This window comes from Melopsittacus undulatus, chromosome 2 (assembly GCF_012275295.1).
Source record: "Melopsittacus undulatus isolate bMelUnd1 chromosome 2, bMelUnd1.mat.Z, whole genome shotgun sequence".
NCBI classification, from domain to species: Eukaryota; Metazoa; Chordata; class Aves; order Psittaciformes; family Psittaculidae; genus Melopsittacus; species Melopsittacus undulatus.
Genome location: NC_047528.1, coordinates 26,525,834 through 26,631,971, shown reverse-complemented (window position 1 = coordinate 26,631,971; position 106,138 = coordinate 26,525,834). Strand labels below are relative to the sequence as shown.

The 106,138-nt window shown below is 40.6% G+C and overlaps 2 protein-coding genes and 1 long non-coding RNA gene across 3 annotated transcripts; 2 read left to right on the top strand and 1 right to left on the bottom strand.

The window, feature by feature from the left end:
- The first annotated feature begins 19,552 nt into the window (after positions 1–19,552).
- Positions 19,553–37,038, top strand: SERPINE3 (serpin family E member 3). The gene is made up of 8 exons (XM_034060155.1): positions 19,553–19,811; positions 24,902–25,135; positions 27,307–27,504; positions 29,404–29,602; positions 30,673–30,773; positions 32,603–32,689; positions 34,028–34,111; positions 36,998–37,038. The coding sequence occupies exons 1-8, from the start codon at positions 19,553–19,555 to the stop codon at positions 37,036–37,038; spliced, it is 1,203 nt and encodes a 400-aa protein (XP_033916046.1).
- Positions 37,039–38,120: 1,082 nt separating this feature from the next.
- INTS6 (integrator complex subunit 6) lies at positions 38,121–87,211 on the bottom strand. Its single transcript, XM_034072122.1, has 19 exons — positions 87,164–87,211; positions 86,692–86,853; positions 86,380–86,457; positions 85,437–85,586; positions 66,536–66,625; positions 57,850–58,033; positions 56,650–56,775; positions 55,622–55,776; positions 52,634–52,786; positions 52,350–52,482; positions 51,770–51,864; positions 51,255–51,365; positions 49,412–49,627; positions 49,177–49,303; positions 47,778–47,920; positions 46,871–47,105; positions 45,761–46,132; positions 45,224–45,317; positions 38,121–38,724 (listed from the first exon to the last, which is right to left on the bottom strand). The coding sequence occupies exons 2-19, from the start codon at positions 86,800–86,802 to the stop codon at positions 38,631–38,633; spliced, it is 2,667 nt and encodes an 888-aa protein (XP_033928013.1). The 5' UTR covers positions 86,803–86,853; positions 87,164–87,211; the 3' UTR covers positions 38,121–38,630.
- A 349-nt stretch (positions 87,212–87,560) lies between these two features.
- Positions 87,561–98,477, top strand: LOC115946277 (uncharacterized). The gene is made up of 3 exons (XR_004080373.2): positions 87,561–87,699; positions 96,969–97,612; positions 98,216–98,477. It is a non-coding gene; the product is annotated as an uncharacterized lncRNA (long non-coding RNA).
- The last annotated feature ends 7,661 nt before the right edge of the window (positions 98,478–106,138 follow it).

Below are 106,138 nucleotides of genomic sequence, written 5' to 3'. Positions count from 1 at the left end.
GGACATGGAACTGTCAGAACAAGTCCAGAGGAGGCCACGAGGATGATCAGGGGACTGGAGCACCTCCCATATGAAGACAGGCTGAGAAAGTTGGGGCTGTTCAGCCTGGAGAAGAGAAGGCTGCGTGGAGACCTCATAGCAGCCTTCCAGTATCTGAAGGGGGCCTATAGGGATGCTGGGGAGGGACTATTCATTAGGGACTGTAGTGATAGGACAAGGGGTAATGGGTTTAAACTAAAACAGAGGAAGTTTAGATTGTACATAAGGCAAAAACTCTTTCCTGTTAGGGTGGTGAGGTGCTGGAATGGGTTGCCCAGGGAGTTTGTGAATGCTCCATCCCTGGCAGTGTTCAAGGCCAGGTTGGATAAAGCCTTGGGTGATATGGTTTATAGTGAGGTGTCCCTGCCCTCACAATAAATGGCAGGGGGGTTGGAACTAGATGATTTTAAGGTCCTTTACAACCCTAACTATTCTATGATTCTATGATTGTGCAACTACTCTGCAACTTTCCCAGTTGTCCATCATCTTTACTATCTTGGATGCTTAATAACACCAACAAATTTCCTGCTCACAAAGCCCCCCTTTTTCCAGGTTTAAATCATGCTGAACTATATAAGCTTGAGTACAAATCCCTGCATGACTCCACTGCCAACCTCCTTCCACTGCAGAACTGGTTATTTATTTCTACCTTCTGTTTCCTGCCTTTTAATCAGACCTTTATTCACATAACCTTCCCTCGTAAACCATCACAGCAGGGTTTCTTCAAAAGCCTCTGATGAAGCACTTTGGAAAACTGTTCTTAGTTGTATACCTATTTGTTGATGCCTTCCGAAGCCTCTAATAGATTTACAAGGAGTCATTTCCCTTTATAAAACCATTCTGACTGTTACACAAACAAAATTATTTCTGTTCAGATAATGAATTGTGTCTCATCTGAACCTGTCATTTGAGTACAGAGCAATCCTCCCTATGGCATCTTGTCCCAGCTTCCAGGACTTAGCATAGTGTACATTGCTAAATTTACACAGAATCCAGACTTCCTGAGCCAAAAGCTGTGCTCAGATCACTGTGTGACCAACTGCTACATTGTACTACCAAAGGATTTATCCTGTCAGTTTTGTCAAATTTCCTGTTAAATCTGTTTTTATTCCTTGGGTTTCCACAGCGCTTCATGGCAATAACACCACTGAATTCATGCCTCTCAGGAGAAGATAGTCACATTTATTTGCAGCCTTCACCCAGATAATTTCACTGAGTACATTGTGTTCCAGGAGAAGTCAATACAGAGTGCTGGGCAATAGAATTTCAGTACCTGGAAAGGATCCTGTCGCCCTGAGCCCAGGAATAAACAGGTTATGAGATAACTGGGAGGAAATGGCCTGCATTTGTGCATGTAGGGGAGGAATACAACTGCTTGATGTGTAAAGCCCTGCAAGGTGTTGTAAATCCTGTGATGGGAAGTGTCTACAGTGGTAAATGGAAGAGGGACAGGGAGAAGGTTCAGACACTGGATCATTTGGTTGCTTGTTGGCTCTGTTTTGGACCTCTTCAAGCAGCATTCTCCAAAACACTGTGTGGTGTCCTTCACAACAAGGACTGTTCCCACTACGTAAGAAGCTACATCAAACAGGGAGCCCTCTGTCTCAACACTGTCCCACCTGACTGCATCTTCCTGTCCTCCCCTATCCCCTTGGGCAACCCACAGGGCATGAAACTCACCCCCCAGGGTCATGCTGTAAGAGCACCTCTCAGCTGGGCTGTAACTTAGTCCTGACTTTATTTAGGATAACAACCTCCCTTGCAAAATGGAGTAATTGTGTCCTAGAGCCATAAGGATCCCACAGTAGTCCAGGAGGGAAGCCAGGCCAGCTGCTTGTGGTATGTTTGTGACTGGTGGGACAGCTCTGAAGGGTGTGGACACAAGTCATACAGTGCTCATACGGGCTGGCCTTGGAGCTGGAGATCAATATTCAGCCTGCTCTTATTTAGCAGTTTACAGATAGACAGTGTTGCTTCAGTTTGTCCACAGAAAGGGCATCTGCAGTCTTTGAGAGCTTCACAATTAAACAGGCACACCCTGTCTCTGCTTTGACTCAGCCTTTTGCATTAAGCATGGTTCACTTTAGAATCAGTTTTTAATCACTTTTCTCCAGAATATATAAGGCATAAAATGTGAAATAGCTTGGTAGGTGGAGGCCATGAATCCAATCTGCCCATTGTAAATAAAACCTGCTAACAATTAGTACATGGTGAAATGGCGATGGAAATGTATTTAGCCAACACTTACCAGTCAGTAAAAGAAGTGCCCTGTTCACATCTCCGTGCCTGCGGAGTGCCTGTGTTTTGTGACAGGATCACAACAATGCTCTGCGCTCTATTTTTGTGTGTTCCTCGCTGGGAAGCCGCTAGCCTCAAAAGTGACTAGTGCCATCTCGTGGTCTCCATGCACACGAGTGTCAGCGCAAGGAGCTGCTAGCCCACGCTGGGGGGGGGGGGAGCACTCAGCGGGGACTCAACAGGCCCTGGCACCATGCCCTCAGCACCCCACAGCATGAGATGTGCCCCCGTCCCCAGGATCTGTAGGGCGCTTTGCAGCAAACATCGCCAAAGGGTATGGGGTGAACGTGATGAAGTTTGCTTCACAGTGCAGTAGAAAGCAAGCTTTGCTCCAGCCGTATCCACCAAGACCAGACTGCCTTGCATTCTCTATGTCCCGAATGTCAGTGTTAGCTGCTGACAGTGCCTGTGCTGGGTTTCCACCCTGCCACCATGCTTTCCTTTTCATCACACAGGACAGACATGGATCTCTTAGAGCAGGTCCATATGAGGCCACACAAATGGTCAGAGGGCTGGAACACCTCTGCTACAGACTGAGACTCTTGGGGTTGTTTAGCCTGCAGAATAGAAGGCTCCAGGGAGACCATTTTGCAGCCTTTCAGTGTATAAAGAGGGCTTATGAGAAGGATGGAGAAACTTTCTATCAGGGCCTGTAGGGGCCCTGGTAAAGGGCCAGAACAAGAAGTAATGTGTTTAAACTAAAAAAGGATAGATTTAAATTGGAAGTAATAATTAATTTTTTTTTTTTAATGATGAGAACAAGGCAGGACACTGGAACAGGCTGCCCAGAGAAGCTGTGGATGCCCCATCATTGGAACTGTTCAAGCTCAGATCAGAAGGGGATTTGAACAATCTAGTCTAGCAGAAGGTGTCTCTAGCCATGGCAGGGAGTCTGGAGCTGGATGATCTTTAAAGGTCCCTTCCAACCCAGGTTATTATATGAATCTGTGAAAGCTGGGAAGCTGAATAACCCAGCAGCTTCATGACACAAACACCCAAACAGCTCTGCCTTGTCATATTGCTGTGTTAAGAGCTGCAGGCAAGGAAGTGGCTGCAGCCCGTGGGGCAACCACTCAGGCTGCGCTCAGGATGGAGCTGAGCATCTGCTGCTAGCAAGCCCATGAGCACAAGGTTGTGAGCTGTATGGCTATCATAAATTCCACTATTTATTTTGATGAAATGTTGACCCTCCTGGTGCAGAGATATCCTGCTCAGTATCACCCAACTCCTGCCAAGACAATGCTTCCTGTGAGGTTAGCAGTGCCACCAGAGTGCTCCTGCTCCCCAGGTGTCATCAACTCCACGACAGGACCTCCTGGGACAGACACAGTGGAACACATAATACCAATTTCAGAACTCCTCCTACTCTGGTGAATGAACAGTCATCTTTTTGCAGTTCACATGTCCTGTTGCATGGACAGATTTAGTTTTGTAACTGGACTGTGATTAGGAGCAGTGTTTTCTCAAACAGTTTGCCGTGCCGTGGCTGTGAGTCCCACTTCTTCCCGTTCTATTCAGGTGAGTTTGGTCACAAGAAAGCAAAGCTTTCATTAATAACTCTGTGGCCCTGCTCTTGGATTTTGCCTAGGTACCAGCATTCCCTTGTTATGCCATGTAAAGCCACAGAGATTCAGTCTCTGCCCTTAAGTTTCTTTCCCCAGCACTTTGCCGCCTTGCTTTCTTTCAGAAGCTGATTGCACTGTGGGTTTCCCACAGGAGGGGTGAGGATGTTTGTTACCACCCTGCCACAGTTATAAGGACTATGACAGAAATCTTGAAAAAGGCATTTCAGGGCTGCTTATGGCAGTTGTAGGAACAACCACTGCTGGGGCTATAGAAGTAGGTAGGAGATGGGGAGGCAAGAGCTGTTAATGAGGACAGGGGGACCCTCAGGCTGGTGGGACAAGCCAGAGCACAGGAGAGGAGGAAAGAGATAGGATCCAGCTGAGACCTTGCGCTCTTTTCCCGGCCCCAGATGGTGCACCAGCTCCAAGCACACAGGGCCATGAAAGACCTTACTCTTCAAGGCATTGGTGCGTGATATGGAGATGGTGTAGAGGAGCCACCAGCCCCAGCAGCTGAGGACACTGAAGCTGGAAGGTTGCCAACAGAGCCTGAATGCACAGAGTGGTTTCCAGGTTTCCAGGACAACCTTTGCTCAGAGCTGGTTTGCTGTTTGAACGCCTTCCTTTGCAGATGAGTGTCCACCGATTCATGCTGCTTGTCCCCACAGACACTCGTTTTGCCTGTCCTTCCCTTCCTTCCTTTCACTTTCCCTTTTCTTTTCATTCTCTTTCCACTCTGCTCACCTGCTTCCTTCACAAAACATCAGGCCCATAAGAATCACTGTTACTATAGCACTAACCCCTCCTTGGCCAATGCAAGGCTGGAGGTGCTTCTGCTCTCCCCACTCCCTCATTCCCCAGCACATCCCCTGTTTCATCTCTTCAGCCAGGACCCAAGTCTGGGGCTGCACTACGTCCAGGATGAAGCAGGACAACACCCAGGTGCCTTTTCTTTCGCCCACTCCTCTCCTTAGTATCTCCTTACTAAATCAATGGAATTTGATACTTACCTCTAGCATACTGCACAGTTCAAAACTGCTTTCAGTATCACTGGGAATCATTCAGTGACATGACAAGGATGAGGCTGCAAGTATGGCCTGCTCTTTTCTGCACATGGAGGCTCATTAGCTGTTAGACATACCAGGTCAACAGAACTTCTTCTGATGCTGTGAGTTTTGGTAGATGGTCTAAAGAAAACCTGGCTGCTCTCTGGTGTGACAGCTAGCTTGCAGCTTGACACCAATGAAGAACACAGCAAGATGAAACAGGTTTTTGCCCCAGGCTGTCTCTGCTGATGTGGTAAGTTTGGCGGCATCATTTGGAGAAGTGAATTAATCATATTGAAGTTGTGTACAAAAGAGCCTCTGGGGGGGAGGAGAAAGGATGTGTGAATCCATGTTGATTATTTTGAAGCCATAAACAAGTGGCATCAGAAAAGAATTTGACAACCATATGGACTTTCAGAAGTGTGAAATCTTCTGAAAATTATATGCAATCATATAAAGATGGGCATGAGAAAAAAAAAAGACTTGAGATATGGATGGGGGTGAAGTATAGACAGGGGACTGCAATCTGTGATACAGGAGTTAAGATTCTGGGTACATGAGAAGAGTTCTGTAGAGAAAACAAGTACATAAATTGAGTTAAATAAACTTACGTAAGATAATTCTCCCAAAGGTGAGAGCAATAACAGTCACTCCTCTTTCTTATTGTTGGTTCTTAGAACTAGCCTCTTTGGGGAACTACAGCCTCAGGGACTGAACAACTTTTCCATGAAAATAATCTTCATTTTTCTGGGAAGTCTCACTGAAGATGACACAGGAATCTGTGGTTTTGCACAGGCAAAACATACGGGAACAGGAGTGCCGTGCTGCTGAAGGGCATCAGCTGCTTCTGCTGAGTTCATTAATTAATGTGACAGTGCTGGGTTCTTCCACTGATGTTCCCTAAGGGGACACTTCATATCCTAGAGCCTGGGAGGTGCTGAGGTGCTGACACTTCCTCTGGGAGGCAGGTAGGATGATGTCCTGAGTTCAGCTGTAGCAGACATTTTTTCTCCTTCTTCGTAGAACAATGCTTGATAACACCAATGTTTTTAGTTGTTGCTAAGTAATGTTTACTCCACAGACTTTTCAGCCTTTTGCTCTGCCAGTGAGGAGGGTTATGGGAAGCCAAGAGGAAGTAGAGACAGGACACCTGAACCAAACTAGCCAAAGGAGTATTCCATACCACAGCATGTCCTAGAATCATAGAACGGTTTGGGTTGGAAAGGACCTTAAGATCATCAAGTTCCAACCCCCCTGCCATGGGCAGGGACACCTCCCACCAAACTACGTCACCCAAACTCTGTCCAGCCTGGCCTTGAATACCATCAGGGATGGAGCATTCACAGCTCCCTTAGTCAGTTCCAGTGCCCCACCACCCTCACAGTAAAGGGCTTCTTCCTTATATCTGACCTAAATCTCCCCTGTTTAAGTTTGAACCCATTGCCCTTTATGCTATCATGCCCAGTATATAAACTGGGGGCAGTTACCCAGAAGGCCCAGATCACTGCCCAGGTCAGGCTGGGTATCAATCAGTGGGTGGTAAGCAATTGCATTGTCCATCACTTGTGGTTATTGTTTTCCTTTTCCGCTTTCAATTTTATGTTCTCTTCCCTTGTTATTTCCCTTATCATTATTATTCTTGGTGGTAGCAACAGTGGTTTGTGTTATACCTTAGTTACTGGACTGTTCTTATCTCAACCCCTGGGAGTTACATTCCTTTGATTCTCCTCCCCATCCCTCTGGGAGTGGGGGGAAAGAAGTGGGGCAAGTGAGTGAACGGCTGCATGGTTCTGAGCTACCAGCTGGGCTTAAACCATGACAGATGACAAGAAAGCAGATGTGCAGATTTTGTAACTTTGGTGCAGCACATCTCCCTGTGCGCTCTGTGTGCATGTGGCAGGGACAGCTCCATGAGCCATGGGGCCTGGCAGATGAAGGAGCACAATAGGAAGTCACTCACACACCAAGAAAGGAGTTAAGTGTTGCTCTACTGTCTTGGGGAAATGGGGGCTATTGGCAGGGGCATGTCATCAGATCTGTACAAAGTGCCACTACAGTGTGTGAGGTCTTACCTGCTAGGAGGAGGGATACTTGAGAAGTCTGGGTTTTGTTTGGGGGGCTAAGTTTAAATGGTGGCACCCTGAGTCTCTTTACAATGTGTCTGTTTAATGTCTTTCCCCTTTAAGCTACCACAGTGCACAATACTGAGGATTTTAAATTATTGACTGATAAGTATTTGGAATTCTTGAGGGTCACAAAGATCAAGGCAAATGAATCAATCACAAATAATTGATTTTGACACTGTGAGAACTGCTGTTTCTTTTTTCCCCTAAACAAACTGTGAATATTTTTTGTCTTCTTGAAATGCTGAAGTAAAAGAAGAGTCTTACTTCCAAGGAACTGCAGTATTAAATGTCCCTCTATTTAACAAGAGCACTTACAGACAGATGTAGCTGTTCTATCTCTAAAAGAAACCATTGAAAACCAACAATTTTGTAATTTCTTGATTTATTCACTTATCAACAGGTCCTTTGACACTTTTTCTTAGTTAATAGAGTTGTTATGAGACAAAGCAGCAACAGAGATACATTAAGCAAGGAGAAACAAATCCATTGAGAAATGAATGGTTTATATTTAATTACAACAGTTACACAGTGAGCATATGTGCTATGCCACATCTCAAGCAGAATCTGCACATCATTGTGTCCTTGAAGAAGTGACCTTCCGAAAGAGCAATTAGCTTTGTAACACTTTTTCTTTTTTATTACTGGCAATGTTTCTGCTGAAACGAGAGAGTTTAACAGTTTAATTTTGTCTTCTTCAAGAACACGGATGTGCAGTTTTCAAGCATGCAACCTCAGGGGCTGGGAATATCAGTACTGAGAGTCCTAGCTTGAAAGGTATCTCAGGACAAAAGCACACAGAGAACAACTCCATGTGAGATTCCAGCAGCCATCCCTTAGTAAATGGCACATGCTTTCTGCATGGCTTCACACCAGACCATGTGATGTCCCAATCTTTACAGAGAAAAACTGAGAATAACATTGTGCTACCAAACCTAGATTTAATGTAAAGCTGTTCACTACAGAGAAACCTAAACAAAACAGTAGTATTTTGCTAGGTGCTTATTTGAGCAGTTTAAAGGAAGAAGAGGCAGTGCATCTTTTCTGTAAGAGCTGGGCCTGCATCAGACCCCTGAAAGCTCAGCTTGGAGCTAGCTGCTTTCTCCTGCCAGACTCCAGCTGTGTCAGAAAGAGCTCATGGCTGGATATGAAGCAGGCTACACACTGATACAAGAGAGGGCAGCTTCCCAAAATTGCTGCTACTCTGGGGATTATTTTAACTCTCTTGATCTCTAAGAAGTGCTATGGCTCAGAGAGGCATGCTTCAGAGTTAGGGGGGAAAAGAAGAAGAATGAGCTGGAAAGCAAACTACTCTGGAAACCAGCATTTGTTCATGGAAATACGTGCTTGCCTACTTCTGTGGCCTGAGCTGGCTTTTGGCTCTCCTGTTTGGAGCAGTCTGAACAAAACGTAGACCCCAGGCAGTGAAACATGCTGTGCTCAGAGGATTAGAGGTGCCCTGGTCACTATGGTATCTGAAGAAATTCTTTTGTAGCTCCTTGGTGAATTAGCCTAACGTTAGCCACTTCAGGATCACAAGTTACTTATCAGGATCCCATTTCTGGCAGATTTTTTCATCCCTGTGAGAGTATAAATTCTGCTGCCATGGATGAAACCTGGATGCCAGAGCCTGAGAGAGCTGCCTGAGTCCTTGAGTTGTGATAGGGTTGGCGGGAAAGGGGTTTGGGGAATGGCCAGCAGACAGCACCAGGCTGTCACAGTTGAGGAAAATGAGTGGCACAGGGCCAGCTACTGGCAGAGGAATCACTGGATGATTTTCTGAGCTCTGCCCTGAAGAGTAAATAAATCTGCTTTGCCTCCTAGTGAGAAAAGCCCCTGGCTTATTCTTAGCAGCTAGATCTCTCTCAAGGACAGCAGAGAGAGATGGGAGAATTCCTTCCACCCTCAATACTCCATCAGGAAAGGAGAATCTGGACTCGGCTGCTTCATCTCCTAGTTCAGGAACTAAATGCCAAGTCCAAGTCTGAGTTGGTAGAGACCTGCTCAGGCCTGGGAAGGATGTGTGCTAGGGTAGTTTCCTTGTTGGAAAAGTAAAAAAACAAAAAGCCCTGTTATAAATGCAAATACATCCATTTCTGTAGAAGACTGCCATCAGGAAAATAATGGTGTGTGACCAGGAGTGGGGGAACATATTCACACAAAGTGGTCCATTTCTGAGCCAATTCATCCAGGGCACATCCAATTGGACACCAGCAGCTTGTGAAACCCGTCTGCTCTACTGTAAATCAACTCCTTAATGCTCTCTTCTACACTTTGACTAACTTCAATTACCAGAGCCTGATGCCATTGTGAATGTATTTATTGATCAAACTTTGGACCTCCTGCTTTCCCCTTGCTCTTATCCTCACTGCTGTAAACTAACCTTGCATTTTCCCCAGCATTTTCCCTTCATCTCTGTGCATAACTGTCCCTCTAGGTCTCCTCAGCTGTCCTTCCCAGGAGTCACAAGGATGGGATGAGCCCATAGGAATACTTGACATAGCAGTTACCCTGCAGAGACAGTAAGCTAACGGCTTTGACTTTCCTGGTGCAGGACACTGTGGGCTATGATTGATCCTGCGTCAGGAAGAAGGAGGAGAGTAGAAGTTTGTTTTACGCTTTTGGGTCACATCAGGACACCTCTACCACAACAACCTAAGACCTTTGCTGTGGCCTCTGTGTTTCCCACAGGTCTCTGTTGCTCCTCTTGCTCACATATCAGGAGCAGACACATCCCTCTTCTTCCTTGCACTGTGCCTGCAGTGCTCCAGCAATGCCAGGCTCTCACAGCTGCTTCTCCCCACCACCAGTGTAAGACCCTTCTCATACCCACTTTGCTCACTTTGCTGCATGTTAGTTTTGGTTTATGGGCTACCATGAGGCTGGGAAGAGCATCAGTACTCTGCTTTCCATGTCGCATGAGTAGCACACAGCTCGGCTCCTCATTAAAGGAAGATGTGAACCACAGTGGACAGCATACAAGAAAAGACACACATGCTCACACCTTCCTAAGGCTCCATCAGACATGATGCTTGTGCAAAGGAAAGAAAAAGAGAAAGAACTTGTATCCACAAAGTTGTGTCCCCTTGCACCTGAAGAAGAAGAAACTGATCTTCAGATTTTCATGTTTTTTACCTTCTCCCGTTGCAGTGCCACACTGACAAATTCTATCTATAAAAAGGAAATCTCAATAGAAAGTCACTAGAAAGAGGCCTTCTGATTAGTGATTTCCCCTTTCTTTACAGCTCCAGCTTCATACAGCTGTTTCCCCACACTGTTTCAAGCTGTGTCTGCCTGTAACTCACTCACAACATGTAGCACTAGACCTCCCTCCGTGAAGCACATGCACTGGCAGATAATCCAGATCAGTTTACCTCTGTGTACCTGGCAGCACGCTACTGTGCAGTGACCAAATATCAGAAGAGTTTGTGGTTAATTAGGATCAGATTAATCCCTGCTGACTGCCTGTCTCTGTGTAAAAAGGGCACCAGGGGTTAGAAAGTATTAAGTACCTTAAGCATCTACTTGCATAATGTAAAAACCTATGAAGATCCAGACTTTGTGCTTTAAAGTCTTCATGTGAAATTATTTACCCCTAGAGGCATTTAAACACACTTCTTATCCTATCAAAGCAAGAAAATCCATTAAAAATGTCCATGAGGAAATGTAATAAATATTTGGCTGTGGAAAATAATAAACCAGCAGCACAATAGAGACAAGACATTTACAAAAAAAAATGGCCTTAGAGATTCTGAATATTATTTCCAACTTCTAAGGATTTAGTTCAGCATAAGAGGTATAAATTTTATAGCTGAAATAAAGCTTTTCTTTTCTGGGATACAGTTGTACCTAGTTTTCCATTTTATTAGTTCCTATTTATCATAAAATTACAACATCTAATAATGAGATAGCCTTGTCTGTGGCACTCCCCACAGAGCCCAGGGGGCAACACAGAAAAGATACATTTCCTTGCTCTCTTATATGTTCAAATTATTTAATACATTTCTGACACTAAAATGTATTTTGCTGAGATGTTTAGATAACCCTAAGCATGTAAGTGGTTATTTGGCATGTCAAAAGATGGAGAACTTCTATGCTTTTCTCTTAATTTTAAATGTAATAGTATTTTTAAATGAAGAAGGATCTTGAGATTGATTAAAAAATCTGAGCTTCATGTAAATGGAGATAACAGTAAAAAGATTTTTAGAGGCAAAACAGACTAATAAAGGATCTACAGATCTGTGAGAAAATGCTGAATTTATACACATATTCACATCTGCTTCACGTTTCTTTCTTTTTTTGTTTCTGGCACATTTGTGTAAGTATTAGGGGCATTTACATAATAACAGGATATTAACTCCTTTTGAGGTCATCTGTTCTTGTGACATTATTCATTTACAGTCATAAGCTTCTCATGGTGACGTCACTTTGGTGGCCACAGCCATGCCTGTGATGTCACCAGAAGGGATTATAACCTGAAGTGGGGAGTAAGTTGCAAGAGCAGATCAGCTCCTAAAGAACAGAGGTTTTGTTCTACTCTGCTAGCAGTGAGAGAAGGAAGCACCCCCCTCCCTTTCTCCTCCACCTGCCCCAGTGGAGCAGGACCATCTTTCCTTGTGGTAGTGCCTAACCCTTGCTGCTGCTACCGAAACCTGCCAGGGTTCTGCTGTGAGCTCTGGTGGAGATGCCTGGTGAGAGACCTGGATCGGGCCCTCCAGAGCTGGGATCCCCCCTGCCCTGCTGCTCTTTGGTGCTGCTGTGCCAGTGTGGGGTTGGCACAAGTACAGGAATCAGCTTAGGAAGAAGGAAGCCAATACTGTCAAGAGAAATGCTCAAGATACAGAGACATCTGTGAGGGACAGCTGAACTTTCCCACACCTGTCAGTGTGAGGGGCACTCTGGTGAAGGAGCATTGAATGCCAGGGAGGAAAATCCTGCAGGGAGGCAGACTGGGGCTGGCTGGGTAGGAGGGTTTGTAAACAGCTTCGGTGCACCTAAGCTGGTGCATGAGAAACCATGTGCAACACACACAGATACAAACAACCTTGCTTCTCTGTCCAGCTCAGGGCACACCACAAGCTGGGGTGAGAGGGTAGGACAGCCTGCAGTGAGCACAGCGAGTACACATGAAAGCCACAAAGGGACTCGCTGGGGCTGTGCCATTCCTGCTGTGTAGGTCCAGCAGCTGAAGGTCAGTCAAATGTTGCTCACTGAGGTCCAATTGGTTTTCTATCCTGATCCACAGGCTAAAAGGAGGGCACCCGTGGAATAACAGGCAGGATATAAAAGCTGTGGCTCAGTACTAAGCCAGTTTGGCAACGTGGTGTTCAACGTGGACCCAGCTGGTCAATTCAGGCCACAAGAGAGGTTAACTGCAGCTGATGAACTTTCCTATGCAGACCTGCACTGTAAATAACATTCTTCCACATGATTCACTCTGTAAGTTTCCATCTGATCTCATCTCTCTCCCCTGCGCAACTAAATCCCTCTTTCTGAAAATTAGGCTTCTTAGGGGAAGTCAGCTCTGCAGTTTCGAAAGCATCTTCATGCTTTTGTCTTCTGCTTGGTTCCCTGTCAGTTCAGCCAGATCAGTAGCAGAAATTGCACTAGGCAACATGCTCATGAGGACCTCTTCCAATGGCATTTACTTGGCACCATTTATTTGGCACTGCAGGAGACTGGGATAGTCAGTTACATAAGCATTCGGGGAATATCTGCATTAAAATCAGCTTTTAACATACTTTATATTCCCATGTCAACAGTGAATGTATTTTAATTGTCAGTTCCTGTAGTCATCTGGGAGGAAAATGTGCTGCCACAGTGCTGCTCCCCTCTCCTGCTTTTGGCTCAGTGGCAGCTCTTGAGTGTGAATTTCCACCAGGCCCTGTGCAGGGTACTGATTCTCTCGATTCTCTCCCAGAAGCATTTTAAATCCTGAGATACTTAAGGATGACTTCTGAGGGCAGAGGTGGCATTTCACAGACCAGGAGGTCAACTCTGAACGTGCTGATTCAGCACCTCTGAGATACTGCTGGCAGCAAAGTAGCTGATCTGTGACAGCAGCCGTCACAGGTCATCTGTGCACTGAGGAAGGCTCTTATAGAGCCTTTGGAGTCCACAGGGAAGAGGCTTCACTGCTAAGATCTTCATACAACACTGCAGAAAATATACACACAGCTGAGGTTGTCTCTTTGGAGCTCATGCCTCATTTTTCCTAGAGTTTCTTAAGCCATCTTCCCCTGTGAGACATGCACAGGAGAGATACTTGGATTACAATAAGTATGCATAAAATCTTTCTCTCTCCTTGATAAGCTTTTCTTCCTTTCTTTTTAAAGTCAAAGTTTCATCAGCCTGAAAAAAGAAGTGATTTTGTGCTTGTGGTTTCTCAGCCCTCTTCAATTCTGTCCACTGAAAACCCCATAATGAGAGCAGTCACCATCAGTTGGAAGACTGACCTGATTTCAGCTCTTATTCAGGCCACACTTCTGCAGATGGAAATGTGTAACTTCACTGGTGTTACGATGTTAACTTCATTCACTGAAAGAGGAACTCCTGTTTGCTTTGCTTTGCTTTCCACCAGAGAAAGGCACCGTTCTGCCCACTGCAGAAGACATCACACAGCACATTAGAAACACCTATCCTGCAATTTGAAAAAGGAGTTGACCGATAGCTTGTACCTATTGTTAACTTACTTCCTGGATAAGTTTGGGGCTGCTCCCACTTCCTGTCTCCAAAACTGCCTCTTGGTAGAATTCGGGCCTTGTTTATTTGAGGACTCATCCAAAAAGCCCCTATTGCAGAGCCTGAGCCAAACCTGTGTCCCACACAGTCCTCCAATGCCAGCCTACCAGCCCAGGCATCCCTGAGGGCACCCATATGCCCTTAGGCATCTCACAGGGCAGGAAACAGATTCACAATGTGATGCTGTAAAATCACTGTTCTGTTAACTCCAATTGCAGTATTAGAGATACAGGAAAATTAACCCCAAAAAATGTTTTATTCATGGTTTAGAGCCATGGAGGCTGAAAGGGACTGAGTCAAGTGCTCCATAGTTTGGTCACAGCCATCCTCTGCTACCTATCTTGCAGCCATGGGCAGCGAGGCTGCCTGCAGCTGTCAAAAAGCCTTTACTGCTGCTAACAGCCCCTACTTCTGTCTGGAGCTGGACAGGAGGGTGTGAGGGAAGGGGTCTGGGGCTCCTGCAGAATGGAGCTCCACTGTGGGACTCTTCACTGTGTGTTCTCCCCAGCAGGTCCTGGCTGGCCAGGCGCTGGCACCAAGCTCATCTGTTCAGCAAGGGAATGCCCCGTGGAGGAGTTTATTGCCACACCAGCATGTGAAGTTTGGTCTGAGATGCCATCACAGGGTCAGCTAGCTGCTTTATCCTTTAACAAAGCCCCATGGAAATGAGTGACTTCACTGGACTTCTTCAAAGGTGATCCTCTACAGTGGTTACCCTTTGAAGAGCCAGGTTTTGTACCTATGCCCCAGCAGGAGGCAGAGGCAGTGCTGGTTTTTGCATGACATGTGGATAGCAGTAAGCAAATTCACTTGAAATTGTTCACTGGGTGTTCCATGGCTCTGCAGCCAACTGCCTCCTTGTGAAATAAGCTCTGTATGAAATGATGACGCAAAGCTTTCTTATCCTGGAATTCAGCAGAACCACCTTCTTGACTGAGCAAGTGTGTTGGCAACTTGCAGTGTGGGCTTTCTTGTAGAGATGTAAGAGGAAAGAAGCTGGCTTGGATTCAATTTGATTTCCCAAGCATGACATATGTTAAAGAGAGAAAGCACACAGAAAAAAAAGCAGATGCAGATAGAAGCTTAAATTCTGTTCTCACAAAGGGATAAATGTACTATAATCCTACTGATAACAGGGTTGTGATGGAGCGAAAGGAAGATTGCTGGAGACAGACCTGACACAAGTAAGCAAACAACAGCATGCCGAGGTGGAAAACCTGCTTCTCACCTGGTCCTCTCACCTTCCTTTGTTCCAGTCTCCCTGGGTCAAATGCTGCTCCAGATTGCTGTGTAAAGTCCCTGCAGAAACCCAAACTGGCCAGAGTCCAAAAGCAGAACTGCTCCCCCTTTCCTCTCCGCAGCCACACCAAACCAAGGCCCAGTTTTATTAGAACACACATTGATGAATCAGAGGACTCCAGGCTCCCAGGAGAAACAGTTTTTTGGGGGAAAGGCTTCCAAAGAAATCTCCCTATGCCCACAGTGACTGTGCAGGGTGTGACTTTCCCTTTAATTTCTCATTTCAGTCCTATGACTGCCTAGCTGCTTCCAGAGCTGAGCAAATGCCTCACCTTCCTTCCTGATGCCACCACCATGGAGGCTCAGACCTGAATCTGTTTTCCGCCCTGTCCCCTGGAGGAGTCCATAGTCGCCCAGCAGCTCCCATTTGCTCTAGGACTCAAACTGATGTGGTTGGTTTGCATTCACAGACTTGTACCCGAAAGCAGAATCTGGCCCATCAAGACCTCGAAGATGAAGTTCTAGAGAACAGCTGTCTCTGATCATTTCTCTTTCCCCCAACTCTCCTTTCTACTCTTGTGTAGTTTTCATACCAGCCATAGCAGAGCCATAATGGTGCCTGTCAGTGCTGAGCAGTGGGGGATGTCTCAGCAGTCTGTCCCCTTCCTCACCACAATGGTCACACAGGAGGACATCAAGGGCCTACGCAGTAAGAGCACTGGTACACCACAGGTGCAGGCAGGACCTAATCTATCAGTGAAAGCAGTCACCACCTACTGCTTCTCTCCAACACTTTCCAGCAGTTTTACTCCCTCTTTTGGGGTTTGCTCAGACATCAGGAAGATTTTTGCTGTTTTCCTTCTCAAAGAGTGTTGTTTTTCTGTGCTCAGTGAGGGCACAGACAGGTTGGGCTCCCTCAGAAGCTTTCAGAACTTCTCCTGTAGATGCCCAGAGGAGCTCCATGGGGACACAGCACTCCATCCTTCAGCCTCCTACCACTGCTCTGCTGTATTTCCCCCAGATATCATCAGTTTGTGCCTTCCCTCACAGGCAGTCTATAAATTATCTCAATGTCAAGAAGCATTTCCCAAAATACAGCTGCTACCTTTGCTCCTTTTTGTCTTTGAAGATTAGTCTAATGTAATACTAATATATTGCATTTTCTCTTTAAATGCATTTTCAGTGTCTTAAAATGATTACCATCAAATTCATCTGTACTTTCCTCACTACCTTGTGGTGCATAGCCAGACTAAGACCCAAAGAAGGATATGATGCCTAAACAGGCAAATAAAGTGAAACAGACTCCCATTCTCCCCAGCAGCCCAATCCCAACACTTTGGTAAGTCCAGGACACCTCTGTTTCTGAGAGGGAATTTCTGTAACAAACCTATTTGGTTTGCAGCCCCCTCTAACTATCCTCACTTGGACATCTTAGCTCTCTTGGTAAACTCTGTTTTCAGATTCACCCCACTCCTTAGACACTCGGTTCGTATCTTTGGATCCCAGCTTGGGGAAGAAAAACGTAAAACCTAGGCTGCTAACCTGAAGGTGTGTGAGAATTTTGGGTTTGACCCTGATTATGATAAATGTTCACACCCATCCCCCAGTAATTTATCACTCATTTTTTAGCCACAGGTATTTTCACTGACCCTTCTCTCTTACTCTACTGCCCTATATCTTTCTAATACTTTGCTAATGGATTTTCTTTTCTATTCCTTATACATAAAGCACATTTTTTATTCCCCACGCACACTTTGAACAGCATTGATTCATTCTTAGTTTTCTTAAGTGTTCTTTCCGTGTCCACCAACACTGTTTTTGATTCTCGGATTCCTCCACAGCTTTCCTTTCCTAAATCAGGTGCAGGGAGGAACGGTTTGAAGCAAACACCCCAACTTTTAAGTCTCCTCTGTGATAAGACATGACCCAGAATGGCTTTTTCCCCTTTCCAACAGAAATTATGCTGTCCTACCACATTTAAACTGGGTCCAATTTTTAACTGCATCTTCCATAAATACTTACCCCAATCCTGAATAGGAACATTTTTACCCAGTGGGAATTGAATGTCAGTTTTTCACAGTATTACCTTAAGCCTTTAGGGGTTCCCCTATCTTTCTTCCAGATCTTAATAAATCCACAGGAGTGTATCAAGCAGGGCACAGAGGAAATGGCTTATCAGGTCTGGGCCCTCTGGCAACATCACTTCAAATACAGCTCAGTAGTGACCAGAGTTAATTTACTTATCGACAGCTCAGAGCCCTTCAAGAAATCGCTTGGTAGCATCTGTTTCATTCCCTCTCAATACACCTTCAGTCCAGTGGATACTGTTAATGATAACTTCTGCAGAGGGGTCCTCACTCAGCAAAAGTCTTAAGACCAAATGTAATATTCAGTGTGAGGATACTGTCATTTAAATCCATGGCAAAAACTACATCCCTGCCTGTTACATTAGATTGAGACTGGACAAGTTCTTGTCCTACATCTGCAAGAATCTGGTCTAAACCCCAGGATCCTGAGACAGGTCCCAGTATCAGTGTCTATTCTGTCACCTCCTCAAAACAGCAGAAAGAGGAAAAGCACAAGTACAGACAAAGGGAATCCCATTGCTTCATTCTCATTTGGGCCCTGATTCAATTGTGTGGCTGCTCCTTCTCTGCTAAGGTGAAACAGGAGCACCTAAACACTTTCTTGATTGCAATGACCTTTTCCCCCATGTCTTCTTTCCCAGTAGCAACAGGAACATATGCCGTAAAATAGCAAAGAGTATATATAATGTCAGACTCTGAGAAGATCAATAAGCTGCAGGTTCGGTAAAAATGAACACTCATTTTTAAGCTGCAGTCTTACTTGCCTTTGGTGACACTGTGAAGCTATGAAACTGAACTTGCGAATATGATGGTCAGGATTTGATCCTGTTGCATTAAGAAAGCCATAAACAGCTGCAACTGCTTTTAAAGTGGTCACAACCACAGCTCTTCTGCTTCTGGTCAATTGAAAGTGACCTCTTCCTTATTTGATCTCCTTCAATGCACTGCTTTGTTGTTTCTTTCCTCCTGGAAACTAAAGAGTGAATGAAAATCTTGCTATTTGGGATGGCATTTAAAGAAGAAAAAAAAAAGGCAAATTTAATTGCATGGGATTTCTGAGTAAGGTTTCAAAGTGGGGGGAAAAATAGCTGTGTGCCTGGTACACAGAGAGCCTTTTCTCTTCCCCTTTGTGGCAGAGGAATCAATGGAATTCATACAAAAGAAGGGGGGTGGGAAGAGAGATAGGAGATGTCTTGCTCTGTACCAGCAGGTCACAAGCCTCATGAGGCTCAAGCAAGGCTTGCAAGGAAGTGGCTGAGTGTATCTCCATGTGTACCTTTTTGTTCCTTGCCTTGGATTTGCTGGTCAGTGGCATGCTGCTTTGCCTGGCTCTCCATGGAGCTTGTAGCCTACAGGAATTTGGCCAGAGTGGTACAGACATCGCCGACAGAGACTCTGATCACTGACTCTCCCTTTAAACGCAGTCTCATGACTTAGTCTTTACTCCACTACCTATTAAAGGAGACAAGACGTACATAGACAGCTTCCATTCAGACACCAAGAAGGACACAGAAAGGCAAGACATTTTAACAGAGCTAACTGTGAGTAAATACAAGGCATTAGAGGTGCTCTCTAGAGCAAAGGGCATAGAGAAAGATTTGTAGGAAATCCTGAAGTGAAAGACGGTGCAGTGTGGTTTAATATATATTTGCATACAATGTTCGAAAGGTGAAATTCTGTAAGGAAAGCTGTTCTGTCATGTTAGCATTATTCCTTTAAATAAGGATCTAAGTGTCTCTTAATAGAACATTGACTAACACTTGATTTCCCATCAAATTCCAAAGCAGTCATTTTGTGCTGCAAGCACTGGTGCCTTCTGTAAATATAACCTTTTTTACTGGGATAAATTTCACAGAAGGAATAATGGTGGATGTAGGGTGTGGGGAGGGGGAATTTGAATCCAGCCTTTAGCAAACATGGATCTAAAACCCAGACTGGAGCCTCCAGGTAGATACCTGCACCTCACAAGGGATAGCCTTCCTTCTGGGGGTGCTGGATGTGACCCCCTTTCTGCTGGGAACAGAAAGGAGCTGTGGGTGCTCAGCACCATGGAGACTGCACTAAGGTGTTCCACCATCTGTGCAATTAGCTAACTTTTTAACCAAGGGGTTCTGTGTCTCCATACACTGTGATGGCAAACATCCTATATGGTATAACATTCTGGAAAGCTCAGTTCTTGTTACTCAGGAGAGTCTTCAGCAAGCCCCTACTCATTTTTTTCTTTTTATTATAATAGTTACTGGGTAGACCTGGGCAAGTATTTTAACAATGATCACTACTATTGCAAGTGATATCTTAAAACTGGTGGAAAGAGGAAGTTCCTCTATCAGCTCAACCTATTGATTTTCTAAATTAATCTGTATTGTTAATTGCAGGTATGATTAGCTGGTGGAGAGTGTTCCCAGCTCACCTTCATGTTGCCCATTTTCTTCTTTGCTTTCGTCCTGTCTGCTTCTTGCTTAACGAAAGCAAACTGCATCTCCTATGGTGAGCTGAAAGAGCTGAAGACTGAATTTGCCATCAATCTCTACCGACATGTATCTGAAGCAGAGAACAGAACCAATCTGGTAGTCTCTCCAGCAAGTGTGGCTGTTTCTTTGGAGCTTCTGCAGTTTGGAGCTCAAGGAAATACCTTTACAGAACTGCAGGATGCTCTAGGATACAACATTCTTGGTAAGGTACTGCTTATAAAAAATACTTCTTGTCTTACATTTTGCCATAAATTCACAGCTTTACTAAGGAGATGGCAATTACACATGTCATACTAAACTTCTGTCTTCTGTCTCACTGCAAGATGTAGCTCAGGAGTGTTTCCCCCATCTTTGATAGCCAGGTACCAGCTTGAGAAAGAAAACTCAAGGGAATAGTTGATACAAATGTTATTGTTCCTCATTTCTCTTGGTCAGTACTTACTCTTTTACTGCATTGAAATATAACTACATCTAGAAAAGCTACTTCCACAAACAGCAGAATTGGTCCTGGTTTCCCAGAGATCCATCATGTCCATTGTGTGCTGGTGTCCTTGTGTCCTCGTGTCCTCTGCAAGGAGGTGCCCAGCTGTTTTCTCTCCAGTCCCACTTATGTTTTCTCTCCTGTCCCATTAACAAATTTTATGAAACCTATAGAAACTGAATTATCTTTAAGACTTTGAACCTTTTTCTAATATTTTTACAACTGGACAAAAAAGATGAGAAGTTACTAGAAGGAGACTGGCAGAGAGAGATACATCGACAGATGGATGGTGCAGTTGCATCTTTCCCTGAAAGCAGGCTAAAATAAAACTCGCAGGGAATCTGGAAGGGATATGGAAAAGGCAGATGTCTTAAAATCCAGCATTAAATCAGCTGAATTTAAGGATGCTGTTTTCATTTTAGCTCTGGATTATCCTACCATCTCACATCACACGTCAAAAACTATTTTACTTTATGGGCACAATGTTTATGAAAAGCAGATGACTGCCTCATCTTCAAAATTTGCAGCTTACATACAAAACTTACGTATAGAGATGACACTGCTATTTCTCGGCATGAGATTTACTGTCAGTGTATGAAGACTAAAGACAAAACCTACAGCAATTTCATTGGCCTGTGCTGTAACTGCGTTAGTCACCATTACCATTCTGTACGCCATTGATATACAAAACCAAGACAGAGGTAAGAGCTAACTCTGGCTGATATATACAGACACAGCTGCATGTACTGACACAAGGACCATGCATCTCTATCATGAGCAACTGATACAATGAAGTGTTGCCTATAAGACTCCCGTTTCTCTAAATTCAGTAAGGTAATTTTAAATAACATTAATTCATACAGGGATTATAACTTCCTTGAGAATTCTGGTCATCAGGGGTTCAGTTAGTAAAAAAGATTCCTAAAAATAATATTGCACAGTGAAATTCAGGCACACATCTCCACACAAAATGCAATGAAGTGCAGAGGTTGTTAATGACCTGCTAGCTCTTTTTTGCTGCCTTACTTCCCATGTGGCACACCATACCAAACACATTATTTATATCCTTTTTAGTTGTCTGTGGCACAAACCACATGAGATTTGGCTTTTGGTAATATTAATGCATGAATGTGAAAATAAAATAGAATGGGGTCTATTGCTATTGGTTGTAATAGCACATTTCCAGTGATAGAGAAGAAAACAACTTTCTTAAATGGTTTAAATCAAATAAATACATGAAACAGATAAAATTTCCTATCAGATGTGTAAAATCAAATCACATACATATGCATACCTGATAAAATTCCTTTCTTCCATTAGATATTTGCATTAATGTTTCTGATGGTCTGTCTTGAACAATAATGCAGGATGTGGTTAAAAACTTAACAGGCTGAAAACAATGAAAACATTGATGGTTCATTCACTATTCATGGAGAATCCGCTCTTACATGCACTTGTAATCTTTTAATGTTTGGAAGTTTTGTTCACCTTTATTCTAATACTAGTGAGAACAATATTGAAAGGGATGTTTCTCTAGACAGCACAGACAAAATGGCATGATTTAACATGCTTTCTCCTTGCTGCTTTATTTTACTGAAGGTAGAGTATTTTAAAGCGATTTTGAACTGTTCTCCAAGTAAGAGTTCAGGCCTTTGGTTAGCTAAGCACTTTGATAGGACTGAAGTTACAAGCTCAGGATACCACACCTCACGTTAACACCTGCTTCCAATTTACCATCTTTGATTTCTCACATCCTCCAGAGGGATCTTGCTAAGTGCTCCAGCACTAATGAAAAACACACGAGAAAAGCACTTTACACCTCAGACTGTGTGAGTTTTCTTGACATCTGTTCAAGGAGTTCAATAGTTTATCCCTTAAAGAGTAGTAGATCTAAATTTTGGTACCAAACTCCCCATAGGTGATTAGTCTTTCTGTCCACTATTGAAAGAGCACTACAGAATCATAGAATCAGCTAAGCTGGAAAAGACCTTTAGGATCAAGTCTAACCACTACCCCAAGACTGCTAAGTCCACCACTAAACCATATCACCAATTGCTTCATCTACATGTATTTTGAACACTCCCAGGGACAGTGATTGCACCACTTGCCTGGGCAGCCTGTTCCAATGCCTGACCACCCTATCGATGAAGAAGTTTTTCCTGTGAGATCAGAAAACATGTCTTGGGTTCTCAGGTGATAGAAACCAGTAAATGTGGAACTCTCCCTTTACCCCATCAAGAATCTGAACTGATGCAGTCTCCTGATGACCTGGCTGGCAGTTAGAGGCTCACAGTGATCCCGCCCTTGACCTGACACTCAGCTTGGGACACACTGGTCCAGGCAAGATGGACTTCCCTGGTTAGCTGCCCCAAGCTGCCCATGTCCCAAGCAGCAGTCCAGTCTGACTTCCCTCCAGCACTGCCTACATCCACAGGTGTCTGGAGAAACTGGGTGATTCTTCCATTTAATTTTATGTAGAGCCTGTAAACATTGCTCAGTCTGGGTGCAAGTCCCAGGCCTCAGGAGGTCACCTCAGCATGAACCATCCCATGACAAATCATTACAGCAAGCAAAATAATGACAGACAGAAATGGCTGCTAAATCACCCTTCAGAGGAGCCTACTAGAAACTGTGTGATTTTAGAAATACAAGAGCCTCTAAGTTTGCAGGACTCATGCTCCTGTTGGGCCTATACCTCAACCTTGTGTCCACCACAGAAGCTACCACCGCTGAACTACCATTAGGAACAGGAGACCAGGACATTACTCAACTATTTTCATTAGTAGAGAACAAGCTAGAGAATACATTACTGAGTTTTTGAATGACACTGAGCCCATAATTGCTACAAGCATTTTGGAAAACCAGAATAGAATTTTAAAGGATCCTTGAAAATCAGAGAAATGCACAATTCAATAGGGACAAATGCAAAATTCTGCATTTAAAGGGAATAATCAATGTTTAAATCACGGAACAATGGGCCAAAGAAGAGTGATTTTAGGAAAGGATCTGAGGGTTCCTAGGAATTAAAAAAAAATGGGAAATATAATTGTACTTTAAAAAAAAGGATAAAAAAAAAGGATACTGTTGGGGTTCATATAAGAAGAAAAGTTGCTTGTAACACACATGAAACAATCTGTCATCTCTATCCCATACTAGCAGGGCTCACCTGCAATAACAGGCTAGTTCAGGATGCCATCATTCAAGAAATAAAACACACCAGATCCAAGGGTAGCAGAGACAGACCTGGGGCAGTCAGGGGGATGCCTTTCCTGGGATGGGTGGCATTGATAATGGCAATAAAAGGAGTTGGCAGTATTGTGGCATTGGCAGCTCAGCCAGTCACAGTCATAGGTTCTAGATCTAGCTAATCACAGAATCATAGAATACTTAGGGTTGGAAAGGACCTTAAGATTATCTAGTTCCAAGCCCCTGCCATGGGCAGGGACACCTCACACTAAACCATATCACCCAAGGCTCTGTCCAACCTGGCCTTGAACACTGCCAGGGATGGAGCATTCACAAACTCCCTGAAGAACCCATTCCAGTGCCTCCCCACCCTTACAGTAAAGAACTTCTTCCTTATATCCAGTCTAAACTTCCCCCATTTAAGTTTGAACCTGTTACCCCTTGTCCTATCACTACAGTCCCTAATGAACAGTCCCTCACCAGCATCCCTGTAGGCCCCCTTCAGATACTGGAAGGCTGCTATGAGGTCTCCACACAGCCTTCTCTTCTCCAGGCTGAACAGCCACAACTTTCTCAGCCTGCCTTCATATGGGAGGTGCTCCAGTCCCCTGATCATCCTCATGGCCTCCTCTGGACTTGTTCCATCAATTCCATGTCCTTTTTATGTTGAGGACACCAGAACTGCACACAATACTCCAAGTGAAGTCTCACGAGAGCAGAGTAGAGGGGCAGGATCACCTCCTTCGACCTGCTGGTCACACTCCTTTTGATGCAGCCCAGGATACAGTTGGCTTTCTGGGCTGTGAGTGCACACTGCAGCCGGCTCATGTTCATTTTCTCATTGACTAACACCCCCAAGTCCTTCTCCACAGGGCTGCTCTGAATCTCTTCTCTGTCCAACCTGTAGCTGTGCCTGGGATTGCTCCGACCCAGGTGTAGGACCTTGCACTTGTCATGGTTAAACTTCATGAGGTTGGCATCAGCCCACCTCACAAGTGTGTCAAGGTCCCTCTGGATGGCATTCCTTCCCTCCAGCATATCAACTGAACCACACAGCTTGGTGTCATCAGCAAACTTGCTGAGGGCACACTCAATCCCACTGTCCATGTCACCAAGAAAGATGTTGAACAAGACCGGTTCCAACACAGATCCCTGAGGGACATCACTCATTACTGGTCTCCAGCTGGACACTGAGCCATTGACCACAACTCTTTGTGTGCGGCCATCAAGCCAATTCTTTATCCACTGAGTATAATGGGAGCCTAGAGAGTGCCCCCAAAAATATTATGTGCCTTATGCATTGTAAAAGCTATGTTTGTGTGGAAGTGTGAGCCTGATGTGAAATCAGCCACTTGACGTAGTCTGTGTTAGAGTGATTTCTACAGCAACAAGAAGAGTGCTTTCCTATGCCCAGGTCATCACATCCTTGAAAGCAGCACTTGACAATAATACCCCATAAAGTCAAGGGTGCTTCAGTTGTGGTAGTGATTTAATTTTCAGAGGAGCATCATCAGTGCTGCATCATCATCAGCACTGGAGTTTGGAGCTGGAAAGAGCTGTGCAATCTCTGCTTTCCTTAACCTCAACACAATAAGTACATTTTTTCCCTGTCTTTTGCCTGGCAGATCAAAGTGTGCAGGAGCTGTTACATGCAATGTACAAAGGAGTGACTGACTCCAGCCAAGGCATGGTGGTTCAGCTGGCATGTTCCTTCTTTGTGGATGCCAGAGTGCAGCTTTCATCCCATTTTGTTGCACGTGCTGTGCACTGGGCAAACAGCAGCCTGCAGCAAACCAACTTCACTGACCCAAACAGAAGCACAGCCCAAATACAGGACTTGATCACTGGTAACCTTGGAGGTAACGTAAAACCCATGAGAATGACTGCACATGAATAGAATCTAAAATGAAAGAGAAAAATTGCATTTAACCAGGTATGAAGTATTTTTGCCATACTGCGTTGTCCAAACCAAGGCTGAGAGCCAGGAATGTCCATAATGCTGATTTCTAACATGAAGAAAGAGCTGGAATATTCTGAATCTGAAAGTATCCATTTGCAGTATCCAGCTGGTAACCTCTTGACCTTGTTCCTCTAATTTTTAACCTGGCAATCCTTCACAGTGTTTTCAGTTTTAATGAGGAGCAGCCATATTCCCCCGGGACTGAGTCTGCTCTGTTGGGTGCTTTCATGATGCTGTGGGGAACATGCAGGTCCATAAGCTCAGCAGTCACACTCTGAGTTGAGGAAGTCAAAATGGGAACTAAGAAGAATTTACTTTCTACAAGCCAGGAAAGTAATGAAATTAAATTCTGTGTTAATGAAAACAGTAATTGAAAAAGCAAGTTCTTAGAAGCCGCAGAGCGAATCAGTCCCTGATTTACCCCATCAGCTTAAGTTACGTGAGTGTTAATTTGGCCATCAACATGTGAGGTGATATTAAAGACACACATTAAAGCTACTATTAAAAAAAGAATTCTGTCCTTCTCAGATGAACTGTAATAAGCGATACAGCTTCATGCTAGAAAAGTATTGCTCTAGAAGCAGGTACTAAAATGGGAGTTCATATTGTGGTGCTCACCTACATATCAGTGAATTAAAAGTGGATTGCACTGTCAAAAATTGCCGAGATACCCAAAACAGGATCATTTGAGCTGGCAAGTGAGTAGGAGAGGGGGAGAATTAGGATATAAGCTTAGTTACTTAGTGACTTAGTTACTTTGTAAAGTGGCCTGTCATCATGAATCCATTTCATGAGAGTTTTCGGGTGCTAGTAATAAGCTACTCCAAGATATGGGCACATATCAGCTAGAAAACCAGTTAGGGCCAGGGCATGATGCTGAGCAGCGAGCTGCTGTCACCTGTGCTGTTCAGTGAGTAGCATAGTCCTGGTACAACTTTGGCCCTCAAGACCGACCAACTCAAGATGGGGAGAGTATGGATCAACAGGAAATCCCAATGTGGTGCATGTACAGTTGTGGGGGGGAAGGTAAAGGGTTTAGCAGTGCCTTGTGAGTTGTGCCTCTAGCCCTTAGGGATGACACCAAGCTGTGTGGTTCTGTTGATACACTGGAGGGAAGGAATGCCTTTCAGAGGGACCTTGACACACTTGTGAGGTGGGCTGATGCCAACCTCATGAAGTTTAACCATGACAAGTGCAAGGCCCTACACCTGGGTCGGAGCAATCCCAGGCACAGCTACAGGTTGGGCAGAGAAGAGATTCAGAGCAGCCCTGCGAAGAAGGACTTGGGGGTGTTAGTCAATGAGAAAATGAACATGAACCAGCTTCAGTGTGCACTCACAGCCCAGAAAGCCAACCGTATCCTGGGCTGCATCAAAAGGAGCATGACCAGCAGGTCAAAGGAGGTGGTCCTGCCCCTCTACTCTGCTCTTGTGAGGCCTCCCTTGGAGTATCGTGTTCAGTTCTGGTGTTCTCAACATAAAAAGGACATGGAACTGTTAGAACAAGTCTAGAGGAGGGCCACGAAGATGATCAGGGGACTGGAGCACCTCCCATATGAAGACAGGCTGAGAAAGTTGGAGCTGTTCAGCCTGGAGAAGAGAAGGCTGCGTGGAGACCTCATAGCAGCCTTCCAGTATCTGAAGGGGGCCTACAGGGATGCTGGTGAGGGACTGTTCATTAGGGACTGTAGTGATAGGACAAGGGGTAACGGGTTGAAACTTAAACAGCAGAGGTTTAGACTGGATATAAAGAAGAAATTCTTTACTGTTAGGGTGGTGAGGTACTGGAATGTGTTGCCCAGGGAGGTAGTGAATGCTCCATCCCTGGCAGTGTTCAAGACCAGGTTGGATGAAGCCTTGGGTTATATGGTTTAGTGTGAGGTGTCCCTGGACATGGCAGGGGCGTTGGAACTAGATGATCTTGAGGTCCTTTCCAATCCTAACTATTCTATGATTCTATGATTCTATGAAAAGCAGTCCCAGCTTGCTTTATTTACTCACACAGACTTGGCCTTCAGGCCTCGGTGAGTAGGATGGCATGTGTCTCCCTCCCCATCTCTTTTCCATGCAGATGGGGATGTGTGCAGCATGAGCTTGGAGAGCACTCGGTCACCACTCAGCCAGGTCTCCTTGGTGAGCACCATGTACTTCAAAAGCATCTGGCAAAAGAAGTTTTCCTTTATGGATACCCAGATGTTGTCTTTTACCACGGCAGAGGGCTCAACACTGAAAGTGCCCACAATGCATCACACAGCTGAAGTTAACTACGGTAACTCTCCTTAATGAAGATTTGCTCTATTGTATGACATAGTAGTTTTATTTATTTAATTTCCACAGGTACCACACTAAGGTGTGTTACTTTCCCAGCTTGGAAAGGTAAGAAATTTCCTGCCCCACTGCTTGTTCATTGAGTGTGTAAGGCCCAGAGAGAGGATAGCATCACTGCACTGCACTGCACTGCACACCCATCCCTCCTGTCTCTGGTCACAGCCTGACCCCAAAGCTTTAGGGTAAAATTGGAGATCTTTAGGGCCAAATTATGCAACAAAGCAGAGAGAAAGTTTAATGGACCTTATACCAAATCAGTAGATTATCTCAGTATGGGCTTAAACCAGTATAAACATAGGTCAAATTTTTACTGTTATAATATGCGAATACAGTGTTTGCTCCTTTCAAAGGCTTGGAGTATGTGGGTTGCTGACAGAAGGACTCATGTTGTAGGTTTAATTTCCTGCCACCAGGAATTCATACATTAGCCTTACAATCTCTTTCAAACCGTAAAAAGCTCCTTTCCCTTCTACCCTAGATTTCAGAACTGCACTTGGGTAAAAACCTTCCTAATTCCAAATCTAAAATTTTTCAAGACCAATTTATATCTCTTAGCATTGTGCCAGCTTTATCCCTTCAGTTAAATAGTTTCCTTCAGCTTCTGTATTTACTCCTAAATGCATTTGCAAGTCACCTCTCAATTTCCTGTTAGCTAAGCTGAAGATGCCAAGCTCTTCAGATACTCCAATTCTTTACTAGTTCATTTCTGCACTTTTCCAATTTAATCTTTCTTGAAAACTAATTACTAGCAATGTCCATAATGCTTTCAACGAGCCCATATACATGCTCAATAAAATGCTCTTAATATTTCTATGACTTGCTAAAAAAACCTTGTATAGTGCACTACAGAATCAGCTCAGGGTGGTAACTCAGGGTTGACCCCATCTGAGCCTTTTTGCTTTCTCCATTTTTTTCTTTCTAGTTGATGAGTCCAAGGTAAATCAAGGTGAGAGAAATCTCCATAGGTGCACACCTGATATTTCAATTTATCTCACTTTTTATTTCTTTCTGTGACTTGACTATCCTTGATAACAGGGATCATTTAAAATTTGCTGATTGTCAGATTTGATAGGGCCAATTCAGTTTTTGCCACTAGAAGTGCTAGAAGCATGTCTAACAAGTCAGTTTGAAATTAATACAAAAGGCTGGCCCAGTACAACAATGGAGAGGCATGGGATAACTTTCTTTCATTATTAAATGAAAACAGCTGTCTCCCATCAGGATCCAGAACACAAAGCAAGAAAGATTAGCAATGACTTGTTATTGATAGCAGCATTTACAACATTGTTTATCCCTTTAACATGGCCACGCAGAACAAATCAGCCTGGGGACAATTAACACTGCTCTAAGAAAATGTCAACACTACTGTTTAAACATGCCTATTACTATTTACACATGCAGTGTACTGCAGCTACTTTACATATTCTTTTTTCCCAGGCAATTTGTCAACTATATTTGAATACTGATTTAGAATATATATAATCCTTATGGGATGCTCAAAATTAGTTCAAGTAAAGAACACTAAATATTTTGACTCAGTCATCTCGAGTCTTTGATTTTCTTTCTAATTAACAAATAAGGGATGAGGCATCCACAACTTCTCTGGGATATCTGTATCTATCTCTCTATATACAGGCATTTCATACAATCAGCTCTGTTCAGATGAGCCACTGTTGTGAGTTAATAGCAACCTGAGCTGGCTGCCAATGCACTAGATACAACCTCTTATACCCCATCACTGCAGTCCTGAACTCTCTGCTTACCCAGGCCTAGGTTGTGAGTTTTGGGGTTTTTACCCACCTGAATGATGAAATAAAGATCTATATTTGCCCACTCACAGGCCAGTTCAAGACAGCAGCTCTGGAGGCTTTCAGCATGGTTGAATTACCCTACCTGGGGGAGAAACTCAGCATGTTCCTAGTGCTTCCCAGCCACAGAAGAACATCTTTGTCCCAGATTGAGTCACACCTTTCTGCCAAAAACATAACCATCTGGGCCAGCAGCTTAAAGAGAACAAAGATGGACATTTTTCTACCTAGGTAAGCAATGTCACTACTCCCAGGTGGCTTCACTACTTCGGTTGTCAGAATTCCGTGTGCTAGCACTAATACAAGCAGTGTATGAGGCAAAATCAAATAAAGTGCTTTTGATTTTATTATTCACCACATGATCAGAAAACCTCCAACCCTTTCTCAAGCCATGAAGAGATGAGCTAGGAATGCCAAAACTTTCTGGTTTGTTCTACACTGTTTCAGACACCAAGTATTTCAGTTAAACCTAAATATTTCACTTAAAATTTGTTTGGGGTACAATGACCCTTTAAGAATCTAAAAAGAGATAAATGTTCCTGACTCTTTCCCACACTCCATTTTCACTTTGCTTAAGGAAGAATAAATAGATAACCTTTAAGAAAACACAATAGCTTATTTTTACAAATTGTTAGTGTACTACAGAAGTACTCTACAAAGAACTTGGGGGCCCCCCACCAGTCATATCCATTTTTCTGTGCACAAAGAAAATTGTGCACAGAAGTTTCAGCCGTCAGTTTTCTGTCTTAGTCATTTGCTACTGCTAGCAAATGCACATATCCTGGAGGTATTTTCTGTCATCTATTCAAATGAAATCGCATAGCAGGAGGCATCAGGTGCAGGAAGCTCTTCTGTGGCTATACCTATTGTACGGGTCAGCATGGAAGAGCTTCATTATACATCTCACAATGCATTCCTTGTGTTAATGAAGCACTGAAAAACAATTTGGACATTAATTTTTTTTCTACAAGCCAATCTTTGATAAATGTTTCAAAGGGCCCTTTGCTAAAGCCAGGAAGATTGTTAACAAGAGGACACCTGGGGAAATGCGGAGTTCCTGTGTCAGGAACACTGAGAGGCAGTCTGATTGCAATAGATGAAGGCAAGGGATTCCTTCTGTTATTGTCTTCAGGTTAAAGTGACTCGCTTTTCTGCAAAGTACACTTATCAGACAGAATGCATTGGGCTCATATAGAAATAGATGAAATGCAAAGGCTTGAAATAAACTGCATCTATTCCACCTTTTAGCTCTATGAAACTGCAAATGCTGCATTTAAATAAAATCTCTCTATTAATTTCAGGTTCAGTATCCAAAGCCTTTTTGATCTAAAGAGAGTTTTTTCTGCCTTGGGAATCAGAGATGCATTTGATCCCATCACTGCTAATTTTAAAGGCATTTCAGGTAAGAGGCTTGACTGAATAAAAATGATCGCTGACCCCATAGTTGTAGACTCTTACATTGAGTGATCCGGTAGACCTGAGCCTTCTGAGTTGATTGCACTACTTCACACTAGAGTGTGAAACTCTAAAACACAATTCACACTCAGCTGTTCTACTCTTTACACTATCTGTCCAGCAGCATCAGGTTATGATGCAGTTGCTGCTGTTCCAGCTAAATGCGAAGGGACTGGAATCCTTTGGCTTAGCCGACCACTCGGTGGATAAAGAACTGGCTGGACGGTCGCACACAAAAAGTTGTGGTCAATGGTTCAATGTCCAGCTGGAGACCAGCAACGAGTGGTGTCCCTCAGGAATCAGTGTTGGGACCGGTCTTGTTTAATATTTTTGTCGCTGACATGGACAATGGAATTGAGTGTGCCCTCAGCAAGTTTGCCGATGACACCAAGCTGTGTGGTTTGGTTGATACGCTAGAGGGAAGGAATGCCATTCAGAGGGACCTTGACACACTTGTGAGGTGGGTTGATGCCAACCTCATGAAGTTTAACCATGCCAAGTGCAAGGTCCTACACCTGGGTCAGAGCAATCCCAGGCACAGCTACAGGTGGGGCAGAGAAGAGATTCAGGGCAGCCCTGCAGAGAAGGACTTGGGGGTGTTAGTCAATGAGAAAATGAACATGAGCCAGCTTCAGTGTGCACTCCCAGCCCAGAAAGCCAACTGTATCCTGGGCTGCATCAAAAGGAGCATGGCCAGCAGGTCGAAGGAGGTGATCCTGCCCCTCTACTCTGCTCTTGTGAGGCCTCCCTTGGAGTATCGTGTTCAGTTCTGGTGTTCTCAACATAAAAAGGACATGGAAGTGATGGAACAAGTCCAGAGGAGGGCCACGAGGATGATCAGGGGACTGGAGCACCTCCCATATGAAGGCAGGCTGAGAAAGTTGGAGCTGTTCAGCCTGGAGAAGAGAAGGCTGAGTGGAGACCTCATAGCAGCCTTCCAGTATCTGAAGGGGGCCTACAGGGATGCTGGTGAGGGACTGTTCATTAGGGACTGTAGTGATAGGACAAGGGGTAACGGGTTGAAACTTAAACAGCAGAGGTTTAGACTGGATATAAGGAAGAAGTTCTTTACTGTAAGGGTGGGGAGGCACTGGAATGGGTTGCCCAGGGAGGTAGTGAATGCTCCATCCCTGGCAGTGTTCAAGGCCAGGTTGGACAGAGCCTTGGGTGATATGGTTTAGTGTGAGGTGTCCCTGCTCATGGCAGGGGGGTTGGAACTAGATGATCTTGAGGTCCTTTCCAATCCTAACTATTCTATGATTCTATGATTCTTTAGGGAAGTTCAGGTTCAGCCATTGAATTAATTACCTGGCTGAAATACCTAACAGTTATGTGATCCTTAGATTCTGCAGGAAAAAAAAGGTAACAGCATTCTGAATTTTAATAAATAGAATGATAGAATCACAGACTGGTTTGGGTTGGAAAGGACCTTAAGATCACCGAGTTCCAACCCTTGTGGCATGCTCAGGGACACTTTCTACTACACCAGATTGCTCAAAGGCCCATGCAACCTAGCCTTGAACACTGCCAGGAATGGGGTAGCCACAGCTTCCTTGGGCAACCTGTTGCAGTGCCAAATTAATTTAAATATATTTATTTAAATGAATGTGTTTGCACTGAAATTTAGAAAATAACTATAAATATCCATTTCTGGGGTTTTGGGGTTTTGTGTTTATTTTGGGGTTTTGTTTTGTGTGTTTGTTTTTTTTTTGTTTCTTTGTTTATTTATTTTTTGGGTTTTGTTTTTTTTTTTTTTTTGTCGGTATTTTTCTGCAGAGCAAGATAATCTTTATATTTCAGAAGCTATTCACAAAGCAGAGATTGAAATAACAGAAGATGGTACAAAGGCATCAGGAGCTACAGGTAAATTAAAAATACAGACTGTACTTCTCACTTCAGGAGCTTATTACTATAGAAAAAACTACTAGTCTTATTTATTTACTTATTAAGGAATGGTAGCATTTAAATGTATTCTTACCTAAATTTAAAATTTTATATTTAACATACTTCTATTTTGCCTTTGCAATTGCTCATAAGAACCCTCTAACATTTTATCTCAGATAAACACTAAAGACTCACGAGAAATCCAGCTTTATCAGCCCACAAAAAAAGCCAGTTTGAGAAAATAAAACACTTATTTTTCTGTCAGTTAAATCTGTTTGCTCAGATTATAAAAGCAAAAAATGAAAAAAGGTTACTAACATTTTATCTATAGCTCCTGAACCGTTACAAGCTTTGTATTATGAAGATGATCTCTTTGATAGCGTTAAAGGCAATGATGGGAAAGCTTTGTCTCCTTGAAGGCAGGCTTCTCTCTTACACACTTTGCAGAGTGACCTTCATGTGCAGTAGCTTCTGCTAACAGCTCATATCCACATGAACAGCTGGGGCTGGCTGAGTGGGGAAATAGAGAGTAAAATCTCAGCCATGGACTACAGAGTCAAATAAATGACTCTCACAAGCTGAATGGCATCTCAACAGAAATTCTCCAGTATAATTTACATAAAACTAAAATTACTGAGCTGTGCAATCCCCATTTTTCTTGTATTTTTGGTCACATGAGCTTTATCAAGAAAAGCTCCTTCTTTTTTGTTTCCCTTTTGGAAGCCTCAGATGCTCCAGAGCTGCTGCAAGTCCATGTGAAAGGCAATGGCAACCCTAGACCCCTGTGTAGTTTATGCAGGCATTACTGTTCCTTACTTGCTTCCTTTGAGAGGCTGAACATGTTTCTCAAGCTGTTCAAACACCAGCACAGCAGAAGGGTGATAGTTGACCACATCTCGCCTTTCTGCTTCCCTCGTCTGTGCCAACTGTAGATGTACGCCACATGCACATTGCAGACACTGGTGGCCCCTGACTGCAGATCAGGGCACGAGCTGGGACTCTTCAATTTCTTTTCCTTTCTTTCAGGCAGAAATCCAAGAGGCAGCATTAGTTGGGGCTGTCGTAACAACAAAAATTATATTACCTTTCCAAAGCCAGACTCACTTCAACAACACACACACAAATCACCTGCATGCTGCCTAACAACGCTTACCTTGATCATTCACCAAGACCAATTTCACTGCTGGATAAAATTGTTTTATTCTTAAAGCAGAGGTGCAAAACTCAAAGTACCAAACAGCAGAGCTTGAGGGCACTGTACAGATGATCAAAAGAAAATAGACAGATTTTACTAATGTTTTCTGTGTTGCATTACAGCAATGGTGTTACTAAAAAGATCTCGAATGCCTATTTTCAAGGCAGATCGACCTTTCACATTTTTCCTGAGAGAAGCTAATACAGGTACGCATGCTCTGTGCTTCAGTAGCAGAATCCTTCATGAGTAGAACCAAAACCAATTAACAAGTTCTTTGTAAATAGCACATCATTTTCAGTTCAGGAAATTTCAGGAACTATGGAAACAGTAGCTTTAGGGATTTTAAAGCATGAGGAATAGCTTAGAAAGAATGCATGACAGTCAGGGAAGCCAGGTTAACCTCTCTTATCTATATGCAGTACATACTAAAACAGTTTTTTACTACAAATATAAGGCCTAGAAAGATCTTACAGATCTTGAGTTGCTGCAGTGGGTCCAGAGAAGAGCGAGGCTGGTGAAGGATCTTGGAGCACAAATCCCCAGGCTGAGAGATCTGGGGTCGTTTAGTTCGGAAAAAAAAGAGTCTCAGGGGGAACCTTATTGCTTTCTACAACTATCTGAAAGGAGGTCATAGTGAGGTGGGGGTCGGTCTCTTCTCCCACATAACAAGTGATAGAACAAGAGGTAACGGCCTCAAAATGCCAGGCAAGGTTTAGATTGGATATTAGGACCAACTCCTTCGCCAAGAGAGTAGTCAGGCATTGGAACAGGCTGCCCAGGGAAGTGATGGAATCACCATTCCTGAAAGCATTCAAAAAACGTGTAGATGAAGCCCTCAGTCATATGGTTTAGTGGTGGGCTTGGCAGTCCTGGGGTAAGAGCTGGACTTGATGATCTTAAAGGCTTTTTCCAACCTAGTTGATTGTATGATTAAATGCAATAGGATTAGAGACTGACCTCCTCAGGGCAATTCAAATTACAAATGGGATAGATTAGCTGGATTAATATCTGAAGAAAGAAATCCTTTCCTATAAATGAAACTTATTCATACATACACAGATGGCACAGACTTCTGCCTGTAGGCAAGAAGACCTGAAACACCCTGTATTAATTCCTACCTTAGCAGTTTCTAGGGGGACAACTCAGAAATTCTGAAGACCAACAATCTTTTGCCTAGCTACACCTCTCAAAAATGCAGAAATGAGTTTCTCTTCCCTTATTTTTTTGAAAATCAACAGCTTTGAGGAGATAGTTTTACACATCTGGACCCTTCACTACTTAGCATCCTCATGAGCATTTAGGTTATCAAAAGCCATGGGTATTCACTGTATGTCATCAGGTAACTTGGCTCTGCAAAAAGCTTAACTTTTATCTTCACTTTTGCAAAGAAATGAGGAAAAAAAAAGAAATTAAAAAAAAACCCTATATTTCTTTTGCATGTTACAACTTTTTCTGGCAAATGAACTTCCCCAGCCCCAAAACAAGATCAAGAAAAACTCAAATCCAAACAAAAGTGCAGAACACATCTGAAAAAGTGAAACCTCACAGCACTCTCTTGCTTCAGTATGAGATGTATAGTCTAATTTCAAATGTCCAATCATACAGGTTACTCTAGAATCTCTGCCAAAGGAAAACACTATACAGTTCATTAGCAATAAAGGAGAACAGCATTATTTCACCATTTAGCAGGTGCTTGCTCCTCCTGAGTATCAGGCCACCTCCAACAGCTCTTACCATTCTTAGCAATGCAGTAAATTTGCACCTGAAGTATTTTCCTAAAAACCTTTCAAAACCACCAAGTTTCACTTGTAACTGGGGTCATACCCATTTAGATTTTCAAGGAACATACAGCCATTTATGGCACTCAGTAAGACACTGGGGACTGTCAAGAAGACCAAAGAGAATCATTTTTCACTCCAAGCGACACCCACTATTCTCTCAGTCAGGGAATACCTGTGTATGTAAACTCTGCTCTAAAAACCTGGATCTTACATTTTAAAAGAGATGTGTTTGCATTTTGTTCAAGAGAGAAGCACTAGTTTGGTGTTTCAAATATGCTTTTGATGATCACTGTCAGTCAATGAGTAGAAGTACTTTTACTTGGTAAATACAGATTTTTTAAAAAGGCACTAAAAGCTGATCTGTGAAACCAAAGCCACAGACTGTTCAGGATTAAGAACAAATTGATTTAGATAAATAAAACTGCTCACTTTACAGTGTATTTTTAGATATAAAAAGAAACAAAACAGGTTGTAAAATAGGATTTTTATATGATGCATAACAAAATGTACAACTTTCAATCAACTCAAAATCAGAAGTACATTTCTGATATTTTTCTAATGCAAAAAGTGAAACTGAAAACATTAAGTCATTTTGTTTGTTCAGACTTAGTGACTGAATTTATTTGGATATGAAAAGGGGAAAAGGGTAAATAAGATCTGCTTATAATAGATTTTATTAACTTAGAGGTACTTAAAAATTACTATCCCCATAAATTTAACAATGACTCTTCACTAAGGCCAAAAGTCTTCACTGCATCAGTCTTCTAGTAATAGCAGAAATATATTTTCTAGGACTTAAAATAGCATTGTTCTGCCTGAAATAAAAAAAAAAAAGTGTGTGTGTGGGGGTGTTAATCTGAATTTGCAGTTTGAACATATTTCCTTTGAAGGACAGGCAAGGTAACAGCAATACAAGCAACTGAACCACAGATGCAATTAGTCTGAAACAGTGATTTCATTCAAGGGGTTGTAATAACCTCTTCTGAAACGACAGTATCAACACAACATAATTAAACTAAGCTGTTTTGCTCAGTTCAGAAGCAATTCCTTGGGCAACGGTCTCAGTAAGTTGCACGGTTTTGGCAAATTTCTGATTTGGGGTACCAGTATTTGGAAAGGTCTTTTAGCTTTTTAATACAGAAATGTTCAAATCATTCTAAGGCAAGCATCAATTGTAGTTGAGTTTTCCATACAAGAAATTAATAATCACAAACCTGCTAGTTCCATGCTTAATTTATGTATTTAAACTGTACTACACTTTGAAAATGTGGTCCCAAACTGAAATAATGTTAATATGGTTTCCATTTACAGGTTCAGTACTCTTTATAGGAAGAGTTACAAATCCTTCATAATAAACACTAGGCAAACATGCTGTCTTCTGTTCTTCATATGGTGTGCTTTCCTTCAATGAAATTAAAGGCTACATTATATGTATTTATTAAAACACTGGTTTAAACATGATAACTTTTGCAAGAATAAGCAAAATTTCCCTGTTCTAAAGTAAAAAACTTAACAATAAAATTGAAATTAAAGCCTGGTCCCAGACTCAGTTATAATCAGCTGAGACAGAAAGGTAACCAGCAAATAGCAAAATGCTGTGAAAAGGAAATCAAGTTCAGAGGCTATTTCAAGACTGACAGAACAGGTAGGAAGTAAAAATACCTATTCAAATCAGTGACCAAATAAATATTACCAAAAAATGTACTACATTTACTACCTTTTATTTTACTTTTTAAAGAGAATACAGCATAGAATGGACATTCTTAAAGAACACTGAATGAGGCTAAAAGCATTTAGAAAAAATCCTTTTTTTCCAGCATCCTGACAAAAACTGGGATACACTGAGTGTTATAGTACAAGATTCAGCAACTCATGGCACAAACATCAGAAACCTAGGCCCATAAAGATTTTTGGGTGAAGACTGCAAACCACTGATTCCTAGGAAAAGCAGAGGGGAGCTACTCCCACTGAATCACAGCAAACTTCCCAGAAGTTAAGAGCATCTAGCACAGAAGAAGAATGTGGCCAATAAAGTGATACTTTGTGTCCACAGAGCAGCACCTTCTGGCTGTTCCTGCATTTTTAAGCATGTAAGAACTTCTGATGCAGAAAAACTGTACAGCAGCCTCAAAGTCTACCCGCGTCTGCTTTACTATATTAAACCCCATAGTTACATGAGGATGTATCATTGTTGCAGATGTGCACATGGGATATCATTTCCTTATGCCAAAGTCACCAAGGAGTACACAAGGTATCATCCTACTTCAGTTGCAATTCACGATTAGCTTCTTTTCACTCATTCTCTGATTAAGAACAGAATATCCAGTGATACAAAATTGCTCTTAATTCTTTAACACTGATACTAGAATATACAAGCTCTGGAAAGGGAAGGCAGAACGAACCATTCCAATAAAAACTGTACACAACCCTACACAAAGATTAAAATAGAGATTTTATTGATGGAATAACAAAAGTGCTTTTCTTAAATATTTCTCAAAATACATTTATACAACTTACAATAATATATCCAAAATAACTGCATATACAAAACATTACCTTGTTTAATGTATGTGCTTTCTTTTTTTTTTGCCTTTTATTTTTTTTTGAAAATTACAAAGCAACTTTTTGGCAAAGTTCAACCTTAAGAGGTGATAGTTTTGAAGGTTGGATTAAGAAAAATAGAACCTGAGGGAAAGTGACACTTAAGTCCATGACAAGCAAGAAGTTCTCCATTTAGATAAATAAGAATGTTTTTGTAATATTTTTCACATTACAAAAATAACAGAAATGAAGAAAAAAGATGATGGATATTTTTCTCATCATTTTATAGAGCAGCTTCTCATTCTTTCAGATACAAGACCTTGAGATAAAAGCGCATGTCAAAAATGAATGCAAGTAAGGACAGCAGAGCCCTGCTGTGGCTTTTTCTCGTGTGCAGTGTTTCTTAGGTGTTGTTGATATGGTTGACCTGATTAGATCTGCGATGGATTTCTTCCAGAAAATTCTCAAGCTGTTCTATCAGCATTCGTTTTTTAAACCTGTATTTAAAAGAAAGCATAATAATAGATGCAGCACACAGTAACGCATGAAACATCATTCACACAGCTTTTAGTAAACCCTGGAAACTTCAGTTGTTATTTTAGGTCCTATGCATGCTGAGGTGATATATATCCTATCATAAGTATATACATTGTCTCTTAAAGTTCTGGTAAGCTCCTAACTTGCTTTTCCATTTAATACAAAACTATGCTTACTACAGTCTAGTCTAACATGTTTCTGAACATCACTCAGTCCTCAGAAAGCCAGGAAAAAGAGAGTCAAGTGTTTGCTGTTTCTGGAAATTCTGAAGTATAGAAATAAAACATATGTCAAAAGAACTATAAACTTAAAGCTGGCAAGAATTTTTAGGGATTATTTACATGCCTTCATGGTGCATTCACCAAAGTTAAGTGAAGATGAAGGAATGGCCATTACAGGGTACAGAGCAGATTTCCTGACAAGAAAATACAAATCAGAAGTTTGAGAAAGAAATTAAAGAAAACACAGGTGTAACCCAAATCTGGAGTCTCTGCAGTTCTATTTCATATCGATTACATACATTTGAAAAGCAGACCATTTTGTCACCTTCGCTTACACCCCTGCCTTGGCACACACAGCTCCTTGCTGTTTCCAGTTAGTCATCCCCTCCTTCACGACATTTCTGTCTCACTTTCTCAACTTAGTGCTATTTTGAACTATACACTGAGTTTAGTCCTGTGACATTTCTAAATCCCAGGAAAACCCTCTAGTCTTAGCCAGGCCTCCCAGGCCATGTTCTTGTCTCACAGAAACCTGGCATCTGCCCCTAATTCCCAGACCACAGACATTCCCACAATCCTAGCTTGAATACTGGGAAACAAGCTCCCATTCCCAAGCACATACTATCTTGTGAATACCTGTGCTCTGAGCTCTTTCCCATCACAGTTCTCCTCAGTAACCCCAAGGAAATTCCACACTTCAATTACTGCTTCCCCTCCATTTTTACTCATTGCTTTCATAACTGCTCCCTGCTTAATGAAAAGCATTAACCTGGAAAACAGGCAATTATTCATTCTTATTCCCTCTAGGAAAAGTCTTAAGCTAACAGTAGTGCTATAATATATAAAAACCTAGTGAAAATTTAGCATGCTCATATTCTGTGCAAGTGACTGGGCAATGTTACTTCCCAGAATACCCTCAAGACCCTCTGAAGCAGCTGTACAAGTCAGCAGCAGATAATTCCTACAACCTTAAAACTTGATGGAAGGCGGAGAAAAAACACATGGCTAACTATTCTCACCTTACTGCTGGCACAAGAATTTGGGTTTACAGTGCACTATGTCAAGCCCTTCAGTACATCTCACAGAAAGTTCCTTTCCAAATGCTGAACACTGCAGCAAACAACTTTTTTTTTTCATAGCAGCAGAAACAATTATATTAACATAAAATATTTACATAAAAATTTACATAAAATATTATAATTAGCATATTTAAGCACTGACTACAATTCAGCTGCTCACTCTACTAGGAATATTAGTACCCTTAATAATAGAACTTCCTTGAGTAGCTATTGAGCTTAAAGCTTCATTATTATTTTGTAATTGGTTGTATGAATACTTGGCCAACACTTTTATCACAAGTGGGTATTGCTCAGCATTTTGCCTAGGTAAACACTTCAGGCTTTGCTCTCTGTATTGTTAGCTTAAAGCTCTTAATTTAAAGAATAACTGAAAGGGAATTGAATGTCTTAAAATAAAAAGTTGGTTGATTTGGGGAATGATAATGCATTTTGTCAGATTTTGCTCTATACTGTTTAGCAGGGAATAAAAAAAATAAACTTACTCTTAGTGCTAGGACCATAAATGGATTTCTGTGCCAACTGCAGAAATACTGAAGGCTTCTCCACTACCTAGGATAATTCTTTTTAGCCCCTTCCTAAACAGCTCTTCATTCTCCAAAGTTACACCCATCTATTGGTGAGATGTGTCGCTTGTGTTCAGTAAGGACTCTTTATAAGCACTGAGACAAATGTGCGTCCCTAAGCATTCGAAAAGTCTTTGTCAGGCTAGCGAAGGACTTGAAACAGAGATGCGATATATCTGCTCAGCTTTAGTATTTTCACAACTGAAGAATGGACGAATGTAAGGGGAAAAAAAAATCCATTATCTACCTCATCTTGACTTCTGTCTCTCAAAAGTGATAACTTTTCTGCTACCAGAACAGGAACTGTGAGGCAGTCGGTTTGCAAAACAAGCTAAAAACTGCAGATTGTTGTAGAGATCTTCCTCTATCTTCACAACTCTCTAGTGAACTAACCTCCAAAACTGAACCAAGACTGTTTTACACACACACTTTGTTGCTGAAATCATAGAATCACAGAATCATAGAATAGTTAGGATTGGAAAGGACCTCAAGATCATCTAGTTCCAACCCCCCTGCCATGAGCAGGGACACCTCACACTCAACCATATCACTCAAGGCTCTGTCCAACCTGGCCTTGAACACTGCCAGGGATGGAGCATTCACTACCTCCCTGGGCAACCCATTCCAGTACATCACCACCCTCACAGTAAAGAATTTCTTCCTTATATCCAGTCTAAACCCCTGCTGTTTAAGTTTCAACCCGTTACCCCTTGTCCTTTCACTACAGTCCCTAATGAATAGTCCCTCACCAGCATCCCTATAGGCCCCCTTCAAATACTGGAAGGCTGCTATGAGGTCTCCACGCAGCCTTCTCTTCTCCAGGATGAACAGCCCCAACTTTCTCAGCCTGCCTTCATATGGGAGGTGCTCCAGTCCCCTGATCATCCTTGTGGCCCTCCTCTGGACTTGTTCCAACAGTTCCATGTCCTTTTTACATTGAGGACACCAGAACTGCACACAATACTCCAAGGGAGGTCTCACGAGAGCAGAGTAGAGGGGCAGGATCACCTCCTTCGACCTGCTGGTCACGCTCCTTTTGATGCAGCCCAGGATACGGTTGGCTTTCTGGGCTGGGAGTGCACACTGCTGGCTCATGTTCATTTTCTCATTGACTAACACCCCCAAGTCCTTCTCCACAGGACTACCATGAATTTCCTTTTTGCCCAACCTATAGCTGTGCCTGGGATTGCTCCAATCCAGGTATAGGACCTTGTACTTGTCATGGTTAAACTTCATGAGGTTGGCATCAGCCCACCTCACAAGTGTGTCAAGGTCCCTCTGAATGGCATTCCTTCCCTCTAGCATATCAACCAAACCACACAGTTTGGTGTCATCGGCAAACCTGCTGAGGGCACACTCGATTCCATTGTCCATGTCAGCGACAAAGATATTAAACAAGACCGGTCCCAACACCGATCCCTGAGGGACACCACTCGTTGCTGGTCTCCAGCTGGACATTGAACCATTGACCACAACTCTTTGCATGTGGCCATCCAGCCAGTTCTATATCCACCCAGTGGTCCACCTATCAAATTGATGTCTCTCCAATTTAGAGACAAGGATGTCATGTGGGACAGTGTCGAACGCTTTGCACAAGTCCAGGTAGATGACGTCAACTGCTCCACCCGTCTATCACTTTTGTAGCGCCGTCATAGAAGGCCACCAAATTGATCAGGCAGGATTTTCCCCTAGTAAAGCCATGCTGGCTGTCACCAAGCACCTTGGTGTTTTTCATGTGCCCTGGCATGCATTCCAGGAGAATCTGCTCCAAGATTTTGCCAGGCACAGAGGTGAGACTGACTAGTCTGTAATTCCCCAGGTCATCCATTTTCCCCTTCTTGAAAATGGGGGTTATATTTCCCTTTTTCCAGTCATCAGAAACTTCACCTGACTGCCATGATTTTTCAAATATGATGGCCAGTGGCTTTGCAACTTCATTCGCCAGCTCCTTCAGGACCCGCGGATGGATTTCATCAGGTCCCATGGACTTGTGTACATTCAGGTTCTTAAGATGGTCTCGAACCAGATCCTCTCCTACAGTGGGCACAAGGTCTAGGTTTTCACAGTCCCTGCGTCCGCCTTCCAAGACTCGGGTGCTGCAGTCAGAGCCTTTGCCAGTGAAGACCGAGGCAAAGAAGCCATTCAGAACCTCAGCCTTCTCCAAGTCCTGTGTAGCCAGTTCTCCCGAAAGCTTCTGGAGGGGGCCTACATAGTCCTTAGTCTGTTTTTTAGCCACTACATACCTATAAAATCCCTTCCTATTATCTTTAACATCCCTTGCCAAGTTTAGCTCACAGAAACTACCCAGACAACATCCCTGTATTCATCCCAGGCCACCTGTCCTTGTTTCCACCTTTTATAAGCCTCTTTTTTCCTGTGAATTTTTCTCAGCAGCTCCTTATCCTTCCAAGGAGGTCTTCTGGCCCTCCTGCTGCACTTCCTGCTAGTTGGGATGCAACATTCCTGAGCTTGTAGCAGGTGATCCTTGAATATTAACCAAGAGTCTTGGGTCCCCTTACACTCAAGGGCTATATCCCATGGAACCTTGCTAAGCAGGTTCCTGAAGAGGCCAAAGTCTGCTCTCTTGAAGACCAGGGCAGTGAGCTTGCTGCACGCTCTTCTCACTGTCTTGAGGACCTCAAATTCGACCATCTCGTGATCACTGCATCCAAGACTTCCCTGAAGAGTCACATTTTCAATGAGCTCTTCCCTGTTGGTGAGCACGAGGTCAGGCAGGGCACCTCTCCTCGTCGGCTCCTTTATTGCTTGCAGAAGGAAGTTGTCTTCCACACAATTGAGAAACCTCCTGGATTGCTTGTGCCGGGCTGTACCGTCTCCCCAAGAGATGTCAGGGTGGTTGAAGTCCCCCATGAGAACAAGGGCCTGCAAGTGTGAGGCTTTTCCTATTTGTCTGTAGAGTTCTTCATCCACAGGTTCCTCTTGATCAGGCGGTCTGTAACATATCCCCACAGTAATGTGTCTCACCACCGATTTCCCCTTAACCTTGACCCACAAACTTTCTGTTAACTGATCACCTGTCCCCAGACAGAGTTCCATACTCTCCAGCCTATCCCTAACAGAAAGGGCAACTCCCCCTCCCCTCCTACCAGGCCTGTCTTTTCTGAAAAGCTTATAACTTTCCATTCCAACACTCCAGTCAAAGGAGCCATCCCACCATGTGCTTGAGAGCTTACAGATCCTTGGAGCAGGGAAAGAAAGCAGGCATCCCAAATTTGAATTGCATTCCGTGGCACTGTGAAGGTCAGCTATCAGTTAACAAAACAAGACTCTTGACAACTCTGGAGAACCTAGAGATGTTTTCTGCAGGGACCAGGTAACCTTGGTTAAATAGGCTTGCCTGGGTAAGGAAAGCAGCAGAGAACTGCACAGGGATTGTAAACAGTGTTATTCAGTTAGATAAACTGACTACACTATAAAAATCTAACCTAAGAGAAAAGAGGAAGAAGAGATGAAGCTGTTCCTGCACTTCAGCCAGTAACAGTTAAAGTTTAACAACACTCCGCAAAAACAGAATTGCCAGCCTTTTCCACCAGCAGATACAGTGAACTGTTGGATATGGTGGGAGGTAGGATTTAATCCTGATGCAACATTCCACTTTTGCCAAATTTTGTAGGGATTTAACTCAAGATGATTGGAATAGCGAGGCTGTGCAACATAGATAAGAATTACAGATTATCTAAAGAGCCTAACTTTAGAGGCATAAATATTCCAACCCCATTAAGGGCTGCCCCAGACTCCGGAAGAAACAGTATTGTTTTGGTGTGCTGAGACAGTGAAGAAGCATGTATAATATACAGACTATGACCTACATGGCCTTCTGAAATAAGCCTCAAAGTTAAAATTATATTTATGATCCAAGTAAGATGGTGGAATTATTAGTTCACTTCAACTCAAACACTGCAGGTTCCAATCATAATTACACATTTCTCCTTCCTTTTCTCTAGAAGGCCAAGCAAGTATGGTCAGTCTAAGGATGCTGTACAGTTTCTACCTGGATTAACAACATGGGGTTTAAATCCTCAGCAAGTCTCTCCACTCCAGTCATAAATTACCTCCCATTTCCAGAGCCTCAGACAGTATTTCCAAGGAAATACATCATCTGAAGACCAGAGACATATCTTTACGGAATATACCTGGATCTCAAAACTGATTTTAGGACAAGATTTTGAGTTGATGCAGAATAATGAATTTCAACTGTTTCTGGAAGCCTAATTCACAGTAACATTCAGTTCCACCTACTTCTTCGAATTAGCAGTATGCTCACATCTGAACTTTGGAACCTGAAGCATTTTCTATAGTTAACTCCTCTTCCTATGCCATTGTACATCTACATTTCTGGCAATTCAGCAGTTACGGTTGCTAACGTTAAGACAAAATCTGAGGCAAAAAGGCAAGTTTGTGCAAACTGCACACATCAGGAAGTTTATGCGTTTCTGTTCATTTCCTAGGGAATTATTTACTTGCAGTGTGAAGCACTGCAGCAAGTTTCAATCAAAGAACTGCATAGTTGTCAAGCAGTTGTGTATGACAGTACATGGTGCAGTTTTAGAAGATTAATACAGCTCAGTTACCTACCTTGAAGCTTCTTTAATAACATTTTGTAGAAATATCAGTCGAGTTTGTAAGCTTCCTTGTACATGTTTTAGTAAAAAGAAGATTCTTTCATATTCTTAAAGAAAAGAGCAAAATCACAGTTACCTAAATGCCTGTACAGATATCTGTTGTCATAGATCTGAGCGAAATACAACACATTTCATTCAGCTTTTGTAAGCTTTTAGGAAATATTACCTATCAACCAGACCTGTAGCAATGATATACTGTTAACATCAAAAAACACAGGATATTGCAGTTAGGATGTTACTGGAATACCTAGCAAGTTCATTTTAATATCAATAATACAAAAAAACATGACTTTCATAAACACTGATAGGTAGAGCAATGTTTTAATCATTTATCCAGGAAGTTTATAGCAGAGGTTTCAAAACAAATCTTTTCAGCTTTAGATTTATTTTGCTCCAGTATCATGGTTCAATATGTTTCCAAAACAGCGATCTAATAAGAATTCTCTAACTCTCACACCAATCATCTGAAAGAAAGATTTTGTATACTTACTCCTTCCTGGTTTTCGGATCTCCTTCATAATTTGTGCTCTTAGCTCTATATTAATCTCTCTGGAACTTCTGCAATGCACTGGCTTTTTCCCTTTGTTAGGTGAAGACACCAGCAAGTTCTCTTCGGTACTTTGTTCTTTATTACCTGATTCCTCATGATTCTCCAAAAACCCATCAACATTCATGTTATTCCCTAAATGTTCATGACCTATATCCTCTGTATGAGTTGCTTGTCGATCCAATGAACTGAACAGAGAAGAAGACGTTGAAAACTCTGAATCCACAGTATTTGGGAAAACATCTGACGAAAGTGGATCTGTAACATGATTCTCAACCACATCATCTATTGTAACCTCATTATTTGTTTCTGATGCTGAAAAAAAACAAAGATACATTTACCAGTTTCACATTCTTTATCACCTGAGAGATGTCAATGAATCAGTTCAGTACTAAACTCTCATAAAAATATGCTCCAGCTTATATACTTTAGTGTACACGCCAGGCATAAGAAAAAGTGTCTGTGAATTTTAACACTGAGCAGATCTCTATAATCTCCTGGCAATTAACGGCTTATCACAAGTATATTCTTTATATGAAAATGGAAACTGCTATATGGACTACCAGCAAAAGAAAAAGCACCTGTAAAATGTGCTTTTATGACATTCTTGTTTTCCCATATTACACTGAACTGACAAAGTTCTCTTTAGGGCTGAACAGTGAACAATATTGTTACACAGCACCTCAACTCCACTCTAAGGGAAGTGAATTCACCAAGCTACAGCAAAATTCAAATTAAGTTAATGTTGTGATACTTTTGGAGCATCTGAATTCCCAGGCAAAGGATGAACACCTTTCTGACTGTTTACAGTGTCTCCTCATTTGGTACAGGAAACACATTGTTTATAGTGGGAAGCTCATATGAAAGAGACTTCGGTCTGAAAGACTATCTTAACTCTTTCTGTAATTAACTCCAGATGATAAATACTCAATTTTCAAAAATGAGGAATAAAATAACCATATTTGGGAAATCAGCCAAAGGTTTTTTTATATAAATAAGTTTTTTGCATAAATTAAAATGCAAACTCTCTACAGATCATGAAGATTCACTTACTTTTGTGAACAGGAATAGGTTTAACAAGGTCAGGCTGTGCTTGTGTGGTTGGTGTTGGTGGCCCTTTTCCTCCGATGTGATTATTCACAACTGGAGGAGTTTGTGGTCGACTTCTGAGCAGGGGTGACATACAACGTCGTCGTTTCGGAATCCCTTGCATATTTGGTTCTCCAGGTCTTTTATGTTTATTTTGAGGCCCTGATACAAACTCATCTGCTTCATCTATCATCATTCCCTGTAATTAAATTAATGTGGAGAATTAATAAATTTTATGCCAAAACCTTATTGTATTAAATACAATTAATGCTCTGTATACTATGCTGTATACCATGTATATGGTGCTGTTTACCATGTATAACACACCATTATGCACTGAACTCATACATGTCGATCAGATCATTCCTAGACCAAATCAGTGTGCTTAAGGCTCTTATCCAACCAACAGTCTGCCAGGACAATTGAGTGAGCTGTCAAGCTTTTCTTTTCAGTAAATTGTAAAATGACCGGAGCATTTAAAAGAGCAGCTCAAAACACTATTGGCAATGTGGTCAAGTCAAAGACAGATACGGACAGAAGAGAGAGTCCAAGCTCTCAGAATTACAGGAAGCTTTTTATGGGGGAAGTTTGGTAAAGGAAACATGATTAGATAGGTATTAGCTGTACTACAGTGACAAACATATTTCATTTACAATATAATTCAGAGGCATAATACTGGATTTCCAATAAAGACTGCCCTCCTTATGGTCCTATTGATGGAAAAACATCTGAGACGCTCTCTTATAAACAGTACTTTTCCAAATACTTGAAAGTGTTTCTCCACTATATTGCTCTTTGAATGGTCAAATCAGAAGCGCACACTCACACACACCCACAAGCACATTTTTGAAAAGCTTTACAGAAGAGTCACCTTTTTGTCCAATTTGAATGGATTGCCAAATGTATGAAGCCTTCGTGGTTGATCAGGATCAAGTTCTCGGAGTGGAGAAGGTACTTGTTTTAGATACTCCTGGTAGTTTCCCATTTGTGCTATAGGTACACTGTGAACTTGGTCTACCATAACAGAAGGATTTATTAATACATTATACTGCTCAGCTTATGACAATTTAATCTATATCCTCTTCACAACACCAGTTTTCAGTCTTTTATCAAACATATTAACAAAATAGATGTGCAACACTCACCATTATTCTTGCCTAACTGGTATTTCTAACATCATGGTTTGAGTGCAGGAAACTTGCTTAAATATATCTGCCTTGCATATTTATCATTATGACAGGGAAATAAACAATACTTGTCATGCATGGATATTAGTTTTCCAATACGTCCCATAAGTTTTCAACAAAGTAGATGGGTGAAAAAACTGAGACCGGGAACAAATGGTAACTAAAACATTACTACAGACAAAAGATACATTAACACAAAGTAGCAATGCCATGCCACATACGGCTTTGATGTAACTCTCCCCAGTTTTAGCCACCCAGAATTTAATTGAGACTGGCATTTTCCCAAAGCAACAGTGATTTTTGGCCACTGAAATCAACAAATTCTTAAAATCCTTAGGATCTGATTCTAAACTTGTTACGGACTTGAAGTTGCCAAGACTTTGATCAAGCAAAATGTACACTAACAGAAATAGCAGAAATAACATTAGATTTTATGTGGTTTAACTCCCTCCCTAAAGAGCAACTTTTCTGCATGTCACATTACATTATCACTTGATCACAGATGTTAATTTGACCTTAGCAGTGGCAGAACTAATGTAGCATACAAGTGCCTTTCACTTGCGTTGCCCTTCTCATTTTCTTGACTTACTTCAACTTCTGTTAGATGCTGCAAAGCACTACCAGAAGACACAGTAGAAATGTAAAGGAATAAATTAGCAGACTAATGCTGTTGGCCTGAAGGGCAAAAGGATCACACTGGCAGTACACAGTGAACAAGCTTACTTTTCCGCTGCTCACAATACACTTCTATGGAGAAAGATCATAATATTCAGAACTGCCCTGTGACTTTTTCCCTCAGATACCCATGACAGTTGAAAAAAGCAGCAAACAAAATCTTATGTAAAAGCCCAAGTCTCCTCATACAGACCAAAGGACAGAGCAGTGAACCTGCAATCTTCCCTTCCCTCACCATTTTTTATTTCCAGTAAGTTACTTAAGAAAAGGCCTAGGGTACCCATGCAGTTTAATGGGAGTATCAGACACCCACTAAGTTTTAAAGCACTATCCTATTTGTTACTGTCTTCAATTTTTTTTTAGCACCAATCATATCACAGATAGACAAAAAATAAATTGTTGTCTAACCTTCATCTTGTCCTTTAAGGAACTTGCGAGTACTCTTCAGTAAATTAGATCTCATTCGTGTTAACTGATCCAAAAGATTTCTTCTAGGTATGTCGTAAGCATTTCTAAAAGTCTGTGGTTTCAAATCCTATGGTTCCAATAAATAAAGTTCAAATTAATACTGTGTATGAAACAGTGTCTAGCATTTCAATGGAAGTATATTGAAAATAACAACATTACACACAGTGGTGCTTACCTTATTCAGCAAAGCTATTTGGAACCCAGCATACTCCTTCATATTGAGGTCTAGAGGTCTATGAGGAATTTCCCCAGTAATCCCCTGTAGCAGATGTTGAAAATCGTTCCTATGTGCCATAGACAGGTTGTGTGATCTGCTTCTGACCTTAATTCCAGTCTCTTGCGCTACCTTTTTGCCTACAGAGCCAATGACTCTATCGGACTCTATTTTGGCCTTAATTTGAAATAAATAAATAAATAAAATTGACAATATGCTCTTAAAAGGATTAGTCAGACTTATTCATTTTAAATTCCTACCTAGAAGATTCAACAATGTGCTAATAAACTATGACGACCATAACCAGGATGAGTGCTTAAGGAGTGCTTAATACATAACCACTTAATGCTTACTACAACTTTAAATATAGTGAACAGTTTGTGCCTAGGTCTTCTGCATATTTCTCCTCTGCTGCCCTTTATGGTATCTAAGCACCAATATGCATGCAATGCTTTTATTTTCATAAAATGCCATAATTTGACTAGTAATGCTCTGCAAATCTCTCTGTACTCTAATAGACTTTTCTACAGTAACAGCTGAACACTACAACTCTCAAAAGACTGATTCTCCCACAACTATAGTTGCGATCAGTCACAAAATGTAACCACCTTTTTAAAACCACAATACAAATAGACATAACATTAATAAATAAATGAACAATAATACCCAATTCTGTTTGATTACACAGATCTGACCCTTAATATTATGTCAAATTTGTACCAAAATCAAACATGTTCATAAATGCTAGATTTTTGGCAAAATACAGGTGAACAAAGTGCCAAAAGTAATGTAGTAATTCACCTGCCAATGTTGGTTTTGCAGATGCACATAAATTTACAGACTAATCAAAATTTGAATTTCTACTTTTTAAGAATGCTGAGTACTACTGGCAGTGCCTTTCAGAAATTAAAAAAGCTTTAAGTACAATTTGCAGTCCATGCTATTACATTATAGGAGTCTAAGATGCCTAAGTTGAGAGATCAGTTCACAGAATACTGAGCAGTATGATTATGATTTAATACGATATACTGTAAACTTCAAGAGGTTTGCTTCCACCAATAATCATTTATGTTAATGTTTTAAGAAAGAGATGGCCCGTAAGAACTCACTAGCTAAGTTACAAGTACTTGCACTGCTGTTTCTTGAAGTTTCAAGCCTATTGTATCATTTTATTATTTTGAACAAGAAAGCTTAACATGCACAGTTCAACAAAATTAAAAGCAGAGGTAGCAGGGCAGAAATGCTTTTGCTGGTGCAGGAGACTAACCAAAGATAACTCTGAACACAGTCAACAATTTCAAAAGGTCACTTGCCACTTCTACATCTGTATCCTTTTTTGAGATTCTGAATTTTGTCAGTTTGTATTTACTGAACACTTTCCATTTCATTTCACAAGCTAAAGAAAAGACATATTCTGATTCTGGTGCACAAAGTACAAATATCTATTTTCTGAAAAAATACTATAACACTTTAACATCAAAGACAACATGTTTTCTTTTGGACAAAAGTATTTTATCATCTGTACAAATAAAAATGCTCCTAAAACATATAATTTAAAAAAAAATAAAAAAATCTCAATTTGTACCTCCATATCTATATCTTCATAATCCAGGCTACAAAGTCTATTCAAATGTTAAGTTTTCCTTCAATTCTGAAAACCAAAATGCTTTTTTGCTAACTGCTTATGTGAAGTTATTAACTTGGTATTTCTGCTCTTTCTTCCTTCAAAGCCATTGAACATGAGTATTTTAAGATCATCCTGATATTAGAATAAGCTTTTACTGCTCTTTTGCTTTAACATTACCTGCTGACTCAACTTTTTGAGATAGGAAATGACACTGTAACTAAGTCCATATTCCACATTGTCAGCTATAAGGTTTGGTGCTCCCATCATTCTCACAGCTTTCTTCAAAGGCTGAAACATGGAATGTATTGTACAGTCATATTTAACTTTGCAAGTGTTGTATACATCAACTAATATATTCATTGCAAATAGAACACGAGGTCCTCAAAATCAGAAACCCAAAGACCTTCAGGGAAGCATTTTTTGTTGTTGTTTTAAAGCATTGCTCCATTCATATAGAATCAATTAACAGAAATATAATTTATATATGAGTCACAGCTGATGAAGTTGTCATAACATTCAAGTCTCAAGACTTCCACAGGCACTCCAGTTAAAACAGCAAGTATCACTATGCATGAAGTATAGCTATTCTTTATTAATACATATCCTGCTTTAAATAGGGAATATACCCATAGTGGAAAGATAACCATAGTTACATGATAAAATAGAAGTTTTAACACAGTAAGTCATCTTACCCCAAGATAATATGGAGGCATTGTCTTCAAATAGCTTTCAAATGACTGTCGCCATTTCAATGTAGGCTTTGCCTTGTGTACTTTAAACAAGTCATCTGATGGTTATAAAAAGAAGAGACAAAATGAAAGACATGTCTAGGCAGCATTGCATCATTTTTTTCTAATAAAAGGAACTCTCAAAGAAACAAATTCTTCAATGCTGAAGTTAACATATGTATTTTAACATGTATATGACAAAGTATATACACACACAAGTTAAAAAAAGAGCCAAAGGATGAAATTAACAAATTATTTATCAAAATGAATTTGTAATTGAGACAGATTGATTGGGAAAAATGGTTCCGAAAATAATGAAAGAAGTGAGACCAAAACATATTTTAATTAAAACATCTCACATGGAGTCTGAGTCACAGAGTAGTAATTGGTGACAAGTGAAACAAGTGACTGATGACGTTGCTCAACATGCTACCATTCTACAAGTGTGTGATTAATACTGGCATTAGTTGCAGTAATCTGCTTAGATGAGATCAATTTTTCAGTTGCCTATCTCCTAAGAAAACTTTTATGAAGTTGTCTTTACCTAGCAGTGGAAGGAGCACTGGATAATTGTAAGGCATCACAAATAAATTCACACAGTTCAGCGCTGTACTAGCTTTCAAGTACCCAAAAGGATGACCAAGTTCACTGTATTTTGCACTATTGCTCACATATACCTGCAATAAAACACATTATGTTGTATGTAAATCCAAAAAAACACATTATGTTGTATGTACTGAAATTTTACACCCTATTTTAATTATAGAATAAAGTCTATGAAAAACAACATTTTATAAGCAACTTCAGTTCAGCATGCACTCTACTTGCCTGCCAGCAGGTCTGAGGGGATTTTCTTTCCAAGATAAACTGGGTCAGTGGTGAAGGTTCTAACTCGTATTTATCAAAAGGCAGTTTGTCAATTACCATCGGCTCACAGTCAGTACAGGAAAATTTCACCACAGGATGAGATGTGCGAGGTGGCTAAACAATAAGCATTCCACTGTTAATAAGTCTGCACAACAATTAAAATGCAATGGTGCTATGACAAGTAACACATGTTCTTTGAAAACAGGCATATTTAAGGAGCCTAGTTCAATACAGGATTCATACATATTGTTAATGAGTCCTAAGCAATTCATTTATGATGTTAGCACTGGCTCAAAATCTAAAGGAATCTTATTTTCTATATAATTGCCAGTTATTTTATCTGGTAAGTCTAGAAAATCAGAGTACACAAGTAAAACTTCTTGCATATACACAAAAACTTTGCAAATGGAATTAAACTGCAGGGAGGACAAAACCAACAAAAACAAAAAACAAACCCACAACAAAACTCTTCAATGCTTCTCTGGGGTGTGCCCATTTTTAGTCCCACAGAAGCAGGCACTGTACTTCTGCACTTGCTGACTTCCTCCAGCACTTTTCCTTCTTGGCAAATTAAACAGTTATAAAATTCAAACTGAATTCTAATGATCAACAGCAGCATGAACTTAGAAAAAGAACCCCAGGGTTTAGAAGAACTTGCATTTTAACTAAGCCTGTGAAAAAGTATTTCAATTCAAGCAGTGTAAGTGCTTGGATTTCCACTTTTTTAATTAATCAAAGGAAAAGACCTTTGTATCTCAAGTTTCAAGTATAAGTTAATAACATAGTTGAAATTTCTTTAGCTGAAAGGGAAAGCTGATGATGATTGGAGCTGTACATATTCTACTGAAAATTCTTCAGGAGAGGAACATAAGCACTTATACTTACCCTGAGCCTCCTTCAAGACCACTAGAATCTGGGGAGGAGCTCAACTGGGAAGGCTCCTTCCATTTACTCTCTTTACAAGAAGGTAACCAATAAATACATAAGATCAACTAAGTAAACACAGGGTTTCTTGGACCTTCCTATCACCTCACTTCGAAAGTAATTTTTCTACATCTATAAGCTCCAGCCTCTTCCTTTTAGGATAGGCCACCCAAATGTTATCTGCCCATAAAGTTGGTCTTGCCTTGAGTGTCTCCACTCTGAGAAGGTGTACTGTCCAAGTGCATACAAAACAGGAGGCCAAACCAACTGCAGGAACTGCAATTCTCTTCAAAGAAGATGCCTCCAGTAAATAGCTGTGGTGGAGTTTTTGACCAAGCCATGAAGCAGTTATACTAGGAATAAAAAAAGCTGCAAAAGAAGTTCAGTGCTAAGACTTGAGAAGTCAAATAACCCTTGGCTGGACAGAACAACTGCTCCTCAGAGCAATGGGAGCCACTATTTTACATGTTGATCTCCCAATGATACTTGAAAGTATCATTACCTACAGTTCACAAAACAGTTGTTGGGGTAGCACTGTTTGAGACACTATACTGCGGATCAGATAACAGGCAGGAAATGAAAAATATCTAACTACAGACTCTTTAAGCAGACAAGAGTTACAACATATGCTAAATTTTAACACCGTATTTTCAGAACACTAAGGAAATAGACGTATTGCAACACCATCAGCAAACTTAGCGCCCCAACATTGCGTAAGGAAGGTTCAATGTGGAATTTCAATTGATGTCAACAGGAATTTAGATGCATATGCAATAATCCAGTGGTTTGTGCAGTTATGGGAGCTATACAGGCTGAAACTGAGGGAAGAATTTTTTCTCGTCTTCTCACCAAGTCAACCTCATGTTTTTCGCAGATTGAGTTCAACAACTCTTCACTTGGCAAGGTCTATTTTAGTAATCTCGATCAAAATCCGCAGCAGCAGGCAAACTATTGACTCTCTACAGTGAATGGAGGGAGATATGCCACTGACAGTGACTACAAGGAGCACAAGGGACAGTTTTCATACAGAGCAACTTGTTAGTATCTAGTAAACAATGACATTTTGTTTTTTAAATTACTATAGAAGATTTAATTTTATTCATATATGCTAACTTGCAGTTCAGGAAGGCATCCACGTCCTTCAGTGAATGTGGCCACAGACACCAGCAATATCAAACCTGTAAATATGACTAAAATTTCATACTTGTATCAATCTTCAACAACCTTACTTCAAAGAACTTCTTTTTTTTTAAACAAAGAAGATAAAAAAATTATTAAAAGTCCAATGAGTTTGCTAGACAGCACAGTAATTTCAGATAAAAAAAAACTGCAAAAATTTGATACAAATTGTCATAAGATATAGGGAACAATTATACAACTGCATTATTTTGACTTCAATGATTAGCAGAAATACAAAAATACATACTAATGATTAGTTCTCAGACCAAAGGAAAGAGAGTGACCTACATTTTTTATGAAAAATGTAAGTAAAATTAATTCTATGGGCAGTATTTAGAAAAAAAAGATGAGTTTCTCCACTTGGGATAAATTGAAGGTGTGACTACACTGCACAACAGCAGATAAAATTATATTCAACTGCTAGAATGAAGACAAAGCTACCACAGGGATTCGAAATTGGGAAGATAATACTGTCTTCTCTTAGTACTGCCTGTGAAGCAATAGAATTTGATAGACTATTATCAAAGTGTAACCATATTTCTGGTTTGATATTTTAACAGAGTTCAAACAGAAACACTGCAGGCATGTACTAGGTTGACAAATCTGTTATGGGAAGTTTCCCAGTGCTTCAAAGTTACTAAAAAGAAACCCCATAATATTATTTTCTCATCAGTAATTTATCTGACTGAACTGCAAAACTGGTTCAAAAATGTCATTCCTTCTTGGATCACACTCTTTTTACAGTTGCTAAAATGAAGCACATATCTTAACATTGAAAAATCAGTGAACAGGAAATCCTGAAATATTCCCCCATGCACAACCCATTGCTTTAACTTCAGTACATACCAGTGTTGGAGAATTTTGATCTGGCCAAAAGGATTCAGGAACAGGCCAATGACCTATAGGAACCCCAGTTTTAGGGTTTGGTCTGACATAAATAAGTTTGTGACAGCTGTGCCAAGGTTGGGGTCCAAAGGGTCTAGATATATCCACCTGGCCATCTACAGAAGAAAAAAGCTTTATGAGTCACAATAGTGTTAAAACTCAGAAAGAATACTAAATAACTTGTGTGAAGTTTAAGAAATATTACCCCCAGGGAAGTTCTTCCTGCAGTTAATATTATTTCTAAGAATAGCAAACAGTTGTCAGTAAGCATTTCTGCAAAAACCCAGAAACTATGAGAAACCAAATAAGCATTGAATGTTTACAGGATCAGAGCTGAAAAAGCCAATTATCTGGAGCCCTTCTTAATAACCAGTTTCTTTCTCCTCCTATTGTTATGAACAGATAACCTTCAAATCTCCATGCATACAAAAAAAAAGATACACATGACTAATACTACTAGACTTTTTACTGCAGCAAAGCAGGATTAAAAAAAATATACCACAAGCACTTCACAATAACAGAGTGAAGTTCTGAGAGGAACCCAGCTTAAAAGCCACTTAGAATGAAAAGTTAGTGAAGGCTCTACAGTCATATTTGCTATTTTAATTCTTCATGCAGCCCCTTTACTATATTAAACAAAAGGATATGTGTATAAACCCACAGTATTTCCATATCAAGCTCTTTACATTTTGAACTGGAACTACTGCTTAAAATTCATGAACCCATTAAACTATCATTGATATGAAGAACTGCATTTAAGACTACCTGAGCAACATGACCAAATGTAGAGGTTTTACATAGTGTGTAGCACCTATAGCCAGAATTCTGATAAAGTACAACACCCTTATAGACAGAACAGGTCCTTTTTTATAGTAATGTCTTTTAAATTACAACATTTTATCTTTCATCAACTACTACATGAAGTTCACTAAGTTATATTGATAGTCATCCCTGCCATTTGATACCATACTGTAAAAAATGTCAGGTACCATCAATCGGTGTGGGATCCGGTCCAGCTTTTTCAAAGTTTATTACCACTCCACTTTGCACTTTTTGCACCAATGACTCAAGACACTGATTCAGCATTCTTGGGGAGCAGACACAATATGATCGACCTAGAATAAAACAGTGAAGATCAAAGTTGTTCAGTGTTTCTATCCCTAATTTTAACTTGGATCATTTAAAACTGTTCACCCACCATACACATTGATTTATCTACGGATCGCTCATTTAAAGCTTCTCCCAAACACTCTGTCTTTAAGCAGAAAGGCAGCCTAGTGGAGCAGTGACAGTGTTACATGCACCTCATTGGAAATGTTCGGGTTTTTGCCCCTCAATGACTTCAGCTCCAATTCTTGGTTTCATTCATGGAAAATGGGCTCCCCCTTGTGACAGACATAAACACTTAACTGTCCACGAATTTCAGTCAATGCCCCATCAGTATACCCTGACATGACAATCAGAAAGCAGTGGAATGAAATCCTTTTGGAACATTTTTTAAATTCCTTTGCTCTCCATCACATCCTCTCCAACACATCAGAAAAGTCACGTTTCTAATATCTGATGTGACCAAAAACTTTTACAAACAAATTATAAAATAAAAGCCTGAATTTGATCTGGAATATAATTCCTAAAATTATAATTAAGATTATAATTAAAAATATAATTAAGATATATAAGAAGAATATCAGTTATGAATTATGATGGAGAGAAAAGTATTGGTTTTTCAGAATTATTATACATCTGCATTACAGGAATTCTGCATTGCATTCTGCATGTTCTGAAGGAGAGGGGAAAAAACAAAACAACAACACATTTCCTTCATTTTTGGCTTCTTCAGATCAGAGTATGATAGGAATTTAGCAAAACTGTACTGCAGAAACAACAATTTTTACAATTTTTAATTGTGATACCAAGATGTATTAGAAAAAATCAAGTTTTCTCTTCTAAGAAACCACTAAAGAAAGTTAGATTCCCACTCTTCCAAGGCAGGCTACATTAAACGGTCTGTAGCTTTAATGCAATAAGTGTCTTTAGTTTTGTTATATTGGAGTTCTGAGTTTTTACAAGTAATATAAGAACTTAGGAATACTTATTCCACAATGTGTACATGATTAATAAACTTAATAAACTGAATTAATGTTCATTTTCAGAAGTACTGACTTGTCAAAGGAAACCAGGGCACTCACCTCCTGTGACTTCGCACATAGGTGTGATTGCAGAGTCATCCACTGGTACCCCTGTCATCTGCTCTGATTCTGGTGCTGTAATACCAGGCAAACGGAGAACCAAAGCAAATAACCTCTGGTCCCATCGAAAGGGTTCCTTGGTCAACTCACTTCCAGGTAGAGGGGAATTGAGGGGTAAATGGAGCTGAAAATAAATTTAAATCTGTGAATACACTGCTTTATAAAAAATCAGGTTACATAGTGATGGCAATGCACTCCATACAAGCATATTTATAACCTCTCCACAGATACTTAGAATTTGATTCAGGCACTGCACTTTAATCAACACTTCAAACATTTCAAGGCTGAGTAATGCATGAAGTTGAGAGTTACAGACTGAGTAGGAACAACCACTTTTTAAACCTGATCTAAACTTCAAAATGAACAGAATATTTTCTTTAGAATTTCAGCACTAAGAACTGCTTCACTGCAGCGTTCTTTTGTTCAGTATTCTGCAGAACAGGCCCATTCTCGGCTCAGTCTTTTCCTTGATTCTCCAAGATAAAAAGCACACCTGAATGAAAAGGTAATGTTAAACTAAGACTCCTGCGGAAGAAATATAACTTAGGTGTAGTTGCTCAAAAAAGAAATCTAGCTGCCAGGACGTCCTACTCCAAAGAACTCAGCTCCAACAAGTGAACTAATGCAGTAGTTATATTAAGGAATCAAAAAGCAGAGATTTTACATGATGAGTATATCCCACAACTGAACTCAAGCCTGTCCTTTAGATAAAAGCATAGATTAAAATCAACTCTGAAACACAAAATGAGGTCTCGCTTACAGATAATAGGTAACAGTAGAAAAGGCTACCCATACAAGGAAGAATTGCTTGCCATGTGCCATTGTGTTGCCTTTGTCTGGAAAGAACTGCACAGAAGTTTTAGTTCAAAATACTGAAGATACCATCCAGGGATATATAATACATGGGAGCATTTCTTTTTGCTTCAGTTCCCAGAAGAGACAGTAAAGAGATTTAAGTTTCAGACTTCAAGCATGCTGTACTAAAGATACAGCAACTGAAAGGATATTATTTATTAACCACTAACAGCCAATAGCCAAAGAGACTAAGTGTACATTTAAAATTCCCAGGGTTAGTGGCTGGTTTATAACTAGTTAACGGAAACAGATTAAAAAAAAATAAAATTCAATGCTTTAGCTTCTATGGGACAGCAGAAGGCATTTGGAAAACTCTACCTTCTCTTTTTGCATCCAGATACCTCACACAGGCTAGTGGGAGAAAGCAAGCTTACCAAAACATTCAACTACAGAAGCCCTCAACAAATAGATGAGACTTACAGCAAGTAAATATTGTCTCAGAATATTTGATAGATCCCTGGCTGATGGTATCACTGTTAGTATAAGCAAAATTCTCCTTTCACCTGGAGCACTTTAGCCATGGTTCATGCTAAGAGCTCGAATAAAAGCATTAAGCCCAGAAGCTGAAGCAGGCTCAATGTTTCCTCAAATATTTTCATTCTCATGCAGCATTCAAAAAATTCCAATCCTCTATCTCAACTCAATGTTAGCAAAGGAAACTACTAGTCTATTCCAAGACTTGATGCAAGTCCACAAAAGCAGCCAAGAAGTTGGCCTTCACTTTTATTTCATAGCAGTTAATTAAGGAGTTTACAACAAGCTATTGACATTGTTTTCATAGAATGATTTGGGTTGGAAGGGACTTAAAGACATTTAGTTCCAGCTCCCTGCCGTTAGCAGGGACACCATCCACTAGATGGGGCTGCTCAGAGCCCCAGCCAACCTGGCCTTGAACATTGCCAGAGATGGGGCAACCACAGCTTCTCTGGGTTCCAGTGCCCCACTACCCTCACAGTAAAGAGCTTATCTCAATCTACCCTTTGTGAGCTTAAAGACATTTTCTGTTGTCCTGTCCCTATATGCCTTTCTAAAAAGTCTCTCTTCAGATTTCTTGTCAGCCCCTTTAGGTACTAGTAGGCTGCTCTAGGGTCTCCCCAGAATTTTTTCTTCTGAACAACCCCAGGTTTTTCAGCCTGTCTTCATAGGAGCAGTGCTCCAGCCCTTGTTAGCTCGGTTTTGAGAGATTAACTTGAAAGCATTAAACCTCATTTCCAAACTGGAAACCTCAGCTACTTCCATTTACACAACAGCAAATATCTCATATTGGGAAAAATGTGTCTTCATGTTTGAACAAGAAACGATTGATACAATCTCAAAGCCACAATAAACATGACAAACCCACTTTACTAACACATGGGCAAGAATAAGGGCACTTTTGATTTATTACTGATTCACATGCGTGTGTTTCCACTTTTCACACAAAAATCCAACAATGCCTGCCTAGCAAAGGGAATTCAGTTTTAGAATAATAGCTACTTAGTAAACAGCCTAGAAACCTGGCTGTAAGAGGACTCAATTGCAAGCACTATGCCATCCTCACACTTGGGGCTATTATTAAGGAACAGTATTCACCAAGCTTTCCTACTGAGATCTGACAAAACAGAGATTTACTAGCTCTGAAGAGTACACTGCATCTGCAGAACATGCCTATGTAACAGCACTCTTTTTCTTCAGGCAGTATATATTTTTAAAATATATATATTTATATACAAAGTAGGAAATTGGACCCTGCACCAACATCATGCCAAGTTCAATTCAACTCAATCTAAACCTTTCTCTGACTTGTTATATTGAGAGAACCCAGAAACCAAGCAGTACTCAAGAGCAGGCCACTGTGTTATATACGATCAGAAACTGTAAGATGACATGCAAAGCCATCAGAATCCACTCAAATGTCCTCACTTTCTTTGCTGCAGTTTAATTCCAGTTAAATTTAACATCTATATTACTGGAGAAGTTATAGATCCAAATCAGGCCTCATTATTCACAGACACTAGTAACTTGGTCTTCTCACCTCCAGTTACTTTTAACTGGTATTGTACTACCATAGCAACTGCATACCTAGCACAAAATAAGATGAGCCTAGAAGTGTACATCTTGCATTTAATTTCTCTTTCCACAAACATATTTCAATATGAAGGCATGCACATCCTGGTCACTGAGAAAAAGACAGATTGAACAATTTAAAGTAAGGTTATTTACAAGCAATGGTCTTCAACATGTTATCTATATAATCACATACAAGTGTCCTCCCAGCTTATCACTAGAAAACCAGTTGTTTTGTCTCAACACTATGTTGTAGGAACATACACACACCCTATCATTCCCAAATGCCATAATGCTACAGTAAGATAGCAGTATGTGCCTTATGCCCCTCTTCCCTGCCTTTAAATCCACTAAAATGAACCAAGAGGGACTGGAGAACAACCAACTGAAGAGATCTTAAGGAACCCTATTGTTGGTGAGGAGGCCTTCTGCTTATTCTGAGCCCATGCTACTACATACATTTATGCAATCATAAACAGCAGCACAGCTTGAAATCCTCAAAAACCAGAGAACCCTATAGACCTTAGGTTGAACAAAAGCTAGGCAAGCATTAGAGAACTCTGCAGCAGCAAGGTAGTTGGTGAAAGAGAACAGCTATTCTGGCAATGACTGCATATACAGGCTTACACATTACAATGGACAGCACTAGCACTGCTTAAGGTTTAGTACCCAGGTAACTACAGGCAGCTCTATCTTAGGAAATGTCATAAAAGGTTGTTACACACTTAAGCACTCAAAAATATCCATACAGTCAACTTCTCTAAGTTGACTCTCTTTTTCTAAAATAGTAAAAAGAAAAAAATATATCTACAAGTAACCTTATTTGAAGGCTTTTCTGGCACACATAAAAAGACACATCTAACATTCCAAACAAATGCAGCATTTCATCCTGAAGGACTAAGGATAGCAACAAGATTCAAGCCCAGCTGAGAAAACAAACCCTTGAGAGACTAACTCTACTTACAGTTACCAGTGTTTTATTTTCCTATCTTTTCCATCTAGTTGTATGCAGTTGTAACACAGAAAGCCACATTTTTTTCTTCCACAGGAAATAACTTCAGATCACAGAGGCACACTAAGTCATCTGACACACCATGTTAACAATATGTTATAGTTGATCATTCTGATACTAGCATTAACCATGAGCAAGCACACACTGAGCTGATACTTACACAGAATTCATGTCACAAGCTCTGGGGCCCAGTGCCAAATGCTGTGATCATAGCAACTGCTGCTTACAGGAATAACACGGATAAGGAAGGACAAGAACATACAGCTCTCTAATGAGAGCTGCTACACATTTCTTGCAGAATTTGTTTAGAAATCAAGATCTTTATCTGGAGGAACTATGATTAAAAAATATGGAGTGTTTACTGTTCCTGGTTACCCCTGAAAGTAAGCAGGACCTTGCCACTTGTCAGTTATTACAGCAGGGATACGAGATGACCAACACTGGGAAGAACCAATGTGATGATGCCAAACAGTTCTGGGAAGAGGAGTCAAGAAAATCACTGATTCCTCCTGTAAGAACCTCTCATAACTGGAAGGTCAGAAGAGTGGCAACACAGAGATGCCAAACAGCATTGCCCATGCTTTTTATTTGCATGACCATTCATCAGAATGTATCAATAGTTCAATAACCAAGTTAGTCTTGCAAACAGGAGTTTAATGCTTCCTTTTAAAACAGAGGGCATGTAGAAGGATGATAAAGAAACATAGCCCAGCAGCTGCAAAAATGAAGTATGACATTTTATTTCATAACGAAGAGGAATAAAGAGAAATCCCCTAAGGCCATTAAACACTTGTTAAAAGAAAGATCGGGAAAGGGCTAAGACTAAATTGGAGGGATCAGACCAGAAGTGAAAGCCACTCTGAGAGGAATTCCTAGCATAAGACCAATAATTAATGATGGTATTCCAACAGAATGAGCTCATCTCCTCCTCAAGTTATGACTGGGACAAGGGAATCTAGGGAAGAATCTGGTCTACATACCACACTGAATGTAGAACTGGCACTGGCACTCTTCAGTGTATTGGCACTGGTGCATTTGAAGTCAGTGCCAGACGGGAAAGGACTGAAAATCTTACTAACTTGTGCTAGTGGAGATGACAATTCCACAGACTGCATCATTGCCATCTTCAGTCTTGAGGAACTACATCCATGAGAGACAAAGTAGTGCTGAATGGGTAAAGGCTCTTTATCTGCAAAACCCGTATGAAATTCCACAAAGGAAAGGCTTGACTGCTTCACTCTAGGACAAATGACAGTGTTCACACAGTGATAAAACTGATTTCATTGGTAAGAATACAAATGTCCATCTGAATGGCAAAGCTTTGAGAAAACTTGCCTCCAGGATCCACGCTGGCTTCACATGGAACAAAACCAGTGTTCTGTAGGTTCTCTTGTACATAAGTTTTAAAAGAACTAAAAATATACTACCTTAGTCCATAAGAACTTCTACATAGGAAGTAAAAACTTGTCATAGCCAGTGGGATATGATCACTTCCAACACCAACTCTGAAAAGCCTCTCCAAAGTAAAACGCAAAGAACAGAAGAGCCACTTCAAAGAGACTGAAAAGCTTTGTTACTGAGCAGAGGAGCAACAGACTTCTGTATCTCTAGGGTGGTGTTACTGTATCAATTTCTGCATGTCCAACTTGAGAGGTAACTGTAAAGGACACTAAAGCTACACCAAATAAAATTCTGATCAATAGGACATATGTTGACAAAAGCAGATGATCATCCCTGAAAGACAGAAGCACTTTTGGATTCTTATTTCCCTGCTCTTTGGTATTGTTAGGGACATTCCTATCAGTACACCTATGGCAAGAGAGAAAAAAATAAAACCACATCTATTGCTGGGTATGAAATACATATTTTGTAAATACACATGGAACAGCACCCAAAGAAACTTGCATTTCATCTTGCAGGAAGGAAGAGCAGTGGTTACTATCAGCTCCTCTCAAAGAAAATGCTTTTAAGTTTGGTTATTTACGAAGAAGTAATTTGTCCACTATCATTAGTAAGAGTATCTGCTTCTCTAGAATGCAGTTTAATCATCAAACCATGCAGGTGTCAGATTTGGCACAACATCACAATTATGATACTAAAACTCTAGGTGTAGCACACACTTGTCAGCCAGCACCACTCATGAGCCAGGCCTAAGTCTAGTAGGTGAAAGCAGTGTCCTGAGTTCAGCTGTAGCAGTCATTCTTCTCCTTCTTAGTAGCTGGTGCAGTGCTGTGGGTTTGACTTTCAGCCTGGGAACAGTGCTGATAACACCAATGTTTTTAGTTATTGCTCAGTAATGTTTACTCTGACCAAGGACTTTCTGAGTCTCATGCTCTGCCAGGGAGGCGGGGAAGCTGGGAAGAAGCAGAGACAGTACACCTGACTCAAACTAGCCAAAGAGGTATGCTATACCACAGCACATCATGCCCAGTATATAAACTGGGGACAGCTACCCGGAAGGGCTAGACCACTGCTTGGGTTGGGCTTGGTATCAGTCAGCGGGTGGTGAGTGGTTGTATTCTCTTTCATTGCTATTTCCCTTATTATTATTATTGGTGGTAGCAGTAGTGGTTTTGTGTTATACCTTAGTTAGTGGACTGTTCTTATTTCAACCTATGGGAGTTGCATTCTTCCGATTCTCCTCCCCATCCCTCCAGGAGCAGGGGGAGGAAGCGGGGGAGTGAGCAAGCAGCTGCGTGGTTCTGAGTTACCGGGTGGGCTTAAACCACGAAAAGCAGCCTCCAGAAAACCCATTTTCTCAGCATAAATTGCAACAATTTAAAGATGTGAATGTGTGACCAGATGGTTGCCTAACCATAAGAAAATGTCTTTTTGGGAAGACAAAGGTGAGAAAGTTGTACCCACATTTGAAGGCAAAGGAACACAAAATAAATTCCTGGCTGTAAAAAATAATTACTCTTGCTGTAAGCAAAGAGTTCATGGCAGTGAATAGAGCTTTCTTACCTAAACCATTTCAGATAAATGAACAAGATTAAAGGAAATGTAATGCAGAATCATTGAACTGTGTATATGAGAAGGGACACATGAAGGTTATACAGTTCACAGTCTTCTGATTGCTCAGGGTCTTGTCCAACTCAGTTTTGAGCATCTTTCATAACAGAGATCGCACAATCACTGGACAACCTATACCAGTGTTCAACCACCCACACAGTTAATTTTTTTTCTTTATATCCTATGGTACAATTTGCAGCTGTCTCATTCCAGCCCTGCGTGCCTGCACGTAAAGCTGGACTTTCTTCTACACTAAGTTGTTGCAGATAGTGGTAAGACACTCCCCTCCCCCATCCCTCAGGCTTCTCTTCTAAAGGCTGAACAAATACAGTTCTCAGCCTCTACTCAGATATCATTTGCTTCACCCTTCTGAGCATCTTGATGTCTCTCACTCCAGGATGTCAGTGTCACCTGACAGCAGACAAATTGCTTCCCCTCAAGAAAGGACTTACACAGCTATGTGATTACCCAATTAGCTCTTAAAAAACAGTATTTTACTGGTAACAGCACTAAATGTTGTAGAAGGCTCTAGAAGTGTCACACTATCCCTCTGTTTAATTAACAGTAACTCACTGACAACCACTGTAAATATGAGGCTGCTATTCTACTCAGTATTTTGGATCACACCAAATCATTCACTGGATTAAACCGAAAATAGCTTAGTGGGTAAAAACGTATGATGAAAGTGAAGTCTTATACAGACATCCCACTTGGTATCATGGATCCAAGCATTCTCTTTCAGTTACTGGCTATGGCTGTTTGTTCGTAGCCCATATAGAATTACGCTGCCATTCACCTTTCTTCCTCTAAGTCAGACAATACAAAAGCATCCAAATAACACTTTTCATACAAATAATTTCTGTAAATGATGTAATAACGTGATATAAGAGTATTAGAAAAATCTGAGTAAGCAACATATGACTGTATTGTCAAACACATTGTACCACATGGAAAAGTCTGGATCCTCCTGTTTAGCTTTAGGACAGACGTTTGGATATTAACCTTTTCCCTGAAAAGGGAATGATCTTAGGGATTTATTGTTGTTTTTTTCTGACTACTGCATGGAATGGGTACAGAGCTGGCCAGATTGACCGTACCCCTAGTGATCTTTCATCTTTTTAAGGAAAGAATTCAAAACAGCCAATAAGTTAAAATAGTTCAGTGCCTCAACATTTTCTATAGCTCCAAATCTGCAAGATGTCTGATTAGGTACTCACTTCAGTATGTTAAGATCTACTGTTTTAAACTGATCTACAGACTTAATTTGAGAAATATTTCTTCAGCTCGTCTTGAATAAGGACACCACCAATTTTATTATAATCACTTCAAGAGCCCAGTGTGGAACACCCACATATTTTATACATTCCCTAGTGACCACATCCTTTGGGAAAGCACTACATTAATTTGGGTCTGCACATAAAGAGCTTATATCTAGACCAGCTAAAGATATATAAGCTTTACAGAAATCCATTTCTTCCGTTTGTTTTGTTGAGAAACATGAACTCTCTGGATAGAAATAGCAAAGTAAGCCTACTAAGTGGACCAACAGTTGTACTACATATTTCTGTAATATATGATAAGGAAAGAGCTATTCAGATTTTTATTTTTCATACTCTTGATGAGTAATTCATGCTCCTACTGTACACCGTATTCTAACACAATGTTTAGTACACATCACTGTAAACAGAGGTCAGATCTTACCTCTTCCTGTATCCCGCTAGTAGTAGTTAATTTACTTCCATCAGTAACTGTTATAATTATTGCTGGCTCCAGAAAAAAGGGGTTTCGTCCCTGAAGGGAAAAAAAAGAAAGGAAAAAAAAAAAGACATTTCATTTAAAATGTTATAACAAATTCAAAAGCTTCTGTTCAGTCATTAAACAGCCACTGATATCCACCAACAAAACAACAAGGCCTGAGGTATTTATTCTCATGTACTATATAGTACAGTGCTATGGGTTTCTGAGTCGTCTTTCAGCTAGGCCTTGTAAAGCTAGACACTTTCTATCTCTGTTTTCAATAAATGCATACAAAAGCATGGCAAAAATGGTTAACTTCAAGAACAATGTAGACTGCAGTATTCTGACAAACCAGAGGAACAACCGTCTCTTTTAAACCAGAAATACTGCCAATTCCTCCTATATTCCAGGGTTGATTTTATGTGTGATTTAATTACTGTGTGAACAACTAAAGCATTTGCACAATACCTTGCAACCATGATCCCCAGGTTAAGAACTAGTACTCTGTGTATTAAGGAAGACCCTGACATGAATAGTACCAGTTACGTTTTTAGTGGTTCAAGTGATTCAACCATGCACATAAGACTTCAGAAATAAATATTTGATAAATAGATAAGCTTTCCATAGACATTTCTGCATTTAAGACAGAAACATATACAAGTAAGACATTCTGTGATGCCACCAAGACATTCAAATAGACTAGCTGTAACAAAAAAAAAAAAAACCAAAACAAACCCAAAAACCACCTTGGCTTGCTACTCGAATTTCTTTTCCTACTGTCAGTATATCAGAAACTTCTGCGCCTCCTGAAAAAAAATAGATCCCAAAGTAATTTATGGACATTAATTACTCCAAGCCAGGTAGCACACTCCCCTCTAGCCAGGGTTAAAGATGGACTGGATAAAAGCCACCACAAGCTTTAGTTTAGCAGGTTCTACTCTCCTATTGCCAAGCTTAAGGCTTTGATTTTCTTCTTCAGAAAACAAAGAAAAATACAACTAGACCCCACAGCCTAGTTCTGGTTATGAAGACAAACAGTCTCATAATGCTTACAATTTATTCTAAAAATATGGGGAGAGAAATAATAGGTTCTAAGAACCTAAGGTTTGTTTTTTTAGAACCCTTTTAATATCAGGGATCATCTACTGATTGCGTGCTCAGAACAGAAATATCACCTCATGATTTCTAACATATTTCTTGAGGCGTGTCCCACTTGAAGTGGCAACACCACATTTATTGTAATCAACTCACTATATCCAACAGAAAAATAAAAACTTCTCAACCCTTACTGAAAATCCTGAAGTTTTTTTTTTAAAACAGCATACCATTAATACAAACAAAATATACACCAAAAAAAAAAATCAAACAAGGAAGATCAATCTCTCCCTTGAAAGTGCAGCTAGTTCATAATCCAATTTAAACAATTACTCAAAAGAATTTAAGGACTCTCTACATACACTCAATTTTAATTAAAATAATTTCCTAAGAATATTTCACCTTATTTAATTCTGAAGAACAGTTATGGTACGTTATTCTGCCATCTAATACTTCACCACAACTGCAAAACATCAGCTGGAGTTAATTATGTTGCACTAAAATAATATTGAAAGCTGAGTTTCTAACTAAAGGAAGAGGATAATTTTTCTCATGAATACTGAACATAAAAATACTTTAATCCTATTGCTAATAAATTATTGTAAAATTGACAATTGATAAAAATAACAAGATTTTAGATTTAAAGTATCATAAGCAATACTCTGGTCCAATTTGAAATTTAACTATTAAAAACTTAGTCTCCAATAGCCCCTATTACCCAGATACCCTCATTATCTTAAATGCTTTTGAGTACCTCAACTATAACCTTTCTCAATTTTACCCATCTAAAATTTAACCCTTAAATTTTAACACTTTGGGCTCAGAATGACTACGAAATTATAATGAAGGAAACAAGAAATTCTAAGCTTCAGCTCCCTCTCCCCCACCCCCCTCAAAGAAAAAAGTCTGAAGGAGAAATTACTTCATCTTCAGTCTATCTTTTATAATTTCACAAGCATTTTACCTGTACAGTGGATGATCACCAATATACTAATTCAAGCATCAACTCACATAGCAACATATTTACAAAAGCAAGAACATCTTTCTACCAGAACAATATTCATTTGTAGCCAGAGTAACAAGTGATTTGAGAACCTCTGACCCCAAAGACAAAGTAACCCGCATTTCTGTATCTATCACCTACAGGATAACTGTGGAAACACTAGCAGTGCCATGTTGCAAAGTTTCCCCTTGAAATCTCTTCTTCACTAACTAGATGTGAAAATACAGTAGTCTCAAGTTCCTCGACTCATCAATACAGCTCTAAATATTATTCTTTCTATAAAGAATTAATGAAATCAAGTCAAAAGTACACTATTTACCACTGAATTTGTTAAAGACAAGTGAACAGAGCTGAAGTAATTTAGCTGCACTTAGCTTCACAGCAATTTAGAAACATGAATTAATATATCTACATTCCACCTAAACAAGCAGAAACATAATTAGCATACATCAAGGAAGAATTTCATATAAAATGCCTGTTATAGGGGTTTACCATTTTTGACTAAGAATCTCCATTATATTAATTTTCTAGGAACACCATTAACTCTTTTGGCCCCACTCCTCATCTTAGCTGCATGAAGGTATACAAAACCAGTATTAAGTCAGGTATTCCAAAAAAAAAAAAAAAAAAAAAACAAAACCCTACCCAAGCTGCTCTCAAAATTCAAATGTTTTGGTAAATTTGGCAAAATGAAATTCCAGAAGACTTACACTTATCAACTTTTTGAACTAAGTAGCAACAGTTTTATCAATTACTGGTTTAGAACTTTATTTCAATCTAATAAATCTAATTCTATGATAATAAAATTATTTTCTATTGCTTTTCCTCTAGAAATATACTATTAAACCACTTTGAAATTACGTGTGTTAGAAAAACTTCTTCAAAATACGTAGCAACACGGACTATGAATGCATAGGAAATCAATTCGGCACAGCTCAATTATTTTACTTATTTTATTATTTACATAGGAGAACAGTGGGTGACAGAGCACACATTACCAGATCTTTGGCAGCTTACAGGTATGCTGAAATGCACTGGGAATCAGCTCAGCATACCAAGGTGTGAATAATATGCCTGTTTACAACTTAGTCTGACAACTAACTAACCATCATGAGCTTTTATTCCATTTCAAGAGCAAAAATAATCCAGCAGGCTAATGTTAATATCATTTTACATTCCCACAAAGGGTAGTGTAAGATTTAGTGTGAAACCCTGAATTCTTAAAGTAAGGAGGGTAAAGATCAAGTCAGCCTCAGTTCCCATACCTTAGGAAACATTAAGGGCATTGCCCACAATTTAAGCTAGCATTATGTATTCTTTCAACACAACATGTTCAAAAACATTCTACATATATTCTATATTATATATACATTCTAACAAGCATACAAGGATAGATACTTCTGTTCTTGCAATACCTATTTTCGGACAGATTATAACCACTAATAGCGGATACACATTTTAAAGTCTAGAAACTCAACTGCTATATTTAAACCATGGCAATTTGAGTCCCAATATACTTAGGCTACAGTAAATTTAAAAAGTATTTTCAAATTTTATTTTAAACCCTTATTTTTAAATAGATTTGCTTCTAAACAAGAATTTTGGAATAAATAATATTATTTCTTTTTCCACCTGAAAATTCAGTGGCCACTAGCTCCCACAGGGACTTCAGCTAATTGCCTCATGTAGGCAAATTGTTTCACTTAGTATCCTTTTCAGTCTAAATAGCTGCTATAATAATATGACTGCAAATTCCTTTCAATAATGCACTTTTCACTCTGAATGTTACTAGAAGAACGATGAAGCACCTAAGGTTTTAATGGTTAATCATCCTGTTCAACCACCACATTGTAAAGTCATACAAAAGGGTTTTTTTCACTCACCTACAATGTGCATTTTCAAGGACTGATAGGCATAAAGACCACAAAACCTCTTTTATGAAGTTATTTAAAAATCAGCAAATACCAGGGCAATCCTGCTTGTGCCTTTTTAGCTTAGCAAGCTCATAAGAGACTCAAAGCCTTAAAGCTAACTTACAATACACAACATGCATTCTTTTGAAAAACTTGACAGCTTCACAACTATTTGTTCCAAACCCCGAAGTAACTCTGTTACACTGGTTGCCATTTCTCTAGTCTCCAGCTGAAATAGTTCTATGCTCAGATGATATAAAGCAAATTCAGAGCACCAATGAGCTCCACACTGCTCACCAGGGGTCACAGAAAGAGGCACAGCCAGCTTGAGTGATGCTTTCAGAGGCAACGCCTGATCTGATTGAGTCAAAAGTGTATCAAATTATCAAGACACATTATTATCTGGTTAAAAGTCTCAAAACTAAGAATTCACTTGGTAGGCAAGTGAGCTTAGCAACGAGTTTCAGCATGAATAACACATTCACAGATTATTTCTTCTTCAATGTGTGCGGGTAAAGCAATTCAAGAGCTATTGTGACCTTTAGATGTGCAAGCATACAATATTATGCATGCAGTAAGAGAAAACTGATTTAAGACTATTATTATCTCAATGCACATATTTTAATATTAATTCCCAAGTCAGAGGTCTTGAAAAACTTATGAAATAGCTGAGGTAGAAACACAACCAAAAAAAAAGCCAAGTCAGAGACTAAAAATGACATGTTCAACAACCAACTACTATAAAAAGAAGTATTTAGTAGTACAAAATCTTCATGCCCAAGAAAGGCTAAAAGTTGAAAATAAATGTAAACTGACATAAAGTGCGTATTTTTATCAGAACACATTACTAAATACTGGGAAAAAAATCCTAATTTTTCAGATCATAATCACATCTAAAAGTTATGCTTTCACACTGCAGTAAATCACAAAATTTAACAGAAATTGTATTGCTCATCCACCATTCATTATATATCTCAGCAGAGCCTTTTTATTTTCAAAAGTATCAGGCCTAACTGCTGGTAAATTTAGGCATTGACCAGGAAAACAGAAGTGCACTATCAATTTTTTAGATTCAACCAGGGAGTTTTTTTTTTAGAATTCAAAAGGTCAAGATTCTCATAAATGCTCATGAGAATCTGTGAGCAACCATTGTTCAAAAACAATAGTTTAAACTGAAGTCTAGAAATCAGAATGATGGAATAATTAACAACTTTAAAGCTTAAAAAATACCCAACAAAACAAAAAACAAAACAACAAAAATTCTGTAACAGCTTAAAAATAAAATACCAAAAAAATACCAAAACACTTGGCTTGAATTTCAACAAACTAAAACAGACTGTAGAAATCTACCTTGGGAACTTAAGTTACCCTTTAGTAAAATCATGAAATGTCTAAAATACTAATTTAACATTTATTAGAGACTTTCCTCTTCACTGCTGAAGGCAGAAATTATCAGTCAAGTACACAAAGGTATTTAACAACTGCTCTATCCTCTTATAGTCAGCTACATAGGAACTGTAGCATCTAGCGCAACTTATTACTTGTCCCAACTCACATATCAGCCACCTTGACTACCTTCTATTATCCCTGCACAACCAATCAATAGAGTTGTGAAGCCCCAATTGTATTTTATGCATTCACACAATTGTTTCCCAAGTCACAAACACAGGCACCACAATATTTTAGTGAATTCATAATTGGCAACATAACCCTTCACAAAAACTACTTCACCTTTAATATTTTTTCAAATATATGTAGACATGCACCATAGTCATGCAGATGTATGTACACACTACAGTACTCCGGAATAAGCATGCTTTCTACTTCAGTAACTAGTACAATACTTTCTACCAGTTGTTAAGCAGCAAAATGGCTTTAAATGGAAGCTTTCCCACATGAAGCTATGCTGCATATCACCCAATTAATATTCAGCAAATGCTAGGAAACTCTAATCTACCAAAATGCAAGGAAGAATACGATGGAGGAAAACAGAGCAAGGGCAATCAGGTTCTACCAGAACATTTGCTTTGATAAACCTGACTTCTCACAGGATATGCCACAAGCGCTCCATGATTCTGTGGCCATACTGAAAAGCACAGCACCTCTGAACTGCATTATAGTGGAAGCCAACTAAGCCAACCCCTACGATAAAACCAGCTTTGAGACCATATTTGTTTGTTACAGCTGCTTTAGAATAGAAACTGACACCATGAACAGTAACCACTTCAGTGTCAGAGACACTTTAGCAATTTTAGCATGAATGAGTAAGAGCTGAAGAATATACTGGAACTCTGTACAGGATTAAGACCTCTAACAAGTCAGACTTCATGCACAAAGTTAGTTGCTAACTCATATCTATTTTCCTGTTTGTAGGATTTGGATATATTCCCTTGATGACATTGATTATTCAATAGGTAATGCAGTTTTGCAGTGGTGGCAATTCTTTCTACTGAATGATCAGATATTGGATTAGTGAATATACTTTAAGAATTGCTTTCAGAAGCCTCAGAAGAAAGTTCAATGAAAGCCACACTAACCAGTTCCAGTTTTACACAGTAGAAGTGTTTTGAACTCTGTTATGAAGTTTAAGTCATAAAAGAAATTTTAATATAAACCAGAAATCTCCCTTGATGCCTGATTAATGGCAAGATAGATGCCAGATCTCGGATCAGTCAGAGACTGGAATCTTATAAAACCACCTAATGCAACACTACTCCAGGAATTACACTACTAACAAGAAAAAATGCAGTGTTTTTCTGAAAGGGCTGCAGGACAAGGGGAGGATTCTTACTATAACCTCTAGCCCACAAACATCTGCATTACGGACATACATTCTCTGTCATAACACTGAAACCTTTTAGCTCTCTCTGCAGTGTCAAAGATGGGAGGACTTATGCCCTACCTCCCTCATGCTAGGCAGCTGGGAATACTACCTCACCCACAAAGACAGGTTTCGGGAAGAACACAGGTAATCATTTGCTAAAGACAATTTGAGGAGGCCCCTTACTAAACCCAGAAAAGGAGAGCTCTATATCTTAAGGGAAAAATGACTGCTACCAGAATTGCAGATGATAGTAGCTGGTTTTAGAAGCTTGAATTATAGTCCTCCATAGTCCCAAGAACCATAAAGATCTAGTTCCTCTGTATGCAAAACAATATACACACATACGGTGGGTAAAAATACCAAGTCTCTTCAACTGAGGAATGAAGTAACAAAACAAGTTTGACAAATGCTGAAGTAGTCTTGACTGAACCCAAGACAATACCTATGCACTTATGAAAACATCAACTCTCAACACAATCACTGACTCTCACAAATTAGGACTCAGAGTTTTTGTTGTAGTTTTACCCCCATAAAAGGGTCTTCTATAAACTGATGTTTGACTAAAATTGTGTATCACAAAGTAGCCCATCTACATTAACTTGTACTTTTACTTTGTAATTGGAAAACCAGCCAGCAGAGGGGGCACAAGTTAATAAAATCTACACTTAGTTTGAGGTGATTGAATAAAAGGAGATAAAACATGTGAGGCATGCTTTCCTTGAACACTATCTCAAAATATCCAGGAAACAAGTAAATACTCCCTAAAACTGTGTATACATGAAAATCCCTAAATGACTGTACCAGTACAAATAAGAGGCAATCAATTACTGAACCCCAATGTCTTGAGCTAACTCTATGTTTAATCCAGCAGCTAGCTCATGGTTTCTAGGGACAGCAAATACTATATACTCTCCCTTTCTCGCTGCCAATTGCCCATCTTTTGGAAGACTCATCCACAAACATTCAACTGTATTACACACACACTCCTTTTTCTTTTGAAGTTAAAAAACAGTATTTTACCTCCAATTACTTCATCTCCTGGAGAAGACCTCAAAAACAGAGTTTTAGGAAAGTCTACTAGAACTTATTAAGATCTAAACTCATGCTTCCATTAAATCACCACCTTTACCTAAGCAAATAGTAAACACTGTTCAAGCAATCATTATTTCTCCTGCACTCATTCACACTCTGAACGTCAGGGTATTAATGTAATGATTTTGTACTAAGGATGGCTACCAAAAAAGAGCTTTCCTCCATGATGTGAGGAGATTCCAAAATTTAAATTTACATGTACAGCTGTCCTTCCCTATAGGCTACAGCAAGGTTGCTATACACAAAGTAATTTTTCATGTCCTAGACAATTCTTGACTTAACTATGTTACAAATACCTAAGAGTTACTACAATGCAGTTATGTGGTTTTTGATTCATCCCTTCAGATTAGCAGTACATAAAATTATTTCTGCACATGCAGCTAGGACATTGGTTTGGTGGTACAACTGAAGCCACCTGTATTTCAGGAGACTGGAACAAATAAGTTGCAGGTTTAAACAAAAAAGAAACTTAGCAAAAGCTTTTCAAAGCAGAAGACAAGTGAAACAGCAGACGTTTCCTAAAGCCAAGCCAGAAATCAAACTCCCTGGCACACCAGTTACAGAATGTAAAAATGAAGGGAGCAACCTATGGCTGAAAAATAACTCCATGTGTATAACACAGACCAGGTAAATTCCATTCAAGAAAAGGAAATTTAAGGTATTCAGGAAAATAAATGGGATAGAAAAGTAATTTGCTCATCAGTATTTTGTTCCTAAGCATTTTTTTTAATATTAAAAAATTATAGCTTCAATTAAGTATTGAAGCTCTAAACATGCCATCTTATATTCATCCTGCCCAGTTTGAAAGCCCTACAAAGAATCCATGATTCAGTTAGATATCACTTTTATAATTAAAAATACTACAGAGACAGAACAACTATCTGAATTGCACAAGACACCAAACTTTGTTCAAAAAACAGAAATCACAGAAATATATTTAAGCACATCAGATGCTTGCTGGTATAGAACACAGACTTGCAAGCCTGAGCTTGCAAGTTTGTTTTCTATAGGCAATGATTTCATTGCATATCCATCTTGAAATGTGCAACAAAAAAATTGTCTGTGCTTAGTATCATTTTTATAGATGCTTATAACCACGCATTCTGGGTTTCCAAGTCTGGCACTGAATGTACTGCTTAAAGACTATTTAATTGCGCAACTTTAGTCATCTTGGCATTCTAGTCAGAAAGTTTGTGCTTAAAACCAAAAACAAACTAGGAGCAAGAAAAAAAACAACCAAAAAAAACAAAACCAAACCAAAACAATAAAAAAGCAACACAAAGCATCATGGAAAGGAGTCTCAATGCAAGAAATCATTATTTTTGAGTGCAAAACCTCTGTATCGAATAGTGCACATGTGAAAACAGAAGGGATGTGTGTCAAGAAAGCATTTGTAGACTATATTAATAATGAGCAATAAAGGAATGATGAATAGATAGTAGACAAACTTAAAACATCAAGATACACTGATGTCTTCATGTGCTTGAATCACAGAGTACCCAAGATTACTAAGTCACGGAGTTTCAAAAATGCCAGTTTAGTATAAAGGTTTGTCCTGTTTCTTTCATCTAGGAGCAAATTTAATTGAGTTCTAAATAACATATTATATAAGTGATAACTTCTTGATTAACTTCTAAGTGCTCCAATTTAGATGAGGTCCTTGGTAAGTTTCAAAAAGAATTCAGTCCTTGAATCTTTCTCAACCCTGACAGCCTTACAAAGAAAAAACACCAAAGTTCATACATAGAATGGACTTCATATATAGCGAATTCCAGCAAGTGAAGAGAACATTTGAAACACGTAGCACTGATGTGACAGATACACGATAATCCCAAAAAGGGAAGAACTTTAACTTGTCCTTACATTAATTAAAATACATAAACAGCAAAGCAACTGTGATCACAACTTTCACCTTAATAGAAACTGTCACTTAAAAAAATGCACCTTATCAATTAGTTACAAATTATTAAATGAATCACTACTGGAATCATCTGAAATTGGACAAATCAACCAACAAATCCTGGTGGTTTCCAAAGTTATTTGACTGAATACAGCAAATGCAACCTCCTAAAATAGGTTAGATTTAAGCTTTTATAAGCTTAAAAAAAAAGCTAAAATTTACATCCACACCAAACAGGACTTTAAAGTCAGCCCCAAAGAATCTGGGTTTAAAGATGATTTTGGTCGCATTTCCTAAAAATATTTCTGAATGTTTTATTCCAAAAATAACTGACCTTGTCAAACCTTGGATCAAGTCCCTAATTACTGCAGCCTTTCTGCTTCACAGCAATGACTTTACATAGCTGGTCCTGGCTCAGTCAGTGCAATTCACAGTGCAAAGACAGGCCTCTGTTCTCCCTGTAACTAGAAGGGTAATGAACGTCACAGTTGCCAGCAAGCTGATTTGGGAGAACACAAAAAACAACCAAACAAATAAACAATGAGGGGGAAAGCCAAAGAGTGAGTTGTATACAAAATTCTCCCCACCTTTTTAGGGGTTATCAATCCAGATACTGACAAGCTGACTGAAAGTAGTTTATTGACTCATGAACATAGGCCAAGTCTCCTAATAATGTCCGAGACTTCCCCTCAACTCCCTTCCAGAGTTTATTACCACTACATCAGCAGCAACTTGGCTATTTTAAAACAGATTTGAACCACCACAGTTCACAGTCCAGCTTATTAAGGACCTGAATCGATCACTGACCTACTTCACTACATGAAGTCATACAACTTGAAGCAAGTTTGGCACAATGATCACAGGAGGCCCTAAGTTCAGGATCAGAGTAGGCAGCTAGGCTGAATGTGTCTTACATATAGATGCATACAGTCAAGTCATCATCCTGGGATTCAAACGGGGGGGGGTGGTTGGGGGGGGGGGGGTGGGCATAATGGAGGAAGAAAACAGTGGCCACTTTTCTCTCATCCTGTATGCTGAGCATAAAAAAAAAGTCAGTGTTCTAAACTGATTTCAATGATAAATATTCAGGATTTGTTCAATGGAGCTTTTGGCTCAAGGAGATGTTGACAAAATGCACAGTGTATTTAGGTAATTTATCCTCAAATATTGTTGTTAGACAAAATCAGATTAACATCCTGCTCTCCACAAGCAGTAGCAGTTAAATGTAGATAGAAAAAAAAAAGAAACAAACCACTACAAATTAAGGAAATGGGAGTGGCTACACTGAGTTGTAACCAAATGCAATTGTACAGGTAAGTTTCCTGGCAAAGTCAACAAGACAGTCAGCATTATCTTCTATGTGTACGCCCCTAAAACACTGTCATTTACACAGCAGTTCCTGCTAGGTCAGTATTCTAAAAGACGTCCGATGTTAGAACCATGGAACTATGCTAGACATAATCAACACTTACCCACTATTCTAGGTATCTACCACTACAGTGCTGCAAGACCCACACTTACCACCCATATTAGAATAATTAGAGTAGGACAAGATTTTGTCTCATACAACCAGAAGTCTTACCTACTCAGTGTCCCAGTCTGAGTCATTCAAGGTTCCTGACTAAGGCTGGTGTCGTAACTTGCACCCATCAACTTCTTTAACTGGCTATTTTAATTCAGCTGTAGGCATTAACCTAGTTTCCCCACTGGGAAAATTTAGGCTTAAATCTATAGTGGACTGTAGATTTATGGGAGGTAGGGTAAATCAATTAACTGAGGCTGGGACACTATCTCTAGAATGAAAAAAACAGATGCTTAGATAACAGATACCTGATTTCTCCTTAATGTAAAACTGAAATTGCCTATGCAATATATTTTTGAAAAATCTAGTTGATCAGGGGCCAAGTGTATGGTACCAAAGCGATTATTTTTCTTTCTTTTTTTAAATAAAATATACAGGCAATAATAAATAACCTGAAATCATCTTTGTTGTCAATATACAGAATTGTAATAGTAAAAATATGCTGGTACATAGAAAATATTTCATGAATGTGTGATATCCTTTGTAGGCATCACAGGATCACCAGAAATTTCTTATGGCTCACAGGCTAGTCCACTTTAAAAAAATCAAGGATCTGTCAATACATATGATTTACCCTAAATACACATATAACCATTAACTCCTATCTGTAGTATCAGTTTTTCTCTGAATGAGTGAAACTGGCCTACACTTTTGACAATTAAAATCAGCACTGTAACCACACAATTCAAACTGGATGTTTGATAGGAGTTCTGTATTAACTAGATATTAGCACTCACAAATTCCATGAAATTCCAAACTGTTGCATAAACAACCAGGGACAGACAATACAATGTTGAGTAACACAACAGGAAGTGGAAATATTGGTATGTTCTTTAAGTGGGAGATGCAGATATGGAGATATTTTATGAACTACAAGACTCACTATGCTGTTAAATGTACAGAATGAAATACAAGAAAAAAAGCAACAGCAAGCAAGACTCTCAAACAACACAATCATGGTTTCAACTGAGGCTCAGCTGAATTAAAATTCAGGTACATATACACAAATATGTTCTTCCCTTCAAACATCAGAGAAATAGACCTTCTACAACAGAAACCCAAGACTGGATGTAACTATTCAGTAAGAAAAGTACAAACTAGCCTAAAGAAAATAATCATAGCAGTGGAGATACCGGGGGGGGGGGGGGGGGGGGGGGGGGAGGGGAGGAGAGGATGAAAAAAATACTTGTGCTTCACAAGATAACCAACTCTTGGCTCTTTATGTATTTGCTTCACCTCCCTGACAATTGACTGTTATAAAGTGCAGACACAATTCAAAAAGACAAGAATACTTCAACTATGGAACATGTATCTTTAAGCACCCAAATAAAGCTAATATATCTAAGGGCTCTTATAATGACCTGAAGCAACTAAACTGTTCCAGATACAAAGTCAAACAAAGAGGTAAAATTTTGGCACTCCTAACTGTCCTCAGACTTTCTCTGATGACTTTTTAGCAAATCCAAGAGTATCAGTCAGAGACAGGTATCTGTATCATTTGCTTAAGCTTTGGCAGCATGACTGTGCTCACCTGACCCCTAAAACTCAAAGCCACAAGGAACATGTCACAGCACTGCCCCTTCCAAATCAATTTTATTTAAATACTGAGCACTTTAAGATTCAAAGTAGTCAAAGATTATTTGATATTCAGAACATGACAAAGTATCTTCTTTCTGCTAGCAAAACCAATTGATAATTTTCATTGGAAAAAAATCAAGTACCTTTTGTAAGCTTGTTTTAACTTTTAAATTCTTTTTTCAAAAAATGCTGAATTAGAAGTAGACAAGTGATTTTAAGAACACTCAAGTTTGAGGTGACTGAGACTTTCAATGAACTTTGTTGCACTGGGAAGGCTGAAAGGCATGCAGTTCCACCTCACAACATGAAAAAACACTTGCAGCAATGTCTGCCATAGCTTTCGTTAAAGGATACTATAAAACAAAGTTAACTAAAATCCCAAACATTTCAAGAGCAGACAAGACAGTGTGTTTAAATGTTACTGTCTAAAAAGTATAAATTTGAAGCAATATGCTTGATTTTGTCATGTAAGAGGTGAGAAAGATTGACTTTCACCAGCACCTCATATACAGATCTTTGACATTAAAAGGCATGTAGGTTTACATGAAAACCATTCCTATTCCACAGAAAACAGGAGACTAGAAGAATTCCTCCTATAAGTATTTCTGCCATTACCATGCTTAAACTTGCTGTTTTCTACTGTCTTAAGTTCTCACATTTGGTTTTGTTGGAGAACAGCGGGGGGATGATAACAGGAGAGCTACTCTAGAAGAGCAAACCCCTGCCTCTACCAGCACAAGATGCAAAGTCCCTATGCAACTGTGCCAGCATGACAAAGCAGGAAATGCTAACCTAAACTTTGGTTCCAAATTTGGATGCACACTCAACACAGGCCATTCCAGTGCAGTGTTTATGACCTCAGAGTGCCAAGACACAACTCATGCTCAAAGGATTTTGACTTTTGAAAGCAAGGAAATCCAGCAGCAAGTCTCAAAAAACCAATGGAAAAATGAAATTGCTCAACAGTTTAAAGAAAGCAGAACATATCACTGCAAAAGCATAATGTGTGCAAAGTTAGGGAACAACATTTCATATGCATGATTGTTAGGGTTATTTTTTAACCTCAGCAGATCGTACACACAAATAAGCACATAAGCAAGGAGTAGGTCTGCAAAGTGTTACTTAAAAACAAAGCTCCTGTGTGCCTACAAACCAGATTAAGACTTGATCTCCTAATTATACTATTTACATATATTTGGAATACTACAGTATTTAAGCACTCATGGGAAAGCATGCTGATGTCTACTGACCAACACTAAGTTTTATTGTGTGAATACATCAGCAATACTGCTACTGTAGCTACAAATGGGTCTAACCATATATTTAGAGAGAATTATAAAGCAGCAATTACACTAAGATTGTACTGTTTGATGGTCACACATAGTATGAATAAAACCCTTGGGGAAAAAAAAAACCCAAACAAACTGTGATGTCATTATATGGACGACACCTTCCAATTTCCAGGCCAGAAATGGGTCTTTCCAGACCTTAGCATATTTTTAAGTTCTTAAAATATTCTTAATTGGTTGAATTCCATTTGGATTTTAGTTTGTCTCAAAATGCTTTAATTATGCTTTTGTATGTATACGAAACACAGTGCAGAAAAACAAGCTTTCACCAATGCTGCACACAGCATGGCAAGTTATCAAAACAGTGTTTCTTGTATTAGTCCAGATCCAGACAGCACCTTATTCCTTGCTGTGAACGAAAAAAAAACTATCCCAAGTACACTTGGATTACAGAAACATTATAGTCTTTCTGTTTCAAAACAACTAATTTAGCATGTCCTTTTGTTTAAAAGTCAAATTCATCTCTAAGCCAGTTTTATCATATCAATAATAATGATGATGCTGAAGAATATGTGCAAGATACTCTAGTGAGATAAAAAGCTCATAAAAAGCTTATGTTATTGAACAGTGCTGTTTCTAGCTGTGACACTAAAATGAAATTTCAGCCTGAAAAATTCTGGAAAAAATACCTTGATATATCAACTGAACCACTTTGAAATCTGCTCAGGTAAGTACATTTTATCCTTCCAAATCTCATTCTATCCAATACTGCTGAAAAAAAAAATAGTAAGAGACCTTCACTGCACAAATAACAAAAGGCAAGGTGAAATACATGGGGCATCAGAGAATCAAGAGCTTTAGTAATTTCAAGCACACATCAGATTCAAGTTTTGCTAGTGCTATGCTGGTGCTTTGCATGTATCAAAACACCATTGATATATATTTGCCAACCTTCAATTCACAGCTTAGTCTTAGAAACTTCACTACAAATGACAAATAATTCAAGTACATAGATGGCCCAATTCAACCACTTGTTTACACTTTTACTATAATAATAAAAATAGCTATGTTTTCTGTTTCCATAGAAAGACATTATTAGTATCCAACCCTTCCATCCACTGTAACACATTTGCCTCACTCAGAAATATTCAATTAAATTGCGACTACACATGCACTGCTGAACAAACCATAGCTGCAAGATTTAAGAGTGTATTCCAAGAGGACAGAAAATCTGCTAGTAAAAGGCTTGGTATTTCAAACTAACTGAAACAATGGAGAACCTGAACTGGGGAAAAGTCAATCAGCCAAGTGCAAACTGGGCTAATGAAGTACAGTGGGTTTTTTTTTTGTCATATGACAGTGAGGTCTTGCTGAATTTAACGTGTTTAAATTGCTTTTCTCCTGAAGACATCCAAATCCTGTATTTTTTCCTCAGCTTTCTTTAAAAATGCAGAAGGTGAAGGGTACCACTATTTTTAGCCAATGCTAAAACCTCCCATCCTATGTGAAGGTTCATTTTCCTGCTACCATAACGAGCAGAAAGCATACTACAGGTGAAAAAGCCTATAACTATTGCTGGACTCAAGCAACATAATACAGAATTTATTTGAAAGTGCTGCAAAAATTAAAGGAACAGTTACCTTAAAATATGTGCACTTTCCAAAATCTTTTGCTGCTGAAAAATCTTTCACAAAAACATGGATCCAATGACCCTAGAGTTGACAAGGGGTTTATAAAGCCATACCATAGCATTAATATAAAAAAAAAACTTCCAAGGTTTCCAGGTTTCACAAAAAACATGGATCTAATGACCTTAGGGTCAACAAAGGGTTTAAAAAGCCATGCCATTGCACTAATATCAGAAAAACTTCCAAGTCTTCCAGGTTCTTGAAAATTTACATGTGTTGACAGTGTCTCTTTAAGAGCTGAATGTGATATACTGTGATCAGCTAATACAGCTGTACACTTGGTAACTCAATCTTCATGAACAACTGAGTCAGTGCTTATTTACTAAAAAAGCAGTATGATAAAGACTCAAAAATCCAAACATGAACACTGCAAGAAAAGATGAAGCAGGAGATTTTCCTCACTTTCAGAATGACAGTTCAGCCATCACTCTTGTGCGGGAAGTCAGCTGATGGAGAACTCTGGTCTACTTTGAAAGAAATCAAGTATAGTGAGTCACGTTGCTATTTAACCAAACAGTTCATACTCAGCAGGGGGACAACACACAACGCTTGTGTCTTCATGTTCTGTGACATAACCACACAATCTCAAATCATGTCTTGTCATTGGTATGTATAATAAAATCCTGTTTTACAGTTTCTACATAGGAAACAAGTGAACCTTAGCAAATATCTTAAAAGTCTGTCAATACACAAAAAACAAGCATGATAGTCAAAAGAAGTTAAGCTAGAGAAATTTTCCAGAGAAAAGCTTAATAAAAGTTAGGATTTATTACTTCATATAACACCACAACTAAGATCATCTAAACATTGTGTTTTTGTAAAATTATCTTCTGCTCCCACTCCAAGACAACCACTCTTCAAACATGTCTGCTGTATTTTAGCTAAGTACTATTTTATGGTCCTAACATCTGTAGCTGCTCTAAAAAAAAAAAAAAAAAAAAAAAAAGAAAGTGAATAACCCCTTTATGTTCTGAGTGAAAAATATTTCAAATGCAACTGAGCATTCCGGTCACTGTCATTACCCTGAATTTCTAAGTTTCTTACAGCATGTTCTTTTAAATACCCATTTATATTGAGCAAATACGAGATAGCAGACACGAACAACAGGAAGTTGACAAGATAACGTGACATAATGCTCAAAAGCCAATGTGAACTTGAGGAAAGTTAACTGCTCTGGACCTCATCCTGCCAGCAGTGAAGGAACATTTAAGTGCTCCAGAATTTGATCTGGTTTATGAAAAAACGCTATTTTGATTAGTACAGCCAAAATGGAGCCTGTGACTTTCAGCAGCAGATGATCTGGCACCTGCAATATATTCACCTATTTTGGCAGATGTTAAAAAAGAGTTAGAAATCCTATTTAGTCACCTAACAGCACATGTGAACACCTCTTCAACAGCCAGCTTCACATGTGGAATGGAGCAAAAAATGCAATAAGCAAAGAAGGGTTCAAGCCCAGGCTGAGACTTGTAACCAAAAGATCAGACAAAATCATTGCTCCACAGACAAAAGAGCAGCTATTTGCTGTAATGAACACTACCAGTGAGTCAAAACAGTCGTAACAACTCGAATACCCACTTGATTGAGTGGCTGAGCACAGCTGGTCCACTTGGAGGAAATTATTTGACATGGGTTTAATTAGAATATTGTAATTATCAGTAGTGATGGGAAAGAGCAAGTATTTTATGTGTGCCTACAGTGGTATGTGTGTTCAACAAAGCTTTGTATAGCTCATGTCACCAAACAAAACCATCAGAAAATGGGGAAGATTAGCACACAGATGTAAAAGAGGACAGCAGATGGTAACAGAAAAAAAAAAAAACAAAAAATAAAAAACACAACCATGTGTGGAAGTAGCACTTTTTTTTTTCTTCCCTAAAGTTTCATCACTAAACTGGCATTTCAAAAATGTTTAGGCTCACTTGATCACCTAGTGGCAAAGCCAATGCAACATGAGACACAGAAATTTCCTTCCCAAACAAACATGGTGCTATCACACAAACTCTGCTTGGTTTGGAAACAGGAGAGGGAGGAAGGGGACTTTTTTTCACAATCCTATTCCCATGTTAAATACCAAGAGCAGTAACACCTCCTCAAATAGTAGAGGGAGCATTACATAAAAACAAGCAAAAGAGTGAAATTCAAGTTATTACATCTCATGTAAAAAACACACTATATACTTTGCTCAATACTAATAATGTTCCTTATAAAAAAATCCAGGGTTTGATCCAGTGCCAAAAAGAACTTGATACACTTCCTAAAACATGTTTAACCTACATTTGCAGTTTCTGTCTTTTAGCAGCTCATACTACTGATCAAGAGAATGCTGGCCCACCCCTCAAATGAAGTTCTGCTTATAAAGGGAAAGCTGCAATATAGACACTAGAAAAGCACAGCCTCTCAAGACTGATACAACAGACAGGTTTATACAAATATATGAAAAGTTGCAGTAAACTCATTGGAAAGGTTTTGAAAAGGTTGTGCTCTATTCTGTACTTTTGGACATGCCATGTAGTTAGACAAATGGCTCATCTCCCACACTGTACTTAATTGATCGTACAGCAGTGTATAGAGAAAGCAAACTTTTCACTACCCCACCAGGCTCACCCGCTGTGGTTCTGAAACATAGTCTTCATACAAAGAAAAGACAAAGCTTAACTGAGAACGTCAACTTCGGAGCTATGTCACAGTTTACAAACTGAAGAATAACTTAAGTTTTGAAAAAGGAAGTTGGGTATTGAACTATAGCCAGCAACTGCATTTCTTCCAACTGTGAGCTCTGCTTACTTTTGAAGAAGCCTCCATACTGACTATTTCATGAAGATGCCACTTAAGACAACTACCTATTGTCTCTAGGAAGTCTGTGTTTTACTATTTTCCACCTATTAATAGTCAACCTACCTGCCCATAGTTGTCTATGCCAGTTACTAATCTATTTAAGTTTAATAAGTCAAAAGCTGTCCTTAGGGACTGGCCAAGAGTTGTGAGTCCTTCAGCTTGAAGGTTTTTCAGTTCATTCATAAACGTTGCATGGTTTTCCTTCCAGCCAGCCTGAAAAGAGAAATGTGAGAAGACTTATTCTCCAGATCCGAGCTTCGCTTTCCTGTGAGGCTACAAAGTGCCGTCCTTGCCGCATGCAGCTCATTACAAATCGTAACAAACCACCTTAGAAGATACTAATAATATTCAGTGTTTCTCCATAAAAACTGGAAATATTTACTTCTGTTAGATCCCCCCATCTATCCAACTAAGGTAGGTTTTGTATTGTTCCACAGGACAAACCGCAGCAAAGTCACGGACGCACAGCCGTCACAGCTATTTGCACCTCTCTCTCACATCCTTTCCCAGATGGAAGCCAAACTGCGCCGCGACCCGACCTCTAACAGGTCCATCGTCCTGTGTCATGCGGGCGCCCCCGCCCCTTCCTCCCTCCCCACCCCCTCGCGGTACGTCGGTCCGCCCCCCGCCCCGGCGAGGCTGAGGGAAGTTCCGTCCCCTTCCGAGTCCAGACTCTTCGGGCTGAAGTTGCTGCTTCCCCACATCTCCCCTTCCAGGCTGAACTCTCCTTGGAGTTGCTGTCACTTCTCCCAACTTGAATAAATATCCCCCACAGTTCATTGCTGCTCGCACACACCACACAGGGAAAAAACGTCGGCCATGTTGCTGTCAACGCTGCCGCCGCCGCCGCCGGAGCCCGTGTGTGCCGCGCTGTCCCGGACCGCCGGCAGCCCGGGCGACGCGAGCGGGGGGGGGAACGCTCGCAGAGACCCGCGGAGGCGCGGAGGGGCCGGAAGGAAGCCGGGGGGAGCAGTGGGGGGGGTGGGGAGGAGTGAGCGGGGGTTACCTTGATAGCGTAGGGAGGCTCCTCGAAAGTGACCAACATGTACCTGTCTCCCCGGCTGGCCGGGTCCCGGGCTCGGAGCTGCGGCGCGGGGGACAAAGCAGAGGGTGAGCCGAGTGGCGGCGGCGCCGCCGCCGGAGCCCCCCGCCTCGGCCCGGCCCTCCCGTCCCTGCCTGCCCGCACACACACGCACTCCCGCCCGCCCTCGCCCCGCGCCCCCAGCCCAGGCAGCCCCCCGCGCCCTGCCTCCCCCTCCCCTCCCCGCTCAGTCACTCTCCCTCTCTCTCGCCTCCTCTCACAAGGCAGAGCCGGTACCTTCATGAAAGTCTCTACAGCGCCTTTGGCTATGTCCAGATAGGTGGTGCCCAGATGGGTGCGCTGGTTCATGGAGGCGGACGTGTCTATCAGGAAGAGTAAGATGGGCATAGTGCGGAGGGGCCGGCGGCCGGGCGGCTACATGGACAGCGGGAAGGGGGGCTGAGGGGAGAACCGCGGGGCGGGGTGGGAAGGAGGGGGAAAGAGAAAAGAAGACGGGGGACAGGAGAGGAGTAAGTGGCTGTGAGTGCTGTGCACAGGGAAGGGCGCGTCCCCGCTGCCCCTCGGCCAAGGCGGGGGGGAAGGGGGGGCAGCCCTGCCTGCCCTGCCCTCCTTTGTGTGAGGGGCCTGCTCAGCCCAACACAGGCTGGTTTATGAGGGAGAGGCGGATAGGGCTGCCCTGCTGCTAGCCTTCCCCCCACACCACCTTCCTCCACCGTCGCCCGCCCTCCCCTCCCCCTGTTGATGTTACTCAGAAGTTTCGGGCGGAGCAGCCGCAGCCCCACCACCCCGGCACTTTCTGTCTCTGACTGAGGCGCTTCCTCGCTCGCCGCCCGCTTTTAAAGCAGCCTGGGCAGGTCGGGGCCCGCCTCTGAAAGCTACGTCCAGGTGCCACGTGACCACGTCTCGGCCCCGCCATAGGGCTCCCGGTAACCGCCTCATTAGCATATTCAAATGCTGGGGAGGGCGGAGCGCGGCAGCTGGAGACGCTGAGGGAAGCGGGTGGCGGCGGACTCCTGCAGCTGCGCAGGCGCAGCGGCGGGCGGGGAAGGCGGGCAGGGCTGGGGGCTACCGTCCGTGAGGCGGCCGCTCTCGGGGGGGATGGGGGGCGTTCGGCTGTTGCGCAGCGGCTCAGCGGCTCTGCTTCAGTCCCCTGTTTTGGGGCGCGGCTGCGCTTGGGAAGGGAGCGGGGGAGGCCCCGGCAATGCGCGGCCCGCAGCAGGTTCCCCCGCGGCTGCTGAGGCCGTGACTCCGGCGCGGGCGGTGTGTCCCCGCCGGGAGCGGGCGGTGAGTCACGGGGGGATGGAGCAAAGGGAGGGAGGGGCGGGCGCAGCGGCTCTCCTTGAGGCTGCGGGAAGGTGCCCGGGCCGCGGGGAGTCCCCGCCTGCTTCGGCCGATCCCGTCCTCTCCTCCGGCGTTCCTCCTCTTTTCGGGGGCCTGTACAGCTTTCAGAGGCCAGCGCAGACCCTCAGGCTAGAGGGGACGGCCAGGGGACCCTAGGGCAGCCTGAAACCCTCTGGATCAAGGCGGGCAGCATTTGCAGTATCCACTGGTTTTAGGACGTGGAAAAGTGTTCGGTATCATTTGATGGTGAATTCCCAGAGACGTGGCCCAGCCTTTCACTCGATCCTTAGGGAAAAAGAAAAGCAAAAATAAAGTAAAAAGGAAAAAAAAATATTGGCTAGCCCTAGCTGTGACCTTTTCCTCTGTACGCAGCCAGAGAATAACACTAATGTTTCTTTGATACATGTTAACGTGACGGCACTCCAAATATACTTTTTATAAATCCTCTAATTGTGGAATGTTTCCAACCGGTTAATGACGAAGATTTCTGTTGTTTAGTTGGTGGTTTGGGTTGTTTTTTTCCCCAGCAGTTGAGTCTGCTGTTTCTACTCTCATAACCTTGGAGCAGTAACTCTGGAGCATTTCTTAGCATAATCTGTTCAGAAGATTGCCCTGCTTCCTATCTGATTTTTTTTTCTCCTGATGCAGCCGATGTGTTCCCACAGCCACTGCTTTAGAAGTTATGAAGCCATTTGTGCTCCTTCCTTCTTTCAAGATAAAATTGGCAGTGTCCTGGTTTGATTCGTCCTGTTATCCAGGCAAGACTTCTGACTTACCAGGCAAGAGCTGGTTTGGGATTTTTTGTTTTGTTTTGTTTTTTAGGCTAATGAATGATTAGCATTTAGTCTCTAGGAAGAGAGAGGGACAGAATCCTGTTTCCATTATGGATCGGTGTGCATTCTCGTGTCTGTGAGCAGCTTATTTTGGCTTTCCTGTCAGTACTGCACCTGTGACCTGTGCCGTCTCAGGCACTGGACTGGAGTCAGGGACACCTCCTTTCAGCCCAGTTCACCATTCAAGGCCCTAAGGAATCTCCAGTCTCAAACACACTGTGAGAGCTGGGAAGGCATTTTTGGAGCCAGTGCACACCAAAATTCAGCAACTGGGTTTCTTTGGAAGCAGCATTTTTACCTATGAGTATTTCTGTGTGAATACTTTTGGTGGTGGTGGTGTTTAAGAGTGGCCAGACTCACCCATGTGCACCCAGTGGCTCTTGAGCTGCTTGCATCTTTCCAACATTTTCATGTCAGAACCCCAACAGTAGTGCTGTGTCTTGTGACCAACAGCAGTGCTGTTCTGGTCCATATACTACTAGTTAATCTGAACCCCTGCTGTCAGAAGAAGCAAGCCAGCAGGTGCCACAGAGGCCACCTTGCCAATTTGCTGTGGAATCTAGCTACATGCCAGCCCCCGTTATACAGTAAGACATTTGGACTCTCAGAAAGGCTTGGCTCACAGTCATTTTCCCTCTACAGAGGTGTTTTAGAACAGCTTTCTTCCCCTCATCTAGAAAGTTGCAGCTCTTAAGGTCAGCAAGACTGGCTGCTGCTGGAGTAGTAACTGTCGCCCTAAAGTGGTGGGATTCAAGTTGTTAAATAAAGGCTGCAGTGCAATGCTGCCTTAACAAATCATGCTTTGGGATTAGTAACATCATTTGGGAATAATGTTGAGTGAGTGTATGATGCTGGCCTCTAGCTGGCTTCCTTTTAAATCTGAGATAGGCACCTTCTTCAGACATGCCACCTTCTCTCCTGTTTGTATGTTGCGGATGTTTCATTGACTGTGTTAATAAAATCAGCATTACTTTTATGTGTCGAGCATCATGCATCTTCTTGGAGATTATCCTAAAAATAGGAAACTTCTGGAATGGCTCCTTCTCCAAAGTGCTAGAAAGAAAGGCATTTTAGAGTCCTTGCTGTACCAGGAAAATGTCATGGTAAAAGGCAGCCTGTGCCATGAAGACTTCACATAAACCCTGAAGGGTAATTTGGAATTCTCAAGTTTTGTTGCCAGTAAATGAAGGGGGGGGGGGGGGCAGGGAGACCGTGGGGGGAATTACATGTTATCTCTTAGTGGTAGAATTAGTCAAAAACCAGCATGAATTCAGAATCAACTTTGAGAACTGCAAACTGTAGGCTGTAATTTTCTTACCAAGAGGAAGGTGGGACTGAAGCAGCTGGGCCTGCTGTACCCCTAGTCTCCTCAGCCCTGATGATTATCACTGAAGGGAAAATCCCACAGTCAAAACTTTCACACAGTTCCAGTGGGATTTATACAAGCAGAATCACTTTTCTGTGTGTACTTGCTTTTCACTGTTGTCTTTGAAGCTGTTTGGAACATTTAGTTCTTCCTGCTTCTGTACATCTTATATTAGATCAGTATTAGATCCCCTATAGGGCAGAATCAAGGCTGGGTGTGTGTTATCTGTGGTAGGCATTAGTACTTTTCTGCTGGGAGCAGGCCAATCTGATTAATATTGAGAAAGATTCTTTCAAAGATGGATAATCAACCCAAGCCTTAAGTGTGTATCAGCCTCTTGATGTTAGAATTGTAATGGCTAGTACTACCATCAGAATCACATTTATAAATCTGTACAGGAGATTTGCTGTGAAGGAACAAAACCCAGTGATACTAGTGCTTATGCTCATTACTGGTAGAGCTGACACAGCTGAGCAGGGAGAGAGCTTGAGACTGTCACTGAAAACAGATGCATCTTTCTTTATTTTCAGCTTTTTTACATAGAGGGCAAAGTTAATACCCCATGTGTGGTCTAATGAGCCAGTTCCACCAAAAGGTGGATGAATCATTTCAGCACACCTTTGTCTGTAGGAATACTTTTGCTGTCCTGACAATACAAAAGATTCCAGATACTTCCATACTGGCTTTTTTTATTTATTGTGCATCCATGAGGAAATACAAATGTATATGTATGTCTAAGAATGTTCATTTTTTGATCTTCAGAGTGGGCGGTGTCCATTTAGGCACAAATAAGATGATATTAAAAATGCAGATTTCACTTTAAATTTGAGGGCCAAGTTAATAAATGAAAAATCAAATAGAAGTATGAAAATACACCTAAAAATCATATGAGAAAGGTGAAGAGCATTTTTTGCATAATTTGCTGTTGTGTTGGTTTTTTCCTTAAACAGTTTCTTCTCCCAGTTGATACTTGTGAGATTTGTCGTCACATAGTGTTAGTCTTATTTTGTCCTAAATTGCAGGTAGAGATGGGAGATGTTATGGTTAAGACCTTCAGGCAGGTCTGAGAACTAAAACTGACAGTGTAACTTTATGTATTTATTTATTTATTTATTTATTTTTAAATTTGCTTTCTCCTCAATTTGTTTTACAAATAATGGTTCAAAATCTTGGTCAGTCCGAGTTTTAATGACACAGGTAAATTTATCAGAGCTTCCTTTGGAATACCATTCCACAGCCTTGTAAGATTGTAATCATTAAACCTTTCCCTCTTTAGAAGTCTTTTATTTTACATTATCTGTTTATATGTTGCTGCTTATCATTGAAGTACAAATCTTTATACAGCATTCTGAGTTTCAATTTATTATCTTTTAATACTTCCGTTACATTACGTTCACGGTTGGACTCGATCTTAAAGGTTTTTTCCAACCTAAATGATTTTCTGATTTGATGATTCTGTTTAGTCTTCCTTTAGCCAAGTTCTGTGTACACAAGTTCTGTGTACACAGCAGCCTATATTGTTGGGGATTTTTGGTTGGTTTTACTAGTTTCAGTTCAGTGGCTTTTGACCCTAATTTTTTCTCTCTTTCTGTACTTGTTATCAAAGAGAAACTGATTTAATCTTATAATTCAGGTACCTTAGGTAAACTTATAAAGCTCATCCTAGACCGAGTGATCACTGAGAAGGCTGGGATCAGATAAGATGTAACACCACAAAATTTCAGAAAAGTGCCATTAAGATAATTGGATCTAAGGTTTTTACGTTCTAGGGCTTGGACTGAGGATGCCTGTTTTTCTAACATTTCCAGAGGCAGCTGTTCTCCTTTGAAACTGTCTAGCACCTTTTAGAAGCCTGTACTTTGGCTTCCCCAGCACCAGAGCACTGTGAAAATACATCCCTCTGCAGAACAATGACCTCTAAAAGAAAGTTGCATTCTGTCTCCTCTTGGCCCACCTTCAAAGACAGCCTCCTTTCCATTGTTCATCCACCAGGAAACCCAGAGGATAGCCTTTGAAGCTTCCTAGGGATTTTTGTATTCCCTACCACCCCTCCAGTAATCCAAATCCCTTGCTGTTTCCTGGCTTGAAAGTTGGAGCTGCAGCACAGCAGTTTACCATCCCAGGGAAGAACAGTTAATGTGGAAATGTATATTATAGTATGTTGATATATTGTTTTCTAATTGTACAGGTTGAATGTGGGTACTGGGAGACCAAGTTCATGAATATTTGTGAAGTACTTAAATTCTTCCAAATAAAGTTATAATAGAAGTGCACAATAAGATTATTTTCAGGGGAAAAACAAATCTCTGAGGACCATCTGTGCTGTGACAGTAGAAGTCAGTCAGTTAGTGATGGATAGATTGCCAGGCACCTGAATAGAAGATAAGGAGACTTCTGTCATTAAAATCAAACTGTGTATTTGATACATACATTCCCCTTAGTATTACTGGCCTTAGATTGAAAGGTCTTCCTGGCTATGAGTTGTATTCATATGTGTTTCACTGTGTTTAACAGAACAGGACCTCTGTCATATCTGGTACCATGGGGGAATATTAAATCTGACATGGAGAAAGCTGCTTAAAACAAACATTTAAAAATTACCATTGTAATAAGGTAGAACGTATGAGAATTCAAATAGATTTGCAGTTCTTATACATCCCTCCCTATTCATTACATCGCTCCTTTCAATTAAGGTAGAATTCTGGTCAAGAACAAAAACCCATCTCAGCTCTGAGCCTTTAAATTTATTCCATCTCTTGGGTTTTTCAGCTGGCATGTCAAGGTCCAAAGAGAACAGAAGTCACCCTCTAGCATACAAAGGTGATTTTACCTGGGGTTTGGGGATTATTTTTTTTTTCCTCTTTATTTCTTTCTTTTTGAACTTATTTCCCATCCTTGAGATGCTGGTAGTAGCAGGCAGCAGCAGTCTACTTGATTCCTGGTAACAACAGAGTGCCCAGGGAAATACTGGTAGAGTTCTCAACTTCCCTCCAGCCTTTCAGGCCATGAAGACAGTCTTCTACGTTTGCTAGAACAACAGTTCTGAGGAGACCTTTGCTAATTATGCTAGGGGGAAAAAAGCCAACAAACAAACCTCTCTTGTCACGATGGCCAGAGACAATCATATGTGTGGGAAGGGACCTTAAAGATCATCCAGTTCCAACCCCCCAGCCATGGGCAGGGGCACCTTCCACTAGAGCGGGTTGCTCAAAGCCCCTTTCAACCTGGCTTTATAGTTACATCTATAGTTTGAGAGACATCATTTGTAGCAGTCCACCTTTCTCTTCTTGTAGCCCTGGTTAAAAGCTCCCACATGTGTGCTAGGAAGTTCATGCAGCCCTTCACACAAACACCTGTAACACAATGTTGCCATGCAGGCTCTCTCAGGATGGCAGGAGCAGAACTAGAGTGTTCTTTCCCCACACCACCACATTGAAACAATCTTTCAGATGGTTGTTACATCCCTCCCTGTGAAGTTTTCCTGGCCAGTACCGGCTGACCTGAGCAATCCCCTGTCATTGTTCCAGTGATTGCTTTTGTTCATTCCTCCAAGCATTCCTTCTTGCCCACACTAAGAAGTTGCAGTAGCCCCAGAAATCATATCCTTCCTGAAGTGCTGGACTCTCTCGTGCATTTTATAGCATAGCAACGTAACTCCATTACCATGGATCCCAGACACAGGCATACAGAATTTATCTAACTAATCAAGCAGCTAAGGGACATCAACTCCAGCTACAGTCAGCTTGGAGTATAAAGCAGTTACAGCTAAAGACAGTCTACAAGCACTTCACAGAGAGGCAAAACAATGAGGTGTGTTTTTCTTGTTTCCTTTTTTAATGGCCAGTGTAATGGGTATAGTCTTGGTAAAAAAGACAGAATTATTCATTCATCCCTAAATTGCTTCCCACTAAGGTATCACACCTGCATGTGGTATTTGAGAGCTGGGAGCTCTTTCTTTAAAATATTGCCATGCTGCAGAAGTTTATTCAGCTTTTACTCTAAATGTGATTATTATGCATTGCCATCTTTTGCCCAAAATCAAAATACACTCTGAAAGAAAGATCCACTTGGTTGGTCTCTGCAAAGCAGCTGGCATGACTGGTGTCAAAGGGAATATAGACCTGTTGCCCTGTCTTTTGCCACTTAGCAGTTACTGAAAACTTACAAAATTTCAACTAGTAGCTAATTGGAAATTTCTACAAAAGCCACCTATAAAGCACAGATATTGGTCTTCTAGAATAAAAGAAACCTGATAAAGCCTCTTTAATGCAGGGAAGAAATCTGTGCACTTCTATTCCCTGATCTCAAGCACCTTTGCAAGGTGTTTGGTTCTGTTTGCTTAGCATGTTATTCAAAAGATACATTCAAATGAAGGTAAATGTTGGGGTTTTTTTCTACTTTTATGCACACACTGAAGCCTTGATATAAGACCTGTTTGTTACAGAAAACTTGAATGTATGCCATGGTGAGCAAATCTGTCTTGCACCAACGTGGAGAAAAATAGTGTATTGTTTTAGAAATATTTGAAACTGGAAGGAGGGACACTTAAAACATGGCTTTGAAAAGCACAGAAGGATAATTCTTACTGAGCTGAGATTACAAAAAGCATTTCTCATTAGGAAAACCTGAGAATTGACTTGAGATCATCTTATAACAAACCTCAAGTTACAAATGTAATCTTATAACAGCAGTCTTCTCCAAGCACTGCTATTTAGGTCAGGGATGAGTTCTTTTGTTGTTGGAGATGGCTTTCAAATTTATGATGTTGCAACAGGAAAGCCTTCAATGTTTCTGGATCAGTTCTAGTATTTTCCTGTTGGTAAGCCATTTTTAAGGCAATATATCATTTATGGTTATTTTCCAAACATGGGTCCAAAATAGAAAGTCCAGGAAAGCACTTATCATAATTCAGGCTGACACTAAGTTTACACTTCTCTAGATTTGCCAAAGTATGCTGCATACACAAGTTGCATGATGAATGTAACATTTTCTCTGAGATTCTCTTGCTCCATTCCTCTTTTGAGGTATTTCTGTTTTCTGTTATTTCTGTTTTCCTAGGCCCTTGACACTGTTAGATGCATTCATGTTGCCTGGTTTATGTGAGTTGTGAATACAGAGCTAACAATGATTTATATAACTGGAGTCTTGAAGGAAGATGAAATTTAACAATGCAAAGAAGACAAAAAAAAATCAAGATTTTAACTATTATATCCATTACATTTACTTTCATGATATTGATGGGGGGGGGGGGGGAGGGAGGCTTGTGTTTTAATTTACTTTATCAGATCTTATTTTTCTTCACATTTCCCATTTCAGGTTCTCTTCATCTTATCTTTTCCTTCAGAAAAAAAAGTTACAATATGTCTTTTTCTACTACAATTCTTCCTCTTTCTACTTAGCTGTTCATTATTGCTCTCCTCAGCTGGCCGAGGAAAAAAAGCCAGAACTGCTCATTTGCCCTGACAAGTGTTTTCACTCTCCATGTTTTTGATGATTGGTTGTGCTGTGTGCTTGACTTCTGCAGCAGCTAATAAGTAACTCCTGAATCCAGAGCAGCTTCTGATTCCAAAGGTTGAGAGATGCCACTTGAGCTCTCATTTCAGAGGTAACAGCTCTTTAACCCAATTATAGTCCAGTGCAGCGTAATTGGACACACTTGTGGTCCTCTACCAACTGGCTACTGCAGTTAACTTATGGAGAATGGGAGAGTATGCCTTTTTCAAGGGGAATTAGAGCCTGTTGTGCTTTAATTTATACAATGTTTAGAATAATCTAGCCTGTTTTCACTGTAGCGTGAATTCTTCCATTGCTGCATTTGCTCATTATTTCCTAACTCCCTCTTTTAGACTGAAATCGATTACTCCTGTGCTAACATGCTTCACAGGAGTTTTCACTAGGACATTTAGAATTTTTACTTTTGCCTATTTATCCAGACACTTTTGTCAGAGTATCCCTCTAATTAATATAACCAGTATTGCTATAATGTCAGTTACTCTGTGGAATATGTAACTGTTATAATGACCACTGTATAAATCTGTTCCTTACTGCACTGGTAGCAGTCCAGCAGAGTACTGCCACTAGCACCAACCTTTCCTGTAATTCTGACATCGTAGTGAATTATTCCCCAACTGGCAATAGAAGGTCTTACATGGCTTTTTCTCTGCTTGAATTCTCTGCTTTCTGGATTGTGAAATTATCCTCTGCATAATTCAAGAACCATTTCATGATCTATGTTTAGCAGAATTTGTTACCCAACAGATGTCTGGACAGTTAATGACCTCTGCAAGTACAGCCCTGTGATTTCTTGCTACTGGTCCAAGAATTTTTAATCTCTTCTGCTACAAGTTAGCACTAGGGCAGCATGTCACCTCTTACTACAAAACAAAACCATAAAATGTGGATAAATTTCCCCTTCAGAATTGTTATGCCTAGTCACAAGTGGTATTTCTCCTCATTCTCTTTTGAACCTTTATGCTCATGAATGATCGCATATATAAATGCAAGTAGTTCCATATTTTTCTGGCCAAAACAGAAGGACATTAATGGAACCTCCTGAAATTAATCAAAATACAATTTCAAAGAAAAATTATCTCCCCTAAATACGAGTCAGGACACTGCCAGTCTTCAAGTGGAAGAAAGGGTAGATACCTAGAAAAGTCCATGGTAACAAAGCCTCTCTGACTGCCACTTGTATGCATATGGCAAATGTAGTCTTACAAGAGGATTTGGAGGCACTGGAGCCAGATCATTAGCCCTGGGCAGTGATGTGTTTGTTCACAGTATGAAATCATGCTGCAGCTGCACAAGCATTCCCTCTTTTCTCCTCCCCATTCAGATCAGGCTCGAGCCCATCCCTGTATAGGAAAGTTGTTCTAGTTTCTCTGTTGGGGGTTCCCCCCCCCTCCCCCTCCCCCTCTTTTCTGTTATTAGCACTTGGAAGAGGAAGACTATTGGGCAGGATTGTATCAAAGAGGAGGTAAGAGAGTCGCTAACATCTGGCATTCCCCTTGCAGGAGGACAGAAGCAAGGAGTTAAATGCTGATTGAAACAGGTCCAGTCAGACACCTCTATGGAAGAATTTTGCAAGACAGATGCGAAGTCCCTAGAATATAAATCTGCACAGTGAAGTGCTTGAAAGGACGGCTCATACTTTACTGTGTGCCACTGTGAAGGAGAGAAACTGGATTGCCTGCATACAAGTGCTCCTGTAACTGTCAGGCTCCTGGCAGCTCGTATCTCCTGAATCCTAAGAAGTTTGCTAGATGTCCATTCTATGATTTCTGTGATTCTGTGTTTTGATGGTACCTGCTCCTACAGTGGAAGGGTCATTGTGGTCACACTGCTGAATTGGAAGGTACCAAAATCCTGGAGAAAGATTCATCAGCCGAATCTACACTGGTATGATTCAGAGGACTCGGGCACTGCTAGGCAGAGCTCTTAAAACTGAATTGTCAGCATATTACCTGGCAGTTTTGGAATGTGACTCTTGGCAACCACTCAGAGGGTACCTGGACATGGATTGGAGGATGTCATGGAGCAGGGACCATTTATTTTCCCAAAGGCAGTTTTACATCATCACTCCTGGGGGAAGAAGAAAATGTAGTTCTGTGATGCAAGCTGGGACACTCTAACTTCAGAACCCAAAGAACAACTTCTGGTATGTTTAATGAGCTAATAGAGCTGGACTCACGCTGTGGCAGGTGCCAAAAATTTCCTGCTACAGTTTTGGCCTTGAGCTCTCTAGCCTTAGAGAAAGGTTTCTTTTTTTAGTTTGGTTTTGTGGTGTTGGGTTTTTAAATGTGTTTAAGTATGTGCATACCTACTCATGTGGCTTTTCAGATGGAGAAACCTGTTTCCACCACTTACTCATTACAATTTGAGGGTCTTTACATTCTTAATTGCTATCTATCTTCTCACTTGAACACTTTGGGAGCACTAACATGGCCAGTTCTTACAGTATTTCTTGTCATGGTTCAGTGAAAGATAACTATTGCCCTGGTACCCTCCTATTACTGTGGACTGATCTGTCACACTGAACAAGTTCTTTTAACTTTGGGAGCATCACTTGGCCTCAAATGGTGCCTTTTGAGCACCTTTATTTTTGGCACATCAGCCTGATGGAGAAACTGTTTGAAAATTGTCCTGTGCTCACATTAAGCATACAATACAGAGGCTATTCTGGGGCAGGTAGCTTGAATATCAGGGGCTAATCAAAACTACTGAGAATGCCAGACTTTCTTCTTTTTTTTTTTTTTTTCAGTCCCAGACAAGCTGACTTGAGGATTTCCTTTGTCATCCCTTCTGCAGCTTCCTCATCCACTTTCAGAGGTACAAGATGTACATCTGCCAGTTCCCCAGTCTTCACAGAGGTATTTCTACTGTCTTGACAGATGATAATTTGACACAACGAGATCTCCAAGTTAAAGGTGAGGACATGACCGAATAATTGGTTTTCCCCACAAACACGTGTCCTCTTGTCTTGACAGCATTTATTATTTTACAAATAAAGAGTATTTCTCCAACTTTCATGAATTTTCTCATTTGGTGGCTCTCCTGGAGGGGGCCAGGGCTTCCACACCCACTTTTTTCCCAAAGGATGTCTCCCCAAAGCAGCTAAACATGACTCAGATATGGTTATTCCTTCGAAATCAAAGGGCACTCTGTAGATTCTGACTGCAGACATATGGGCCCACTACTGTGCAAGATGTTCAAAGCAATCAGACATTCTGGCTGTTAATCTATGTAGAATAAAAATGGTACTTATCAGGAATGGCCATGAGCTAATCAGGCAACCAAATGCTCCACACCTCTATCCACAACAGTGCCCATCTAAATGTGGCATCACTGGGACACACATATATATATACTCAAAAGCTGAGGAACCCCTTCCTGTGGTGATGTCCAGAAATGGTGACTTACCTCCTGAAGTGAACATGACTCATAACATTTCCACAGAATAAGACATGAAAAAGTTTGATTAGACAATCTGGGATTCTTTTTAACTCCACAAACACTCCTATGGTACTGTCCTATGGTACTGAGTCATAAGTCCCTGTGTACACTGAAACTTCTGCAATTTTGCTTTCAAGCTGCTTCTCAGGACTTCCTTGCAGGAACTGTTTCCCACAGAAAAGATGAGTTCAGCCACCCTGCATCAGGAACCACTAGTTTTTAAAGCAATATTTTGTCACAGGTTTGAGTCAACAAAAATTGACAGCTTTAGTGGGGGTATTTTTTAAAGACTCGAATGCTTATTTTGGACAACATGAAGCTTTTCATGTAGTTGCAATAAGAGGTAATCTATAAAATGTCTTGACTTAAAGTCAACTGTCCATCTCCAAAAATTTTCTATACAAAATGCATACTAAAATGGTGCTAGAGCTTTATTAGCAATACCACTGTTAGTATCTTTTTTACCATAAATTGTACCAGACTTATTTTTTTATAAAATATTTAAAATATTCCTTCATTCCTGATTCTCAGATACTTTCAACATTAACAAGCAAAAACCAGTATTTAGCAGTTCAATAACAGGGTGGGGGGAGGTTTGTTTGTTTTATTTTCTCTTTGTGTGCTCAGATCATAGAATCACAGAATGGTTTGGGTTGGAAGGGTCCTTTGAAGATGACCTAGTTCCAACCCACTGCCATAGGCAGGGACACCTTCCACTAAACCAGGTTGCTCAAAGCCCTGTCCAGCCTGACCTTGATCACTGCCAGGGATGGGGCAACCACAGCTTCTCTGGGCAACCTGTGCCAGTGTCTCACCACCCTCACAGTAAAAAAATTTCTTCTCATGTTCAATCTAAGCTCACCCTTTTTCAGTTTAAAACTTGTCCTGTCACTACAGTCCTTGGTAAAAAGTCTCTCTCCATCTTTCTTGTAGGCCCTGGTTAGGTACTAGAAAGCTGCAATAAGGTCACCCTTGAGCCTTTTATTCAGGCTGAACATGCCCAACTCTCTCAGTGTGTCTCCATACTACAGGTGCTCCAGCCCTCTGAGGACTTTTGTGGCCCTCCTCTGGGCCCACTCAAGCAAGTCCATGTCCCTCTTGTGTTGGGTGCTCCAGAGCTGGACACAGCACTGCAGGTGGGGTCTCACCAGAGCAGAGTATAGCAGCAGGATCAACTTCATTGACCTGCTGACCATGCTCCTTTGGATGTAGTACTGGATATGGTTGGCTTTCTGGACTGCAAGTGCACACTGTCAGCTTAAGTCCAATTTTTTGTCCACTATTATAGAATAGTTAGGGTTGGAAAGCACCTTAAGATCATCTAGTTCCAGCCACCCTGCCATGGGCAGGGACACCTCACACTAAACCATGTCACTCAAGGCTCTTTCCAACCTGGCCTTGAACACTGCCAGGGATGGAGCGTTCACAGCTTCCCTGGGCAACCCATTCCAGTGCCTCACCACACTTACAGTAAAGAACTGCTTCCTTATATCCAATCTAAACTTCCCATTTAAGTTTTAACCCATTATCCCTTGTCCTGTCACTACAGTCCCTAATGAACAGTCCCTCCCCAGCATCCTTATAAGCCCTCTTCACATACTGGAAGGCTGCTATGAGGTCTCCATGCAGCCTTCTCTTCTCCAGGCTGAACAGCCCCAACTTTCTCAGCCTGTCTTCATATGGGAGGTGCTCCAGTCCCCTGATCATCCTCATGGCCCTCCTCTGGACTTGTTCCAACAGTTCCATGTCCTTTTTATGCTGAGGACACCAGAACTGCACACAATACTCCAAGTGAGGTCTCATGAGAGCAGAGTAGAGGGGCAGGATCACCTCCTTTGACCTGCTGGTCACACTCCTTTTGATGCAGCCCAGGATACAGTTGGCTTTTGGGGCTGTGAGTGCACACTGCAGCCGGCTCATGTCCTGTTTCTCATCGACCAGCACCGTGAAGTCCTTTTCCCCAGGGCTGCTCTGAATCTCTTCTCTGCCCAACCTGTAGCTGTGCCTGCGATTGCTCTGACCCAGGTGTAGGACCTTGAACTTGGCATGGTTAAACTTCAAGAGGCTGGCATCAGCCCACCTCACAAGCGTGTCAAGGTCCCTCTGGATGGCATTCCTTCCCTCCAGCATATCAACAGAACTACGCAGCTTGGTGTCATCGGCAAACTTGCTGAGGGCACACTCAATCCCACTGTCCATGTCACCAAGAAAGATGTTGAATAAGACTGATCCCAGCACAGATCTCTGAGGGACACCACTTGTTATTGGTCTCCAGCTGGACACTGAGCCATTGACCACAACTCTTCGCATGTGGCCATCCAGCCAGTTCTTTATCCACCAAGTGTTCCACCTAGCAGATTGATGTCTTTCCAATTTATAGACAAGAATGTCATGCAGAAGTGTCGAATGCTTTGCACAAGTCCAGGTAGATGACATCTGGATTATTGCCAAAATCTTCTCCACAGGGTTGTTCTCAATCCATTCATCCCCCAGTCTACATTCATATTGGGGTTGCTCCAACCTGGGTGCAGGACCTTGCAGTTGGCCTTGTTGAACTTCATGAGGTTTTAGAAGGTAAAAAGCATTTTGTTCACCTAAGAACATTCACTGTAGGCCCAAGTGTAGTAAAGGTGAGAAAAAAAAGGTAGCAGAAAGAGAAAAGTTGTTGAAATAAAATGTTCCATGATATTCCCTGTTCTTAACTGTATACTACAGATGAAAAAGGAAACCTTTCAAGTGTGTTTTCCAGTGAAAAATGTATTTATTCACAATACTCTATGTTTCTTCAATCTCATAAAGGGAAGGAAAGTTTAGGAAAAAATAAACAAAAAACAACACCGAAGTGCTAAAGTCCTGAGGCCTAGAGAAATACAAGAATAAAGAGCTTACAAGAATTAGTGGTCAGAAAGTTCCACCAAAAAGACAGAGAGTTAAATTACAGAGGTTTTTTTACGGCAAATTAGGAGCCCAAAATGTGAGTAATACTATAGCAGGATCAATGAGGACAAAGGAAACAGCAGTAAGACTGCATACAATGCTAGAACTGCTTATGGGGCAAAATGTAAGAGCCAGGAGTTCTCATTTGCAGCCCACACACTGACACAGCATCACTTTTTTTGTTCTCACATGTTCACAGTCAGTTACAAAGCCAACAGCACTTGCATGGAAGCTAAAAATGAGTGTATTCCCCTTCAATAAGGTGCTGCACAGTGATACTGACATGTATTTCTTAAAGCTAATCTTTTTCTCCACAACTTTGTCCTACAGTAAATTCAAGATGTTTCTGTTATGTCCTCATTTTCTGAGTGCCCACATAAAACAAAATTAATCTAATATAAAGCTGTTAGAATAAGCATAGAATAAGGACTTATTAATAGAAACATGCTAGGATTCATTGTGTGACCTATAAATACCTAGAGCAAAATAATGAGGAATGTCTAAATTTGAGGGTGCATTTTTATAACAAGTTTTGTATTTTTAAGCAAGATGGACAAGTGAATTTTCCACAGAACATTTTGGTGCTCTGTGAAGTTTGCCTTTCTATATAAAGAGCTCATCTATATTTGTTTCCCACATGCTTCTAAGAATGATGTAGCATCTGAAATTAAAGATATTTTTCAGTAGCTATCTTATGAGGGCTATCATTGCAGACAAAACTGGAGAAGGAGAAAGTGCACAGAAGTACAAGGTTTGAAGGAACTTTAAATCCCATATACTGCAAAGCTGGAAAACCTTTTGTTTATGAACAGGCAGGGAAGAAAAGCAAGAGAGAGAATAACATATTCCACATTCAATGGCTGTTGAGACGCAGCTCTACTTGTTGCCAAGTGATTTTTCCTTTTTTTATGTGATAATCTTTTGTGTATATAAATTCTTCGGGTTTGCAAGGGTGACTGAGGAAGAAACCTCTGAAGCTGAAATCTGGCTTACTGTTAACAGAGCAGTTTTAAGTTTAAGCACTGAATCAAAGTGCAGTCTTATTTCCACACTAGTTCTCCTCTTGCAGTGTAAGAGCAACTGGGACCAGATTACTTAACGGCTCAAAGGGGCATGTGTTGAATAGTTTGGGCCTAAAATTTAATCACCATAAAATAATTTTCTTTATTAAAAGCTTGTTCTGGGGATTGTTAATATTACTTTTATTATTGTTGAGCACTTTATAAAAAAGACTGTATTTCTTAGTATTCATAAAGAGGCCAATCTATTTATTAAATTGTCTTACTCAGTGGCCCCTGTGCTTGCCAGTTTAAGCTGAAAGGTATGAGATGTCACTGTGTTGCCAGATCATGTAATGATTATAATTTTGCAGAGAAGTTACAATTACTCCAAAACAGAACATATTTCTGCACTTAATGGCCAAAGCATTTCTCCTTCTCTTGTAACAGAAGTAACTTTGCAGACAGGAATATCTAAACACAGGGCTGACAGCAGAGTTGGTTATCATTCAGCTCCCTCACCTCTGGCCCACCCTTTTCACCTGCAGGTCGGGGTTCTCTCCTACTTGTTTCAACTGTCACACAAGACGAAATTACCTGCTTTTTACTTTGCAAAACTCAGAAGAATCTTACCCTAATATGCCTAAATAAATAAATAAGCAAATAAATAAAATCCCCAAACCAACCAACCAACAAAACAGAAGATGGAGCCAGAGAGTAGCTTTTAAAGCAAATTGCCGGAGAAGATGGGGAATTCAGTTTGCTCCAAATCTTAAGCTTCAAACAAGGCTGCAGATAAGGAATTGGAGAAAGCCTTTCAAGACTCTGGGGTGCAGTACTAGGCTATGGAAAGTGGCTCCATTGGGTGGATGCATCAGTTTAAACTGCTTCTTCCCAGAGGTCTGTTGTCATCCTGTACGTGAACCCATGAGCCACTGTTCTTGCTCATAGGCAGGCAGCCTAATTCAGCTGTATCCAAATCGAAGGAGTAAAAGTCAACCCGCATCAAGAAAATAAAGGACAAAACTAACATAGGGAAGGATGTTTCATTTACCATGGTGATACGCCAAAAAGCAAAGTAAGATAAATGACACTAAGAAACAAGGTAATATTAATTCAATATAAAGTAAGCTGAATTTTTAAGCTTGTTTTTCACTCTGTTATGGATGTACTCTTCCAAGAAAGCTCAAATAAACCAAGCATAACATCCTAGTGACCACTTCTACCAGTTTGGAATTTATATTAACAAGAAAAAGAGTCTTTAAATGCTGTCATTTTTGTTATTTCCTTCAAAAAGCACCTACCAGAGGTACATAATTTAATTCTTAACCCTACAGATATTTTAAATGCAGAAAAAGAACTGGATAGGCTTGCTTTTCTTGGCTTCAAATTCAGTTACTAAGTCATCTTGCTTTCAGTCTTAACAATAGTTTTAATCCATGTGATTTGATCCAAAAGTGATGACAGAAAGAAAAAACAAAACCAAAAACAAACAAACAAAAAAACCTGCTAGGAAGTATTTATAAGATTTATTTTCTTGCCTTTTTTTCCCCCTTTTTTTGGTTATAAGGGGAAGCACTTTTCCAAACTAACCCTAATTTTGCTTCAGAATGTGCTCATAAAACTTGATGTCTACAGCAATTCTAACTTTAAATCCTTTTGTCCATTAGTTTTGTCAATATGGGAAAACTGTTGTTCAAAAGTTTTTTGTTAAAATGTGTGTGACAATGATAGATCTGGGAGAACATTCAGGTCTTGGTAGTAGTTTCAGTGCCTTTTCCACCATTATGACATTATTCTTTTAGCTTGTTGGGTGGAATGCAGGAGGAAGCTTTGCATTTCTGTCTGACTTTGCAACCTTTCTATTTCTTCTCTGATTCCCTTCCTCCTCTCCCCAGGTTTCTATGCAGTACTTTTTCTTCCCTCAGCCATAGCAAAACTTTTGGTGTGCAATAATTTCCCAGCTATATTTCCCCCTCTTATAAGGGAAGACCTCAGGTTTGCACACCTGGTAAAGTGATGTACTAGACCTCAGGACACATATCTGTTATTCAAGTGCCTTCTGGTCTTGCAGAGGAAGTCACCACTACAGATAAGCTCTAAGACATGCCCTTATGATTCTTATCTTGACTGGCCACTGCTGGAGTCTTGTATTGTGTTGTCTTCCACCTCCTACCCTCAAAGGGTAACTTATTTACAAAGATCAAACCTTTATATAAAGCATGTATTTCATTTCAGCATACTGTTATTTTGCTTTGGTCCAGAATACATGCCCGACTTTCAGTGTTTTCCCTCAGTGTCTTAAACCTTGAAGGATTAGTCTTGGACCTGAAACTGTTTAAAGATACGGGAAAGACAAGGTTAATGGGAAAATGTAATATGTCTAAGCAGGCAACTGAAGAAAATCCAGATAATTTGGGGAATATGCAGGACCTATTTCCAGTCCTGTGAACCACACTTTTGCCCATCAAAGCCATTCATTTTCTTCATTACTTGCTTCTTTAAAGGCTCATTTAGCAAAAAGTCTTCTTGGTCTCCCAAGAGCCTGTAGTCACTTGTGTCCAACATACTCTCAGTTTATCTGTCAGCAGTGCACAGTGCCCAATCTTGAACAAAAACAATTACAAGTACAGCAGACCTTGACAGACTTGAGTTTTATAGGACATGTTTAGATACACATTGTTCTGAAAACTATAAAGTATATTGATGTCTTCAGAGACTATCTCCCATATCTCATCTCATCAAGCAGCAAGGCAAGCATTTCTATCTGTAGGTCTAACCTAGGACAGCAGGATCATCCATAACAGTAAGAGGATTGGTCTCTACCTCTTTAGCAACAATTTCCTTCTAAGAATTATAAGAAAGAGATGTTATCTTTTACAATCACACTTCCTGTGGGAAATAGTTTGAGACTGCAGATTCATTTCCTATATGCTATTATACAGCCATTATGTAGTTGACTGGACATTTCCCTCCACAGTAGACTTCCGTACCTCTAATAGTTCAGTCGTGTAAAGTTTAAATGTCTTGCTGTGGTCCTGCAGATACTGCTTGTTTGTTTAGCATAACAGAGATTACTATACATTGTGAAAATTTAGTTTCTGCCAAAAAAAAAATACTGTATCTTTATTGCCTATATCTACTACATAAGCAACGTAAGTGCCAAGTGGGCAGCCAGGATTTGTTCTGTTGCTGACGCTGCTCTGTGTCATTCCCAGAGAAAAAGTAAACCCCTGATCTTTGAGTTTTTATACCTGGTATTTTTTTTCCCTGCAGAGAAATGCTGTTCATTAGCT

Excerpts from the sequence above, each read along its gene's own strand:
- INTS6 (XM_034072122.1), bottom strand. The coding sequence starts at position 86,802 with ATGCCCATCTTACTCTTCCTGATAGACACGTCCGCCTCCATGAACCAG. Across the intron at positions 51,865-52,349 it reads AGTGCTCCTTCCACTGCTAG|ATGACTTGTTTAAAGTACAC; the intron begins GTAAAGACAACT and ends TATAACCATCAG. Across the intron at positions 49,304-49,411 it reads AAATAGCTTTGCTGAATAAG|GATTTGAAACCACAGACTTT; the intron begins GTAAGCACCACT and ends TTGGAACCATAG.
- SERPINE3 (XM_034060155.1), top strand. The coding sequence starts at position 19,553 with ATGTTGCCCATTTTCTTCTTTGCTTTCGTCCTGTCTGCTTCTTGCTTA. Across the intron at positions 27,505-29,403 it reads CACAGCTGAAGTTAACTACG|GCCAGTTCAAGACAGCAGCT; the intron begins GTAACTCTCCTT and ends GCCCACTCACAG. Across the intron at positions 32,690-34,027 it reads AAAGGCATCAGGAGCTACAG|CAATGGTGTTACTAAAAAGA; the intron begins GTAAATTAAAAA and ends GTTGCATTACAG.